The 144,179-nt window shown below is 39.7% G+C and overlaps 1 long non-coding RNA gene across 1 annotated transcript; it reads left to right on the plus strand.

Moving 5' to 3' along the window:
* Window positions 1-950: 950 nt before the first annotated feature.
* Window positions 951-93,806, plus strand: LOC131919194 (uncharacterized). Its single transcript, XR_009381188.1, has 2 exons — window positions 951-1,483; window positions 93,399-93,806. It is a non-coding gene; the product is annotated as an uncharacterized LOC131919194 (long non-coding RNA).
* The last annotated feature ends 50,373 nt before the right edge of the window (window positions 93,807-144,179 follow it).

Here is a 144,179-nt window from a genome sequence, read left to right on the forward strand (position 1 = left end):
AACGTGGTGTCAGTGAACAAAACCTTATAGAGCTGACTTGGCTTTGAACCCCAGCTTTGCTACCTGGGGATCAAGTCCTGACTCTCTCTCTGCACCTCAGTTTCCTTGTCTGTCAGTGAAAATGAATTATATGTATCTTGTATAGGATTTGTGAGAATTAAACCAAGCCACATGAAGCACTGTGCACTCAGGATGTGGGGGCTGTTTTTAGGGATGCAGTTTTGTCTCATGCTGCCAGGGACACTGGATAAGAAGGAGACTGTATTCTGGAAATACCCGAGTTTTACAGATTTCAGGAAGAGAACTGGTATGTGCCAAAACTATGCTGAGTAGCCTTGTTCTGGTCTGCATGACATGTCCTCTCTCTTGCTTCTGAATGGGATCCATAGACTGGTTCCCATGCCTGTGAGGAGCACTGATCCAGGTAGCTAGGTAGCTGAACTACAGGAGCATGAAATAATGGCCAAGGTAAGTCATTTTTATGCCATTTACATGACTTTTTCCGTCTTCATTATACTATTACCACTAGATAGATCTCAAGTACTTTCACTTTGCTGCTTTGAAAGTTTACTTCACAAAGAGTATGATAGATAGTCTCCTGTTTGATGTTAAATGATTTAGAAGACCTCAGTATTGCAGCTCTTACTGTAAGTTGCCTGGATATATTGTTCCTTCTTGCTGCAAATACAGCCTTCTGGAACCTGGTTGAATAGCCAGATATAAGGTAATGCATATTAATTAGTCATTAGTCATAGACATACATTCATATCATGGAACTTACAGAAGGAGAAATACATTTGTAAGCAGCAGTGGGACAGCAGAAACAGTCTTGACTGCCTCTTATGATGTTTAGAAATAGAAGACAATATGCGCTGGATCTAATTTAATCATTCTTTAATTATTTTGTGAAATTTCAAAACAATAGATCAATGATATTTTGCTTAGGCTGTTAACAGCCAGTACCTTGGTGAGCTCTGCAAATTAAGAAATCAGTTCTTGTTAATTACACTTAAATGGCAGAGATTTCTGTGCCATGAAGCAAGAGCCTGATCCATGGCTATTTTGTTCCATACATGGTACAACACAGTACACTGTTCTAAGCCAAAGCCCTGTGTTGTCTGGGCAACTCCTGTTGCCATAGCAATGAAATTCTTTTGCGGGAGCAGGGCGAATGCTAATTGTAGCCATTTGTTGTTCCTTCTGTCGATCCCTTAACTAGCACAGTTGTAGAGCAGCCAGAGACTCTGGGTGAACAGCACGGAGTGCCCCCAAAAGCATCGCTGCTGAAGGCAACCGGCTGCTCTGCTTAAAAAATCATTTGAGCAGCCGACAGGGCTGACAGTGCCATGGTGTGGGCAGAAGCACAGCTTGACTCAGCCCCTGACAACTGTTGATCTGGGACTGAGAGAGAGAGAAGACTGTGTAAGACCTGTTGAGAAGGTACTGATGACATGGACATCAATTTGACACCAGTCCCTCAGAGGTAGGTGCTGGGCAAATCCTAACAACTGTTTATCCAGGCCTACATTCAATATCAGAATGCCCAGAGGCTATAAGAGACAGATCAATGATTCTTCTTATTTCCATCTGAAACTGCATTACTGTGGCCTAAGGTAAAAATATTCATTTGGTCGGAACCAACCCATTGTAATCCACATGGGTATTAGATTCAGCTTGTATTGGTAACTTCCCCCTCTCTTTATAAGGCCTTATTTTTAGAGACTTATGATTTAACTGCCAGAAATGAGCTGAAACCGAAAATCAGCAGAAACGAGAACTCACTCCTCTTGAAAAATAAAAGATATAGTGATGTCTACCAATTGCTTGGTCTTTCAAGCTAGTTCAATTTGAGGAAATGTGCTTAAACCTGACAAGCAGTAATTCATCATGAAACCTAATTGCTACAAGCACTTGAGTAGGAAAAAAAAGTCATCATAATTTTAAAGAAAAACTGTGAGGTATGATTATGCTATTATATCTTCCCTTTAAAGTTGTACTGACCCATAAAAATGGCTAGTTCATGAGATTTTTAAAATTTACTATACCAGCTGCTGCATAAACACAGTAATAAATTTTGAGGTAGTTTTCAAGGCACAAATGTAACCTATCTGCCTTCTAATTGAACAGACTGATGGTGCATCCTGCCGAAAATCCTATTAGACTCAGTAGACCTAATATTGCAGGCCTGTTCTATCAAGCTGATTCTGACTATCAGCACAACATTTGTTTCTTTTCAGACAAAATTGTTATGGCGATTACCTAATCATAACTAAAGATAAAATGAAGCACAGGGAAAGGAAGCCTAAATGTGATTTTTTTTTTTTTTTCTGAGAAGAATCCCGGAATAAAATTTTTGTTATCGCTCCTACTCTTGTGGAAAGGTGACTATCAGAATATCATTTTGGCCTCCAAAGAAATTAGCTTCTGACTATGGTGTTCATAATAAATTGTTTGTATGCTTCAAATACAAAACCAGTTAGTCTCATTCATTCATGAAAGTAGAAACCATTCCATAAATTCTATGGGAAAATGCTTGAAATGGAGTTGTTGACTCCTGTATTCTTTGTTCCGAGTGTTTGAGTGGAGAAAATCCCCACGGACTATATATCAAACACTATTTTAAAATATACATCTTCTTTGTAAAGTATGTATGCAAATATTTTAGATATGCCTTAATCTCTTTGATAAGATAAAAGTTTATTAAATCATCTACTTTAAAATATTTGTCTGCACTTCCCAAACACTGAGTTCTCAACATGATAAATGAAAGGAACTCCAGAATGTCAGGAAGATTCTTCTTCCTCAGTCAATGTATCAGATGGAGATGCTGTCAGATTTACCAATTGCGGCTATTGTCCTGATCAAATTGCTCAGCTCCATGAACAAATGAAGCCTAGAACATCCATGCATCGTAGACAGAGAGAATGTGTGTTAGACAAAACAGTATGCCAGATGCTTCCAGGCAGAACAGAGGCACAGCATAGCCATGGCAGCCCACCCTTGCTCCAATAAAGTCCTTGGCCTTGTATCCAGAGAGACGAAAGACCTAGAACTTGAATATGATGAGGCTTTTTTGATTATAGAGTACATAATACTCAAATGTCACAGGGGCGCCATTCTGTGAGACATAGAACTCCCACCAGCTGTATTCTGGGGATCGCACTGTAGGAGCTGCTACCTGTGTTCCAGAGTCCACACCATAGAACTGTGCAGAAGACACTCTTCTGAGTTCTAGCTGATAGGATAGCTAAAACAAGACAACATTCCCAGGTACTGTCTAGAGGAAGACACGAGCCTCTGGCGCTTTTTTTCCAATTTGTTTTTTCCTCTCTCATGCTATACATCCAAACTCAGCTTTCCTACCTCCACTCCTCCCAGTATCCCACATCTCCCCTCTCCCCCAGATCCTCTGTTCCTTCATTTCCTTTCAGAAAAGAACAGGCCTCTGAGGGATATCAACAGAACATAGCGTAACAAGTTGGAATAAGTCTAGGCACAAACCCTCATATCAAGGCTGGACAAGGCAACCCAGTAGGAGGGAAAGTGTCCCCAACAGCAGGGAAAAGAGTCAGAAACACCCCACCCCCATCCCCATTGTTAGCAGTCCCACAAGAACACCAAGCCAACAGCCATAAGATATATGCAGAGGACCTAACACAGACCCATGCAAACTCCATAACTGTCACTTCAGTCTTGCCTACTTGATTATGCCAGCCTTACTCACAAGGTGTCCTCTACCCCTCTGTTTCCCACAATTCCTCTTCTCCCTCTTCTGCATGGTTCCCCAAGCTCCTAGAGAAGGGACCTAATGGAGACCTCTAACCTAGGCTCTCTCTTTACCTAATGGTTGACTCTGAGTTCCGGCTACTTGGCCTGGGCAAAAGAAAACTCAGGAGACAAAATGCTTTTCCTTCCCTCATACCTGACAAGACAAGCTTCTACAGAAAGAAGCCTGCAGTTCTAGATAGCATTTGAATATAAGAACTTTGCTTTCTTGAGGCAATAATGCACAGAGGTAGAACATAGCTCTGGAGCCTTGCTGGTAAGGTTCTGAGGCCCTCCTTCACACAAGATTCCTTAGGCAAGTTAGAGCACTATGAAGTACCACTGGACTGGGAGAATGAGAGAACGGATGGTCTGAATTTTAAAAAAATCTATTTTAGCTGCCACTCAAGCAAATCTATGTCCTTAACCTTTAAATAAAGGAAATTTGAAAGACTAGGGTATCATGATGATCCTCTCATCCTGCTCCCAGTAAGGCTGGTGAGCCATCCTAGTGAGGCCATGCCTCTCTGTAGGAGGAGGCAGCCTGGTTTACACCTCCACCTACAAAAGCGAGTGTTTATAGAAAGGGCTAGTGTTTCTTCACTTACATCCAAGTCAAGTAACGCTAAGGAAAATGTTCTCTGTGTGTGTGCATGCATGCACTGAACTGTATTGATGACTAACCCCCTCACATTGGTAACTAACATCAATTACTCCCGTATTGGCTATTTGACAGCCTGATGGTATCTCTTCACTTTTGTTGTTCGGAATGGTTTTTGTGTTGCTGTTTCAGTCATTTTCTCATTAAGTTTCAGACAAATATGTCACACCTCACAGCTTAAAAATTTATCTGAATTCTTTGTGATTGTGCCCAACATTAAACAATTTGTGACTAAGTAAATCAGACAAAAGTGAATAGTTTCCAACTACTAATTAAATATTCTCTTTGGCATCTCAGCATGACTTTATAACTTTGGGATGATGGTAGTTCAGTTGTTTATTTCTAAAACATACATTCCTTTTTCTCCTTGCTAGTTATTATATGAAAATAAACCACTATTTGAGTTATATATCACATAATTGAGAAATACTGTTGGCAGTTCTGAGCCTGAGCCTTGCTGTGACATGGCTGACTGGGCAATGTCTGCGGCTGTTTGCTCTTCTTGTTCTGCTTCCTCCTTCTTCTGTTGTTATGTGAGTTTACGTGGGCATACTCATTGGTTACCTTTAAAATTTCTTCACTGTACTTCACTCCAGAGCTACTGAATCAGAACTTTCAGAAGTAGTGGATAGCAGTTGTTCAAATTCCTCAAAATCTTACTATAAAGCAAAGATTCCCTTTTCAGAAAAAGAGGATTTGGGATGTAATTATCTGGAATAATATTTCTTACCTTTCAACATCAAGTTTCAACTTAAAAACAACTTAAAATCTTAAGAATTGTACAGATTTTAAAAGATAGGTAAAATGTGTGTGTGTGTGTGTGTGTGTGTGTGTGTGTGTATGTGTGTTTGGTCATTTGACATTTTTGTTTTTCTCTAAAAAAGAAAAAAACTATTGAAACTATTTGAAAGTAAAAGATACATATAATATAAATGATGCTAAACTGGTAACATCTTGGCTGAAAATTAATTTAAAGGGAAGAAAAGTGATATAGAACATGGACAGAATTACCATCTATTAGGTGACATTTTTTTAAAAGGATGCCCAAAATAAAAAAAGAAAGATTATCATTCCAAGAGCTAGTGGCCAGGGATCGTGATGCCTCCAGAGGTTGTTTTATTTTACAGGATTCTTTTGGCTATCCTGGGTTTTTTTTGTCTTTCCATATGAAGTTGAGTATTGTTCTTTCCAGGTCTGTGAAGAATTGTGTTGGTATTTTGATGGGGATTGCATTGAATCTGTAGATTGCTTTTGGTAAGACTGCCATTTTTACTATGTTAATTCTGCCTATCCATGAGCATGGGAGATCTTTCCATTTTCTGACATCTTCCTCAATTTCTTTTTTTCAGGGACTTAAAGTTCTAGTGGCTAGATATACCCCTTTTTCATCAACATTCTTCCTGTTTGCTCAGAGCTTGGAACACAATTTTAACATTGAAAACTGGTAAACAACCAGAGGAGATGTCATTTGGTAAAATAGGTAGAAAATGTCTTCATCTAAAAGGCAGATCTTAGACATGCCTGAGCTGTGCATTGATTGTTGTGATTCGCCTTGTATCAGTTTCTTAGAAATAGTTCCCAGAAGTGAGAAGAACAGTGCTGGGTGGCTCCTTTCATGTCCGCCTCCTGTTCTGAGCCTAGTAGTAGCATGCTGTTGATCACATGCAAAGGCTGCAGTGCTGGGTACGTGTTTATCTATGCCGCATTGCTTTGCCTCATCTGTTACCCATACTTGGATTTGGGTCACCATTGCCTTGCAGCTAATTCTCAGTTGTCCATGAGTGTCTCTAGAGCCACTAGACAGTCTCTCCTCACCTAGATAATGAAAGAACATAGCATCCTTGACACAGTCCTCTAAAACATCTCTTCTGACATTTTTTCAGATCCCTTTTGTAAATAATGGTCTCCAGATATAACCGAAGAGATTGATAAATATTTGGAATTTGTTTTTTGAAAGATAACCCCTAAATTGCATAATTCAGTAATCACAGTTCAAATTCCTTTGGCCTCTGTTGTGTTGTGTTTTGGTCCCATATCTCTCTATTTTGCTTTATCTTTTACTTTCATGGCTTTTGTGACATGTGATGACAAACCTCAAGCTCTGCTTTAAAGCTATAAAAGCAAAAAAGAAAGACAAATAAATACCTAAGTTTTAACATTCTTTCTTCCTGGCAAGCTAATGTTGCCAGTGCCTGTGAAAGAGTCATACAAACCGTCCTGGAACTGACACCTGTGAACTTTAGCCATTTCTACCAACATCCCTTTGCTTCCACATCAGTCAGTCTCTGTCTGTGGCTCCTCCATTGTTCAGGAGCATACTCAGCTTCACAGCTGTCTTTTAGATGATACCTTCCATTCTCTGTATCCGCCTTGCTCCTGGCCAAAAAGAGTCATTGCTGCTCTGTGCCTCTTCGAAGCCTGGTTGCTTGTTGGTGTGGTCAAGTCTCCTACTAAGATGTTTATTCTTCCTCTGATTCCCTAGATTAAGAGTGCCCAGAAGATAGAATTACTAAGGGAACTTGAAGTGGCTATTATTTCTCTATTCACAAAGCCTTCTGTCCCTAGATCATAGTTTTTCCAGCTAACTGATTGATATCATCTGTCCAATGATGATATCTAGTTTAAAGGAAATGAAAATGTTTTACAAATATCCCATTAATTCCCTAAGTATCCCCATATAACTCTGAATGGGGTGGTGGTTACAGATTCCAATGGCTAGAAGGAGCCCTTTTCGTATGATATTTTGAATGGCTATTATTAAAAATAATAACAAGCTACCTTTTTTTTCAAAATAATAGGCTACCCTTTTTTTCATCTAGTTTAAGGCTAACTGACATTGCTAAAAAAGTTGGTTGTTACTACATTTTTATAGAGTTGCATGCATGAGAAAATGCACAATATATTTCCTCAAAATGAACACATCGTGTAACTGGAACTCATACAATTTTAATTTAGAGTTTTACCAGAGGGGGGTAATTTTAGTCTTAACTTATAGTCATAACAGTATAGTTTACCACAACTTCAGTTAAGTGTGTGTCTGCATATGCTTATACCTGTGAGTCTGTGTGTGTGTGTATGAGTGTGTGTGTGTGTGTGTGTAGTATGTGTGTGTATGTGTGTGTGTATGTGTGTGTGTGTGTCTATGTATGTGTGTGTGTGTGTAAGAGTGTGTGTGAGTGTGTGTGTGTGTGTGTGTGTGTGTGTGTGTGTGTGTGTGTGTGTGTTGAGAGAGGAAAGCGACAGTGATGCCCGTGTGGTACATAAGAATTTTTTTTCCTGTTACAGTGATTTTTTTTTTTTAATTTTCCCTGTTGCTGTCCCTTGGCAATTTCAAGGGAAATTGAATTTAAACATGCTTTTCTAACTGCATTTAAATATATGTAAATGGATGATAAATAAAAACTTTAAAGGAAATGAAAATGTTTTACAAATATCCCATTAATTCCCTAAGTATCCCCATATAACTCTGAATGGGGTGGTGGTTACAGATTCCAATGGCTAGAAGGAGCCTTTTTCTTAGAATATTTTAAATGGCTATTATAAAAAATAATAATAGGCTACCTTTTTTTTCAAATGTTCAGAAAATAGACCTTCAAACTTTTTCTGGGCTTTCTTCAACTTGGGCTGTCTTGAACACCTACCTGTAAGAGGTGGGACAAGAGTGAATGCACACCTAGCCCTCTCTAATCCACTCCAAGGGTCTCCCCAAAGCTCCCCAGCAGGATGTGACGTGATCCTTATTATTCAACTCCAACCCAGCCTACCCTTATATTTTCACCCCTTGTTGGAAAACACCTCCCTTGCTGCCCATATTGTTCCCCACATTCCCTATATTCAAATCCTTGGGGTAACTGCTACCACACACACACCAAATTCTTCTCCATATTTGGTATATTCCCTCTCCTCCGGGCCACTCATATCGTGTGGCTCTGGCTGTGAATACTGCTGCCTTGTTTAGTCCCACACCATATTGGGACTGTTTAATTGTGATATCCCTATAGCTCCCTCCTTCCAGTTTTCTCTGTTCCAGTTCATTTGTTCACTATTCTACCCACAGTGCTGAGAAGATCTTCCTGAACACAATATTTTCATGTTGTATACATGCTTGAAAACTTGATGCTCTAAATGTCTTCTCAGGCTCATCCCCTCTTCACTCTTTCAACAGATTGTACTGCTTGGCCATCATAGAACCTTTCCAAGTCCCTTGTATAATCTACACTTTTCAACTCTATGTGAAATTCCTTCAATTTCTATAAATATGGATTCTTTATTCCTCATTCTAGCATTTTTCACTGGAAATGTAATAGTCTCTTTGAAAATGGCCACCTATAAATCTGTCATTTCTTTTCCTTGTCATGATGTATGAAATATGAATTGTCAGATTTACTCAAATATCAGTATAATATACAAACATGAAAGTAAAACTATAAACTACCGTGATGCAATGTCTTAATCTGTCTTTATGCATTCCTTTTCCCTTATCCCCATTTTCCCTGTGCTTAAATTACAGGCTGACCATTTTGGATAACACTACTTAGCTCTGAACTGCTGAAAATAGTGAGGAGGGATTGAAGTGGGTGGGTGATGAGAGGGAAATTACATGGCCTTTCTTCATATCTTTCCCTTGCTCTAGGTCATCCTTTTCCACTCTATCAGTGTCCTTGTGGGTAGCGGTAATATTTAGTAAAGCCTCTGAAGGCACAGGTGTTTGTGTTGAAGCCTAGTGGCCACACATCTCTCCTTGTACCATGATGATACCTGTCACTTATTTCTCAATTCAGTTTTGATATCCGATCTCTCCATGCCTCAGTTTCCTTGTCTATAAGAGCCATAAACATGTTTCATAGGTTTTCTATGGACATAAATGAATTTTATTTTATTTTTTTAAAGCTTTTTGCAGGTTGCTTTGCTCAGAGTAACACTTAGAATAGCATGAACAACATAGACACTCAGATACTCCTGTTGTGGTGTTACTGTTCTTGATGTTAAGATCAGCCCAGTGATGACACATTTTGACCTTCATGTTCCTGACTAACAAATGGCAACACAAACACACAGAAGACTTAAGTGACATGCTCACATTGGACATATGGAATGAAGAATTCCTGTCTCTTGGTTGTGGTGTGGTTTTTCTAGTATGCCATGAACCATCTAACAGTTCAGCATTAGGATGCCAAATACATTCAAGACTCGCATTGCAATTCAGTAGATGGAATGTGTTTCGTTTATTTTCTACAGCACATTATTCTACAGAATCACATTCTTAACTCTATGCAAATTCAAACTTTCAAATCCCTTCCCTAATCCCTCTACTAACAGTTGTTAATTTTGATACTTGGGATTTAAGCATGAGGAATAGTTCTTCAGAGAATGATCAGAAGAGACTGAGAGGCTGGTAAAGAAGGAGTTTAAATGTCAATCCGAGGATATTCTTAATACATGCAATTGTATTGCTTCACTCCTTAAGATAATGGAGAAGAAAAGCCTTCTGAAAGTGAGAAAATCATTGCTAGGACATACAGTCTGGTTTTTATAGACAGGAGGTATGGGAGGGAAAATGGTACAAACAGTCATAAAGGAAATGTATATAATGGTCAAATTGATTCTTAGTTGACTCTGTACCTGTTTCTAGCACAGATGAGTACTGACTGGATCTGAAGAATCCCATTGTTGGGGCAGGAAAGACGGCCCAGTGATTAAGAGCACTTGCTACACTTGCAGAGGATCTAGGTCTGGTTCCCATTACCCACATTGGGCAGCTTACAACTGCCTATAACTGCAAATCCTGGGAATCCAACATATTCTAGCCTCCACAGGCACATGTATACATGTGGTGAACATAAATATATGCAGACACATACACATACTAGTAAATCTTTAAAAATAATTATTTTATGGGTGCTACAAGCTTTAGAGGGGGATAAATTGTTCAAGAGATACCACTTAAAGTTATCTTTGTGGATTATTGAGATTGTAAGTTTTAGTAATATACCATTGGGAAATATATCTTCTTGTGTATATTCTACTTTTGGTAGTATTACTATTTGGTACTAGGTCATATCTTAGCCAGGACGTACTTAGCATAACAGCATTAGCTCCTAGGAGAGTAGGTCTTAAGCCAGTCACCAATCATCCCTTGTTAGCCTGCTTTGGTCTGTCTGTGCTTTGCACTCACTGCCTCTGCTGGCTCCTGTCACCTCCTGTCACATGCCTTTTCTGCTCCATTCAGCTGGCCACTCCTGATGTCTCACTGCCCCATTTACATGTATCCTATGGCTGTTACAGTCCTTTCTCACTTTGGAAACCACTTTCTTAACCAGACTCTCTAACTAAAGTGACCTCAGGCCATTATTAACACAGGCACCAGTTTGGTCATGGACTCTCTAAATCTAGTACTATTGTATTTTAAATGAAGTTGGCTATGCTTTCTATATATGATAATGGCATATGTGTGTGTGTGTGTGTGTGTGCAAAATAAAGCTAACATTAATGAGTAACTATCAAATGAAGTGTTCTGGTGTTTAGGTTAATTAATTTATATCTAAAAGCACTTTTTTTAGGTAAATCCATTTTCATAGATGAGAAAAAGGGCAAAGTTAAGAGAATAGTTTATTATGGAAGATCTAGCATGCTTATACAGCACACAAATGCCTGGGGTTTGCAAAGAGAACTGTACTCTATCTCGCCTGACGTAGGGTAATGGACAGAACACTTCTTGGAAGGTTGACATAACCTCCTTGGTTTTATGCTTTTTATTTTCCTATCATCCTGGCACCAGTGTTTTTTCCTGAGTCCAGTATTTTTTTCCTTAGTATAGGATAGAACCCACAATAATTTCTCAGTAAATGATGAATTCTAGATAAGTACATGTAGAATTCATGTGTTGGAAACTAGACAGAAATTATTTCAAATTTGGTTTCTTTAATACGTGCCTTTGCCTTTAGTTAAGTTGGAAATGATACCGACTTTAGAAATTTGAATAGCCAATGAAAACATGTATATGAAACGCCTGTGCTTGTCATAAAAAATGCTGTGTAATATATAGTAAGTATGCCTTTTTCTCCTTATATAACTCAATAGCATTAATATCTTACACATTTTTTTGTTCCAAGTGACTGCAAGAATCACTGTCATTTCAATTAGCATACTACTTAATATGATGTCAAGTATATACATATTTTAATAAATATTTTAGATGTTGAAAACTGAATGCTAATGTATTAGCCAATTTTCACAGTATTCTCCAAATTCTTAGATTAGATCATGTTGCTTTCTTACAAATAGCAAGGTAGGGGTTCTTTTGGAGGGGGGAACAAAAACGTTTTTCAGTGTACTGGTTACAGTCTATAAGTAACTTGTGCTGAAATTTTTATATTTTTATATCTACAAAGTACAGTCATATATATGAGTAGTCAGTACTCATCGCTTATTAATATTACATTTAATTTCTTGGTTTTTATAATGAATGACATTGCTGAAATGCACCAAAAAATTTCAATTTTGATGTTTATTTGAATGGTTTTAAATAGTAAAAAATATTATATGTGATCTGAAGTGAGCTGAAATAAAATGTCATTTTTCTGTCTTATAAAATTTCTGATTATAAAATCTTCTCTTAAAATTTTAGTGATCCACTTTTAAAGTTGAATTGAATTTAAATTTAACTTAAATATTAGTCAAATTCTGTGCTAAATTCTTATTTAAAGTGGATATTTTATTATTACATTATTTACATGTAATCTTAGACAATTTAAAAAGTAAACCTTTGACATTTAACCCTAATGTATATATTTTCAATTTGAAAACAGAATGAGACCAGTTGGAGTGAGAGTCCAGTACCTTTGTGCCTGGTGGAATTGCTATTGATTTATGACAAACGGCTGTGTGAGCGGGCAGGGGGTTGCTGCTGTCAGCTGAGAACTGAAAGCGGGCAGGGTTTGGTATCAATCACTCGGTGGCGTTGTAAGACAGCAGCGCCTGTTATAATTGATTTGATGGCTCTGAATGGCTTGAGCTCCAGTGGCCGAAGCAGATTGTGGCAACTCAGCCATGCATGACATTGACATGAAGAGGAAGTGACACGACTCCTCAGAGGCAAAGTTAGACAATCTAAAGGGGTAAATTACTCACCAATTCAATAATTCATAAACTTGAACTTCTGAGATGAGATGATATAGAAAAAAGAGAAGAAAGTAAATTTTTATTTTTCGTGGTTCATCTTAGGGTGATGTTTGACTTAGACTAGCTTTCATGCTTATTTCTTTCATCCACTGTACTCTGTTATCCATACATAACACTTAAATTCCAAACAGCACATATTATGTATTACTTTTATTTCTGAGCCATTTGATGGGAATGTGAGTTTATGCAGAACAAATAAATACCCTAAAAATGGGATATCTACTTTCTGTATGTGACTTTAATTCCTGGGTCTGAAGAATACAAACAAATTGAGTTTTGTTATAGAGTAATGTAAGAAACTAATTCAATGAACGTTTAGAGTTGCCATCTCTATCATGGTGAAGTACAAGTTAAGCCAACCAGACTCTGAATTCCTCTCTGTATTAGCAGGGCGGGTGTGCATGGGGTATTAGGGACAAATGCAGGGGGAGGCGTTGTGGCAGCAGTTTTGTTGCTGAGCTAAGCATGCACAGGTGTCCTAATGTTGAGAGATTCTGGTCTGAGCCAGACACAGATACATGTCCTCTCTCAACCACACACTGAGTGGAACTCACTTCCTTGAGCACTGGGATAGGACGGGCTTGATTAGAAATAACATGTACTCATTTATGGAAGCTTGTGATGAATAGAAGTGTCCCTCACTGTACAGTATGTGAACCTGTTGCGAGTAATCCTAGAGAGAAACTTAGGTGATGGCTGCTTGGGATTTTCTTTTTCTGAGTAAACTAAGGGCCAGTGGTGCAAAGACTTAAATATAATTAAACTTTCTTATCTTAGAAATCCTTCTTCAGATTGTATCTGTAGAAAATGCTTTAAGGTTAAATATATCTCCTTTGCATGGATATCTTCTAGAAATCTAAATTCAGTTGTTTTAAATAAGTAGTTATTAATTCTTTTAGAATATGGTACAATGCATTTTGGTCATATTACCCCCAACTCCTGCCTTTAACTCTTCCTTCATCCATCTCACCTCTCTAGTCCCCATTACTAACTTCTTATCATCTTTTTTTTTTAAGTCTATAACCCATCAACTCCAATTGGTGAGTATGCAACAATCTACTAGAGTATGGTTGACCTTCTAAGAGTCATATGCGTAAAGAAAACTGACCCCTGCTTCCGAATCCACCAGCTCTCTACAGATTCTCAGTTAGGGGTGAAGGCTCACGAACCCCTTCTCATTCCATGCTGGAATATAGACTGCCTTGGTATTAGGCAGGCAGCCCCAGCCTCTGTGTGTTCATGAGTACAGTGGTCCTGTCATGTCCAGAAACCACGATTTTGCTCCAGTGCTCTCTAACTCTGGCTCTTACAGTGTTTCCTCCCTCTCTCTTTGGTGATCCCTGAGCCTTTGGGAGGGAATGTGGTATCTGTATCTCATTTTGGCTGAGCACTCTACCATCATTGATTCTCTGTACATTGACTACTAGCATTTGTTTCTGTGTTAGCTGCTGTCCATCACACAGAGAAACTTCCTTGATGATGTCTAAGAACTGCATTAATCTATGGATAAAGAGATAAGAATTTAAAAGGTAATTTGATTCCATTTAGCACTATAATAGGTTCACTTCTGACAACTGTGAGCCCCCAGCCATAGGTTCTTGGCCAAATTTTCAGTACCAGCCATGTGTTTCCTCCTATGGAAAGAACCTTAAATGCAATCAGAAAGTAGTTGGTTATCCCCCGCCCCCAACAATAATTTGCCACTGTTACACCCATGGGCCTGTCTTGCCCTGCTAGTCATTATTACACTTCATAGGGTTCACAGCTGGGTAAGAATATTGATGACTCCCACCCCCAACCCCAGCGCTCTGTATAGAAACTTCCAGTACTAGGAAATCTAGTCATCAGGGAGGAGTTTCTTGGTTAGTGCTGATGTGATTTCTTCATGTCATGTGACTAATGTGTGAGGTGTCTTCTAAATTCAGATATTTTGGGGTTTTTTTGTTGTTTTGTTTGTTTGTTTGTTTTTTTTTTTGAGACAGGGTTTCTCTGTGTAGCTATGGAGCCTGTCCTAGAACTCACTCTGTAGACCAGGCTGGCCTCAAACTCACAGAGATCTACCTGGCTCTGTCTCCTGAGTGCCACCACTGCTCCACTAATTCACATATTTTTACTTCAAACTTTATACGTAAGATGATGTGGCAAGGTTACATACTAGTTTTTCAAGGACAGTTTTTGTTTTATTTTCTCTTTAACAGATACCCTAACTATGGGTATTTTCATTTGAAAAGTTTTATAGAAATTAATTTTTAACTTTATTTTTAGAAAACCTGCTAGAAATCTATTTCTTGTGAATTTCTCCTAGTAATGAGCATTTTATATTCAGTAATGAGATAATTTCTTAATAGTCTCATTTGGATAAAATTGTCTATAACTCAGTAATACTTCTTAATGAGTGATGATGTAAAAAGAAAAATTAGCATCTAGAATTACAGCCCTAAAAATTCCATATTGTAAATATCAGAGGAATCTGAAGATCATCTGCAGTGACTTGTCTGTCTTTTGGGGTAGCAACCCACATTCAGAAGATATAGTACATTATGATACATTGTGACCTACTACAGGCATGCACACACCCCTACCTGAAAACTACAAAGCAAAAATATAACTTTTGTTGTGTTTCCTACATGTACTATATTCTATTTTATTTTATTTTCTGTTCTTGTTTATTGCCATTAAAACAAGACTCCACTGTGTAAGGCCAGTTTTGATGTCCAGAGATCTAAAGTTCAGGATGTTCTACTCAGATTCTATCAGTTTACTGAGGAAACGAGCCAAAACTGACAGGTCCCTATGTCAAAAACTAGTATAATAAAAATGATGATGTCAGTGATGAGCTCCAGCAACTGATCTATCTGTAAGAGCTATGGAATTTATTAAGAGGGAGTAGAACAAAAAAATTAAGATATGACAACCCTGATACCGACATTTTAAAAATTGCAAAGTCAGATGTAGTGGTACACACCTTTAATCCCAAGTCAGGAGACACAGGCTGGCAGATCTCTGGGAGTTCAAGGCCAGTGAAGAAAGAAAGAGAGAGAGAGAGAGAGAGAGAGAGAGAGAGAGAGAGAGAGAGAGAGAGAGAGAGAGAAAGAAAGAAAGAAAGGGAAAGAAAACAAAACAAGTCAAACTTTACAGAATAATGAGGGCCAAAGTTGAAGATCATTAACTCAATCTGGCTTTATTATGCTGTTCAAAATTTTTCCAGTATCCTACAAAGGTTTGGCTTTAACCCAGTGGGTCACTTCTCATCATGACATATTTTTAAATATTTCCAGTGATATAACCACCTGGATTATGCAGTTGATCTGCAAAGACCACCTGGATGGTTTTAAAAGATCTCCAAATTCAGGTGGTGAAACCAAGGAAAAATAAGCAAAAATAAATAAAATCTTTCTAGATTTAGGTGTAAACCTTGTTCACATCAGCTGTGAACAAGATAAGCATCCTGACTTTGGTTCTTCTTGCTGCCCGCCCCCCGTAATAACCATATTGGACTGTAGATAACAAGCAGCCTCATATGATCTTTGAATATGGCAATTATGTCTTTTATGTTGATTTACTGGCTCGTTCTGTTTCTAAGCTTTTTAGCCGTGGTGATTGGTGTAATTACAGAGCTGCCTTCATGGTGTGGAGGCACAATTTGCAGGTCAAAAACGTTATACAAAAGTCGGTATGGTGGCCGTCTAATTAGATTGCTTAATATTTATCAAAATGACATTCATTTTTGTTGTGCTGTGGCTTGTCTTTGTGTCCCAAATATTCTTTCTTAATATAATTATATGATTGGATTTTCTTGTGAACTTTATGGGATATTAATCAGAATTAAACATTTAAGCTCAAAATGTTACTTGCTGTTGGACATAAAATCTCCATTTCTTCCTGACCGTGGTTGCATAAAGCTATTTAATCCATCCAATCAATGTTCATTCTGTGGCTCCCAGGAGCATCTGTTTTACATGCTGGGGCTCTAACTGTGTCTGGTTTGGGGCACCTAGTGAGTTCCACACCTTCTCCTTTAACAGCAAGTCAACAGGCACAAGACAATAGCTTCATACAGATGAAAAGTTTGATAAACAGCAAAAGACTTTCTTAGGTTTTGACATTTGAGCTACAGTGCAAAAGGTCTCCCAAGTAACAGAGCATGCAGGAAAGATTTGGCTTGTTAGGGAACCATGGGGATAGTGTTGTGGTCAGGGTAGTGAATACATGGGGAGCCATCAGAGGATTTGGAGATGTAGACTGGAACCATACCCATGATCTTTGTAACTGCCATAAGGAGTCTGGATTTTGCTAATAGCATTGAACACTCACTATGTGCTGAATTGTGTTCTACAGTGTAACCAAGATAATGTGGTTCACGGTTGCCTTGGATTCCAGTAGAGTTTGCTGATCTCACATTCCCAACTACTATGTTAAGCTTTTCATACTGATTTTATTTTTATTTAACTAGTTTTACATTTACACTGCTGTTTACTTTTTTCCAAAAGAAATTATTTTCTTAGAGTAGTAGAGTGTATGAGCAACAACAACAAAAAAAAAATCAGACTTTACCTTGTTTGATTTTCCACCCTACAATTTCTCCTTTTATAATAAAAACAGTTTAAAAGCTATTAACTCTTCCCAGTTCATTGTATTTCTTTTTATTTTGTTTGTTCTTATATAATCAAATTGATCACATTTTCCTTTGTAATTTTTAAGCACTTCAAATTTATATAACATGAGGTTATACAATTATCCTACTGCTAGAGTGGGTCTAAAATCCAAAATACTGCTGGAGCCTGGGCACTTAATGGAAGTGGGCTTGGCCTACAAGGGCCTGAGAGACCTGGAGGACATGTGCTCTACGAAGAGAAGGTGCTTGCTGGTCCCAACAGCCACAGGATGCCTGTTGTGTTTTCAGTTTCCCATAAAATACTGTGTGTGGATATTTTTCTGTAAAACACCACATTTGGTTTTACTTGTTAAAAGTACTCTGACCAATGAAACCATGTAACACTTCTGAAGAGCCCAACAAAACTTTTTTCTAGAACTAATGCTTTTCCTCTCATTTTTACCAAATTTAATTCTATGATCCATCTCGATTTTATTTAGATTCATAGTAGTAAGTATAGACTTAACTTTTTCAAACTTTCAGTTTTGAGGTAATTATATTTATAGCAAGCTACAAAACTTCTGGAGAGAGAGCTCACATACCCAGTTTCTCCCCAATGGCAATATCTAGTGTGTAGCAAAGAATCAGCAGTTTGAAATTGGCATATTCCACCCATTGTGCATGCATTCAGTTCCATATGCATCCATTTGTGTGTGTGTGTGTGTGTGTGTGTGTGTGTGTGTGTGTGTGTGTGTGTGTGTGTGTTGGATGTATATTGGTGTGTACAACTTACCACACATGTTGCTAAGCACCACCCATAACCAGTGAACTCTATTACCACATGCTTGCTCTTCAGGGTAAATTATTTTCCTTATTTCTTCAACCACCTAACACACACACACACACACACACACACACACACACACACACACACACAGAGTTGCCAAGGCCCATCATAGTACATGCTATCATGTCATTCTCTTCTACTGTATTTAGTTATTGGTTCATTACATATTAAAACTCTTCCTAATCTTCCAGGAACTTTTCCAGTTCTTATCCCCCCAACTTTCTCCAGGTTGCTATAATCTTAAACATTCAAGAAAGAGACAATATCCATTCTCAAAGCAGTTAGTGTGAGCCTTCTAAGTAACTGACTGAATTTTACATAGGGTCTTGATCATTCCAATGTCATATGAGTCCTGCATGTGTGTTGTTTGAGTAAGTCCACTGACTATAATTAAGACTCCCTGATTGCATTAATGAAATTTTCAAAACCATGATCCTACTGGGAATACTGATAATTCCTTACCACATTCGTATCTTGGCCACACTCTTATGCCATATTTCACCACAAATACTTTATTCATCCTGAGCATATTGTAATTGGTGAAGTCATTCTGGTATTTCATCTTCCAGGAACTAGAAGGCTTAGCCACCTTCTTACAGTCTTCCTGTGGAGCATCCATCTCTTAAAATACATCTACTTTTGTGGAACCATTTTCTGTTCTTATATTTCCACACATTCCTTCTTCTACAAATACTGAAAATTATATCTCCATTAAGTACCTTGTCTTTTCCCCTATTATAAAAATTGGTATAATTAAGTGTATTTTGCTATATTTACCAGTTTTTACAATACCTCATATTGTATATAATAACTTTCCCATGTTACATGACATAATTACTAGCCTTTATACATATTTGCCATATTCCACTTAACTATGATTCTCTTGTAACTTGTTAATAACACATGTTTATGGTTTAAAAGTTAAATAAAGCTTGATGTATGGTGGCACATAACTAATCCTGCTACTTGGGAGGTAAAGGCAGGATAAGCTGGAGTTCAAGGCCAGCCTATGTTACATAACCAGTTCAAAGCCAGCCTGGCCTACATGGGAATCTGTCTCAAAACGAACATTGAAAATTAACAGAATTTCATTCATGCTCCAATTTTGAATACACAGTTTGAGATTCAATGTTCCAATCATTCCTTCTTTCTCTCTTTTATTTTAGTGTGTGTGTGTGTGTGTGTGTGTGTGTGTGTGTGTGTGTGTGTGTGTCAAAAAGTGTACTTTGTTTCCTATTTTCATGCAGCCTATGATGATGGGGGAAGTCATAGCAGCATAGTCCATAGACAGGAAACAGAAAAAGATGAATGCTGATAGTCCACCAAATTTTTCCATTTTATTTAGTCCAGGACCCAGGCAGTGAAGTTGTGCTGCCCATATTTAGAGTATGTTTTCATACTTCACCCTTATCTGATATATCACCTATTACTGAGTTAATTTCCATTTTTCTTATTTGTAAGAAGTCTTTATGTATTAGTTCATATAAGTATCGGTCAATATTGTGTTACTTATAATAAATTACCTACCGAGCTTTTGTTAGAAACACATATGGTAGTTCTAGTGCTAAAATTCAAATGGAAAACTAAAGGAGCTAAAAGGTAAAGAAAGTTAAAAAATAAAGTAAGGTAACCATTGGGGAGGGTTCAGCCATACAGTATTTTTTAAATAAATTTATTTATTTATTTATTCATTCATTCATTTATTTTTACATCCTGGCCACAGTTTCCCCTTCCTCCTCTCCTTCCAGTACCTCCCTCAACCCCTTTCTAAAGGTTCCTGCCCTCCAATCCACTCCTCCTCCATTTCTGTTTGGGAAAGTGCAGGTCTTCCATGAGTATCAACAAAACATGCCATATCAAATTGCAGTAAGAATAAGCACTTCCCTATGTATTAAGGCTGGGCAAGGCGACCCAATATGAGGAGTAGTGTCCCAAAGCCAGTAAGTAACAAGTCAGAGAGCCACTGTTCCCACTGTTAGAGGAGTCTTACAAGAGAACCAAGCTCCATAACTGTAACATATATGCAGAGGGCCTAGGTCAGTCCCATGTAGGCTCCCTGGTTGTCAATTTACTCTCTGTGAACCCCTATGAGCCCAAGTTAGTTGGTTCTGTGGGTTTTCTTGTGGTGTCCATGACCCCTCCGGCTCCTACAATTCTTTCCCCCCCTCTTCTGCAGGATTCCTCGAACTCTACCTAATGTTTGGCTGTGGGTCTGCATCTGTTCCCTTCAGTTGCTAAATGAAGCCTCTCTGATTGACAATTGGGCTAGGCATAAATCTGGTCACAGGAGATGGCTAATTCAGGCTACTTATCTGCTATTGCTAGGGGTCTTACCTGGAGTTATCCAGGGTGCCCGAAGTTAAAGAACAGAGATGAAACTCAAATCTCCATGCCTGTCCTTCTTTTTTAACTGAAAAAGAAGGCTCAGTGGTGATCAAGATGACTGCTTGGCTGTCCAAATGCTCTGGCTCATTTTAGAGCTTATGTGGGAAGGAGGAACACTGGATCGGCCTTAACAAGTTTTAGCAGTCTTCTTGCTTGGATAGCTTTCTTAGCTGTCTACTCTTTTTCTATGTGATTTTATAGAAATGGGACCTAATTATTATCTCAGTTTCCTAAACAACCATCTGCACCCTCTAAGGAACTGTGGCTGGATTGAGCACCAGCTGTGGCCAGGGCAGAGTAAATATACCCACTTTTGTTACTGTAGCTCACAATGAACTTGCAAAAATTCTACAGACATTTGCTTTGTTTTTGAAGAGGCTTCTTCAGACAGAAGTAATTCACTGCCCCCGTTGAGAAATATGGAAAGGAACAAAACATTTAGTGTAGAAGAGACTGCTTCTGTTTCTTTGAAGTTCTTTAATCTCTTTATAGAAAAGATAACATATGAAAGGGCTTTGTAACTGAGTGCTTTCTATTATCATCATTGATTTCTAACCTCTCATGTCTGTTCCATTCACTGGGAGCTCTTAGCCAAAGTCTTAAACACTTTTATTTTTAATGTTGGTATGTGCTGCCTTGTTCCTGAGGTTAATTTTTCTTATTCTATTGAGTTTTAATACCCATTTACCCATTTCTTTTAAATGTTGAGTGAGAACAGTTAAACTATTAATTGGAAATTAAAATATCATGACAGAAGAGTCTTAACATATCAGCCCTCTTATAAATGAAGTGGGTCTAGATCAGGCATCTAAAGCCTTTTTGTGGCTAGGCTGGAAGGAGCGAGACTTTCAGAATACAAAGGAAGGCATGTGAATGGAATATGAAGAGGCCTGGGAGACCTGAGTTGCTTAACTGGACCTAGTGGCTTGGTCATCTTAGGAAAATAAAGGGCTGGAGTGGGTGAGGAGCGATTCCAATATGAAGCCTAGAGAGGGAAAGGTCAGAACGGTAAGGGCAAATGTATGGACCCAGGGGTTGCCCGGGGCGACTGACACCCTTTCCAGAATTGCTAGAGTCACAGTAGCTCATTCCATCTTTGAAGAGTCCATTCACACAACTCAGAATTGTTTGACTCAGTGATTTCCTGATAGGTGCATGTAGGAGAAAGCATCAGGTAACATATTAAAGAACTGCAAATGTGAGCTGTTGGCAGTAAGTATGCTTGTTATCCAGCTTGCTGCTGCTCGCAATGTGATAAACTTTCTTTTTATTTAAAAAATATAAATGTGTACATATACATAGTTTATACACATCTCTTACCTAAAAGTGAAAGTAGCTAACAAATGCTTTCTGTAATTTTGTTACCTAATATATGCAAATCTATATGTCAAATTTATGTATTCAAGAATAATGCTCATGTAATGTGAAATTCTAATTTATCTGATAGAATAGAATTTATAGTTTGTTAAATATAGACACTGTTCTCAAGAGTTCTACGAAGTTAATAGCCAAGTTTGAATCTTTGAAATTAATTGTAAATTTTTATTAGACAAAGACATCAGTCATCAAAGCAGATGACACTGTTTTTCCATGTCTTTTTACTTTTGTAGTAAAGCTTTTTCTTAAGTTGCTTTCTGCTGTGAAATGGTCATATTCGTGTTCTAGCAAAAATTGTGGAGGGTTGAGCTATTAGAAACTTTGAATATCAGTTCCTCCTTTTCTAAGACAGTTCTACCACTGGGAAGCCAGGCTTACGAAGTCTAATTACTGCAGCATTTTGATATCCCTGGCTACATCATTGGCAGGAATTTAAGCCACAGTAGACTCATTGGTGACACTGTTGTAACTAAAAGGCACAGAATGTGGAACCTGATATTGGATAATGTTAGATAGTCTTGCTGCAAGCTCAGAAGTGCCTCGGATGGCTCTAATATGAAATGCTAATTATTTGTACTAGAATGTAAATAAGGTGGCACTAAGTCCTATTTGCAGTGACTAACGAAGTTACTGTTGTACTGTAATCCGTGAGATACAGAGCAGTGGGCAGTTCGTTAGGAAAACCATAGCAGACAAGCGGCTAATGCATGACAGCCTGGCCCTTCCCTCTTGCTTCTCTTCATTTCTTCTCATTGATAATGTTAAGTCCCACATGAAAACATAAAACAAGGATAGAAAGAAACTAGCAGCTAGGTTTTGCCAAGCTGTATGGAATATCTACAGACTCTCTGTTGTCTTTAGATTTTTCTTTTCCTATGAAAAACAACTGCCATATTAGGCTGTTTGAAAATACAGTGGTTTTCTAGTCAGCAAACTGCCAGTTTGAGAATTTTTCATGTTCTCTATTCAGACTTGCGGAAAACTTAACTATGCTGCGGATTATTTCACTTTCAGGATTGCATTACACTTCAAAGTTTAGCCACATGTTCTCTGCACACGCTTTAGCAGCAGAATGCCTTCAATAAATAAAAACACTAAATTGCTTGGTACTGCTCTCTCTGTGTGGTACAGAGTACATGCTTTGGTAAATAAAGTTTGGAACTCTAGAATAGCTTTGCTGCTCTGGGGCCATTCATTCCTCACAGCATCAGCAGTGTAAACTACGAGCCTGCTTTAACCATGTACAGCCGAATCTGTAGCTTCTGGTCCCCAAAGATGCAAACCCACAAAGGGTAACTTCTGCTGTGTGGATGGTCACTGACTAAGACAACTGAAGGCCAGATCCTTTGATGACTTATGACCCATTTAAAAGGTGTTTAAGTGAATTGTGTGTACATAAAGGATAAAGTAGAAATTGAGGGTTCAGTACTGTGACTTTTTTTTTTTAATGTTCCTGGTAGCCCCAGGGCAGAAGGAAACAGAGCTGGTTATAGAGTACCAAAAATTGGCAAGTATGTGCTTGAATCTAGGTTCAAGGAAATAAACCCAAGAAACACTGCGATTCTGAGGCCAGGTAAGAGCTTGTGTACTGTTGATTCCCCAATGTTTTTAATCCCCTCAGTCACTCCCACTGAACATGCTTCTTCCATGTGGATGTTACTATTTTCAGTCCATTCGTGTGACGTTCTGAACCTGGAGTGGACTATCCGCTGTACACAGCAGTACTTAAAAAGGCTCTTCCACAATTTAGAAATGAGGGACAGTCTTCTGAAGTTATATTTTCCAAAAGCAATGAGTAACTTTTAGGGTAAATACGTTACATGTGAGGACACCTCAGTTAACAAAGTTATATGTTCTTTTCTCAGATTCAAACTTCAGTTGCTTCATTTTATCGTTTTGTTTTGTTTTGTTTTGTTTTTTCTAAATCTGGTGGTACAACTCACAGCTTGCAGATAAACCTTATGGAGTATCATCGAGGCCAATAGGCAGGAATACCAGTATTTTCTGGTGAGGCCAAATTGAACAAAGATCCTTTAGATAGTATATAATGCTCAAACAGAAATAGCCTTTATTGATAGACTTGAATATTTTAAAGGAGTAGGGGTTAGTGTGAAAAGAGTACACAGTACCCACACATGCCAGTCACACATGGACACACACAGTATGGTGAGTTTCCAAATTAATCATTGGCATAATATTGGTGGAAAGTTAGTTGGCTTCATAGCAGAAGTGGATGTAGCACATTTCACGAACCTGATAATCAGTGGATCTGCAGCTACAGGGATGGGTCATATGAACTCTGGGGGTTCTTTCAGTGTCCCTGCCCTTTGTCCATGGTGGTTAAATATTAGATGTTATTCTGGAAGTACCAAAGCTAGGAATCTGGATACTTGAGAGATTAGGTTTAATGTGGGACTCTTAGCTTTGAAATATATCCTAATGTCACCAAAACCACACCTTCACTCACAGGCAGAAAAAGCAGAGGTAGCCCTCTGAACTAGCTGGCTTTGCTCTGTGGTATGGCAGAATTCCTAGAATAATTAAACGAAGAAATTTTTATTTTGCTCATCGTTTCATGGGTACTGTGTGGGTTTCATACAGTTACTGGCCCTGTGTGTTTAGGCAGGACATTATGGCTGAAGGAGCCTGTTGAAGCTGTGTGTCACCTCTCAGTGGGTAGTTTGCAATGGGGAGAGGAGGGAAAGATATATAGAAAAGGCCAAGGAAAGATAGAGCCTGAAAGGCATGCCTCTGAACTTCCTCCAAAGGCCCTGCCTCCTACTTTTTACTACCTCCAATGCCATCGTATCACCAACCCATCAACAAATTAATCTGTTGATTGTCAGAGCATATCTGATCTCAGCCAGTAATCTCCCTTCTTTCTCAGTCAAATGGAATTTGTAGCCAGGCTGAACCATCACATGTTCCTCACTCCCTAAACACTCTGGCATGCCCTTCCCTGTAGATCTTAGAATCTGCATTGCCCTTCCTCTGCATGACAAAATACAAAATTCATTTCTTAGAGATGTGTGTATGAGCTAACATACTGCATAGGTCAAGGTTCTGCTGCATAGACCAAGATCTAGACTTAACAGAAAAAACTTACAAAGCCATGTTAAATAGATTCCATTGTAATTATAAGGACTGACAGTGAGATTGCACTTTAATGAGCTATAGCCAAAACTATAATATAAGCCAACAAGGCCACTGCATCATCTTCTGCTGTTAAAAAAAAAAAAAAAATTCTGCTAAATCGCCCATCTGCTTGCCAAAATCTCACTGACATTCCTTGACATGAAGTCCTCATGATGAGAAAGCTACTGCTCTTAAGGCTAGGCACAGGACTATGCAGTACCTGCAAGAGCCCATTCCAGGATAGTATACCACTGACTCTCTTTCTTAGAGTCTCACAAAGCTCATAGCCCAGGAGCGGGTACTCTGTTGATGGTGTGAGAGGAAAGGAAGACTTGCAAGCACCATCAGCAAAATAGTTGGCCACTGCTTTACTTTTAGCTTTTCTAATCTTGTGCAATTTGCAGACATCAACAAAGTCACATCCAAACTGCAACCGAGTTTTGGATGTGTTTTTACTTTACAGCCACTACAAGAGTGGGTTTCAATTGGACATATGAGTGGCTGTCTATCATAATCAGGATATATTATCCTGTTCACAAATTTTATTTATGTTCACAAATAGTAATCACTTTTAATTAATTCTTCTGAACCTAGTGGGAGGACAAGTTGATGAAGCACATGTTATGAGGACCTCAGGTATGTTTTGTTTGGGGATACTTCCTGGGGACCTTCAAGTTAGATGATTTTCCTTTCCTTCTGGAAAGACACATACCAGTTATTGAAGAATGGCAAGCTCTTTTGTGGCTTTGAATTCCAAAGGATCTTGAATACAGAACTTTTGGCAGGGGTAGTAGATGTCTTCTGAACAGAGTTATAGGAGCAATTTTGTATCAACTATAAAAGCTGCTGCATGGAGTTGTAACTTGATTTTGAGATGCTCACATTGCTTTTACTGTCAAGTAGAGCCAGTCTCCTAAAAGCACAAGCAGGTGTTCCATCATGGCCATCACTTACATGGTGCTGATTTCAGCACTGATATCTACCTTGATTCTCACTTTGATCCTGTACACACAAGCAAGCCACCCACTAGAACTGAGATGCCCTTTCACCTGTTGACATTCCAGTATTGGCACCAACAAGGGCATACTAAAATCCACTACAAACTCTGCTACTTCTTCCCAGTGTCGTCACCATTGTTTTATAAAATGATTGGAAAGTAAAGGATCATTGGGAAAATATGATAGGATTAGTGGCGTTCCAGGAGTATTTATAATACATTCACACTGATTTTCTTCCCAATGAGATTTGCTTGCATGGAACATGGGGGAACCCACATCATCAATTCACCTAGTTCTCATACAGATATATAGATGTTGACAAATAACTCTAAAAGAAGCATAAGTTAACAGCTTGAGTACTTCTCATATTACTTGAGGAATCATTATTGTATAAAAGTCACAACACAATAAACACAATAAAAATCATCTTTATCTATCAAAATAACATTTATTACCCAGACATGAAAAATGAAACTGACAAAGTAAGTTACACATTCCTATCAATCTTTTGAAAGTTCCATATATTTGTTTACTAAAAAGGCCTCACTCGCAAATTCCGCTTGAGCTACTCTAATCAAATTCTCACATAAGTTGGTTATAATTGTTAACAATCTCTTTTGGGGGGAAAGTTTGTCGTTTTAATAGAAAAAAATTATGGTATTGTAGTGAATATGTAAATCATAAACCAAAGTTGATGGTTTGTGTAATGTGTACAACTATTTTTGTAAAAGTTTCAGTATGAAGATTTAGTCATGTATGCATCTAGTAAGGTATATTCTTCCAAACTGCTAATTGAATAAAATACTTTATAAAAAACAAAGAAATTAACTTTCCATAACTATACACAGTGCTCTAATGTGCTCTGGTTTGGATTTGGCTTTTGTCCCAGAGATCCACATGTGAGAAACTTGATTCAGAGGTTATGCCTAATGGAAGGTGGTGGGGCCTTCCCCGTCTAGAGATGTGATGTCTCTCTCCCTTCCTCTTGCCACACTGTGTCCTCCTCACTCTCCCTTCTCTTCTCTCGTGTTCCTACCCATGTTACTCCATTTGTAAAGTGATCCCAACAGGGGTGCCCCTGAGCCAGGGTGATGCTCTGTAAACATTCAGGCTCCAAAACAGTCGACCAAATAAACTCTTAAAGAGCTGGCCCCAAGTATCTCCTAATTATCACAGAAAAGATTAATACACTACGTAGATACTTTAACTCTCACTTGAGGACTATTATATATGTTACTCAGTTGCAAAAGAAAATGAGATACAGGGCAGATGTATAAATGTGCTTGCTATAATGTTTGCTCACTCACTACCTTAAATAACCGCCAGTCTTCAGAAATTCTAATGTTGTTCCCTAAAATCTTCTTCACACTTTCAGTTTTTTTTGTTTTTTTTTTGTTTGTTTGTTTTTTTGTTTTTTTTTTTTTTTTGGTTTTTCGAGACAGGGTTTCTCTGTGTAGCTTTCCGCCTTTCCTGGAACTCACTTGGTAGTCCAGGCTGGCCTCGAACTCACAGAGATCCACCTGGCTCTGCCTCCCGAGTGCTGGGATTAAAGGTGTGCGCCACCACCGCCCGGCCACACTTTCAGTTTTATAAATAACTGGCAAGCATACACACAGAAGATCTTTGCAGTGGTGATGTGTTTTGTTTACTCAACCAGCATTTGCAAGCACCAGCCACATGCAGAACCCTCAACTACCTACTCTGATTGCAGTGAGTAGTAGTTTTTAAATTTTTTGGAATTTAATTTGATTTTTGATTGATAAATACAGATAGATTGAAGTTTAAATTTTCAATAAAAAGAAAAATTTATGGCAAAGTCCTTCTTTCCCTATTGGTGTTTTTGGTCTTCCAGTTTGCCCTCCCCTACAAAAATCTACATTGCTTAGGATTACCTTCAAAGGTCTGTAAAGAGAAAACTCACATCACATTTATATTCTTTCCTTAAGTAGAGAAATTCAGAGACATTCACCGTAATGTTCATGATAAGATCTACAATGGCTTCACACACACACACACACACACACACACACACACACACACACACAGCTTCCCTTCTCTTATAGACTATGTTAAGATACCATAATAGAATACTGCAGAGTGAGTAATTTATGTGAACCAAAATTATTTTGTTCCTAGTTCTAGAGGATGAAAGTCTAAAGTCAAGGTGTATAGACTCAGGCAAGGTTCTTCTTGCTAAATCCTAACAGGATAAGAGAGCACCGGCAAAGAAGGATGCCTGACTTATACCTAACATACTCCCACAATAAGGACATTCATTCCCTAATAGTTCCATCTTCAGCATAGAAATTGGGGGTGGGGGGGGAATCTTTTAAACCACAACTGTCATAACTCTTCAACTTCTAAGTCTTAAGCTGCCTCCAGGTTCATGTTGGTTACTGGAGTGCTACCATCTGTCATTTCTGAATTTGCTGAGGAAAAACAAGGTTAAATGACCCAAAAGAGATGGCTCTTTAAAGACAAAACTAATCACATGAAAGGGATGCCCTGAGTGCACAGACCACGTGGCCAGCAGTGCACTCCCCAGGAACAACAGCCGCCAACAGTAAGCTTCATTTACTTCACTGTTATGCTCAGAAACATGGCCTGGGTTCTGTTAATCCATCCTCCATTAAACCACAGTGTTTTATTTGTTAGCTAAAATACCTGGAAATAGAAAATAGAGCTAATATTGAGAATTTTGTTTGATAGCTGTCTTCCCAAAGTAAAAACGGGGCTCTTTATTATGTATGCTTTAATTCAACTCACATTACATGCGTGCATTTGTCCTTCTTCACTAATATACTCTTTTTCAAGGAAGGCATCTTATTTTATAGCTTAATTTCAAGGGGGAAAATATTCTGAGAAGAAACCATTGTATAGTCTGTCATAAGAAAAAGAGTAGTCTTCTAGTTTTTATGCTAAAGGGAAGTGTGAGTGCTTTGTAGAAAGATGCGTTTTCTTATCAGAGAGAGACCATGAGCTAAATGTCAAGGAAAGAAATAGACCATCAGTCATCATTACCTCTGCTTATTTACGGGTTATATTCTGAATGTATTTTCTTTTGAGTTATCAGTGAGTTACTGCAGAAAAGAAAAAAAAAAACTTTAAAGTTGATGAGCTGACACTGTCATTAAATACCCACATGTGAAGCAGCTATTGCTTCTTATATAAGCCTTACTAAAATATACATAAAATCATTTAATCATTTTTAAATCTTTGTGATGGTTGAAAACCAGCCAAAATATTGCTGCAGGAATATTTACTACCAAAAGAATTTAGCAAATAATGATTTCTTCTCCTTCTTCTTCTTCTTCTTCTTCTTCTTCTTCTTCTTCTTCTTCTTCTTCTTCTTCTTCTTCTTCTTCTTTTCCTTCTCCTTCTCCTTCTCCTTCTCCTTCTCCTCCTTCTCCTTCTCCTTCTCCTCCTTCTCCTTCTCCTCCTCCTCCTCCTCCTCCTTCTGATTCCTCCTCCTCCTTCTTCATGGTTTTGCCCCCTCCTGCCTTTTTCAAAATCCCAGCATTGAAAAAGTCTCAATTACACCTATTACTCAATAGTACATATATTCATATTAGTGTTTATTTCTAAGATACATTATTAGAACATATTACAGTGTGACTTGAGAAGCTTGCTTTTGATAGTATCCTTCCTGTCTAATACCTTTTTTGCATGTAACGTAATTCTTTATTGATTCATTGGGAATTTCACATTATTCACCCCAATCCCACTTACCTCCCAATCTCTCCATATCCCGCCTCAACCCTGCAGCATCCTTCCTGAAGAACACCCTCAAAAAATTAATTAAAAACAAAAACAAAGCCCACCTCCTCCATCTTTCCAACACCACTTCATTCATTCCAGTGGCATCAGGAGCTATGGTGTGTCATGCAGTACACCCTTTTGTCCAATCAGCCCCATCCACCAAATGTTCATTGCAGTGAGTCATTGGTCTGGTTCAAGTCTAATATCTTAATAAGCACATTATTCAAAATCATTAAGGCTTTCATATTCAGGAGTTATGATGGGAGTAGAGTATGTTTTCTTTGGCCAGTAACTTTTTGTACTTCGTAATTAACAGTGATTTGCCTTAAATCAAATATCATCACTACTTCTGAAAAATTGAATGGATGGTGAAGTGCTAAGCATCTGATTATCTTTTTGAGCTATTCAGACATTTTAGAACAAGAAGACCATAGCTTGATAATTTCAAGACCTTTCCATGGCACCTGCTCTAAATGATTTGGATATTGTTTTGGTGGTTTGTGTTCTGTGGTAGCCTTTGAAGGGGATAAATTTGAGTGTGTGGTTTTGACTACCTGATGTCACTCACCATGGTATCACATCACCGGCCAGAACATGGTATTGGGCCTTTCACTCTGTGTGTCCTCAACTGTAAAACTAGATAACTAAACCAGCTGTTGGAAGTGCTTGGAAATCTGGAAATAAAGTACTCGGAAAGAGCTGTAGTGGGTAATGACTGCTATAAACCAGCTCAGTAAGTGTTCACTTTTCTTTCTGTCTATTGTTAAGATTCTACTTTTTTGTCTTTGTGGAGAAATCCAAAATAGAAACTTTGTACAGTTAATGGCACCTGAGATTGTAACTCAGTGCTGGAATTGTAGGCATAGCTGGCTGGCAAGTTGGGTGGGTTGGTTGGTTAATTCCATAAGTCCCATTTTAGAATTTTTATTTTCCTATACCTACAGTTCTCTTGTTTGCCACTAAATTAATAGTGGCACTGTTGTGGTGGGACTATGGTATTGTGTGAATGTCAAGTAGTGTTTGGTGTGGTTAAAAGGATAATCATTTTTAGCTCTACAAATATGACGTTTTATTGTGTAATCATTTGTAACCTAAGAGTAGTCATGGGGCTAGCAAGCATGGTTCTCTGTAAGGATAAAAGTCCTCAGAACTACATACCAGGATTTGGTTAGTCCATGTGAAGTAGATACTGAATAGTTAATTCAAGACTGGGGACTGAGAAGCTCCTGCCACCATGCGATACTAGATGGCATTGAAGGTGACAGATTGACAGATAGCCTCACTGTGTGCACTAGGATGTAGGCTCCTGAGAAAATCCTTAATCTGCAGCGCATACAGATGGTATAGTACTTAAAGCTATGATCAGAATGTATGAATATTAATCTGTTCAAAAATTCAGGCCTGGGAAGATGCCTCAGCAGTTAAGAGCACTGGCTGCTCTTCCACTAGACCTCGATTCATTTCCCAGCACCCATACGGCAGTTGACAACCATCTCTAGCTCCAGTCCCAGGGGATCTGATACTCTCTTCTAGCCTGCACTGGCACCAGGCACACACATGACGCACAAACATACATGCAGACAAAATGTCCATACAAATAAAAATAATAAACCAATAAATTAAACTAGGAAAATTTTAACACTTTTAATAATCATTTAATAAATGCAATGTGGATATAAGCTTAATTAAGTCCATCTTTATTTCATGAGTGTCAACCCTCCTGAAATTTTTTATTGCAGATTTCTTTAAATTGTGTGTGTGTGTGTGTGTGTGTGTGTGTGTGTACATTTGTGAGTGTGTCTGTGTAGACCAGAAGAGGGTATCACATATCTTGGAGCTGGAGTTAAAAGCATTTATGAGCTGCCCCGTGTGGGTTCTAAGAACCCAACCTGAGCTATTTCTTCAGCTCAGTGCAGATGTTTTTAACATATTTTCTCAGTGTCTTGAAGTTTGCAGGGACATACTTTATACTGTGCTGATCTGGGTTTCTCAGGTACTATGGTATATGAAACTGAAATAAAAATTAAAGGAGAGTATTTTATTATTCTTAGTATGTTTTAATTTTTTATACTGACATCTGTCACTGTAGTCACAAAAGCATTATAAAGGTGAGCTGATTGAATCATGGGAAATATCAAAGAATCAGTTCTGCCTTGGTTGGTAATCTCCTTTAAAGTAGAATCCAGTAAGTAAATTTATTTCACAATAATTCTATCAGACCTATCCATTATATGTATTAAGGAAAACAATATCACAGACTAGGTTTCAAATCCAACTTCAGCTGCCTGTGGTATTGCCTTGTTTTTTAATGATTTAAGCAATCTGAAGTTCAGTTTCTTGTTTGTAAGACACTCATGGTAATACAACCTACGTGGGAAGGATTTATGAGCACTCCACATAAGAAGGATTTTCATATAATACAGGGGCATACCCCTATGGCAGGACCCTAGGCTTTTCCTGTTATTAACATTCTTACTGACATCTCTTTATTTTAAGTTTATTAGATGTTCAAGCCCAGCATCATATCTGTGAATGTTAGAAAGCTAGAGCCAATGTTTTAATCGAAAAATTACCATCAGCAATTTAGTGTGTCTATAATGAATTGCTTATAATGTATGGTCAAAGTTTCATGTTAAATTCTATATTTTATGCATTAAGATCTGAACTATTTTGTCTCTACTGCTACTGACTTTAAAATGTTCTTCCTGTAGACTTATTCTCTCCTATTGCAAAGTACTCACCAGCCCCATCCTTTTATATACTTCAAAACAACACAAAATGTGGCCAGTGAGATTTATTATCCCCTTAGAAAGGCCAAAAGGAATCTCGGCACCTACTGACTTGTTTGGTTACACTGCTCTTGTGTCTCCAGGTCACTGTTGATTCCACTAAACCACAGTGCTTTCTTAAAATATAAATAGGACAAACTGGGAATTTCCTCTTTGCCTTAACAACCAGGTTGACTCCATAACTACCCCAAAGTTGAATGGGTACACACTAGTCATCCTCTTCTGTATCCCATTCTTTCATTAAATGCCACATCCTGAAGATTTTTCTTTCACAAGGTTTCTATAGAGCCATCCAAAAAATAAAAATATATAATGCACCAAGATTAGTGGACAGAACAGGTATTTGACCGTCTACAGCAGGTAATTTATGATGTCAACTTGAGGAGAGTGGTAGATGATTCCTCAAGGTCAGAGGCAATGGTGTTGCTCTCATTTACATCCAGGTAATAGATGACTAAACAAATGTTAGATGAGTGAGAAACAATGACAGCCATATGCTGCATGTATAGGCAGATGAAGGGGAAAGAGGTATTCCAACCTGCCACCACACAATCAACTCAGTTTAGTAGAAGCTTTAGGTAGAGGTTGTTTTCTAAAGAGAGAGAAAGAAGGCATGGAGTGTGGTGGGTGGGCTGGATCTGGGAGGAATTGGAAGAGGAGAAACTTATCAGAAGAGAGTGTATGAAAAAATGTTATATATGTAAATATATGTATATGTATGTGTGTGTGTATATATATATATATATATATATATATATGAGAATGGTTTTTCAATACTCTCTCATTCTTCAGGTGTGTTAGGGAGGAGGGATGATATATAATTATATTGAAATCTTAAATTATGAAGCAATTAAAAATAGATCCTAAAAAACAAAATTTATGTAAAAGTGCATTACATTTTATTAAATAAGAGATCTTTGTAACTGTTAGTAGAAAATTTAAAAACCAGTACTCAGCTTACTCTTAACCATCATTAATGGATGGGTTGTGAGAGTTTCTGGTGGTGGTGATGGTAATGGTCCTGGGAGTGTTAGTAGTGGCAGAGATGGCAATCCAGGGAGTTGGTGAGCCAATGGAAAGGGTTGTGTAAGTTCTAGGCTATGGCAGTCATTAGGTGGTGATAGTAGATAACATACACAAAAAGGCTCTTGGCTGCTTTGCCAAGCCATGCTGTGAATAAGAAAGTCCCTATGAGCTTCAAGGACTGTCTGGTACAAAGGAATTTTTAAATTAAGTTAACCTCCATTGTTAGGAAACAAATCACTGTGAGCAAGTAAACCTGGACCTTGGAGTCTATTTTATGAGTTCAACATTGAATTACTTTCACAGTTCAAGAACACTGACAAAGCAACTTCAAAGTATATAACAATTATTTAACTATTTCAGGAAATCAGTTTGGGGGTAGGAAGTTTATATTGAAATACAAAAGCAATGCTCACTTGCATATACCTTAAAATGCAAGCTAAACCTCACTTCTTGACCAGAGTACGTTATGATCATTCAGTTTCGGTCTCTGAGTGGTTTTATCTTTTTGAGGGAACAAAACTGATTTCAAAATATAGCTTTACTCAATAACAAATTGTCTTATTTTAAGCTTTTGGGCAGAATTTAGAGCTTGGTATCATTTTTCTTTTGGTTTTAAATTTTGTATTTACTTGCTCATTTGAATAGCTTTTGTGGAAAAACATGAAAAAGATAAACAAGTTTAAGCAATTAATATAATTGTAATAGCCAGCATTCATTAGGCCCTTAGTTTATTGGCCAGGCGCTATGCTATAATATTTACGTATGTTATCTCACTAAACTAGTCACAACTGTCATGGGATAAAAGCCAGTGTTTACTTTGTGGAGATGGAATTAAGTCTCTGACTCTTTGTCTTACATAGTAAACCACTCTTCTACCAGAACCCTGTTTTTACCAACATTATTAACTGAGCAAGTTGTTTTTCAGTTTCTTCTCCTTGATCACTTTAGCAGTAAGTGATATGAATCACCCTTTTATTAATATTCTTAATGTATTCTTATATTTTAATTTTCTAAATCTCAAGCTTTCTTCAACTTGCAAGAGAGGCGATTTTGGTTAGTTGTGTATACTGTTTGGGTTTGGTTTACTGTTTAGGTTTTTGAGATAGAGTCTCACTACATAGCCAAACCTGGTTTCTGGTTTATTATCTTCCCACCGTGGCCTCCTGAATCCTGAGATCATGGATATAGTGAGCTTCAAGTTGTGCTTTCGATTATCATTTTTGTCTTTTTTTTTCCCTTTTTTTTTAATTAAGAGATTTTCTATTCATTTTACCTATCAACCACAGATTCCCCTGTCCTCCCTCTTCCCCACTTCCCCCCCAGCCCCCCCCCCAACCCACCCTCCATTCCCACCTCCTCCAAGGCAAGGTCTTTAATGGGGAGTCAGCAGAGCCCGGTACATTCAGTTGAGGCAGGTCCAAGCCCCTCCTCCCTGCACCAAGGTACGCAAAGTGTCTCACCATAGGCACTAGGTTCCAAAAAGCCGGGCCATGCACTAGGGACAGAGGGATTCTATGAGCAAGAGAAATCAAGACCATGATTGAAACAAGTACGGAGACAACTAGCCAAACTAGTGGAAACACATGAACTGTGGACCAATAGCTGAGGAGCCCCCAAGGTACTGGACTAGGCCCTCTGGATAAGCGAGACAGTTGTTTAGCTTGAACTGTTTAGGGGACCCCCAGGCAGTGGGATCAGGGCCTGTCCCTAATGCATTTTTGTCTTTTTTAAAGTACCCCTATATATAGGGGATATATTTGAAATAACAGTACAAACTGAGCCTCCACTATCCAAAATATCTAATTCTGAATAATATAAAATTTAAACTTGTTGAACACTGACATAATACCATGAGAAGGAACGCTTCACAGTGAACTTCATGGGACAGGTTTCAGTGGAAGCACAGGCACACTGAAACTACTGTATAAAATTACCTCAGGCTCAAGTAAGTGAATCATTATGGTCCATTTTCATTATGTCACACAGCTACAGCTCATCAGAGAACCACAGATGAGCAAGAGCCACTAGGCCGCTCTCTTTCCTCCCTGGCAGCTAATGCCTGCTTGTTTAGGTGATATCAATTCACCCCAGGGTTGAAAAGTTACAGGCCACCTGCTATGAGACCCAGCCTACATATCAGAAAAGGAAGGAATCTCCATTTGCATCCTGAGACAACAGGATGGTAAATTTGGGAAGAGGGTACTACTAGACAATGGAAAGGCTGTGCCTCCCTGGAGAACTCCCAGAGAGGGGTTCAGGGGCAAAGAAATGAGATTTAGTATGCAAAGGCCATTATACCACTGCACTTCTGCCTAACTCCAAATCAGCATGCCACCACCCCTGTCCTCTAAGCAAATGGCTGACTTTGCAAAGTTGTCAAATCAACTGCTTTGCTTTAGAGACTCTGAGTCTCCAGTATCTCTTCTTATGAAGTAGAGACCATTGTTTCTCACATGTGTGGTGATAGTTTATTTATGCACCCTAATAAAGCTTATCTGAGGATCAGAGGAAAAAGCCAGCCACTATATTAAACATAGAAGTCAGGCAATGGTAGCACACGCCTTTAATCCTAGCATTCAGGAGGCAGAGATTCATCTGGATCTCTGTGAGTTCAAGGCCACACCTGGGAACAAAGCCAGACATGGTGGCACACGCCTTTAATCCCAGCACTAGTTAATCATAGAGGTCTGGAGGTCTATACAGAGAGACAGGAAGTGATAGATCTGGGCAGAAAGAGGAAGTGATGTAGCTGGGTGGAGAGAGATAGCAGGGCACAGAAAGGTATATAAAGTGTGAGTATACAGGAAGTAGGTCTCTCTTGGGCTGAGGATTTCCTAGGGTAAGAACTTGTGGCTGTGGCTTGTTCTGTTCCTCTGATCTCTCAGCTTTCACCCCAGTATCAGACTCCGGGGTTTTTTTTATTAATAAGACCATTTAGCAATTCGTCTTACACACGTGTGTGATATGTGCATGAAACAGAAAGGAATTTTATGTTTGTACTTGATCATCCCCATGATACCACACAGTATAAATGCAAAAATTCTAAAATCCCGATAAGAGAATTCTAATTCTAAACACTTATAGTACTGACATTGCAGATAAGGTATAGTCAGCAGCCCATAATGAAGCATTTTCTGTGTTAATGTTTTCTACTTAAAGTTTGTTATAAAAAGATGTTTGTAAACATATCTTGGCATTTTTAGCACAAATTTTCTACCTTAGTTGTTACCAATCTGTTATTTTGCAAGATCAAGTTAATAAGAGTAATATCTGTTAGTCATGTGATGCTGTAGACATACAGGCTTACTCAAAACTGAATGTTAATGGCACATGCTTGTTTAAACATTTGTTTATCAGGTGTTGATTTGTTTCAATGTGCATAAGTCTGCATTTTCTCTTAATTTTGATGAGCTTGTGTGTGTCAAGTAGTTACCTTCTGGAAATTGATGAAAATTGGGCATCAAAGTTTGTGTGTTTTGGTAATTATAATTTTAAACTAGTTTTTCTTGTCTATGAAGGATATGCTGTGTGTGTGTGTGTGTGTCTGTGTGTCTGTGTGTCTCTATGTGTCTGTGTATCTGTGTATGTACAAAGTCTTTTATTGAAAATAGACTTTTATGATTACAGTTTCCCCTTCCTCAACTCCTCCGACCTAAATTCACACCCTTTCTTTTTCTCATTAGAATACAAATAAGCGTGTAATGATAATAATAAAGAAAAACAAACCAGAAGAGAACCCACCTACCCCCAAAAAAAGAGCCAAAGGAAAAGCACAGGAAACACATACAGACCAAAAGACACTCACATTCACACACCACAAAGCCCATAAAAACAAAATCAGAAACCATAATATATAAACAAAAGATCTGTAAGGTTTAAAATAAATGCCCTGACAAAGCATTGTGAGATAGGAAAAAAAAAGAAGAGAAGAAAAGAAAACCTCCAAAAATACCAGTGAGTTTATTTTGTCTTGGCCATTTACTACTGAGCATGGGCCTGCAGTAAGTGTGGTTTGTATACCTAGTATGACTCCGTTGGAGAAAACGAATTTTTCCTTTGCAAGTGGTAAGAATTAGAAGTAGGTTCTGGTTTAGTGATGGGGGCTTGTGTCTCCTTCCCATCTTAGCACTAGGACCCTATCTGGCCTACTTTGCATGCTACCTGGAGTTCCTATGTGTGTCAATCCGGTTGTGTTTAGAAGGCTGTGCTTCCTTGTGTCCTCCATCCCCTCTGGCTCTTAGGATCTTTCTTCCTCCTCTTCCATAGAGTTCCCTGAGCTCTGAGGAAAGAGATTTGATGGAGTCATCCCATTTAGGGCTGAGTGTCTCTCCCTCTCTGTGTATTGTCTGGCTATTAGTCTCTGTATTTGTTCCCATCTGCTATAGGAGGAAGCTTCTCTGATGATGGCTGAGGAAGGCACTAATATATGAGTACAGCAGAATGCTATAGGAGTCATTTTTTTGCTACATTCCTTTAGCAGAACAGTAGTATTTCATTTTCTCCTAGTCCCTAGCTAATCTAGTCTCAGGATCTTGGCCACCCAAGCAGTGTCAGGCGTGGGTTCCATCTCACGGAGTGGGCTGTGAATCCAATCAGATAGTGGTTGGTGACTCCCATAAGCTTGTGCCACTATTGCAGCAGCACATCTTGCAAGCAGGTCATCATTGTAGATAAAGAGTTTGTAGCTGGGTTAGTGTTTACCTTTTTCTCTTGCTATATGGTTGTTGGATTTAGTGATGCTGTGGCTACTTGTGACCTAGAGAAGTTTCAGTGCAATGTGATAAACAAATACCACATTATAATGAGCTCAAGAGAGAATAAAAGAAATTAGAAACAGGTTATAGATTCAGGCCTCAAGAGAGTTAGCAGTACACGGAAAAAAGGACATGAATTAGCAATTTGACTTGGAATTAAAGTCAAGGACAAGGAAAGAAAGAATATTTGAATGAGAAATGTTAGTGTGCTTGCTGAACAGATTCGTCCATTGAAGTGATATTACAAAGCAATGTGTGAATTGTTGGGTCATTGTCCTTTATGGGGAAGAATGGAGGAGCTGGCTCTTGCATCTTGGGAAGTAGGTCTGCAGTAGTGAAGAGAAGGAAGGGTCTATGGGCCATAGCTATGGAGTATAGGTATGCCAGCAGTGAAGGGACCACATAGAACCTCTATCCTCAATGCCTTAGTAAGTATTTCTTCTCTTCCAGCTGAAGAATTCAATTACACTTTGTACAAGTTGTAGCATTTATTTAAAGCACCTTAGTAGAAACATTAAACCTTGATGGGAAATGTGTCATCAGCTCTTCTAAGTTAGAAACTTTGAGGAATTTTAACTTGCCAGAAATACCAGATTTTCTACTTCAATCCTTATGATTCCAATTGTCTGTAAAATGTTCACCCAGTTTTAACTTTCCAGAATTTATTCTGCAGTTTTCTCCTGAAGGGTTGTAACTCTGAGGAAGTCCATTTTATGTCTCCAGGCACTCACATTTAACCTGAGAAGGCCTTGTTTTCCAGATCTTTAACCAGTTTCTAAATCACATAGCCAGGTACAGGCCTGCTGCATTTAATGTACCAAATAATGATTACTGATTGCTGGTCACTCTGTTTTCTAATTGCTTTTCTCTTCAAGGTACTGTTCTCTTGGGGAAAATCGTCAGCTGCTCAATCTTTTGAGACCAAAATCATTTAAAAGATGCATGAAAACTTAAACTTGGAGCTTTGCAGCACAATCAGCTGGCTTTACTACTAATCTCTAATCACTTCTTTCGTGTAATGAATATGACTTCATTTGGTGTTAAAGGTCTGTTTTCTCAGACAGGTGGATATAACCATTCTCCAAAAATTATTACCACAATAACTGCTAATAATATAATCATAATTACTTCCTTCAATTTCTGTGCATGTGTCATTTCTAACCAAACTATTTCCATGGAAAACATTATTATGAATGTCAATGTAGTTTGCTAGTCACTTCAATTTGAAAAAATCAATTTGTCTTTATTGTTCAAAAATGCTAAAGTAACTCATCTGAGTTATAAAAAGCAATCTGAGAATGGCCAACAGGAAGAAATAAAAGGGAACAGGAAAGGAGGCAGACCTTTCATAATTGAAGCTTATTTTGTTCTGGAATCTTAAAAAAAAAAAAAAGTATAGAAAGTTGTGGCTAATGGGTTATGAATACTTAAAGTTTCTGATGGTAGCTTATGAAAATATATCACAACCTCTTCTAAGTCTTTTTTAGGAAACAGCGAGTTTATCACCATTATTAGCAGACAGCTTTCATTTCTGTGATTGATTTTATTTATATTCCTAAACGTTTTTCATTCTTCTCCCCTCCTTAGCCTAGTTCCTCTGAAATGAAAATGGGGGAGGGGGTTCCTCCCTCCTGATTCTTATTGTATGTGCTCTCACTTCACGTTTGATAGTGATTCAAAAATTCTACAATGGCCAAGAGTGGTGCTGCACGCCTGCATCCAAACACATAGGAGGTGGCAGTAGAAGGGTCCAGAATTCAAGACCAGCCCGGACTAGATGAAACCTTGTTTCAAATAAATAAACAAAATTTAAATAATGTATATGTTGCTGGAGAACTTTTCTCCAGCTCCCACCACCAAGTCCCACCAGTCTCAGAGCCCACTTATAAAATAAACACACAGACTCTTACATTATTTAAACTGCTTGGCCATTAGCTCAGGCCTGTTATTGTCTAGCTCTTACTCTTATATTTAGCCCATTTCTATTAATCTTTACTTTGCCACGTGGCTCGTGGCTTACCGGTACTTTACATCTTCCTTGTCCTCATGGCGGCTGGCAGTGTCTCCCCCTCAGCCTTTCACTTCCCAGAATTCTTCTCCTTGTCCCGCCTATACTTTCTGCCTAGCCAATGGCCAATCAGTGATTTATTTACTGACCAATCAGCAACACACTTGACATACAGACCATCCCACAGCACTTCCCCTTTTTCTTTTCTTAAAAAGGAAGGTTTTAACTTTAACATAGTAAAATTACATATAACAAAACAATTATCAAGCAAGAATTACAGTTACAATATTAAAGAAGAGATCCTATCTATCTTATATTTGTAAGTTTAAGGTTTTATATCTAACTTATCTTTTATTATAACTAAGGAAAATTGTAAGTATCTAGTCTTTAACCACATCAAAGACCTCAGAAGGATATATTACTACCTGAGAAATGGAGAAGGATATAAGCAACTTTTAGGAGTCTTGTAGGGTAGACAGAGACAGCTGGCAGACTGGACAGTCATTCAAAGTTCTCTTGTAAAGTTGGGGCATCTGTCTTTAGCCCATAGGCCTAGAGTCTCTTATTTACTTTTTTCTGTGTCCTGTAGAATGTCTGGCAGTTTTCTCTGCAAAGCAGGAACCTGAAGGACCATTTTGTCAAGCAAAGTTTAGTGGTCACCTTTGTATGGGTCCTGCATGTCCAGTTGATCAGGCAGTCCAGGCAAGAACAGTTTCTTGCCCAAATGGCTATTTTTGTCAAGGTGAAGATAAGCTCCGTATGGAGTGTCTTCGATGCCCATCCTCCTCTCTGAAGTAAATCGGTGCTGTCAGGAGTAGACATGTCTCACTGTCCAGAAAGTCTAAATTTTTAAAACATTTTAAATGTCATATTTTGTAGGTCTTTGAAGTGTTTGAAGACTACCTATCTATCTGAAATATAACTATGTATACCTAGAAGACTTAACTAACATGGCTACAAATATGATTATCATAGATGACTAATTATTAATCTATTTTTTAATTATCCATTATAATTTTAAATGAGTTACATAAACATAATACCTCAAACAAGAATAGAAATATATATACAGTATAACAAAATTAAGTTTAAATTTGTATCAATAAACTAAAATCTATAGCAATGTAAAACATTTTAAACAAGTTGTTATTCTTTCAAAGTAGGTTCATTAATCTACCCTTTCATCCTATCATATCTAAACTATCTCCTTTTTTTTTTTTTAGAAAGAGATTGTATTTATAATCAACCTGCTTTAAATAAAAATATTGGTTTTTGTCTGTCCCACACCAGAGGGCTCTTCTGATTTGGGACATAAGAATCTCTTAACCATTTTTTTTTTTTTTTTTGAGCAATATGTCTGGGTTTAGAGGGGGAGTGAGCCAATTCCATCTCTAAAGCCAGTTTGGTATATTTGGGAATTTGGGCGTAGCTTCTCTTACTACTTTCTGTTGGAGGGGGGCGCTGTATCTTCTGGAGACAGAAAGAAAATTTTAGGATCATGGAGTAGTCCGTGAGGCTGTATATCTGAGCCAGTTGACTTGAAACCATTCTGGATGTTGAATCATCTGGGCCATGGTGTCATTGGAGACCTTTTAGGGGGTCTTGGCTGGTCAAACCTGATGTATCTTAATCTGGAACAAATCCATAGTCTCTGGCTTTCTGTGGAAATAAAAGCAGAGACTCTTTTCCAAAGCAACATATCCTTATATCCAAATTTTGAAGTCAAGGTACCTTTAAAATATACATTTTGGCATAACTCAACAGCTTTTACAATCAAATGTTTTTCTGTAGTTACGAATATCAAAGAGAACATAATCCAGATTCTCTGTGTGGTAGCCATCTTTACGTGGCTTATTTTTTTTATATTAGCTTGAGCCTATTGCTTTAAATTGCAGCCTTCTAAGCCTGAAACGGCGCAGTGGCTGCTGGCTCCGCCCACTTTAGCTTCCCAACATGGCGGCAGGCCGCTTTCCGCCAGCTCTGGGAGCCATAACTCTCAGAAATAGTGGGTCTACACTTTTATCAAAGTAGCGTGTAGCCCAGAAACCTCTTTTTTTGTTTTGTACTAGCAAAGGCTAAATTTACCACACAGTTTAATGTGTTACTTGCAGAGGCCTCATTCCCACCATACTGTAGGTCGAGAGCGCACGCTAGGAACCCGCCAGTAGCTCAAACCGGCAGCTGCCGCTTATTTGAGAGAGACAATTAGGAAGCTGTTTTAGGTCCGTTTTAGAATCTTTTTTTCTAAGTTTTTAGGTGGAAACTCTTGCCCCACGTTGGACGCCATTTGTTGCTGGAGAACTTTTCTCCAGCTCCCACCACCAAGTCCCACCAGTCTCAGAGCCCACTTATAAAATAAACACACAGACTCTTACATTATTTAAACTGCTTGGCCATTAGCTTAGGCCTGTTATTGTCTAGCTCTTACTCTTATATTTAGCCCATTTCTATTAATCTTTACTTTGCCACGTGGCTCGTGGCTTACCGGTACTTTACATCTTCCTTGTCCTCATGGCGGCTGGCAGTGTCTCCCCCTCAGCCTTTCACTTCCCAGAATTCTTCTCCTTGTCCCGCCTATACTTTCTGCCTAGCCAATGGCCAATCAGTGATTTATTTACTGACCAATCAGCAACACACTTGACATACAGACCATCCCACAGCATGTATACAATGTTTAAACTTAATAGATAGTGAGGAAATACACACACACACACACACACACACACACACACACACACACACCAGTAGTGAGGAAAAACTAAACCTTTGTGTACATGGTTTCATATTATAAGACACAAAATAGAAAGGTTCAGTGTTAAAGAGATGCTTTTGAGGCTGGAGAGATCGCTCAATGGCTAAGAGCACTGGCTGCTCCTCCAGAGGACCTGGGTTCAATTCCCAGTACCTACATGAACTCTTCTGGCTCCCATGGGCATTGTGCCCATGTTGGCACACCAATGTACAGTAGACAAAAGACCCATGCACATAAAATAAAAAATGAAGGGAATTTTTTCTAACAACTGCTTTTAACATTAACAAAGGGAAGTGGTATAAGCTACATATAAGTGAAATACAGGATCTGAGAAACTTGATGTTATTTACCATCACAATTACTAATATATTTATTTCCCAATAAATTGACTATTCTTCCCCATATTCTTTTTGTAATCTTTCTCTTCTTCCTTTCCCTCCTCTTCCTTCCTCTTGTTCTCTCTCTCTCTCTCTCTCTCTCTCTCTCTCTCTCTCTCTCTCTCATGCACTTTCTTTCTCTGCCTCTGCCCTCTCTGTCTCTGTCTCTCTGTCTCTGTCTCTCTCTGTCTCTCTCTGTGTGTGTGTGTGTGTGTGTGTGTGTGTGTGTGTTCATGTAAGAGTTTAGGCACACTTGTGCCACAGAGGGCTCATGGAGGTCAGAGGATAATCTTAAATGCCCATCTTTGCCCTCTATCTTGTTTGAAACAGGGTATCTTGTTCTAGTCGTAGGAGCTTCTGGGAACTCTCCTGTCTCTGTCTCCTTTCTTATTTGAGCACGCGGATTACAGCTGTTTGCTACCACATTTGACTTTACACAGATTATGGGTTAAACTCATCCTCACCCCATCACAGCAAACACTTTGCCCACTGAGCCATCCCCCAACCTTCCCTCTACTCTTCAGTTAGTATCTTTCAATGGGTTTTACATACTCTGAAAATTACACATTCCATCACAAGAATAAAATACCGAAGGAAAACACTAAAATATGTATTTCCACAATATTTCCATACTTATAAAATTGAAAGTAACTTCAAATTGCCTTGGAAATAATAAGTCTGCCAAACACACAAATATCCTACTCACTCAATTTCCCCTCTCTGATTTGAAGTAATTTTTACTGTTTTATCAAGCCACCATACAGACCTCATGATTGTTTCTGAAGTTATACCAACGTTTGAGGAGAAAATATTCAGCACTGTTAGGATTAGAAGCACAGACGTGGCAGGACAGGAAGGGTGGTACAGGAAATGAGTGATTCTTGTAGCAGACTTGAGAGAAAGAAACCTGGGGGTAAGAATATCAAGAAGACATCCTAGGAGTTAGGGTCCTGATGTTGTGAAAACCCTGTCCCTGTTCTCATCGTGAGTCAGGGAAATAGATGGCAGTTTTGTGTTCTTCTACTTCGGTTTTCATCTCTATTTTACCAGTCTCCATTTAAGGTGTGGAACATGCTGTGTTTATTTCTGCGTGCCTGACCCTTAACACTTGAGAGGACCTGGAAAATTATAATAGAATAAATCTTCATCTTGGGAATGAGACTCGGAAGGCACTCTGTTTGTTTTTACTTACTATTGATGGTTTCTCTTTTCTTGTCAATGATACGGTGCAAGGGATTCATCCTTCTTTCCATATTTTCTTAAAGCCATCACTTCTAGAAGTTAACATTCTCAGGAAGGAACTTGATAAACTAAAGAAATAGAATACATGGTGTTCTAGGTGGTTAAAAAGTTATGAAAGATTCTTCTGCCTCTCCATGGGGGTGGACTGATGGCAGATCAACATTCCTGCCAAGAACAAGTAGGATGCCAGACAAAACAAATAATCATCAAGTGCTTTAGAAGCAATGAGGAGAAAGAAATGAAGTTTTAAGAGGAGTCTACCTTTCACTGGGATGATACTCTAACCTCCAGATCAAGTGTTTGAAAATTGCATGGTCTGCAGATTGAGACAAAGAAACAAATCAAGAGTGGACAGTTACATGGGGCTACCCTGCTAGAACAGGGCTCTTGAGGGACCTCAGTATAGACTTGATTTTACTCACAATGAATTAATACCCTGCCAAGCTGTTAGTGGAAGACCCCCAGAGGGCTGTGCCCTAGGAAACAGCACAGATTGAAGAAGCCTGAGTCTTCTAAAAGCTGTAGCTTAGCCCAGGGTTACCCCATTCACTGCTTGCATTAAAATGTTGCCACTCACCCTTTGTTCGTGGGAGAGAAAATTGAATCTTCTGGTGGAAGAATTGTCTTGTTCTTCTTTGTTAGATATATATCAACATATGTACGTACATATGATTTCAACTCAAAATTATGAGTGATGACAAAAATTAGGACATGAACACATCATACACTCACTGAGTACACAAAATGGGTATATAGATAGATGCTCAAGATACTGGCAGTATTAACTAAGGGCTGAGATGGAAATATTCCAGCAAATAAAGGAAAAGATAAAATAAATGAAAGATGCCGGGCGGTGGTGGTACACGCCTTTAATCCCAGCACTCGGGAGGCAGAGCCAGGCGGATCTCTGTGATTTCGAGGCCAGCCTGGGCCACCAAGTGAGTTCCAGGAAAGGTGCAAAGCTACACAGAGAAACCCTGTCTCAAAAAAAAACAAATAAATAAATGAAATAAATAAATAAATGAAAGTTGGAGTGTTTCTCCAAGGAACGAGAATCCATTTAAAGAAGCAAATGGAAACTAATAAAATAGGGGTGTGGAGTATGAAAATTAAAACTTATTAATAGGAAAAGTGGCATTTCAGCCAAGTAAAAGAACTGAGTATTGAACTGGAAGATCATTAGGAACTATCCGGTCCAAAATACAGACCAAGAGAGATAAAGGGAATTTATGGGAAAAAAATAGCATACATATGCAGTGTAACGAAAAGGTTTACCACAGTCATGTCTAAGAGTTACAGTGTGTGATATTTATGCAGCTTGAACAGATGAAATTATTTGTCATGATTTTATTTAACTTAGCCTATTTAAAGTATTATTTCAACTTGTACTAGTCTCTGTGTAGCCCTGGCCATCCTGGAAATCTTCATGATGTATCTGTAGGAATGGTATACACACACACACACACACACACACACACACACACACACACACACTCACCACTTCTTAGCAGGAACTGATTAGTAAAGTAAAGCTATATAATGCCTTTATAAGAGTGTCATAAATACACTATGTGAAGGTCAGGGAAGGGGTGTGTGAGTGTAGTTTGAATAGGATTTTTCAGATTTATATTTTGTTTGTTAATTTGTGTGTGTGTGTGTGTGTGTGTGTGTGCGCGCGCACACACACATGAGATGTGTGAGCCTGAGATGGTGCACAGTTAAGTTAGAAGATAACTTTCTGATATCGATCCTCTTCTTCACTTTGTTGAGGCAGGGCCTCTCAGGTTTCTACTGATGCGTATATGAACTTCAGGTCATTTCCCCAGGTTTGCCTCTATTTTCCCCCTAAAAGCGCTGGGATTTTGGGGACACACCATTGTATCTGACGTGTTTAATGTGGGTTCTAAATATAAAATTCAGATTATCAGGGTTATGCAATAAGTGCTTTGCCCACTGATCCATCTCACCATCCCGATTTAGGGTCTCACCCCATAGCCCAAGCTGGCTTATAACTCACACTTACAAAGATCTCCTGTCTCTGTCTACTGAGTGCCAAGTGTCATAATTACAGACATGAAATACCACCCTGAGCAGGAAAACCGTCTCTTTCCTTTCCAAGCTTTGTTAGCATAAAATACCTTACATAACAGCTCTTCAGCACCAAATAATATTTAGCAAGGGCAATATAATTATTCATTCCTAATTTCTTACATTGTGTTTTCTTCTTTAAAGATTGAAATTAACCACATTTGTGTGCTTTTTCTTTTAGTGACAATACTTCAGTGTTTGTGACACTGTATATTGGGCAATAAAGAGATAGCATTTTTCATCTGACAAATGAAGACCTTAAAAGTGAGGATACATAGGCATTGTACATCCTGTTTCTGTTCTCAAACGTGTGAAAGTGCAGTTCCTATAAGTTTGAGAAAAATAAATAGTAAATCCTCATTCTTTGGGGTTGGATGAGAGTTTGATCATGATAAAAGAACTGTCTTAGAAAAGGAAAACAAACGGTAAAGAGAAAAGGTTGAGAAGTTTAAGGAATAGGTTTCTTCAGGGATTGACATTAGCTCTAGGCTTACTTAACACTTCTACAAATAATCTGGAGAAAGGCAGTACTCTGTCAAATATCAGAGGTCTTAGAGAACGCTAAACTTTCTAGTAGGAAAGAATAAATTGGTGAGCGTCCACAGGGAGGACCTTGCAGTTCTGTGCAGGCTAGTGGATGATGGCTGTGGAAGTGGGCAGTGGGGGAGGGAGAGAGACCACGTACCTGCAGGACTTCAAAGCAATGGCTTTTAAACATTTAAAATGATACACAGATCTCTTTAAAAATTTAACATTCTGAGCTCTTTTCCCAGGAAAAATGCTCATAAGCCCCACAGTAGGAATCCACACTTCACAGTGGTCTCAAATTGCAAATAAAAGGTCTAACTGTATATATTCTTTCCCTCCATATGTTCATATAGCAAAAACAAATATTGAATATTAGCTATAATGGTGGGCCTATGTTAGCTACTAGGAAAATACAGAGAGACCAAGACAAACTTGACCTCTGACTTGAAACTGACCTAGACTACTTTGGGGAAAGCAATATCCAAGCATTTATGATGTGATGTAGTAACTCTTCTGGTTCCCATCCTAAGGCATTATGAATGTCTCTGAAGGTTACCTACCAATTCCAGCTGTAGGTAGAAAGAGTTTCATAAATGTCTTATAAGGAAATATCTAATTGATACAGTGGCCAGTTAAAAATACAAAGAATGGCAGACACACTGTTTTATGCTGTAGTTCAAATATTTACTTTTTTTGTGTGTTATACATCAGGATAGGTATATAATGGAACAAAGCAACCAGATTGAACACTAGTATAAGAGCATTTTCTAAGTCTATGATATTTTGGACTTAAAGATGAAAGCTTTGAGAACACTATAAATTATACATATTACTATATATGTCAATATACAGGGAATCAGTTTTGTGAGTAGAGTTCTATTTACCAAATTTCAAATACTGAAAGACAAATACTTTTGAAACTTGATCTGACCAACTTTCTTTTTTACCAAGTAAATAAGCTTCTGAACACATTATATCAAATATGGCACTGATAAATATTAATGGAAATAGGAGTTTCTAATATACTTCAGAATTCTAAGAATAGTAAAATAATCTTCTAATTAATTTTATTGTGGTTTTAGCAAAGGTAATCAAGTAGTCTTTATCAAGACAAGTCCTGGAATATCTGTGCTTTAACACGATAGCAGTTTCTCTCCAGTGTGTGTACACACACACACACACACACACACACACACACATACACACACATACTCACAATTTTATTTATATATATAATTGTGGCCAAATGAAAGAACATGTGTGCATCATTCAAGGTCCTCCAATAGAGCAAGTTCCAACAGAGAAGTATTTGACTACCATTATTACCAAGGTTTCTGGCTGAGTATAATCTCTGGGTAAAATAAAAGAGGATAATTAGGTGTTATATTGTAGGGTGATGAGCTATTATTAGAATTACTGCTCTTTCCCTGTGATAAAAATAATGCAATAAATCAGGAGATGATGGTACCACTAATTAAAACAGTGGAAGTGAAGGAAAGTAGTAAGATAGTTTTCCTGAAAGAAAGGAAGCACGTGTATTTGGGTATGAGGGAATTTAGGGAGAATACACACACACACACACACACACACACACACACACACACACACACACACACATGAAAAAAAAGAAAACAAAACAAAATCCTAAGATTCTTTAACTCAGAAATGTGTTAATCATAGTGGTATAAAATTTGAGGTCAAAAACCCAAGGTTGAGGCCATAGAAAATGATGAGCCCTCAGGGAAGGGGCCACACTTGGGGCTAACAGACAATGTGTGCTTGGAACAACAGAAATGTCACAGGAGCAAGTGAATGCACAGTACTACTGTAGGGTCATCAAGGGTAGAGGAAGAAGTGTCGAGGAAAAGCGGTCACTGAAACCACCCGACTCACAGGAAGTCGTCATTGCCTTGATTTGGCTCTTGATGTCACGATTTCAGCTGGGGTTATGTCACTGGCTTCCACTGTCCCCAGTGGGCTCTGATTTCACACTGTTCAGGGGTCCTGGGCTGAAAAGAAGACCTAGAGTAAATCCAGCTATAAAGTAGAGTGCATTACTGAAATTACTTCCAAAAGAAGGGAATATAAGGAATTAGGACCTGTCTTTGCTCAGAGGAGTTCCTGAAAAAAAAAAAAAATAAGACATGGGGAAATCTATTGGCAAGTCTTCCTTAGTGACAACTGTTGAATCAACATCTCACATTTTCTCCGGATCCCCTAACTAGAACAAATCTAGTAACACCATCTCATCTCCATTGTGCAAATCCCAACTGGCCCTTCCTCCAATCTAGTCTGAGAACAGTTAGGGTACATCTGATTGGATGATTCCTCTCCACACCCCTCACTGGGATTAGAGACCTACAGGCCAAATATCTGTAACTCTACTGCGCACATTTCTGCCATTCTCCCCGTGGCTTACTCTTCAGCCATTGTTCTTAGAACACAGGGCGTTAGTACTATACATGGAACACTCTCCTCTCTGAAATATGTGCATATCCATTCTGTCCAACCCCTCAAGTCTTTGCTTCCTCTTCACCCGAGAAGACAGACTTGGGTTTGGCCATCCTTTGAAAAATCTCTGCCTCAGACTTCAGCACTGTTGCTCCACCGTTTCCACCCTCATGTGCTGCCCCTCTGATAGATTGTATTTCTATTGTAGTTGGCATTGTGAACTGCCTTATTCCCATCGTATGAGCGCCAGGAGGCTTATCAGTGTTGTTTTCCTAGAGCAGAGCTTGATCAATGCATAGATCAACTACAGATGAGTGAATAGGATTAAGATTGACCCTTTGGAATCACTTTTTTAAAGATGCATACTTTAACATCTTCCCCCCACAAAAAAAAATGATAGGGCACCTCGAATTAAAAATTTGTACAATTTTTTTGATTAAGAAATTTTTTATTCATTTACATACCAACCACAAATCTCTCTCTCTTCCCTCCTCCTGCCCCCAGCCTTCCCTCATCAACCCACCCCCATTCCCTCCTCAGACAAGGTAAGGCCTCCCATGGGGAGTCAGCAGAGCCTGGTACATTCAGGTGAGGCAGGTCCAAGCCCCTCCCCCGGCATCAAGGGTGTGCAAGGTGTTCCCCACAGGTACTGGGCTCCAAATGAAAGAGATACTGTGATAGAAAAATTTGTACAATTTAGTTTCAGAATCTTTTTTCTTCTTTTGCCTCAGTGAACACGATACCATACCATCCTAAGTATTTTAGGTCTATTAATTCTTGCCATATAGTATTTCTGTTAGCTACAGAAAATAAATTGCTAAACTGATTTAAGAAAATAAGAATATTGCTTATCTCCTATATTTTCAGTAGCTGAGACATACATTATTGTGCTATTTCTTTTCTAGATATACGGTTACTGTACTATTTTGCACATTAATTTTCTATCTTTCTGCTTCTCTGTTTGCTCTGAAATATTTGCACAACCACGATTTTTAAAAGTTAGATGAAAGACTTTTCCTGATGTTTGCTATCTTTTGTAATGTTAAATATTATTTTCATAGTTGAGATCTTCCAGCAACTGCTGTGTTCTACAGCCCCTGTGTCCAAGTGTAGCAGCTTGACAGGAAAGCTGGTTCTTACTTTGTTTATGGATTTATTTTCTCCTCTGAGACAGTAGAACCACCTATTTCCTTTTCCAGAGTAACTTCATTTTACCTCACTGGTAAGACCCCAGTTTACTCCAGAGAATTGGGGACTATAACCAGGATAAGCCTTTCAAACCTTATGTTAGGCTCAGCGTGTAACTGTAATCAGACAAGCAATTATTTAATTTTCTTAATGATGCACTTTATAAATGTCAGTGTAATAACTTGAAGAGGGAAGAATCCAAAAAGGCATGAAATATATTGATAAGTATTGGAAGGAAGACAGATTTGAAAGGATTTGAAACAAAATATAGTAAGCGTTCTCTGCATATTTGGGCATTTGCATCTTGTTGGACTGCATATTTTATTCTTCCCAATATATAACTTTGGCTATTAGAGTTTAAAATAATGTTTAAAAATCCAGAAACACCATTTGCCCCTGAACAAAATTTTAGAAATACCTAACCACTGTTTTCAAGCATATTTAGTATTTTTAAATGAAAGCGTAAGTGTCTTTCTCTAACACTCTTCTTGGACATATAAAATCAATAGCACAAAGAACAAGGAGCCAATAATAGTATGAATTTCAGGTTGTTTTGAGTTGCAGTGATCACCTGCTATTTACTTACGTGTTACCTGTTTTTTCATGGCTGTGGAGAAGGGAACACCCAACTCCAGCCCATAGATACCAGATTGCTTGGCAAGCCTCAAACAGGCATGCCATTCAGTTACACTGAAGACAGGGCCAGTACTTAGACCTGTTGTTTACTGTTTACAGTCACATAGGTCAGAGACTAAAAGGTACCTCAGCATCCTGGTGGCTATGATGACTAATGGCCTCTGTTGATGACGAGATTTAAATTTAATACAGGTGTCCATATGTGCTCCCCAGTCCCCCTTCTACAAATCCCTGCTTTTTCATATCCATCTCCCTGTCAATGTGTGCAGTAGTTTGAAATCAAACTTTAGTCAATCAAATGATAGAAAGGTTGTAAGCTGGCTACCCCAAATCCATAAGAACGGTATCTTAATTCGTTTCAGATATGATTACATTTGTTATTTTAAAGTAATTAGTATAAAATTACAATTTGGTGGGTTTTCTGAAAGTGAAAATTTTCAGGTAATAAAATGGGGTGTTGGGTTTTTTTTAATGGTTTACATAAAGTTGGGAGCCTACTTAATCACACACGAATAGGGAAAATGGAAAGCACTGTAAAAAAATTCAATTTAGCATTACAGAGATTATTTCAGCACAACACTTTATCTGTACTACTGTATAAAAACACTCCTAACTGCATCAATTTTCACAGCCATTTAGTAGATTAGAAAGCAATTGTAAACAGTGTAAAGCCCACATTAACTCCTGTCAGCATCCTGCCTTTTGCTCAGTTATGGATTTGTTTGAAATAGCAGTGATCTCAACTGATTGCATCGACATCACAGAGCATATCATAAATATGAATGAAGAAGCCCGTGGAATGGCTGCATAGCGCTGTATAGCAAGCCCTTGCCCTCCCTCTCACGGTTCCAAGTCTACACCATGAGGAAGCATGCCCCTCTCTTGAAGAATTAATTCCACGTGTTCTCATATGGCAGTCATGACAACTGACAGGTTTTCAGATCACCCTGCATTTTATATTCTAATATTGAACCATTAATAACCATCTGTTCTTTAATGTTCAAAAATAAATCTAGATAATATGAAATCCATTGAGCTATTTGAAAGTGATTATTAATTTTAATAACATGCCTTTGATTTTTAGTAGATTATCTTGATTGATAGCTGCCTAAAAGCATAGCATGGTAGCAACTATCTCATCTGAGTCGAAACTAGTGAACGTGATTGAGAGCAGTTAGCATGGAAATTCTTCTGAATGAGAGAAGATTTCTCTTATTCAGGTTTCTTCAGTAAGGGTTTAGGAAGCTCCAGCTGTCCTTTGTTTGGAAGATGAGAGTTTATATTTGAGTTTGGTTTGAGTGGTTGCTGTGCTATTTTTAATGCCAACTACATTGAAAGGTTTTGGTGGTAGAAGGAAGAAATTTTGAAAAGACCTTTTTCATACTATTCCATTTGAAGAAAGGGTACCGGTGCATATCTTTTTAATTGCTAGTCTCAGCTGCAATTGTCATTCTTTCTTAGATGAGGGTCATTTTATTTTACTACTTAGTATCCTTTGTGGGAAAATACTTAACACTGATGGAACTTGTAATGCTAATTCCTTAAGTATATCGTAGTCTTCCGAAAGAGTATACATTTCAGTATGCAACGTGGGAATGTACTTTGTGCGTTGACAAGTCAGCAGATCATTTAGCTGACTGTCGATGGCTCCTTAGCAGCTGCTCCCTTAGCTTTCTTCTATGTAGATGAAGAGGCAAATAGCCACCAGGTGAAACCAGTGCTGTGAAGTACTCTACTTTGTAGTTTACATACAGTATAGCATCTTATACAATCATACATCTTCCTTCTCTCTTGTAAATACTGGCTTTTTATTTGACAAATAGCCATTGTCCATACTGCTGGGATTTATAAAGACAATTTCTCTTAAGCGTGTTATTTACCTGACCAGATTCATCCCACTTGCCTACCCTTGCTCTCTGTCTCTTTACCCACTCCCACTGATTTCCTTCTTTCCCCTACTCTACCTTCTGAATTTTTGCCTTATGTATAAATATATATCACATAACTATATATTATGTCATATATATGGTTTTATGTATCTACATTAAAATTGAAGGAATAGGGAGATAATTCTATGAGTAAGTCACCCACAAGTGTGAAAACTGGGGTTCTCTGTTTTTCCCTAACCATTTCCAAGTTTCAGATTCTACATTAAGGTTTTTTAATTCATTTGAATTGATTTTTATATAGGGTAAGAGATAAGGATCTATTTTCTTCCTGCTATGTATGAATATCCAGTTTTCCCAGCTGCATTTGTTAAAGAAACTGTTTTTTTTCCAGTGTATACTTTGGGCTTCTTTGTCAGAAAGCAAGTGACTATAGTCATGTGGATTTATCTCTGGGTCCTCTCAGTGGCTTCTGTGTATGTGCACATGTGTGTATATCAGAACCATACATTTTTGTTACTGCAGCTCTATAGTACAACTTGAAATCAGATACTGTGATACCTCCAGCATTTTCCCCTTTGTCTATGATTTCGTTACTTGTGTTGGCTATTTTGTGCTTCCATATGAATTTTAGAATTTTCTTCTAGTTCTGTGAAGAATGAAGTTACAATTTTGATGGACATTGCATTGACTCTATAGACAACTTTTGGAAATGTAGCAATTTTCACTCTCTTACTTCTCCCAGTCCATGAGTGTGGGAGGTCTTTTCAACTTCTGATGTCTTCAGTTGTCTTTCTGCTGCTTATTTTAATTTTTTCATTGTGGAGTCATTCACTTCCTAGGTTGAGTTTATTCCTGAGGTTTGCTATTTTGATTAATGTTTGTTTACTTGAAGCTATTGCAAATAGATTAATTTTCCTTATTTCTTTCATAGCATGTTTGTTAGTCATATGTAGAAAAGCTACTGATTTTTATATGTTGGCTTTTATATCCTGCTACTCTGCTAAAAGAGTTTACCAATTCTAAGAGTTTACTGATGGAGTCTTTAGGGTCTCTGATAGGCTCATATCTACAAATAGGAGTAATTTTACTACTTTCTTTCATATTTGTGTCTCTTTTCTTTCTCTTATCTTAATGCTCTGGCTAAGACTTCAAGCACTGTATTGGATAAGGATGGAGAGCATGAATGGATATCCTGGTTGTAAACCCAATTTTAATGGCAGGGCTTTGAGCTTTCCCCCATTTAGTATGTTGGCTATACTTGTCATGTATTTTATTATGTTTAGGTATGTTCCTTTTATCCTTCTTACCTTGGGCCTTTTATCATAAAGGGATGTTTAACTTTATCAGAGGCTTCATGTGTGTGTTTTTGAGTGTGAGTATGTGTGTATCATCAGTGATCACATAATTTCAGTCCTTAAGTTGGTGGAACTGATATTTGCATATGTTGAACCATCCCAGCATCCCTGGAACGAAGTCTACTTGTCATGGTACATATTTACAAATGTTTTGATACCTTTACATTTATGTTCATCATACAGCTTGCTTTTTTGTTTGTGTCCTTCCACAATTATAGTATCCATGTAATATGATTTTTGTAACCCAAATGAGTTTTGTAGTGCTCCTTTACTTTCTATTACAGAATATTTTGAAAAGTGTTGGTTTTAGTTTTTAATAGTCTAGTAGAATTCAGCAGTACTCTATCAGAGCCTGGGCTTTTTATGGAAAATATTTGTTACTTCTTCAGTTGTATTGTTTTAGACATAAGTTGTTTATGTCTTCTTGGTTTAATTCTGAAAGATCTTATGTGTCTAGAATTTATCTGTTTCTCATAGTTTTTTTATAATTTATCAGAATATAATTTTCAAAGTATGCCTTAATGATCCTCTGAATTCCTTCGATGCCTATTATAAATTTCATTAATTCACATATTGTTATTTTCATTTTCGTTTCATTAATTCTTGCCCTGATCTGCATTTTTTCTGTCTACTTATTTTGTTCATGTTGTTATGACCTTGAGGTTTGTGCTGGCTGACCTTATGTCAACTTGACACAGACTAGAGTAATCTGAGAGAAGGGAACCCCAGTTGAGATCAACCTGTAGCCAAACCTGTAGAGCATTTTCTTAATTACTGATTGATGGGGGATGGCCCAGCCCATTTTGGGTGGGGCCACCCCTAGGCTGTGATCCTGGGTTTTATAATAGAGCACATTAAGCAAGTCATGAGGAGCAAGCCAGTAAGCAGCACTCCTCCATGGCCTCTGCATCAGCTCCTGCCTCCAAGTTCCTGCTCTGTTTGAGTTCCTGTCCTGACTTTCTTCAATGATGAACAGTGATATGGAAATGTAAGTTAAATAAACCCTTTCCTCCTCAACTTGCTTTCAGTCATGGTGTTTCATCACAACAGTAGTAACTCTAACTAAAATAAGATGCATCATTAAATTATTTACTTAAGATTCATGTAATTTTTTTTTTTACATTTACTTATTTGTGTGTAAATGTACACATGCCATCTCATACACTGGAGGTCAGAAGACCACTTAGGAGGCAGTTCTTTGCTTCCATCCTCTATATCCCAGGAATCAAATCAGACTGGCTTAGTGGCATGTGTTCTTTCCTCGATGAGCCATCTTGCCCATCCTTATTTTTTTTTCTAACCTAGGCATTTGTAGCTATAAACTTCCTTCTTGAACAGCTTGCATTACATTCCTTCAATAGGTCATGTTCTCATTTTTATTCAGTCCCAAGAAATTTTTAATGCGTTTTTTTTCCAGGTGTTTGTGTGGGTTCTTTAGTTTCCCTTCCTGTTAATGCTTTGGTTTATTTCACTGTGATTGGATGTTATCAGTTTTCTTAAACTCATTAAGTAACCTGCTTATGTTCCAATATGTGGTCTTTTTAGAAAAGTTTCATGGACTGCTGAAAAGAATGTGAATTATGCAGAGTTTACATAAAATAAACTATAGATATTAAGTTCATTTGTTCTGTAATGTCACTTACCACTGATTTTTGTAGGGTGTCTATATGACCTATTTGTTGTTGAGGGTGGCGTGCTTAGATCATGTACTAGTATAGTGTTGAGATCTGTCTGAATCTTTATACCCAATAGTGGATTTTTGGGTTTGTTTTCATGAAGTTGGTATGCCAATGTTCAGTGAATCTATGCTCCATGTGCCTGGAATATCTGTTGCAGTCCTTCTATCCTAAGGCTGTATTTGTCATTGCCAGTAAGGTATGCTTAACCTTCATGCAAATCAATTGGTCCTATTTTTTAATCCAATCTGCTAATCTTTGTCTTTTGACTAGAGAATGGAGACAGTTCGGATTCATAATTATTGCTTAAAGATATATGTGAGTTCCTGTCATTTTATTGTTCTTTGATATTGTGTACTTTTGCATTCCTTGTTTGCTTGTTTATTTTACTAATGTTCCAAATTCTTTCCTCTGGCCTCATAGATGTGTTTAGCTTTCTCATCAGTATACAAGGTTCCTTCAAATGTCTTCAATTATCCTTCAAGTATCTCAAGTATCTTTTGTGCTGGCTTAGTGGCCATATATTCTTTTAGCTTATGTTTATCATGAAATGCTTTTCTCTCTCCCACAGTTACGATGGAGGGCTTTGCTGGATATTATAATCTGGTCAGCATTTATTATCTTTCAGAACTTGAAATACATTATTTCATGCCTTCTTAGCTTTTAGAATTCCTGATGAGAAATCTACTGTTATATGGATTTGCGTCTATATGTAATTTGATACTTCTCTCTTTCAACTGTCAATATTCTTTCTTTTTTCTTTGTGCTTAGTGTATTAACTATAATATGATATAGAGAATTTCCTTTCTCGTCATGTCTGTTTGACATTTTAAATCCCTCCTAATCTGTTTTATTTTTGAATTTAATTATGCTTTTCCTTGTCCTCCTCCTGTTTTCTCCTTTTCTGCCCCCCCCTCCCTGCTTTGTTTTTTGTTTTGTTTTGTTTTGTTTTGTTTTTGCATAGTCTCACTGTGTAGTCCCAGGTAACCGGAAACTTATTATGTAGACCAGTCTGACCTTTAACTCACATCTGAGATGGAATTAAAACAATTTTGTTTTTGCTTCACTACAGTCAGCTTTAGAGGATTTCATTCCCTGAATTGTTTGTTTGTTTTTGATAGTTTGTTTTGCAGCTTTGGGGGCCTTGTAAATAAGAAGCAAGTGCTCCACCACTGTGCTGTCTCTCTCCCCTCCCCTCACTTCCCTCCCGAACCATCTTTCCCATCTCCTTCCCTGGAGTTGGAAAATTATCTGCTCTGATGTTGTGGACTATATTTTCTATGCTCTAACTGGAGCATATTTCTTTTCATGTGATTTATAGAGTTGGCCTTTTAATGATATTCCCCAGATGTCATGGATTCTGTTTGTACTGCATTTTATTTTTGTTATTCTCCCGCTGCTCTAATTCATTATCTACCTTGTCTTTAAGCACTGATACTCTGTCTTCCATTTGATCCATTCTACTGGTGATTGCTTCTACTGATTTATTTGATTTATTGATCTTTTCATTTCCAAAGTTTCTGATTTTTCCAGTGTTTCTGTGTTGAATCCTTCCTTGTTAACCTGAACCAACTTGCATATTTCGTTGAACTCTTTGTTCCTGTTCTCTTGAAGTTGTTCACAAGTATGTTTTTGGTTCTCCATCCTTTCATGGAACTGTCTTATAGTCATTCTTTTTTCATTCCATAGAACTTCATCGATTTAGCTCTCCGTTGCTGTGGAATTAGAAATTTTTGATGGAGTAATTTTTTAATGACCTGTGTTCTTTCAGTGGCCATACTTGATGTAGCCTATAGAAGTAGGTTGGGGTAGGATCACTGCCGCTTCTCTCCTCTGGACAGGACACATATCTCAGTTAGCTCAGCCCTGGAACTCTTCTCCAAGAACAGAAGGAACTGCGGAAGAAAACACAATAAACAGCAATCGCCTCTTCAGTGTTGACTCTGAGGGAGTAAAGTATGAAGGCTAGAACAGTGCATAGGAAGACATTGAAAAGGAATGTATGATTGGACAGGAAGCAAACAGAGAAAGACTAGCGGTTATATTAGAGCAACAGAAGCAAATGAAAACAGAAAAGCAGATCAAAAAGGGGAAGGAAACATGGAGAGAAGGGATGAAGTAAAGTGGAAGGAAGGGATAAACACGATAGGGAAATGGAAGAAGACATAAGGAAATGCAGTCAGCCAGCCTAAGATAGTCCCAGCAGTCCGGAAGCTGAGACACAGAGAACCTCAACCATTCAGCCAACTGAGGGCCAGCCTGCTCATTGTGGAAGTCTACCCAAAAACTCAAAGAGGAGAATTAGATATTAAATGTACGTAGCATAAAAATGAAGGGAAGCTGGATGGGTTTCGTATTCTGTATGCAGACCCCATGCGGGTTCCTGCTGGCTGGACTAGCCCCTGTGATTCCTGCCATGTGCACAGATTCTGGTCTGCCTCTGTCCAGTCCCTGGCACAAGCACAGTGCTGAATTCGAATCTTTGTGGTCTCTGTCATGATGCAGATGCTAGCCTAACTCTGTGGTCCTCTAGTTATAGCCCAGACCTAACTATATCCTCCTCACAGAGCAGTGGCTGTTTCAGACTCATATTTTTTTTCCCTTTTTAACTAGAGCTATCCCTGTGACAGTTGCTCTGGGTACCCAGAGTGAGTTATGCATGGAGGGACCTCCTGAATTAAAAGTGGCTTCTCTACTTAGGTGCAGAGAAGAAAGCATTTTCCCAGCACTGATCCTTCTGGTGTAGCTGCTGTGCAAGGCCTGTCTCTCTGTCTATCTCCGTGTCTCTCTCTCTCTCTCTCTCTTTCTCTCTCTCTCTCTCTCTCTCTCTCTCTCTCTCTCTCTCTCTCTCTCCTTAATATTGTTTGCTGTAGATGAATTTCTAAACAGTCTTATTAAATAAGAAACACAGAGCCAAATACAGGGGTAATAGCTGAAGATCAGAGAAATAGCAAATAGCCACAACCAGCCTTAGCTTACCACCACACAGTAGCTTCCCAAGAGAGAGCTTCTTCCTGCCTAACCTGCGCTTTTATTGCCTTCCTGTTCTGCCTTCTCATTGGCTTTCAGCCCAGCCACATGACTTCCTGACCACTGCCTGTCTATACAGACCTCCAGGTCTCTATGGTTGGTACTGGGATTAAAGATATGTGTCACCACACTTGACTGTGTCCTTGAACACACAGAGACTCTACCTGTCATGTGATCAGATTAAGGGCGTGCACCGCCTGACTTCTGTTTTATGGCTCGCTATGTCCTCTGATCTCTAGGCAAACTTTATTTACTAACATACAAATAAAATATCACATTTCAGCACAAATGAAGTATCACCACATTTCCCCTTTTTATCCTAATAAAAAGAAAAAAAAAGTTATAACTCATATAAGAAAAACTTATATTCCTGGTGGACCAGGAATACTTCAGCTACAGTTTGCTACCGACATAGAGTAAGTACTAAATACTCAAGGCTCTCTCTGTCTTACCCTGGGACTGCAGCCTTCTGCACTCACACCATAGAGTACTAAATACTCAAGGCTGTCTTTGTCTTACTCTGTGACCACAGCCCTCTGCACTCACACTAGCTGAGCACTCTCTCTTCAAGGCTGATCCTTCCAGAGCAGACTGGACATTCTCTCCTGTTCAGTTTCCCTGTCTCCTTCCTGCCTTTCTTTACTACAGAAACTAGTGTGTTTCTGCTGTTCCCCCTTTTGTAGGATGGCTGACACACTTTCCAGTAACCACTGCTTTCTTCCTTCAGACTTCTAGCGATCCATGCTTGAGGCTATCTGCCATCTGACCCAGTCCTTTAAACATTTGAGGGAAGGGAGCATGTGAATCTGATGTTACAGTGGAGTCTTTCAGAAACACCGAAATTCTGGGGGAGAGAATGGAGATTTAGCACTATTCCCCCAGCTTTCCCAATCCTCACTCTGTCCGTCACTGGAGTCCCAGTGTTGGACATGGTGAGGAGGGCAATGTGGTACCCATCTCTGAGGGAAAGTCCTGTCTGTGTGCCTTTGAGTAAACATGTCAGAACAGTCAGTCTCGTTCCTTTGTTCCTTAGAGTGGGTAAGCGAAGTGGCCTCATTATATCTGCAGGAATCTAGTTTGTCAAGTACAATCTAGCTGACTAGTAACCCACAGTCTATATTCACTGGAAGCCGTGGCTCAGGTTCAAAGTTAGAAATGATTAGTGTATTCATTTTTATCGACTGTAGCACTTTATGATGCTTATGGAAATATTCTTAGTAAATTATTCAATCAAATAAATTTTGCATGAGGGTTTTACTAACAAGTCTAAAAAATTATTTTCAACTAAATTCAGTCAGACAGATGGATTTTGTTCTCCAGGTGGTTGCGTATTTTTTTGCTTGATAACCTATTTGGCAGCACTGGTTTGAACCTGTGAATATTTATACTTCAGGCCCTCTCAATAATTAAGAAAGCCACATTCTATACCAGATGTTTCTGATGACTAAACAACTTTGTTCCGTTCCAGAACGGTAACACTTTTTTAAACTTTGCTTTTGTTTTCAGTAATGTTTCCCTGAGCACAAAGAACAAAGCAAGCATTTACCAAAGTCACGTGGTCACTGAGAAGCTACAGCTAATTTACTTTATTAAGCAGAAATGTAGACATCCCTAGAGCCTTATTTATCTTAGCCATCAAGGATTTTAGAAGCAATAAAAATTAGCTAGTTTACAATGTTTTCTGCTGCTTTTCTCAGATTGTTAAGGAACCTAAGAAACAAATTGGACTTTGGAAACTGAAATTACGCTGTCTGAATAAGCTATTATCTAACTTCATAGAGCTTTACATTTTTCTACCAAGACATGTTCTACAAGTGAAAATGTATATTATTTCTTTACAGAAAGCCATACCAAACTCAAGTAGACCCCATTTGCTTGCTCTTTACCAAGCCCTATCCTGTCGAGAGTTTGCCGTTTCTGCCACAGGGTTTGGAGACAGGGAGGGAGGGCCATGCACAGCTCTGAGGTATTGTCAGTCTCCTGACATACTTCACCTTGACTAGAGCTGCTCATCAGTTCCCTCTTCTCAACTGCCTACGAAGATTAACTCTAAAGCCCAGAACTTCGCAGCCTCTCACCTGTGCCTCTTTCCAGAATGGTGGGCAAACAGAATGGAACTGTTTGGTGACTTCAGTTTACACGCACAGGACTGTGTGGTGACTTCAGTTTACACGCACAGGACTGTGTGGTGACTTCAGTTTACACACACAGGACTGTTTGGTGACTTCAGTTTACACACACAGTGACAAACACTAGTGGGTCGCATTGCAGTGCATTGCTAAGGAGTTTTTCTTTGTGATCCTTTTAATGTGCAATGTACCCGACAGATTACTTTCTAATTTGTTTAAAGTACTATTTCATGGAAATTTTACTTTTGTTTAAGATGTGAATCATAAGGATCATTTAATTTTTCAGTTAAAAATCTAAATTAAGGCTCATATTTGAATCTACAAGTTATAAGCTAAAATCTGATAGTTTCGTGCTCATTCACCTTTGTTATCATATGTTTTAAAAAGTGCCTCTATCATCCTTGCTGTTTTAAAGACACACCGATCAAATGGTCACAAATGGTGCTGAAACTCTGTTCCATGTAATGTTAGGGTACCGTGTGAAGACCATCCAAACAGCCTCTGCTTTCACTTGTCTGTGAGTAGGAAGAATCACATACCTTATAAAGCTGTGTTGTGTTGTAAATATCATCCGCCAACCATAGAAAAGCACATCTGATGGGCTGTCCAGCTAAACTTTTTTGTGACTTCCCATCCATGGTTCTTTGAATGAAATTTCTTTTTTAATTATGTCCCAGAATCTGCTCACTCACAAGCTCCAAGGAACCTCTGCCATGTCAGTCTAGCCTCTCACCCTGTGGCCATCACTTCCCAATTGTAAGGGCTCCACAGAGCCAGCCCCCACTTCCATCTGCCTGAATGTTGTTCTCTTGCTAGACCCATCTTAGTAATACTCTTTACAATCCCGGTTTGAAATACAGTTTTCTCAGAAACTTTCCTAAAAGTCATTTATTAAAACCTTCCCTCTTACATGTTATAATTGCTTCCTTCACTTTTCCTTCACTGTATTTACAAGTAATAATTACATATTTGATTATTTGTGCAAAGCCTGTCTCTCCCAATAGAACCTAAGTTCTGTGGTTTTCAAAGTTGAAGTCAGAGGAAAGCCTATTGTAATCACTATTTCACACTGTTGACAGGTAAATTAGAGTTAAAATAGCTCTCAACAAGCAGTGCACAGCCTGAAACCTGAGATCAAGGAGAGGCTGTGGGGTATGATATAGAAAGTACACCAGCATGAATGTCAAGGACCTGAGGGAACAGGCAGTGGTGGTAGTCCGCGATGGGGTTTTACATGGAAGGAATGTTCAGTATTTCATCACATCATCCTGGACCTGTTGATCAGCTACTGTAAGCCTCAGTTTTCCTTGTATATGAAAGGGCCCTAAAGCACTATGGCCATAATGTTAGAAGTTCAAATGCAAGACACAAGTAAGCATCGGTCTACAGTGTTCTTTGGGCTTCAGATTATAGTTGCAAACTTTGCCAGGAAGTCCAGACACAGACAAGAGTGTAGAGATGGGACAGAGAGTGAGAAGAAAAGAAGAGGGCTAAAGATGAGTACAAGAAACTGTTTCCTTCAGTGACCCCTTTAGCTAAATTCACTGTGTTATTAACTGTTGATATCTTCTATTAACTTTTTGATCCTACCTTTATTTCTTGGTTTTTTTTTCAACCTAATTTCTATGGGCTTGTAAAAGAATGTCCAAAAATTCAAGTAGTCTTTTCTTCAATAAGAGAAAGGAAGAAAAAAGAAAGAAAGGTGAACTATTTGTCAAAACTCTAAGGAATCAGTACCCAGTAATATTGGGGGAAGGGGGGATAAATTTCATCTTCTCTCAGTTATGATAATTCTAAAACATAGGATGCTATGATGTCAAATCTCTCTGAGTTATTCTGCATTCTACATTTCCACTTGGCTTTTTAAAATCCTTTTTGAATTGTGTTAGAATGAGAGTAGTTAGTCTTAATATGGGCACTGCAAAAGCCTAATGCCAAAGGGTCAGGGTTATTTATAACTGTTTACAAGGGAGCATTGTCAAAACAATCAAAAGGGAGTGGCTGAAACCTTCCAACTTTACTTTCACCTTTACCATATTCCTAGCACACTAGATTAGACAAGCTTATTAGAATCCTTGACATGGTATCGTAGTTTAGCAAACAATTGTTTAAAGCTGACAATGTAACACACAGGTGAAGAAATAAGATGAATGAAATGAGTGATCAGACATTTCTATTTCATAGAAGGCAAGGCGTTTATACTTTCCACAGTCTAGAGCTGGGGACAAAGGATCCGTGGAAGAGCATGATCCATGAGCCTCCACTTGGAGTGGGTGAGGGACAGGAATATCATTCTCAGTTCCCTTCTTTGGAAAATCCAAGTAGTTAAGTAGTTAAAATAATTGAAGTGGTTCCTCATATGGACCAGCTCCTTATACTGTTGTTTTGATTCTCATCAATCTTTTCCCCAGAAATTACTTGTATGTGTGTGTGTGTATGTGCACACGCATGTGTGTGTACACGTATGTGAGGCAGTGTCTCATCACGTGTTACAGGCTCACCTTGAATCTATTCTTTATCCCAGCCTTGCCTTGAGCATGTGCTTGTCCCCCTGCCTCATCCTCACTGTAAGCAGCTGAGATTACTGGCCTGTACCACTAGGCCTAGCTCACTTTTTTTTTTTCATGGTTAAAAAACAGCTGAAAGTTGATGGTCCTCTTTCATCAGCCTGTACTCCTGCTTCCTTCTCCTCAAAAGCATGGCACCCATCATCACATCATCTGCACCTTCTACCACCTCAGATGCCTCTTCCTTTCTTTGTTTGATAGAGCCTACTATGGTCAAGACTGGACACCAATTGTTACTTCAATAGTGAACCCTAGGGAAGTATAGTCCAATGTTCTCTTTGTTCCTGCAGCATTTTTTATGTCTGTTTTAGAACTTATTTATAGTTTGTTTTAATAATACTCTTTTAGACATAAGTGCCTCAAGATTTAAGATCTTACTCATATTTATGTTCCCTGTCACAACATGAATACCTGACCAGTGGGAGATAGGCTTTCCATTGTTGTTGCTTTGGTGTATGAATTAAACAACCAATTACATGCAATGCCTGACAGGTGGCCCTCTACTTTGAAACCAGTTATAGTCCCAAAGTTAAGTTTTAAATCAGTTGTTTGGGAACTCACCAAGCAATTTCCCACGGACACAATGTTATAAATGTTATAAATGGTGGTTAGGTTCCCAGGCTAGCCATCAAGAGCCTATTTAACCCATAATGTAGCTGAAACACTATGCAGTTGTAATGAAAAATAGCAGCAAACAGCACTGTTACACGTGCAGTGTTTTCATTACATTAAGGAAATACAATTCCTCTATTGTGCAGAAAGTACAATCGGGGCAGATTATACTAAGCAACCAGCAGTGTAACATGGTCTAGGGACAAGAGGAGCCGCATTGCTGAATGCTGAATGAACCCAAGCTCTTTCTCCAACTTGTATGTAAGCTCTTCAATGTTGCTTCCCTGTACACCTGCCTCAGCACCTTGGTGATTCTTTCGTGCTTCCAGAGTGAAACATCCAAAGCTCTCCATAAACAGAGAGTGCATCAGGACATGATATTACACTGAGGTAAGAGCTCTTTGGGGACGTAAAATGTAAAAAGTCACCAAGTTGAGACTTAGACCTCATTTGGCTAGCCCCAGTGCTGCAAGCTGAGTTGCCCAGTTACCCTCTTCCTCCATAGTCCACTCTAGCATGTGGAAGTTGATCTCTTTGCCTTACTTTCCTCTTGGATGAAATGATATTGTTCAGGCTAATGGCATTCTGTTGCTTTCCATCTAAATTCTGTATTTAGCATTGTCTGAGCAGAGTGGGAATTTTGGTGGCATCCAAACTGTTCTAGAGGAGTTATGATGATCACATTTCTAAAATGAGATGCATCAAACACCTCTTGTATACATCAGACCTACTTTGACAGTGTTTGTTTTTGTTCCAGGCTGTTGGATGTGCTCAAAACCAATTTGTTCCCCAGTGTCTGCCTTTAAACTCTGCAGAGCACTAACCTCCATCATACATGTGTCCATCCAAATCTGGATAACAACAATCCCAGAAGTCTGCTATCTCTCATGACAGGGGAACTTTTCCTCATGACTTGCCTTAGAATGTCTCACTTGGTTCTGATGCAGCAAATAGATGCTCCAGCAAACTGTCTAATCAAATTGTATTTCCTATTAGGAGCCATCTGTTTGCCGATGACTACTCCGTTTGTTTTCTTTTTCTTATTTTTCAGTGCAATTCATTTTAGTTCATTCATCTGTTTTCACCCTGCCACCTGCTCTTCCCCTTTTCCTGGATTCATTTCTTCCATCCTTTCTTTCATGGGTGAGGGAGGGGGTAGGGTGTAAACCATGGGAGTTATCCAGAAAAATACTTGAGACTCAAAGCCTTCTCCCTAACCCTGTCCCCAGGCTGTCGAAGTCCTTTTTATTCTCCAGCTTCTTTAAGCTTGCCTGGCTGCCTTTCAGAAGACTTTTCTAGAACAAAAGAAAGAAATTACTAAGTCTTACAATCTTTGACTTCTATACCAAGAGGTTCACACTGGTTTCTTTCTCAGTCATTGCTTCCCTTCTGAGCTTGCAAAAAAACAAGCAACCCTACTGCTCTGCACAAAGAAGTGTTTTCTATGTGACGTTTCCAACACAGTTTAACACTTAGAACAATGTTAATATTCAGCCACCAACTTACATTCCATGATCTTCATTGCCTATATATATATATATATATATATATATATATATATATATATATATGCTCATTTGCATGAAGTACTGCTTAGCCTGAATCATAGTTGTCTATGAAAATGAGACCTTTCCAGCCTCAGTAGAATTTCCCACGGGTAGAATTCCCTGCAAACTATTTTGACGTATCTAGGTTCCACTGTTACTTCAGAACCCAAACGAAAGCTTGCATGATGAAGTCTGCCTTAACTCTCTGGGTGGACCTCACTCTGAAATTCTGTTCTCTGTCTATGTGCATGTTTGACATGTCAGTAAGACTAAAACTAACCCAGCCTAAGTTCTTCTCGTGTCTCTAGCTCCTTTCAGATCAACCACAGCATCTTAAATGTTTATGGTTCCTAGCTCTGTGACTTAGACATATAGGTGCTCAATAAACATGTATTGACTCATTGTTCAATTATGTATGAACTTACTGTTTTAGGTTGAATTTTTCAATCGATCCATTCTTTTTCACCTTTTTAGTTACTATTTTCTTCTTGTCAGTGGTTTTAATTACCCAAGTGCACTTTTACCATCAATGGGTCATATCTCTAAAGAGAAATGCAGAGGCATTTTAAAGTGTTGGGGAAAGAAATTGAATAAAGTTGTTGATATTTTAAAACTGCAGATGAATATTGTACTAGCGATTAACTATAGCAAACATATTTTGAAACCATTTATCTAGCTGAGAGAAAGACAACAATAGAGCTATCTCTTGTGACTGTACTTCCAATGGCTTCCTTCAAAAATAGTCATTTGAAGGTTTTGTTTCCTTCTTCTTTTAATCTCTCATGTTATGAATAATATTTAGTTGGACTCCCAAAGCAACTGGGGGAAGGAAATCTTTGGTGTTTATTGTTGATAAAATATGAGACATTTACTTTTGTAAACGTTAGTCTCGGAAGGCGTCAGTTCTGTCTTTCGTTCTCTGGATTCTGGGGTCAGACGTGGAAATCTAAGCATTGGCATGCTTTTGGTCACTAGAGACCCCTATGCAACGCCACATCTGTCAGTCTTCTTTTAGTATCTGTAGCATGCCATTCTTTGATTACCATAGAATGATGTCATGGTTGTCACAGCTGTGGGCAGTTCGTAGAAGGCGCACTGTAATGTTCTATTGCTCTGTAGCTCGTTCTTTCTCTAAACTTTGTGTTTTATCGATATTTCTTTAGACAGTAAGTTGGAGGATTTTTTTTTTAATTACTTTGGTCACCAAGTCCTTTCAGGTCATAATTTCAAAGTGCCAAGAGGAGGTAGCAGGTTTTATCCTGACATCTTGTCAGAATAGTAATATTCTACTTGCTGATCATTAAGCTAAGGAAGAGATCTAAAGTGTGTGTGTGTGTGTGTGTGTGTGTGTGTGTGTGTGTGTAAAATGTATGTATATTTAGGACAAATGCTTATATCAAAGTTTTATCAGCTCTAATTCCTTTGAAGTCTGATCTGAATTACTTCTCTCTGGTTTAAGCATGTTGGCTGATTTTCAGACTTGGATGAGTTTCATTGTAAATTGCTGTCGAAGTGACTGGAGCACCCAGGAGCTGTCAGGATGGCTCAGTGATTTAACACTGGTGTCCTGCAGCTTTGACTGTAATCAGCAGATGCTGCAGTATTACCATAAATGTTTTCCTAACTGCTTCTGTCAAAAAGAGAAAATTCTTCCTGCCCTGAGTCTGCCGCTTCTGATTAAATTCAGTTTGCCTTCTTTTGCATAATTAATGTCCCATGATGATCTCTAACCTTTTGTTTTTAATATTGTCTCTTGGTCTAGACTCACTCTTTACAGGGAGGCTCAACCAAGAGAGGACAAAGAGAAATGGCTGGTGCTTTTCCACAGACCCCCAGCAGCCCCTTGCCCCAAAGCTGAGACAGTTGTATATGCTATCAACTCTTACTGATCGTCAAAGTTTGGACTGTGCTGGGTTTTCCCTGCTCTGTTGGTGTCTGCTCTACTTCCGAAGGCTGTTTCTGCGGCTCTTCAGCACTCAGGGTTTTGCCTGACAGTGTGTGATGATGGGATCTGCTTTAGGCTATGCTTACCCTGTCTGTGTAAAATAAACTCTCAGACATGAGCCAGGCAAAATGCTTCCTGATCATCTGCAAACCTTTCTCTACCTCTAGCCCAAAGGAACTCGGAGATTATCTTTGTTACAACAAAGTAAATGTGTGTATAAGATGAGAAGGTTAAAAAGTGAAGACCCTGTTTGTCAGTGAACATATTTTTATACTTTTTCTCAGTGGGAAGAGATCCTTGACTTTATTAAATACTATTAAATCATGAAAAGCCTAAAGTGCTTCCCTACTTGTTCCTTTAGAGCCTAGAATTCTCTTGCCTGACGCCACCTGTGGGCTTTATTTCTCAAATGGAGTGTGGATGCAAATAGATACCGTTCGTGTTGTTATTCTTACACTGTAAGATTTTTTAAAAAGAGCTATATGACATCTCTCAGATCCTAAATAAAGCCTGCAGTTTAGAACTAACTGCCCTGCAAACCTAACTGTGAGAAATTAGAGTTGTGACTTTTTCATGTGTTTCAAAAGGAAGGTCTAATGTTGCGCTTCGTATTTAGGGGCAGGGCGGGGGGGGGGGGGGATCTATACTGCATCTTCTATGAAAATTTTACCATTAAATGTTTATCATGTTGTTTTTATTATCATTTTCTTTTTATACACAATCACAGAACTTCAGAATGGGAAAAAATTTTAAATATCACAAAGTGATTCTTTTTTTATTTTCCTCCTGGCAAATGGTTTGGCAACCAAGACATAAAGCCGGAGTACTACGTCTAGTATGCAGATTTTCAGATTTTAGCTATTCAAGTATTAACCTTGACTATGTTTGAGTTCATAGCACAAGAACTAAGGAGACAGTTTGACATCTCTGTGTTTAGCACCCATCAGAAAGGTTCCATATAAAAGTGAGATGTAGAATCAGCAAAACTCATTTCTTGACCCTTCTTCACACTTTTATTATGAACGCTCTAAGCCAAATGCTACTTAGGTCTCCTGTAGCTCCAGCTTTTTCTTCCCCCTTCTCTCATCTATTACATCCCGCCCAAAGTTTCTCCTCCCTCCTCTCCTCACAGTCCCTCCTCAGACCTCCGCTAGTGCCCAGATCTACTTCTCCCTTTCCCTTCAGAGAAGAGCAAGCCTCCCAGGGATATTAACCAAACGTGGCATAATAAGTTACAACAAGACTAGGCAAATACCTCATATCAAGGCGGGATGAGTCAACGCCATGGGAGGAAAAGGGTCCCAAATGCAGGCAAAGAGTCAGAGACAGCCCCACCTCCACTGTTTGGAATCCCACAAGAACACCAAACTAACAACCATAACATATATGCAGAGGACCTAAGTCAGACCCATGCAGGCTCCTGATTGTTGCTTCAGTCTCTCTGAGCCCCTATGGGCCCTGGTTAGTTGGTTCTGTGTGCCATGTTCTTGTGTCCTTGACCCCTCAAGCTCCTACAACCCTTCCTCCCCTTCTTCCACAGGATTCTCCAGGCTCCACCTAATGTTTGGTTGTGGGTCTCTGAATCTGTTCCTAACAGTTGTTAGATGGAACCTCTCTGATGATGAATATGATAGACTCTGATCTAGGAGTATAGAAGAATATCATTAGGAATCATTTCATTGCCCTTTTTTTTCAGTCATGTGTAGTTCTAGGTCCTTGGGCTATCCCCCCTCTGGTTCCTGGCCCTCCAAGCAGTGTCAGGGATGGGGTCCCTCTGGTGATGTGGGTCTCACGTTGGACCAGTCACTGGTGGGCCACACCCACAAGTTCTGTACCACCATTGCCCCAGCACATCTTGCAGGCAGGACAAATTGTAGATAGAAGGTTTTGTGGCTAAGTCGGTGTCCGAGTCTCAGCACTGGAAGCCTTGCCTGGTTACAGAAGGCTGGTTCAGGCTCCATATTCCCACACTGCTAGGAGGCCTTGATAGGGTCACCTTTGTAGATTCCAGTCATCTCTGACAATACTCTCTCCCTCCATCCTCCCCACCTGATCCCTCCTGTTTCCATCCCTACCCACCCCACGTCCACCCAGGAAATCTTTTATTTCCCCTTCCTAGGGAGATCTGTTTGTTTCCCCTTGAGCCCTCCTTGTTACTTAGCCTCTCTGGGTCTGTGAACTATAGATCCTTTGCTCTACAACTAATATCCACTTAAAAGTGTGTACACACCATGTTTCCCTTTCTGGGTCTGGGTTTCCTCACTCAGAATGATTTTTTTTTTCTAGTTCCATCCATTTACCTGCAAATTTCATGATGTCATTTTTTTAACAGCTGAGTAATATACTCTATTGTGTATCATATTTTCTTTATCCATTATTCAGTTGAAGGATATTTAGGTTGTTTCCAGTTCCTGGCTATTATGATTAAAGCAGCTATGAACACATGTGAGCAAGTGTCCTTGTGATAGGATGGAGTGTTCTTAGCGTATATGCCCAAGAGTGATATAGCTGGGTCTTAAGGTATACGGATTCTCAATTTTCTGAGAAACTGCCATATTGATTTCCAAAGTGGCTGTACAAGTTTGCACTCCCACCAGCAATGGAGGAATGTTCTCCTTGCTCCTCATCCTAGACAGCATAAGCTGTCACTTGTGTTTTTTATCTTAGCCATTCTGACAGGTGTGAGATGGAATTTCAAAGTCATTTTGGTTTGCACTTTCCGATGGCTAAGAAGGCTGTTTTTAGGCCATTTGAGAGCCTTCTGTTGAGAATTCTCTGTTTAGATCTGTACCCCATTTTTAATTGGATTATTTGATTTGATTATGTCTAACTTCTTGAGTTCTTTATATATTTTAGATATTAGCCCTCTATCAGGTGTGGAGGTGGTGAAAATTTTTTTGTTATGTGGGCTCCTGTTTTGTCCTACTGATGGTGTCCTTTGCCTTACAGAAGCTCTTCAGTTTCAGGAGGTCCCATTTATGAATTGTGATCTTAGTCTCTGTGCTATTGATGTTCTGTTCAGGAAGTGTCTCCTGTGCCAATGCGTTCAAAGCTCTTCCCCACCTTCTCCTCTATCAAGTTCAGTGTATCTGGTTTTATGTTGAGGTGATTGATCCACTTGGACTTGAATTTTGTGCAGAGTGATAAGTGTGGAACTACTTATGTTCTTTTGCATGCTAATATCCAATTAGACCAGCATCACTTGGTGAAGATGCTTTCTTTTCTCCATTGTATATTTCTGGATTCTTTATCAAAAATTGGGTGTCCATAGGTGGGTGGGTGTACATCTGGGTCTTTGTTCAATTCCTTTGATCAACCTCTCTGTTTTTATGCCAATACCATGAGGCTTTTATTACTATACTGATGTAGTAGAGCTTAATCAGGGGTGGTAATTCCTCTGGAAGTTCTTTTATTGTACAGGATTGCTTTAGCTATCCTGGATTTTTTGTTTTCCAGGTCTGTAAAGAATTGTGTTGTAATTTTTTTTAACATTTCTTTTACATACAGACCTCAGTTTCCTCTTCCTCCTCTCCTCCTGTTCCCTCCTCCCTGACTCCCATCTACCCCCCTCCTCATCCACTCCTCCTCCATCTCCATTCAGAAAGGGGCAGGCCTCCCATGGGCTTGAACAAAGCATGGTACATCCTGTTGAGGTAGGACCAAGCTCCTCCCCCTGCATCAAGGCTGGGTGAGATAATCTAGCATGAGGAACAGGTTCCCAAAAGCCAGCTAAGCACCAGGGACAGGTCCTGATCTCACTGCTAGGAGCTTTACAAACAGACCGAGATACACAACTGTCATACACATGCAGAGGGCCTAGCTAGGTCCCATTGAGGATCCTGTTGAATCTGTAGATTGCTTTTGGTAATATGGCCATTTTAACTATGTTAATCGTACTGATCCATGAGCATGGGAGATCTTTCCATCTTCTGATATCTTCTTCAATTTCTTTCTTCAAAAACTTGGAGTTACTGTTTTACAAGTCTTTCACTTGTTTGGTTAGAGTTACCCCAAGATATTTTATATTATTTGTGTGAAGGGTATTGTTTCCCTGAGTTTTTTTCTCAGCCTGTTTGTCATTTGTATATAGGAAAACTAATGATTTTTGTTGTTGTTGTTAATCTTTATCCAGCCACTTCACTGAAGGTGTTTATCAACTGTAGGAGTTCCCTGGTAGAATTTTTGGAATCACTTGTATATACTGTCAGATCACCTGCAAATAGCCATACTTTGACTTCTTCCTTTACAAGTTGTATCCCCTTGATCTCCTCTAGTTGTCTTATAGCTCTAGCTAAAACTTCGAGTACTATAGTGGATAGACATGGAGAGAGTAGACAGCCTTGTCTTCTTCCTGATTTTAGTGGAATTGCTCTGAGTTTCTTTCCACTTAATTTGATGTTGGCTATTGGCTTGCTATAAGTTGCCTTTATTGTATTTAGGTATGTCCCTTGTATCCCTGATCTCTCTAAGACTTTTATCATGAAGGGGTGTTGGATTTTATCAAAGGCTTTTCAGCATCTAATGAGATGATTATGTGGTGACTTTTTTTCTTTCAGTTTGTTTGTGTGGTGGTTTACATTGATAGATTTTCATATGTTGAACCATCCCTGCATCTCTGGAATGAAGCCTACTTGATCATGGTAGATGATCTTTTTGATGTGTTCTTGGATTCAGTTTGCCAGTATTTTACTGAGTATTATTGCATCATTGTTCATGAAGGAAATTGGTCTGTAATTCTTTCCTTGTTGAATCTTCGTGTGGTTTGGATATCAGGCCAATATAAAATGTGGCGTCGTAAAATGAATTTGACAAAATTTGTTCATTTTGTTTGTGTTTTGTGGAATAATTTGAGGAGTATTGGTATTAAGTCTTCTTTAAAAGCCTGGTAGAATTCTACACTAAAATCATGTGGCCTTGAGCTATTTTTGGAGACTTTTAATGACTGCTACTATTTCTTTAGGGGTTATAAGTTTATATAAGTTGTTTATCTGATCTTGCTTTAACTTTAGTAAGTGGTGTCTATCGAGAAAATTGTCCATTTCTTTTAGACTTTCCAATTTTGTGGAATACAGGTTTTTCAAGTATGACCTAATGATTATTTATCTACGTAGCCAGTAACAATGTCATCCTTCCATCACAGTTGACAGTCTCACATTGTATTAACTAGGTCCTTCTACAACAGTGATAACATCCTTTGACTAGAACAACTGTCCATCACTCAGGAGACAATGACAAGTGCCACTGAAAATGAGACTATGAATTTTCATTGCTCTTCCTCTATTTTCCACTTCTGTCACTAGAGTCATCCGCTTAACTTCCTGGGCTCAATTTTCTTGTTGGTCACCACCTCCCAGGAGGATTCACCTGGCACTACATGTGCTGCTGTGTCCACACAGCTGTTCCCAGGAGACCTGTATTTAGTAAGTAGCAAAACTGGGGAAACACTTGCAAATAGCAAGGATACAAGACCAAGAGGACTGCAATTTCCTCCAACAAAAGCTTCCAGTGGATCATTTTTGTCAGCGTCTTCATTTCTACTTTATTCCTGAATGTAATGTGTTCATTACCACTCCAAAGAGAAAGAAAGAAAAGTCACAGTTGTGTCCCACTCACTCATATTTGAAGGTGGGAATGGAGAGAAGTTGTTTACAAATAACCAGCATTTTAGGAGAATGTGAAATGTGCCCATCTCTAAGAAAACAATGTCTCAGTCCCATCCTCCAGCCACCAAAAGATTCTTTCTTGCCTTAATAATTCTAGGCCCTTGAAATCTTCAAGCTTGATATTTCTATAGCTGTGCTTTATCAGGAAGCTGTCAGAGAACTTTAAATGATGATGAGCTGTAATTCATAAGCATTACAGCTGCCATTCCCACCAGATCTGTCATTCAGAGTTTGGATATCCACCCACCCTATTCCTATCAAATTAGCACATAAATACCTATCACAGAATTTATCACTGTAGCTATGAGTCTAGTGATAATACATGTAAGCACACACCAGTTTCCTAAAGAAATATGCATTGAAAGACTTAGAAATGAAATTCCTTCTTTTTTTTTTTTTTTTTTTTTTTTTTTTTTTTTTTTTTTTTTTTTTTTTTAGTGCGTTTAGAGATGTATCTTGATTGAATGTTTCTCAGAGAGTCAGTAGTTCTGTTTTAATTGGGAGCTGTCTGTCCTTCAGAGTACCTCTTACTGTCTGTCTGTATCACCATCAGAAGAGGTCCAAGGGTGTGGCTGTCAAGGGTGTGGCTGTCAAGGTTTGCGTGAGGATTCCTAGAGGATTCCTAGCAGTGCTTTATATTTGAATAGTGGGTGGTCTGTACATTCCAAAGCACTGTTATATGGAAACTCTTTGAATTACTTGATCAGGTTTGGTTGGTTGGTTGGTTTGTTCCTTTTAGAGAAGACAGGAGAAAAGGAGGAGTCTGAAGGGAGTAAGAGAATTCTTGAAGGATGTAGAAAGTAAATGACACCATGACAGAGTAAGAGGGAAGCCTTACAGTGTCTCCTATACTTTTGCACAGAACCTGTGCATCTGGTCTAGTCACAGGTGTACAGTGTGCTACTGTACAGATGAGCCAGAGGATATTTTTTGTTGTTGCTCTCTTTCATGTAAAACCAAAAACAAACAAATCAATAAGCATACTGCTTGATAAACGAAAAGGTTGTTCCATGGCAGTAAGCTCAGTTAAAACCAAATCTGCAGAGACAGCAGGGGGTGAGGTAAAGCTAACCTCGCCTCTAGTGAAAGCCTTTTAATTTACAGGAGAAGACCCTGGGAGCCCCCTGAACCATGAGATTCAGAAGGGAGTCAGTCCCAGCAGCAAGCAAACGGCCCATGGTCTCACAAAGGCTCCTGGTCTTGTTTCTTTGTTTCTTTGTTTCTTTGTTTTGTTGTTGTTGGCTTGGTTTGGTTGGTTGTTTGTTTTTCCTATGTCACAGGGTTGCTAACAACTCTATGTAGTCTTTGGGAAATGTAATACAAGGCACTTGTCACGCCTAGCACACAAAGAGCATAGCCAGGGGGCAACATTATCACCATCAGACTGAGAGCTGCTTTCACAGAGTGTGGTAGAGGAGACATTTCAATATAACTCATGTTTGGGATTTGTTAGGAAAGAAGGGGATGTTTCGGAATGAACAGAGAGCTTAGAGGTAAGGAGGCTTTCTCGGTACTGACTTGGGTACCTTTCTTCCCTGTTCCTAACTGGGAAGTGGTGGGCAGCTGAGCAAGAGTAAAGGTAAACGCGACGTTGGAGCCTTTTTTTTTTTTTTTTTTTTTAAATTATTTGTGTGGTACAGGCAACAGACGAGGAAGAAGAGGACCTCAGTAAGACATGATTCTCAACCAGGTCTGGAGCTCAGAGTCAGGACTTTGTAGCATAAATTCAGCTCATTTACATATTCTTTTAGTCCTCTCCAGTTAATCCAGTATAAACTGGTCTAGATTTGAATACTTCATACGTGCATTTTTTCCCTCCATGTTTGAATGAGAGACATGCTAGTTTACCAGTTCTCCTTAGATTCCTCTAATTAATCCTCACCATCTACTTCTTATAGTCCCCTTCATTCACCACTTACCTCTGCAAATACCTCCACCCTGTGCATTTTCTTGTGAACTCTAACACACTCCGAGTACTTAAACTTTTGACTTTATTATTTAAGAGATGTGGATCCTGACTTTTGTCAAAAGGAATAAAATAAATCACATTTAATAAAGCATTTTTATAATCAGAGACTATAATTAGAGGCATAGAGCTACAGTGGTGGCTCATACCTGAAATCCCAGTACTCAGGAGGCAGAGGCAGAGAGGATACTCTGGAGTCTGAGGCAGGCTGGGTTGCATAGAAAGCTCCTACCTCAGGAAAGGAAAGGGCAGAATCAACACTTACATCCTATTCTCACCGTTCCTCTGTATGTTACAAGTCCTAAGCAAATCTCTCAGCAGATACACCACATAGATGTGGTTAGGTCTGCGGCTGGCTGTAGGCAAGGACCATGCCTGTTTTGTTTTGCACGGTGCTCCTGACCCAAGGTCAGCTAGCTGTATAGGCGCTGTCTGTCCTGATAAATGAGCAAAAGGATACTGTCCATGCTGTATTCTTAGTTATAACACAGAACCATGAAAACTTCTGTTTTTAATACCACAAGGGTCAGGAAGAACATGGACTCTGAATATCCTATGTTTTTGTTGCTGAACGTGTGGCAGGCAGATCAAGACACGAACATGAGAGCAAAATCCAGTGGCAGATGGCATCATGGCCATCAGGAGCGACTGTTGGTGAGATTTCAGAGATACTAGATGATCAGAAAGGCTGATTGAATAAATACAGATAGAATGATTTAAGAAGTTGCACCATCTCCTAAAAGGAGTTTCATTGAGCATTGATTGCTAGTGAGAAAACACTAGACAAAAGCTTTAGCATTTAAAATAAATCAAGGCTTTTGTGATTGTCTCACTTTATTTGAAAAATTAGAAAGTGATTTTTAAGACTCCGAACCTTGCATTTGACACAAGTAGTACTTATTAAAATAAAATGTTATGTGCTGTAATGTTACTGAGTATTTTCTCAGGCACTAGCAAATCTGAACCGTGGGTTTGCTGCTCTGTGAAGGACTAGCTCCATAACAGCAGGTATAGATAGGAACAGACAGTACTGGACACAGTTCCAGCACTGTCCCTGGAAATAAATCTTCCTAGTTGTCTCTTACTAGAGAGCTCAATAGAGTTTCAAAGCATTTGTCAGAAAGAGCATAGTTAAAAATGAAGAGTCACATAGTTCTTTCTCTTGGTTCCTAGGACTGATGCTATGTGCCTTGCCTTCTGCATTTACTGTCATAAATGTTATTTAAACAGCAGCACTATGGTTTGGAGCCAGGTACTTTGTCTTCCCCGTGCCTGGGAAAGTTTCTACACACTTCAAAATCTCCTTCCTCAGACGTGATTCAGCTAGGTGGGGAATCCAAATATGGCACCATGTATATGTGTACCTACCTGGCATTGGATGAGTACTTTGAGTTGGTTAGCATCATTTTTATTGCCAGCCTTTTTAAAACAGCCTAAAAATAGGGGGACGTGTTTGTAGTTGTTTTATTGATAAGACATTGAAAAGGTGAATATAATTGTGTTAGTACTGTACTTGGTTAAATCTAGGCTCTCTGTGGGTTCTGTTACAGTTCAAAATGTTTTCATTAACACGCATCTGGTGTATCATGTAGTAAATCTCACTAGACAGGTGAGTGACTTTATCTGTTATAATTAGTCTGTAATATATAGGTCCATAAATGCATAATATTTGTCTGTACCAGGAGGAAATGTTCAGGATGTTTGAGGAGTGAAATGATTGAGTGGGGAGTTCACTAAGTTTCCATCACCAAATGGACTTGGTAAAACTGCAGGCGTTGCTTCTGTGCTCAACTCTTGCAGCCTTCTTAAGAGATTCCTTCCATTCATTGCAAAGACCCACTCATTACAATAGTTTTTTTCCTCCTCCAAATAAAATGAAAGCCAATATAGGAGGTAGTACCATGGGAAAAAAAGCTTTTAAAAACAAAATAATCAGCAAGCATGCTGCTGTGTGTGATGGTTGTAAAGAAATGTTTGTCTCATGCTTTTAAAATCACGAAAAGTTACTCAGGATCCGAGAATGCCCACTAAAATCCATTAGTGACAGGTGTAACCGGCTGACCTCTAGTGGCTGTAACTGTAGCTACATCTTAGTTTACTGGGTGTTTTTAGGAAGAGAGAATAGGGAAGGCCATCTGAGTTTCTAAAGCATGAGTTCCACAAGTAAGATCAGCTTCCCTGAAGCTCTACTCGTCGAATGTTAGAGGGTGGTTTCAGAGGATGGACTGGGAGCCAACTTTGTTCCACTGTGAGGGCAGGTGCCGGAAATGGAGAAGTCGCTCTGTGTTGGTGTCCCATAACCAAGCCGTCTCTACACATCCTCAGGAGACCGTACTCCTAGCCAGCTTCTAGAAGCAATGCTAAGCAGTGTTGCATAGACTTGCATGAAAGGTTTTTAAATTATTTAGAGTGTACTTATTAGATGTCAATGTAGATGTGTTTCATAATGTGTAAATGTGGGGGGGGGCTTCTTAAATATTTTCAAGTTTGTTTCATTAATATTCATGATATACATTGACATATTTCTGAGACGAACTTTAAAAATGCTGTCTATGGCCAGGAAACAGATTGAAATTGACCAATAATTTAGAGATCTGAACCTTCTGGTTATTCAAAACTTATGAAATAATAGACATGCTTTTATTACAGTGTACTACTCCAAAAGACTGAGAGAGAAATATTTAACTTCAGCAAACAATTGAAAAAAAATATTTTGCTCTGTGAAGTTCTTTTTTTTTTTTTGCATTATCTTTAAAGTACATCTCACTGTAATATCTTGTGTATTTTTCTTCTTTCTATAATTGTCTCCCTGACCCCTTTGCAGGACCTTGCATGATGTCTTAAGCAAACATATTTAACAGGTATGAAATTAGAGGTACAAGAGTAGAAAATACAATCACTAAATACAAAGAAATGTTCAACAGCTTTAATGAATCCGATATGGATAGAGAACATAGCGGAGAGGTAAACTAAACCCATTTCTAGAACTGCCGTGTATAGATCAGTGATTCTTGGTGCTGGCTGCAGTGTATTTGAAAGTATTTCGAATGTATTTATTAGATGTCAATGTGAATGTCTTTCATAATGTGTAAGTGTGGGGGCTTATTTGACAGAGAACTTAGTTCTGTCAGTAGTTAAATGAACTGTGAATTCCTAGGAATATATGACTATTGGGGCTCTCCAGTACATTCTTCTTCATTTCAAATACCATGTGGATTATCCAGTTCTGTAGACTTCAAGGTCTCCTCTGTACTGGCATGTGTAGCTCTTCTGAGAGACTGACTTGAGTGGGAGGGACAAGGGACAGTTACCCGTCCTTCCTCCTTGTCTGTCCCCTGTTGTCAGTACCTTCAGTGTTACCGAGAGTGCTGTACTCTGATTTTTTTTTTTTTCCTGCCCGTTGTATGGTACATCTCTAGTGCTTTGTGTTTTGTGTTACCATAGAGACAGGAGGTGTTCCAAAGCCCCAGGAAGAGAGTGGAAGCAAGTCTTTGAGTTAACAGTCCCTGCTGGCAAGAAAAGCCCGAGGCAGGAATCTATAGCAGTAAACGGAAGGAGGGAATTGTGTGGTCCGATCTGTTTGTGTGTCCACGGAGTCTTAGAAAGCACAGACGCAGCCAAGGAAGCATTAAAAATGAGCTGTTTACAGAAAGCAATTTTTCAGCGATCCCAGTGCAGCCTGGGGTTTCATAGAAACCGAACTGGGTATTTTATTTGCAAGAAAATAACTGGAGTGACATTGACCTATTCCTTTTGCTGTTTCCCTCATTAAAAAGAAGAAGCTTATAAGAAAGGTCCTCTTTACCTCAGTCATTGTGCTGATCAAAATTCTCACCTTTAAAATGAAGGCCGGTACCTTTTGAACTGAGCCAAAATAATCAGAAGTCAGATTGTAGTTTAAGCACCAGGGCCACTGCAGCCAAGACCCAGAGCCATGGCTCTGTATACCCGAAGCTATGTTCTCCCTCCATATTTCAGATGCCTTCAAGCTGTTGAACATTTCTCTGGATTTAATGATGATACTTTCTACCGTATTACCTTTTATTTCATACCTGTTAGTGTTCTTGCTTAAGGTGTCACACAAGGCCCTGTTAAGGGGAGCCAATGATGCAAACTTTAACAGGAGGAAAAAAAAAAATAAGTGAGATATTAGAACAACAGCTATCCTCAGAATTACCTTTCAGATCAGTCTCACCTTTGGAGTAGGATACAATCTGTGCTCAAAGTGTTTGCTAGATTTTTTTCCCCCTCTTTTGGTTACAGATAGGGCAGTCTATGTGGGGTGTGAGTGCAGAGAAATTCAGAATGTATCAGCATTTTTTCCAACCGTACCTTGCAAAATTGTCCTTCAGGGAGAAGGACTGAACCTGTAAGTCTGTAACAGTGGAGGTTGAAGAACGGTATCTGAGGGACTTACTGTTTTCATACTAGAACTACGAGTTGGGAGTAGACTAGCCTGAGCTGCTCCCTTTCAGTTGATATCTACAAGTCAAGTCAGATTCTGTATTCCATCCCTTTCTTTTATTGAGGTATATGAGTCTGAACTCTTAGAAACAGTACCAGATTTTATAATCAAACTTGGTAACATTGATCCAGAAAAAGATAACACTACTAAGCCATTATGGGGGGCGGGGGCAGGGAGAAACAATCAAAACAGGCTAGTCTATCAGTTTTTACCAAGGGCAACTAACCCTTACCCTGGCATAGGTCCTGCTCTGACAAATAAAATGTCAAGCAAGAAAAACCAACTTCATTTGCAAAGGAAGAGAATTGTGTTTAGTAATCAGATACTTCTGGCTTCTGTGGTATGCACAACTATGAAGTAAAACAAAAAGCCCTAAATGGCAACCTGGTCTCCTTGTGCTTAGGAGGCTAGATAAAAATGTCACATCGTGGGCTGTGGCAGCAGCAGACCTGTCAGTATTAGAATTCAAGCTTTGTGCGCATGATTTGAATTTCTGGCTTTTGTCTGTCTTCCCAGTCACAAAATCCAAGTTTCCAAGCACGTGTAACTGTTCATCTGTACACAAGACAAGATGGCAGTGAAGGGCTACACACTGGAGTGTTGCTTGCCTTCACCCTGTGCTTTTCCTTTTGTAATGGATGTTATAGATAATAACAGTAAAAAGGACTTCAGAGACATTGAAATGCACTGGCATCATCTTAAGGAATGAAAACGAAGCACTTCCTCTGGGATTAATTGGACCAAGAGCAAACCCACATTTTAATTTGAATGCTCCACTTCCCTCACTGTGTCTCCATCAGCCTGCAGTTAGAGGTTACTGACCTATCTGTGACCTGTCTGGTGTATGTGACTGTCTGTCCCTACATAAAGAGATTTGCCCTGTTTATCGAACAACACAGAAAGCATTATATGGGAACAGAATGAAAGATACATTACAGAAATTTTTAACAGTTTTTTCAAGGAAAGAAGTTATTTTCCTGATCCCAACTGACTTAGAATAGTGAACAAAAACTGAAAACACCATTAACTTACATCTGTTGTGATACATTGTGTTCCCCAATATATTGTGTTCCCTAATAAAACTTATCTGGGGTCAGAGAGCAGAACAGCCACTAGATTAGACATAGAGGTCAGACAGTGGTGGCACACATGCCTTTAATCCTATCACTCAAGAGGCAGAGATCCATCTGGATCTCTGTGAGTTCAAGGCCACACTGGGAACAGAGCCAGGCATGGTGACACCCATCTTTAATCCCAGCACTTGAGATCTCATGTCTTGCTTGGGAAAGACACACGCCTTTAACTGCAGGAAGTGTTGGTAGGGAGCAGAAAGGTATATAAGGTGTGAGGACCAGAAACTAGAGGCTTTTAAGCTTTTAGACTTTTAGCAACAGTTCAACTGAGATTCATTCAGGTGAGGACTCAGAAGCTTTCAGTCTGAGGATTCCTGGAAACAGGATCAGATGAGGAGTTGTCAAGGTGAAGTTGGCTGTGGCTTGTCTGCTTCTCTGATTTTTCAGAATTCACCCCAATATCTGGCTCCAGGTTTTTTTATTAATAAGACCTTTTAAGGTTCATCTTACATACATCCACATGTTTTTTGCAACATTTGTGGTGGATATTTATTGTATAAAATTTTTTTTCCATGTTTCGGATATCTACAGCAAATGATTACCACAGCATACTTAAATTACTCCTGGTTAGTGGCATGGGAGAGAATATAATTTAAGATTAAAGCTGCACTTTACCTTAGGTTGTAAAAACTGATTGCATGGGAAATTCAAAGCACAGTAAGGCTGGTTGTTACACTGTTCTCTTATAGGCAGGCTCAACTTTAAAAGGCTGAGTATACAATAGGATTGCAGTTAAGTCTTAAGTGATCTCAAAGTGTATTATTAACTTGACTGTGTGGTCCAGCAAAAGTTTAGTCTCTTTGAATACAAGATATTTTCATAAAATTGTACCCTACAATAATATTGATGTCCACAAAAACTGTGTATTGGAGAAATTTTTCTTCTCAATATTAAGAATATATAATGTACTATGATCAGTATAAAATCTGTGAACATATAACAAAGCTAGTCAATGCAGAAGTGAGCTAAAAATCTTGGTTTGGGTGACTTTTTCTTTAACCACCCAAACTAGCAGTTCTATACAAGGACATATTAGTTATAGAACTATTTTTACTAAGCTTGGATAAATGAACAATATTGGTTTCTTTTGGTATATGGCTTATTGTAATTTGAACTTTATAGTTTAAAATTTGCTTTTGTTATTGTTACTAATTTTACAATAATAATGATTATTAGCATTTTCCCACCCAAATACTAACCAGGAACAGTCCTGTTTATCCTCCAAGATCAGATGCTTTCAGGTGGTATGGCTATAAGCCAGTGGTTCTCAACCTGTGGGTCACAACCCTTTGGATTAGAATGACCCTTTCACAGGGGTCACCTACAACCATCAGAAAACAAACATAAAAACAATTCATAACACTAGCAAAGTTGTAGTTATGAAGTAGCAATGAAAATACATTCGTGGTTGGGGGTCACCCCAACATGAGGGACTGTGTTAAAGGATTGCAGCATTAGGAAGGTTGAGAACCACTGCTCTAGACAATGATTAGCTTTCTTATAGTAAAACTCCAACTATTATTTTTCCAAAGTATTTTCTCTGGAGTAGATTAATATCAACTATTAAGTGAAGTAAGGTAATAAAATTATGCCCTGATAATTTCCATAACTCAATAAATAATGTACAAAGCACCTGTGCTGAGATATGCTAAGGGAGTGTGAATTTAAGCAGTGAATTGGACAGATGAGATACCCACCTTTGTGGAGTTCATATTCAGACAAGTTTTCTCACAGTAAGATATTAAATAGTTTTCTTACTACTTGAACACACTGCTATGTTAGGATATAGCTAATATAATATGTATAGTGATTGGCTGAAAAGAGTAAAGTAGCTTGTTCATGTATACTCATCCATAAAGTTATTTTATATGAACACAAATGTATCTTGGGATTCAATTTTCAATTAAAATCCTATTTTCTAAGTACGTCCTCCTTCGTACAATACTGACAATGAACCTCTGTTTACTGAGCCTACAGGTTGAAATCAGGTTTCTGTGAACATGTATTGTTTTATGGTATAGAACCTCCTAGTTGGTTTTTTTTTTTTTTCAGAATTTTGAACTGTTAGGTAGATACAATTCTACGTGTTCATAGCAGAAATAGCAGGGTCATAAATATATCAAAGAATTAGCAACTAGCATAGAGAACTAAACTCCGTGGAGTTAACAATGAGTTCTCTTATTCATAATTCCAACTTATGGTCACTATAAGGTCCAGATGAAAAAACCATAGCTGTTTGGCTTAAAGAAGAGATACTTGTTTACGGAGGGTTTTTTGTTTGGTTGGTTGGTTGGTTTTTTGTTTGGTTGTTTGTTTGTTTGTTTGTTTTCAAATACTTGGCAGACTGGTAGGTGGAAAAGGAATTGCCTTTATTTAGTAGAACTCTAATTGTTTTGATGGGGAGGGAGTCAGTAGAGCCAGTGACAAAATTTTCATGGGAACCAATGATGAATAAAGAAATATGTGATCTTTTTAGAGCTGCCCAAAGGGGAATATATTGCCTTTTGATTATGAGATTTTCAGGATCTGGGGTCTTCAATCTTAAGCAAACCATTTTCAATGCTGAGCAAATGGAATTTAAACATTGGATAGATGGGTCTGCCAAGTAACTAAGGTCTTTCCAATCCAAAGATTATACAATTCGGCATTACATGATTCTATAAATCAAAATGAAATGGAATAGAAATACCCAAGTTACCCATTCAGAAAAAAACATCTGTGCGTCTGAAATATCTGATGTGGAATTAGAAAGTATGTAAAATATAAACAAAGGGAACTGCTTAAAAGTATATTCTCAGATAGTACTTATAAAAATGACTTCAGAAAAATAGCTTCCTAAGTATTTATTTGACTGATCATTTTCCATTGTAGCACCCAAGTGATTCCCACAGAAACTCAGCCTCCCTGACACCCTTCAGCTTAGTAAGTGTTCTTCCAGTTCTAAGTATGTATTTGCTGTAACCTCCAAAAACATAGGGCCCTAAGATTTAGATGGAATTCTCCAGAAACAAATGGCAAACACTGTGTGAACTTGGCAGCACATGAGCTTCGCTAAACCTCAGTTTCTTTTCAATATCATGGAGGTGTTAATGCGTATCATTTAGGGCTAAAACACACACACACACACACACACACACACACACACACACACTAAAAATCTAAAGGATTTTTCAAATGTATATTTTGTTGTTAATTATTATACTGTCCAGCCTCATCCTGCTATTTCTCAGAACTTTTCCTCACAAAACCCAGTGGCAACTGATCAAATTGTTACCATCTACTCCCTGACAGGCAGTTTTAGAAATACATAGTGCCTACCAAGCCACATGTCACTGATCACAAACATGGTGGCCCTGGATAGTTGTAACAGGAGGGCTAGTAAACAAAGATGGTAGTCGGGCTCCCTAAACTAAAAGGAAGAGGAAGATGCTTTGCGTGTGAGAGTTTGGATTGAGTATGTATACTCAACCTTGAAATTGTGTTAGAGTGCTTGTGTTGAAATGTATAGAGGTGCCATAGTGGACAGCACTGAAGCTCTCTTGTCAGGGATGGAAATCAAAACAAATAGTCTTCTGAAAAGAAATGATTGAGCCTTGGATGAGAGAAAACAGGCGGGGCAGAGAAGCAGCCCAAGGACCTAATTGTGAGAAACGAACACAGAAATTTGGTTGCTTAAAAGAGTTCACTAGAGAAGGTGGAAGAAACGGCCAAAGAAGACCTGAAAACAAATAAAACAGACGGCCACACACAGAGGTGCACACCTGTTATCCCAGCATGCAGGAGTCAGAACAGGAGGGTGTCTCAGTCAGTGTGTAAAGGGGCGTTATCACAGTAGACTGTTTCAACCAGGAGTGCAATGGATTGAGTTCTTCTCTAGCCCTGCCTGAGGGCGTTTTCTGATTCCTCATCTTCAAGTGTAAACTGGGGTCAACACATAAATATATCACCTTTGTCACAGGGGTTTTTATAAGACTCAAATATACGGGGTCCATGAGATGGCACAGCAGGTAAACTGCTGCTCAAGCCCACGGCCCTGAGTTTGAGCCCTAGAACCCACAAAAAAGTGAAAGGAGAGACTCAAATCCCAAAGTTGTCCTCTGATCTCTACATGGACTCTATTACCACATGCTTACTCTTCAGGGTAAATTATTTCCATACTTCCTCAACCACCTAACTAACACACACACACACACACACACACACACACACACACACACACGAAAGAATGGTGAATTATATATACATCTCCATTACAAGTAATTAGAAAGGATTTAAAATACATGGAAGGGTTTGTATAGGTTACAGGAAACACTATAGCATTTTACATAAGAGACTTGAGCATTTACAGATTTGGGCATCCAAGACAAACCAGATTTCCCATGAATACGGGGGGGGGGGGGGACAAATATATTGTCAAACAAGAAAACTCAACTGAAGTTAGGTGCCCTTAGTTTAAATTAAGGCTTCATTATTTACATGTAACCGGTTCAATCATTGACCACAAAACTGAATTGAAACGGCCCTTGCCATCCTTAGAGAATAGGCTGGTATTGCTCACCTCAAGCCTTATCCTCCCAGTCACATGGGTTGGCCTGACTAACCCCATCCTGCATCGTTCATGACTATGAACTGTCTAGGGCCTCACCATGAATCACCTAATTAGCATAACTTACCAACTGTTTTGTCAACCCTGTAGGTCTGGGAGTCTTACCATAGGTAACGATTCCAGAGGCTGAAAGGCCACCTCCCAGGAACTGGAACAAAAACCAGGCAAAGCCATTATTACACCTGTCCCATAATGTCACCTGTGTAGAGGGAAAATGAGGCAAGACACAGTTCAGTTGAGTGTCAGAACCCTGAGGCCTTGGGTACTCTTGGGGAATAGTTTCGGTAAAGTAGGATGAAAACCAAAATGGGATTACTAAGATCTGAGCAGTAAGAAAGCAGATGTGGAAAGGGATCCCGACCCATGGCCTCACAGCAAGGGAAGCAGCAGGATGGGGCCTTGCCGTTGCCACTGTCTTTAAGGGAAAGGGGCTGGGCTTCCTTTACTGACCCCGGACCCTTAGAAGATTCCTTCCATCATCCGCTCACTTCCTGCCTGCCCATCACTGAGACAGGCAAGGCAACTGTGCTGCTGCCTTTGCACTTTCCTTTACCAGATGGCGAGATGAGCAAGGCTGACTGTGTATAATGAGCTTTGACAAACGCCATACTAGCTTAGGATCCAGACATACCTTTATTGTTTGAATGGGGAGTGCACTCTGCTAAGCTGATTATGCTTTTACACAATTGGTTTCTAATGACTTACTTGGTACTTTTGAAGATTTTAGCGATATAAAATGACTTTTTACACATCTATCATTGTGTGTGTGTTTTATATATATTCTATATACTTATAAATATGTGTGTGTGTGTGTGTGTGTGTGTGTGTGTGTGTGTGAGAGAGAGAGAGAGAGAGAGAGAGAGAGAGAGAGAGAGAGAGAGAGAGTCAAAGAACAAAATGACACTAAGGGGAGAAATTGTTCATAGTGTCAGTGTATCAACAGTAAAGAAATCCCAGGAGATACGGACTGCTGGCGGCCAGCACTTACTTTAGGTATTGCATAGATTAAAAACATATATTTGTCACATACTTTACAGTTGTGCATACCCAGTGGTACCTTAAAAATGATATTTATGGATTATTCACTCCTTGTCCCCTAATAAAGCTGCCGTTGAGGTGAAACAACACAGCTACTTAGTAGGTCAAAGTAATAGTCAGGAGCACAGGTAAAGAACTGTAAAAAGACACCAAATTTCCAGAAGATTGGAAGTCACTGAAGTCATGTTGGGACTCCAGCATTCTGCATTCCTTCTCTAGTCAAAACTGCCACAGGCTTGCCATCGGCCGCAAAAGGTAGAAGCTCAATTTCATTTCTCATCGGAGAGCTGGCAATCCTAAGAAGCCAGTGCCCGTTAGAACCATGGTGTGATAGAGGAAGGATACTGCTTTAGAGGGAGGAGCCTCTCTGAACCATAACTAGTATTAGCTGCAATGGGGAGGGTTTCCTCTAGGGTCTTCCACCAGTGTGTTGGCTGAAATACTTCATTTAGATGCCAAAGTGTGTGTGTGTGTGTGTGTGTGTGTGTGTGTGTGTGTGTGTGTGTGTGTGTTGCCAGCGTCTTTCCTAGATTCCTATGTGGTGATATTGTGTCCCCCAATATGCTGTGTACCCTAATAAACTTATCTGGGGTCAGAGAACAGAACAGCCACTAGATAGACATAGAGGCCAGAAAATGGTGGCACTCACACCTTTAATCCTATCACTTGGGAGGCAAAGATCCATCCATATCTCTGTGAGTTCAAGGCCACACTGGAAACATCCAGCCATGGTGACACACACCTTTAATCTCAGGAAGTGATGGCAGGAAGCAGAAAGGTATATAAGATGTGAGGACCAGGAACTAAGTTTGTTAAGCTTTTAGGCTTTTAGCAGCAGTTCAGCTGAGATCCATTTGGATGAGGACACAGAGGCTTCCAATTTGAGGAAACAAGATCAGCTGAGGAATTAGCAAGGTGAGGTTAGCTATGGCTTGTTCTGCTTCTCTGATCTTTCAGCGTTCACCCCAATACCTGGCACAGGGTTTGTTTTTATTAATAAGACCTTTTAGAAATTTGTGCTACATTCCTATGTCTTTGTGTTTCTGGGGAAGCAATGGGAATGTTAGTGCAGGGTGTTGGAGGTTTTCAAATATTGTTATCATTTAAATCTGTATTCTGCAAACACCATATGGAACCCAACATTGGGTATTGTGTACAGTCTTGGTTCTTACATTTATGTCCAGTGGGCTCTCTGCATTTAAGGTTGATTCAGCTTTCCAACAGTCCAACTTTAAATTCACAGAGAAAAGCAAAGCTATGGTGGGCTCCCTGATTCACTTATAGTAAGAATCCTATGGGGAGTTAAATTGAAATTAGTGAGTCTTCCTATTTTAAAGCAAAATACGATGCATTCTTACCCTGCTTATTTCCAGGGTTACACAAATATATGATATTTGGATTGGATCCCTTAGGAGTTTGGTACTAAGAATAGTAGCTGGCTCTTTGCCTATCTGTGCTGCCATTACCAGTGGCCCTGAGTATTGGCAGGGGTCCTGGATATATCATACACAGACATCAATTGTAATGTCTTAAAGAAAAAAAAAGGAAAGCCCAGGATTTGATTCATAAAATTGTACAAAAGTACTCCCTTTAGAAAATGAAGCAGTAATCTTCTTTTGCCTTAGTACATTCAGTATTCAGTATAAAATGTGTGTTGGCAAAGATTTCTATGGAGGATAAATAGAATGCTTCTATTTTTATTGCAGCACCAGCCTCACCTTTAATTGAGTCCGTATGTCCAAGTATGCCTTATTGTATTTATAGCCATCTAACTGCACACGTGAAGGACGGAGGCCTCCCACATCAAGTTATGCTTTACTTATGCCTCTGCAAATCTATATGTTCTAACTTACAGTACTGCCTCCCCTGTGTTGTTTGAAAGTCGACTATTTAAAAGTGTAATGCCAATGGAAAAGTAAGAACCAGGATGGGGGCTGTTAGGGTGCAGAGAGGGGAATATGGGTTCTGAGAGTGAAAAGTTATGGAGGAACGGCTAACAGGACTACAATCTCTTCCTCTTAAGGTGCTTTGTGCCCTTTTGTATTTTCCAGTGGTCTGTAAACAGGCATCTTCCTTTTTCACACCATCTTACCCATTGCTTCCCATTCAAGTGTTTATTTCTGAAACCACAGAGGCATCAAGTACCATGCTAGTCTCTTATCATCTTACCCCAAATGGCAAACCCATGGCCATTTTGAGTTTCTCAAAAGGATCTGAATGTTCTTGCTTGCATTGGCCCAGTTGTTATTGACCTAAGCCTCCAGAGAAGTTCAAACACCAAAGCACTAAAAGAAACACCCCAGGGCTATGCTGGACACTTCGACTGCAGTCTGATAGGCAGAGATCCTAAAATGCTCTTGTCCTCCTTTTTTCTCAACGCACAGTCCACTGGTGACTTTCACAGGAACTGTTTGAGAAGAGTAAAATGTCAAAAGCATGAGTGTGAGCTCAAGAGGAAAGTGGATGGGAAGAACGGAGACAAGAACCTGGTTCCTTCAAAGGATTTTTTTTTTCCTAAAAGGAACCAAGCACTGAGTGTAGCTAGGGCAGAAGTGAAAACAAATGGAAATTTCTTTCTCCAGTTTGGAGTTAGCACAACAAACTTGCATGCTGAGGGGAATTGTCTTAGTTAGTGTTTCTGTTGCTGCAGTGAAACACCATGGACCAAATAACAAGTTTGGGAGGAAAGGGTTTATTTGGCTCACACTTCAACACTGTAGTCTGTCACGGAAGGAAGACAAGGCAGGAACTCAAACTGGGCAGAAACCTGGAGGCAGGAGCTAATGCAGAGGCCATGCAGGAGTGCTGCTTACTGGCTTGCTCAGTCTGTTCTCTTTTAGAACCCAGGATCACCAGCCCAGGGATGGCACCACACACAATGGGCTAGGGCGTCATTAATTTTTAAAAAAATGCTCTACAGCTGGATCTTATGGAAGCATACGATCCTTTCCCTCCCCTCTAATGACTCGCTTGTGTCAAGTTGACATAAAACTAGCTGGAACAGGAATGATCCCAGGGAGGACTAAACCTTGACAGTTCAATAGGGCAAGTGTAGCTGCCAAAGGGATGGCTGTCAATACCACAGCAGGAGTGAGGCCTTCCAGGCTGTTCTCAGCAGGGCAGGATGTTGATCCATCCTAACAGGAAGGAAGGTATAGGTAGATACTTGATGTTAAGGGAGCATCCGGTGGAAGTTTTGTTATGTTTTATTTGTATGAAGGTCCCAATTGAGAGTGGGCAGACATGCTACAGGTTTGACAAGAGAAGAAAGGGTGTGAAATGGTTGTCTAGGAAAATGGAAGGATGAATGAATTCAGATACTACAATGGATTGAGGTCATGTTTAAAATTCACAGTCATTAATTTAATTGAAACCAGTACAGAAAGGAATGACGTCGTGACCTTGACCATACTCTGAGAAGGCAGTTTCTATCTATATCTCTGCTTTATGAAGCTCTTGTGAGGATTCAGAGCACCATTATTAGGAAACTCAGCTTTGAATTACTTAGCACTTTTTCTGTGGCAAAAAGGTGTTCAGCTTTGTCTAAGACAGCTCCAGTGTCTCCTAATACAGTGTCTGGCTTCTGCCACTGACTTACTTAATAACTAATCTAAGCTTATGACCAAACTTCTTTTTGCTTTTCCTCCTCAGTCTGTAACATGGTGGTGATATTTAAGGTGCAACATTTTTTTTTTTTAAGTTAATATGCTGCTTAATAAATCCAGGATGTTCGTAAGATAGTATTACAGCCCTCTCTGCTAAGCCCTGGAAAGTCAGGTCAGAGCCTCCACTTAAACCCTAAATCCTGGTGACAGAGGAACTGCTCCTCCTGTAGGTTTTGAAAAAAGGGGGACCGATAAGCATGCTAGCTAGTTTTATGTCAACTTGACACAGGCTAGAGTCATCTGAAAAGAGGGAACCTCAATTGAGAAAATGTCTCCATAAGATCTAGCTGGCGGGCATCTTCTTGATTAATGATGGATAGAGGAGGGCCTAGCCCATAGTGGATAATGCCATCCCTTCTGCTGGTGATCCTGAGTTCTATAAGAAAGCAGGCTAAGCAAGCCATGAGGAGCAAGCCAGTAAGCAGTGCCACACCACAGCATTGGTGTCAGCTCCTGCCTCCAGTTTCCTGTCCACTGTGAGTTCCTGTCCTAGCTTCCTTCAGTGCTGAACAGTGATGTGGAAGTGTAAGCCAAATAAAGCCTTTCCTCCCCAAGTTGCTTTGGTCATGGTGTTTCATCACAGCAAGAGTAACTCTTACTAGACGGTAAGTATCACCATATAGTAGCCACCCAGATTGTGTGCTTTTATCCCCACATCTACTTTTTGAGATTTATTATTAGAATTTAAGACTCAAGGTTATTGAACTATCCATCTAATGATCAGATTTCATACCATGTCTACCTAAAATCCCATGTTATTTTTTATTTTTACTTTTCCACATATAAAAATGGCCTTGATTGAATATAGCTATAGAAGCTGTGAAACTTTATGTATTATTTTCTTATATTCCAGATCCATATTCTTGCCTGTGTAATCTCGATAATCTAAGATTTTAACTAGCATTGCCCAGTAACAACTTAACCTTGTTTGTTGGAAGTCTCATTATGGAGTAGTATACAAGAAGACATCAAATGACCAGAGATGATAGAAAGATTTGGGAATGGGCAGTACACTGACTGAAAATCAGCACTTAGCTACAAATGTACTTTCCACATACCTTTTGGGGGAAGATGGTGAATACAAGATAAAATTAATTTATGTGGCCATGGGAACTGCAGAACCACCAGGCCTGTGTCTTCTTTGCTGCAGGCACAGAGTGTGCACTATGAGCTGCGGCACATAAACTCCTCTCAGGGAAAAAAAAAAATCACTGCTCTGCTAGATTTTGATTTTTGAGTAACAATTGCCTACCTGATAGAGAAAGTGATAAGAAAAGTGTATTTATTTTCTTCCAACAGCTAAAAGCTGATCATACTTCTAAAATTTGTAGAGATTGTCCAAGAAACTGTGTAAAATCCTCATCCATCACTGGAAGCCCCTGGTCAGGAAATGACAGTGCAGTAAATATCTTCAGCAGCCACCTTTTTAATGTACAAGCTGTTTTCGGTTGGAATTTTCAGCGCTCACATAAAACACACTGTCATGAGTGACTGCTTGTGCTCCAAAGTCATTACTATTGGGATAATGGAACATCTCTCAGCGAATAACCAAAAAACTTTAAATGTCATGTCAAGTTTGTTGGAGCCATTTTCAAACCCTGTTCAAGGTTACATGAATATTGAGGCTATCTGCTTTTTGAAAGTATGAGAGAGTCACTCATAAGGTTGTACAGTGTGAGAGTCAGTTAATTAGATGAAATTTTAGGTCTCTTTGAGAAAATTAATCAGCCAGCACCATTTAATCACTTCCTATTATGGAATCAAGATCGTAACCACTTGCCAGTGTGTATGTGTGTATGGGTGCATGTATATATAAGTAGATGTAGATATTCCACTCAATTTTGTTATGACAAAATTATGTAATTGTGTTTTGCTAGAAAATACAATTTGCCTGACAACTTTATTATTTCTTTTAAGGGATATTTTTTAACTTTTCAACTTCTTAGGATAATCTTCCTTTCTTTTGTTCAAAAGGAAAATCTTAGTCTAATTCTTCCTCTTCCATTGGTTCATAATCTGTGCAGACTGTTTATTTACCCGGTGTGTTTATTGAACACTTAGTTTACCTAGGGCTATTACAGATACTGAAACTACACAGTTTAAAGTAAAGTTCTTTCTCTGTGGACCATACATTCTAGTGAAAAGACACCCAGTGGACAAGTAAATAGACATGTGGTACATGTGCTTGCCATGATGCTAGGAGGGAAAAGATGGGGGGAAGGAACACAGGGATGGGGAGGATCAAGATAAGGCCCATCTGAAATGGTTAGAGAAGGCTTCTCCATTTCATTTGTGTTTGACCCAAATCCTGAATGAAGCATAAGACAAAACTCTGATAATGTCCTGCCCACAGGTATTTCAGCATAAAAGAAGAAAATAAGCAATTGTCTTCTATAATTTAATTGATTCTTAACCTATACATGTTAACTTTACATCTGTCTTTCTTCTGACTACTTTTAGTCTCTCCAAGAGGATTTATTTATTGAGAATTATTAAATCTATGTTTTATAACATACCTGGACCTTGGTTTCCACACTGACAAGTTTCATGTTTCTTTTTTTCTTAATGTAGAAAACCAGAAAGTACAGTTGACAGAAGGGTCACGTCCACACCACAGTATCAATGGCAACTCCACCAGGACTCCAGTCGCCAAGGAGCTTAATTATAATCTAGACACTCATAAGTCTACAGGGAGGATCAAGGCAGTTGAGAAGGAAGCCTGTAATACAGAAAGCAACAGAAAAAAGGAAATGGAACTTCTTGGCTCTGTTTCTAAAAGCGAATCCGTCCCTGAAGTTGAAGCCCTGCTGGCAAGATTACGAGCTTTATAAATTAAACTGGTTAAAAAAATGATTAAGCCAAGCACAAAGCCATGCTTTCAGCTGTAACACTTGAAAAGTTGCTTTTATGTGACTTTATATAGTTTTAAATTATGATATATATTAGAGGAATAAAGCTAAATACATGATTGCAATGCTTTTCTATGTACTTGAAGTTTTGGCTTATTCAAGATTGTAATGGGCTTTAATGCTTTTTTTTTGTGTCCTGATACTTATCTATTCTATATTTGCTGGTCAAATTATACAAGTTGCTTTAGAGAGCAAGGAGGCAGCCATGTGTTCAACAGTGTGTCTTTAAGACAATGACGTCCTTCTAAGTCTTAATATTTACCACTTCAACATTAATGAAAGATCATTAAGGTGAAGACTTGGTGTCTGTCCATATGTATTCCATATTTGCTATCTGTATAGCCCAAATGTTTTCAGTATAGCATCAAAAACATATAACTGTGTTATCAAGTGTAGTGACCAGTACACTCATTATCATCAGTGTTGATTCATAATAACTCGACACTGGAAGGCATCTGAGCATGTTTCCAAAAAGGGTACAGTAGGAATATATGCACTTTCTTTGCAAAATGCACGTACCTTTTGCAAAGTAGAAATATAAAGTTGGAATGTACACAGTATCACAGTACTGCCCCAAACTCTTGGTCTTAGCCAAGAGAATACTTTTACCCTCGCTAATTATGGCTCTGGAATAAAATTACCATTCTGAAATTTCCCAAGAAAGAAATTTTTATTTTGAACAATCTCAGGATTTCAATTTCTTTAAGTTGACAATCAATAATTGTAACAATAATCTGAGTGTTTCAAGGAAAGTTTCCATATGCAAATGTTTAGATTATACCTCATTTGTCGTCATTCCTTTGTTAATTCCTTATCACAAAAAATAAACTTGCTGCTTGCACTAAAAAAAAAATGTCTTTCTTCTCTTGCTCATATTCTGTGGATGTGATGGAGACACTCTGGTCTAACATCTCTTGTGCTTTATTATTTATAATGAGTAAGTGCTCTTTAACTCTCAGGTAAAAGGCAGCCATATGGAACTATTCTGGTGTGGTCTACTGCATTTGATGTCCTTATTTAAATTGCCACCTCCTTTCAGCTCCAAGTTAATAAAATAAATTAGTACTATGAACCACGCTCTGCTCATAGACATCAAAGAAGCATTATCCATAGCATGTGGGAAATAATTTGGTCCTATGGTAATACAGTGAGCATTCTACCCGCCACTTGCAATTCTTGTTTTCTTTTTTCTTTTTTTCCTTTTATGCAAAAGCAAGAGCATTTATTTCTTGAGAGAAGAATTCCTGCATGCAGGGGTCAGCCACACAACAAAATGGTGACAATCCCCAGAGAAACACACAAGCTCCTTTTATAGACAACCAGGAGGGGATTAGGTCATCCTAAACATGATTGGCCAAGCAAGCAGCAGCCACACTAATATGTTTCTGATTGGCTGGGGCTGGAAGTGCTGAATCATGCCTGGTATGCAGTATCTCCCTTACCTGCCTTATCAGAAACCAAACCTGAAATAGAAATTGAGACCTAAACAGAAACTGAAACCCAGGCCTAGTTGAGGCTGGGGCTGGGAGAAGCCCATAATGGTGCTAGCCTGGCCTCTCAGATCAGCTATTAAAAAGTTGAACTTTATTTCACCCTATAGGTAAAATGAAGTGAGTCTGAAGTCAAAATGGCAGTACGCAGGCCAAGGTGCTTTTGCCTGCTCCCTTCATATGTACCCACACAGTGCCAATTCACCCTGGTTAACTTTTATTTGGGGGAGGGGGGTGCTAGAGAGATAGCTCAGAGATTAAGAGCACTGGCTATTCTTCCAGAGGTCCTGAGTTCAATTCCCAGCAACCAGATGATGGTTCACAACCATCTGTAATGAAATCTGGTGCCCTCTTCTGGCCTGCAGGGATGCAGATAGAACACTGTATGCATAATAAATAAATAAATAAATAAATATTAAAAAATAGTCTTGTTTTCTTGAAAACAAATCTTAACAGTCAGGGAAAGGGGATTTAAGCAGATTTTTTTGAGCAGATGAGGAATGGCAGCAAAGCAGAATTGTTCTGATTAGGAAAAAAAATCAAATGAAGTTATTGTATCTCCTTTGATGTGATTTTGCCAAGACTTGAACTTTTCAGACAGGGAAATTAAGGCAGATAACTTGGGCACACAAGTACAGGTAAGTACTGGGTACTTGAGCAGCGACAAATGGCAAGCTGGTAAGGAAAAGGAAGCGAGGATCTCAGAACTCCCAAGGGTAGAGGAAGGCAGAGAAAGTTGGCAGTGGAGCAGGCTAGCCCCAGAGCATGTCTGTAAGAGGAACAGACAGTCTTGAAACAGAAGACCAGGCTCCCGAGACAGGCAGAGCAGCAGCAATTCCTGAGCCTGGCAGTACAGCCCCAGCATGCTCGCTCTCTCTACCTCTCCCCCTCTTCCCCATCTCCCTCTCTCCCCCTCTCATCTTCCCCCTCCCACCCCCTTACCCTTGGATGACAAGAGATGGTTCTGAACACACCAGAGTGATGGGATGAAAAACACAGAGATTGAATGCCTGCTCAAGAATTCACTTTCTATTGGAGGGCCTTCCTTTATGTGCCATTTAACTAAGGGTTGTGGGAATGATTAGGGTTTTAAAATCCATAATACTCCTTTAGCCAAACTGTGCGTGAATCTTTAGCAGCGACCTTTTAAATACAGATACCATGGTTTTGTTTCTAAGCATAATCTGTTCATTTGAATTAGCAGTAATGACAGTTAATATTTGATGCCAACTCAAGGCTTCCCCAGATATCTGGTAACATATAATTTCTGAGTAGGTCTATAACAGTCCTTCTGGAAAAGGTTAGCTTTGATATCAACTGAATAAAATATTACTCTTCCCAATGTGATGGACATCATCCAATCTTTTCGTGGTACAAACAATAAAACAAAGAACAAACTCCATTTTCTCTGGCTCTCAAACATCAGCTCTTCTGTGCTTAGACCCTTGAACTTGGACTACAACTATACCTCATTTTCCCATGTCAGTTCATATATAGTAGGATCTCAGCCTCCATAATCATCCAGTTCCACTCCTTATTATAAACAGACATATGTACACACACACAGATACGTCCTCATATCTGCTTCCCAACAGAATCATGAATAATAGAACACAAAGCTCAATACCCTTAACAATAATGTTCTGCCCAGGTTAGTGATAAGCCTAGACAGATTATCCTACACTTTCACACAGCAGTGTAATGAATTCTACTAGAACACAGATAATTAAGCAATTGTTGATTTGTCCAAAAGCAATCACTTACTGCTAACAAGTCTGAAACACTCAGATTATAAAAGAATCCCAGCTGGGCAGTGGTGGCAAATGCCGTTAATCCCAGCACTCAGAGACAGAGGCAGGTGGATCTCTTGAGTTTGAGGCCAGTGTGGACAAACATATATTTGATCAAAATATCTCAAGCTACCTAGTGTTCAACAGGTACTAGTCAGCTTTTGAAAAGGGTTAAGTCCTGATGTTTGTGACTTGCACAGAACTGAAGGTCATTGTGTTCAATGGGCCAGGCAAAGAAAGAAAAGTACCACGTGATCTCACATGGAAACAGAAAACAAGGGTTTCAGAGAAGCTGAGAGACCAGTGGTTGCCAGAGGCTAGAAAGATTAGAGAGAAGGAGAGGATGGTTGGAGGGTGATTAATAGGTAACAAGTTATGGTTAGACAGGGGCAAGTCATCCTGGTGTCATATCCACAATCGTGTAATTACTGGCACTGGTGATGTTCTATGTGGGTTTTAGAAACAAGAGTTTTAAATGTTTTCAACATGAATGACAGATATTTCCAGAGATAATCAATACCATATTTCCCATTGCATTCATGTACTAAGATGAATGTACATGGTAAGCACATATGACTGTCATGTCGATTTAAGAACATCTGGTGCTATGTGAGAAAATGGACATTTCAGTAATTTAACATAACTAAAAAAAAATCAAATTTTCCTATCAAGTTGCTCCAAATCCTTTTAGTTACAAGATACATCAACTCAAAAGCAGATTTCAAAATGACTTAATGATTTTTTTTTCCTGAGTAACTTGTTTTTATTTTGAAATATCCAGTATGGATCTGAGTTTACTAATCAACCAAATTATTTTAGCTAGTGTACACAGCTGTTATATCCATCATCTCAAGTTTCCCCATATGCATAATCATGTGTGTACTAGAGGCCTATTTGATGGTTGGTACTGTAGCAAGCTTTTCTTCACCTTGTGTTGCTTCTGGAATGTCCTGGGTTCTAATAAGTGAACTACTAACTTGGCAGATTCAAAATAAGTAGTATTCACTTTCTTTTCTTTTCATATTAATTATTTAAAGTTTTATGGTCCAGAAATTATAGCTGGCAGTTACCCAGTATTCATTTTCGTCTGGTGAATTGTTAAATGGTAGCTATTACATGTTCTTGCCAGGCAGGAGTGTTCTTAAAATACATCCTAGGGCCAAATTGCTCAAACGTTTTGTTCATAGAGCCACTGTTCAGCAAAACGGGTGGTGTTGCCAAAGACCCATGGAGCTTGAAGGGCCCTGCAAGAAGAAATCCAGCTTCCTCCACAAATTGAAAATGATAGACCCTCACCCCCACAAAAGCTTGTTATTCCTAAGCAGACCTTGGACCATTATGGTGGGTATGAGGAGACTGTTAACCATGGAGGTTGGGGAGCTGAAGTGGAATGAAAAGTCACAATGTAACTATAATTTAACTTTGGTGCCTCTTTTTCTCTATTCAGCTAATTCTATTTTTAGTGACATGTTTTACTTTATTAGCCTTCCTCTGGGCATCTTCAAGAAGCAAGAACTTAAATCTTCATTTCTTTAAGAAACCTAAAAATGATAGACACCCCAAGCAATGAACCAGGTGTTTTGAAGACTGAGAAGATGGCTCAGCAGGTAAAGGTGATTGCCACCAGACGACAAACTGGAGTTCTATCCTCAGAACTCCACTGTGTTCTATCCTCAGAACACACTGTGGACTGAGTTACCCTCCGACCTTGACATGCATACCATAGCATATGTTCACTGGCCCACTGTCTGAGTTAGGGTTTCGATTGCTGTGATGAGACATGATGGCCATGGCAACTCTTATAAAAGGAAGCATTTAATTGGGACTTGCTTACAGTTTCACAGGTTTAGTCCATTATCAGCAGGGTGATATGAAGGCAGACCTGGTGCTGGAGAGGTAGCTGCAACAGGAAGTGAAAGCCACTGGCCTGGCTTGGGCTTTTGAAACTGCAAAGCATACCCCCAGTGACACACTTCCTCCAACAAGGCCACACTTCCTAATCCTTTTAAATAGTGCCTCTCCCTGGTGAGCGAGCATTCAAACATACGAGCCTATGGAGGCCGTTCTTATTCAAACCACCACACCTACACAAATGTAATATTGAAAGAGTATTTTGCAAAGTCCCAGATACTGCCTCTTTCAATTAATATTGCCAACATTCTCCATATTCCCACAGATCTACATTAATAGAGATGTCTCATTTGAAAGGCCTTTCTGAGTGAGGATTGGAAAGCAAATCAGATTAACTCCTCAGGGCAGGTTATCCCACATCCTCTCCACCAGTCTTTGAAAGTATTTTGGTAAGTATTATGTTACTTAGATTTTTTTTTTTTCTTGACAGTACTTAAAGGTTGAGAGTTTGCACTTTTCTCTTGGCATTTTTATTCAGGGTTATATTTAAACCTATTTCTGAAAACTTCTCTTTTCTCCTCATTTTCTAGGTATGAGTTACTAAAATGAATGTTAAAGATGACTCTCCGGTGACAATCTATCTGATATTAATACAATATAAGTAGGTCTGAATATTATTCAAATATGAGTCCCAAGTGCTAGGAAGCTCTATGAAAATAATTAGCTTAAACAGATTAAAACAAGTAGTCAAGTAAATACTTTCTTGAGAGCAGGTCTACATTCTCAAATAAGTGTACTCCAGTTAATTTCTCCTCAATGCGTTCGTATACTTTCTCACAGGTATGGCTGAGTGATGAAGTAAATTTATCTTTTCATAATCAACAGATGGTTGCCCATAAGTACTGAATAAGTTACGTCTTACTCCAATTAGCATTTGTAAAGTAAATAGGGATGCTCTGTACACATATACTCTAACTGCTTCCTTTCCAGCCTCAAGATGTCTGTCAGCCATTCTCTCACCACACTGAGGCAACAAAGACACTTCATAACTAATGTCCCCAACCAGTCAGGGAAGCTTCATTTTTAAATGGAGGACTTCTTTCCTTCCTTCCGTTCACAACTGCAGAGTTCTTTCAGTGTTAAACCAACTAGTACCTAATAAAAGCAAACAGGGGCCTCTCCAGCCTGAAGAAAATGCCATCCTCTTTGGAGGGTCTCATCTTGATCCTTTGCTTTCCTTAATGACCTCACGAGGGCCACTCTGATGATTATGAGTGCCATGGCTAACATCCCACACCTGTGGCCTAGCCAAAGCATAAGAGTCCAATTTGACTGTGATAATAAATAAAATCTTGTCATACTATTACAGGATGCTTGGCAAGGACAAGAATTAAGGCACCTTTATAACTCCCAAAGGAATCTGGTGATATTTCTAACATGATCTCGCACATCATTCTGTCCTGCCTGACCTTGCTTGTATCTCCTTCCTGAATTATAGCTTGTGTCGGCTACCCTCTCCTCCTTCCGCAGCCTCTCCCAAGATGAAGTATTGCTGACTTGAAGAAAACAAACCTTCTTTTTATTCTTTGAGGGAAAAAAAAGTGGGTTAAAATGCCCTCAAAGTCACACCATTTGTTTTCTGTAGAACAGTTACTACCTCCATTAGGTTAAATGTTGTGTCTCGCTTTATGAAGTGAACACTGAAGACTTCTTAGAGGTTAAAAAGACTTCCTCACAAAGTGTCCAGCTCTAGTCCTTAACACCTGGGGCGCAAAAAGTCAAGGAAACATTTTGTATTCACCAAGTGTACCAACTTACCCTCCACTTCTTCAATGGTGACTTGCTTTCTCCTAGCACCCTCTAGGGACAGCTACCTCTCGGGCACTTCATGAATCTATGCAGAAAGGAGTTGTTTGTTTGTTTGTTTATTTATTTATTTTGATGTTGTAATAGCATTGCTCATCTCTCCAGAGAAGTTTCACAGCTGCTGTCTAAGGGATCCAAGGAGATCACACTTGCAGAGCGACAGGCACACTTCAAGGACATTTTTCAGGATGAAAGTATTAGTGTCACATGGGAATAGCAGGCATGCCTGAAGGACCTCCAAAGGCTATTTCCATAGGATGATTCAGGGTGACTGTTTCTTGTGAGTATCCCAGTTTCTGCACGTGGAAAGCAGTCTGATTGTGATCACCTCCAGTATTCTGTGGTGCTAGACTTTTGGGCTGCCCTTGTCTTGACACCAAGTTTATTAACTGAAAGGTAACGATGAAGTATGACCCTCCCAAGAGGAGATTTGCATTTGAACTTACTTCTGAAAGCCTAGTAATAAAGAATTGGGAAAGTAACAAACGGAATTCAAGCCCTCCTTAAACCGAGCCCTGATTTGTAGTTCGAATTTCCTTGTTACCAGTACCCTGCTCCCCGTGAGCAGCCACTTCCTCTTCAGAGCTGTGGCCCATATACAGACCAAAAGTCTTTTCAGTTTCTTTTGCAGAGCCAAGATAAGATAGCACTCTCAAAAGACCTTGCAATGTTCTATTAGGGAAAAAAAAAAAAAAAAAAAGGACAGAGAGATCCAGGAAGAAAGACGCAACCAAGCTAAAAAAGAGTTTCTATTCTCTACAGTAAGCTTGTCCCTCTCATTTTGAAGAGTACCTTGCTGGCACAGCCTCTGGAAGCACAGCAGACAACCAGCGGGTCTGTCTAGTGGCCCATTCCTGAGGGACAGATCCGTCCTTTCATAGCTGCATGAGTCCTGCCGAACAGCCATTGCTGATTAATCTCAGACTTGTATATCATGCATCCACAAAGACTGTTTGGGCATTTCATTCATCCTTTCTTGAACCTCAGAGAACAGATAGCAGGCCTTCCACAAACGATATAGTGTTTTTAGCCATGTGAAGTCAGATGGGCCTGGGTTTGATGTTGTAATTGATTTGGATATGAGGTCCCTTTACTGGGAACCGCATGAATATGGTGACCATTTTCAGCAGCCACACTAACTAGTGGGCCAACAGCGTACTGAGGGAAGCATGTGGGAACAGAGGCCAGGCACATACATAGAGAAATAAGAGAAGAACAGAACAAAGGACACGATATTAGAGGAGTTTTGCTGGAAGGTATAATCCTTGCAAGTGTAAACTCAAAGCAATATGGACACACAAGTTTGAAGATGTTCACAGGAAAGGGTATGAGACAGGAGAACTGGCTTCAAGTCCTTACAAGACTCAAATAAGAAGATAACAAATTTGCTCATTGTGTCCCTGGAGGCTGGAGGGAAGGCCAGTGGATAAAAGTAATAGTGTTTATAGGGAAAAAAAAAGTCTTAATGCATAACTGCCTGGTCATAAGAGAGGCCGTTCTTCAACATTACAGAGCAAGTGTTTAGTAGAATCTCTGAGACTTACCTCCTTGGAATCCCACACCAATTCTCCTGAGTCATGAGGTGATTTGGCCCCCATTGAATCCCATGACTCTTTGCTCTTTCCACTACCTCTCTCTTCACAGAGGTAGCTTAATGTGCGGAGGCCAGATGTGTGACATTGGGGTGATAAAGCAATCTATTACTCAGGTGAGAGGTTGGCATATATGAGCTCTGAAGGATTTGTATCACCCTTAGCATCTGTGTTCTGTGGTTTTACAGAATCGTAAGTGGGCACCCCAGGCTTGGGGCTTATCACCTCCTTCATGACATCACATTTTCCTCTTGCTTATCTCTTTGAGACACATAATAACTGTCTTGGTTTATTCATGTGCTATCACTAGGTCTTGTAACTGAAATAAATCATCCCTAATCAAGGAAGGAGTGGTCCAGACAGGCACAAAGCCTAGTAGGATGGAACACCTGCTGAAGATCTGGGTTGGTTCCTCCTGTGTGTGGGCAGTGAAGTAGCTCTTTCCCAGCATCCAGCAAGGCAGTAAATGATGCCCTCAAGTGGGCTGCCCACATACTTGCTGGGTAGCATCCTACACGTGTGATGGATATTATTAAGTTTACTGCAACCTTATGACAAGGAATTGGTCCTGCAGCCACATTTTACCAGTATAGAAGTAGACAAGTAGGTAACACACGGTCACACATCTAGTAAGAAGTTAACAGATGTGCTTGTTCCCAAATACGGGCTCTGTTATGGTGAGCTGCACTGTCTGTCTGCAGGGCTGAACGTCCTTCTGATGAAAACATAGGATCAGGACAAAGCAGCTAGGCATACAGGCTTGCAGTTACCCTGCAGTGGACTCTTCCCCACTTTATTTCCCTGTTGTTAACCCAAAATGCTATGGATCTACAAACTAAAGATAAAATTGGAGAATTTCTCATTTTAATTACGGTCATCACTGATTATCATTTATTTTCGTATTGTCAGACACTGACATATATAAATTTAAGGTAAGCAAACATTAATATTTTCTGCCATGGTTGATCTAAAAGACCAACTTTTGACAGGTGCCCAGGGTCCTGGGAGATTGGTCGGCTTCCCTGGCCCAGCTCCCACTAGGAATGTGTCTCCTGCACAGACGAGGAGGTTGTCAGGCCCTCCCCATCTGAAGGGCTCAAGAGACTTCCAGAAGCACTGTCTGTACAAGACACGAGTTCTTCCCAATCCGTTAGGCTCTGTAAAATCACAATGTTCATCATTTTTGTTTTCCCCTTGGCTTGCCTTTTCTTTTCTCTCTGAATGCAGGCAAAGACAGAAGCTTAATACCCAAGGAGGAACTCTACCCAAACTGTTGTTTTCCTTTTTACAAAAAAGTGGGCCTTTTAAGAAAATATACAAATTTGAGTATCCTCTTTTTTCTCCATTCAAAATGTGCTAAGGACTTTTATAGTGAAAGTACCCCTAGGGCAGTAACCTGGTGGTGTTAGTAGTAAGCTATTGGCCTTACAATGACGTATTTGGAGGACTATTTGAATTTTGTCATTTGAATAAGAGGCAACTCACGTTCTTAACGTACTGATTCAGTAAAAGCTATGTTGTGGTTGGGTTGAAGTTCAAGTGACCTTGATTCTTCCATTCCAGGGCAATACTGAGAAATAAATGAATTTTGTAACAATTTAAAGATCAAGGTTGCCCCGTTTACATTTCAGCACTCCACTATAAGGTTTCTATCTGTACATCTTTTTGGTCCTACAGTTTAATCCTTGCAGAATTCAAAGTTGCTAACATTATATGTTTTTTATACATGTCAAAGGGCATGCATATCCCTTATCTGATTTGCTTATTGAAAACAAAAGCTATGTGTGTATAGTGGTGTGTGTGTGTGTGTGTGTGTGTGTGTGTGTTTTCATGGGTGTGTGGGCACACCTGTGTGTGCATATGGAGGCCCAAGGTTGCTGACAGATGTCTTCCTTGATCGCTCTTCATGTTTTTCTTGAAGCAGGGTCTCTATTGAACTTAGAGCACAAAAATCCCAGCTAGTGTGGCTAACCAGCTTGCCCCAGATATCCCTTGTCTCCTGAGTACTGGGATTACAGGTAGATGTCACACCTGCTTACCTTGTGTATGGGCGATGGGGATTTGGACCCTGGTCTTCAGTTTTATGCAGCAATCACTAAGACATGTCTCCCACCCCAAGAGCTATTTCTTACTAATCACCAATATCTTAGGGTCCTGTATAATACCTAACATAAAGCTTAATAAAATTGTCTTCAATTGTGTCAAAAGTAATTAAAGAGCAATTTGTTTAATGAAAGATGATCTAGATCAGAGAATGGTCTTTGTTGATTGTTCTAACAGCTCCGATCTTCAGTCAACTCCTCCTTGTATGTATTAAAAAACATCACAATGAGATGAAAGAACCCATTGTATGCTGAGCACATGTCAGCCCATAACATAAACCCAATTATTCTGTGCTAAATACCGGCCATGGGAAGCTCCACAGACAAATATAGTACCTATCACAGAGATGTATAATCCAACACAGAAGACACACGTAGGAATCATGTGTTTAACACTGGAGGTACACACTTCAGGAGAACATACTGGCAGCCAGTTGAGCTGATGGGGCTCATGGTCCTGGGAAGTGACTTAGGTTGAACCCTAAGATGGGTAGAAGTGGGCTGATAGAGGTGTGGAGAGCAGGGAAGAGTGCCAGAGAAGACAAACATACATATGAAGACTTTGAAGAGGGAAATAGCACAAAATTTGGCTTTGGAAACACAAAACAGGTCTGAGATCAAGGTAATACTATTTCTACAACACACAAACAAATTTCTTTTTCATAAACCTTAAGAATTTTTTTAATTTAAGGGAGGATATCTATGCTTTGTTAAACCAACTATGAAAGGAAAATTGTGAAAATTACTCATAGTGTCGAACTTCTTAAATTTTGTTATTTATAACAACATGCATAATTCAATCATGAGAGTTCATTTTTTGTTAGAAGTGCATCAAGATTTCTATATGTAAGATATTCCAAGGTGAACATCTATTATTTATTATTACAGGCATATGTCTGCACTAAATTATCCTGAAATTTAAGGCCAACACGTCCCCTTTCTCTTCAATGCACTGTCACTGTATGCTTTCATGTGTTTATTTTAGAAAGTAACTATAGAGTGGGAGATTAAGTCTGTCACTCTAATTTTTAACAAGGCTGATACAAAAGTGCCGTTAGATCACCCATAGCACTGTGGAATGTACATTCTTTAGAAATGGTAGGACGAATAAAGGATATGTAAAAATAGCCATTTTTTATTTTTTTTTCAGAGAACCTTCCTCTTCTCCATAGATGTATACTTTTATGGAAACTACTAACTAGTGGTGTTTTGCCTAAGATCCATGCAGGCAAAGTTGTATTCACTAGGGAGCTTCCCAGAGAAGTCATTTTCAAACAATAGAGAAAAAACAAAAAGAGCACACGTCAGCCAACTAATTTATGCTACATCAATTTTGCATACCCAGAAAGCATGAAACTTTAATGTGATCTCACCAAAGTCAAATAAGCCGAACAGAAGTTACCAAAACAGGCTTGGCCTTTCATCTAAACAAGCTGATGTCACACTGGGTTTTGTTCCGAAAGGGCAGAGTGGCCATGCTTCTCAATGCATGTGGTGTGGCACAGCGAAGAACTACAAAAGGCACTCAAAGCTAAGTGTCCGGGAATTCCGGGGTGATTAATGGGAAGCTTTATTTCATATCAGGGTAAAGAAACAGAGAGAAAAAAAGCCATAAGCTCATTTACCGACTGTAAAGGTCACAAACGAAATGATGGTAGGTGACGTGGCTGTGTGGAGAGGCTCCTAGGCAACGCAGAAATCTGTGGCAGAGGCTCCAGGAGGCAGGACCTGGGGGCTGCCAGCCACAAGAGGGCTTAAGCCAAAGGAAAGGGCCACGGAAACTTAAGCCCCTCATATCCTCAGTTCTACTCGAGGACCCTATTTTCTCTCTGGGACTTGGATTCTCAGTTGCTTATCGCCGCCTAGGGGGACAGCCTCCAGCAGCACAGGGGTCAAAGGCAAATCAGAAACAGTCAATTCTACTTTAAGTCTTTAGGGTACATATCCACCCATCACTAGTTTTTTTTTTTTTATATCAGGAGGTTGTAGTGGGTACATGTTCCACCTATGACCTTGAGGTACCAGCCCCTAGGGCATGGCCTCAGGGCTAGCATAAGACCTGAGGGGCACGTATGCGGTTCTCTCTTCTCTCCCTTGTGGGCTTGGACAGTATGGACTGATTCAAGTGGCAAAAGCAGCATGAGATTGGTCATCAGCCTTCCAGGACTCTGCAACAGATTTGCCTTATCCTGTTTAGTGAGTTGTTTTCCCCAATTTATAGCCTAATAAATTCCCAAATACTCCTTAAGCAGACCCCTGTGGATTTCTCGCTATAGGAGATTGAGGGCAAAAATGGGTACAAGTAATTAGTCATTACCTTTGGTCATCAACCAATCCTAGCAAGAGAAGTATGTTAGTTAGTAATAATTGAGCTGCTTTGTTTTTGTTCCCTGACCTTAAAGAGTTCCGAATTCAACTATGTACCTTTCTAAAACTTTAGATTACCTTCTTGGATTTTTCACCTCAAAGCTATTTGACAAAAACATTTTAGTCTAACTTTAAGTTATTTTCAAAGCTTTGTTTCAGCTGTGATACACTCCAAATCCTGTGAACACATCTGCCAACAATAAGGTTAAAGGAATTTAAGCTAGCTGGGCTAGCTGGGACTCAGTTGTTTTTCTTAATCATTAACCTAAGCCACAGTCCATAGGGCTCTTCCATAGAAACTCATGTGTTGTAGCAGTGTGACACTTCCTTGTTTATATTTTTCATCATCAAAACTCTATTTAAACTAACATTATTATGATCAGTTAGACAGTACATCTTAGGAAGAAATTATCTTTATAATAATCCACAGGTAAAAATGCCCAGTAGAATGGGATGTTTCCATGAGATAAATACACTACATTACAGGCAGTGGGGCTCTCCCCACACCCATTCACACCATGCCAGATACAAGAGAAAGATAACAGCAGCAGACATGTAAGGGCAAATCAGAAGCAAAAGACATTGGAAGGGGGCAGTGTCTATAGACTTTGGCCTTGCCTATCAAGATTCACCCATCAGGGAGCTGCCTCCTGGTGGGCTAACACTTTGAACTTCAGTGCCACCAGCAGCTGCTAACTCACAGGCTTGGCTTCTTGACTGTGTCTACCCTCACTGCTCATGGAATCCCCAACTCAGGCCTTAGGGAACAATAGGACAGAGAAATGGCATTGCCTACTAATTAGCACATTCCTCAACTGAGCATCAAGATACTGGGCAGAGCCATGGCCATTATAGTGCTAGGGAAGAGACTCCAATTTGATTTACTTCAAGCAAGATTCTTGACAACTAACCCTAAGAATACCTGGCCTCAAGGGGTGTGTGAAGGATGAGCAAGAGTTACCAAACCTCTCTTTCATGATCTCCATAACATCAGAATACTGGATAAGTGGGAGTAGTCTGCATATTTAAAGGTAAATGTTCATATCATACAGGCTTTTCTGTGCACACTCAGCTGTTTATGTTAGTGGACTTGAACATCACCCCCCACACAAGACTGGTAAGTAAGAATCGCAATTAATATCAGCAGAAATCAAAACTTTGCCACAATTTCTAAACCTTAATCCTTCCCTAAATTTTCACAATCCATTCAGTTAAGGGCTACAGGGCCACTGGGAAAGAGAGTAGAAGAGATTTGTGATCAATAATACAAAATTGTAAAGCTTAGATTTCATTATGATAAGCGCAGAAAGATTAACACAGTCATCTCTCAGTAGCCTGGAAGATTGGCTCTAGGATCTCATCAACAGATATTAAAGCCCATAGGTACTGGTCTCCCTTACATAAGGTGAGGTAGTGTTTGCATAAAATTCATACACATCCTCCTGTATGATTAAAATAATCTCTAGATTATTTATAGTACTGAATACAGTATAAATTTGGTGTGGACTTGTTATTCTGAATTGTTTAGGGAACTGTGACAAGAAAAATTAAAGCCCATACATGTTCACTACAGGTGCAATTTTCTGATTATTTAGATTTTTTTTTTGAGATTATAATGTAATATTGTTTCCCCACTTTATTTTTCCGCTTTCAACTATTCCCAAGTACCCCTCTGGTTACTTTTATTTTTATTTTTTTTTAACTGAAGTTGGTTAAAGCCATTGATGAAGAACCCTGGGGTATGGTTGGCACACAGTACTCAGGAACTCACAACCTCCTTCTTTCTGATCCCATATTCCTTCCCCTGAATCTTTCTAAAGAGGTCAATGTGTTGTGAGGGGTGGAATTATCTGGAGACAGTAGCAGGATTTACACTGAAAGGAACAAAAAGGGATTAGCAAAAGGAGAGTGAAAGGAAGGAGGAAATATAAAGAGACCACCAGGGGGAAGGGATGTTTGTCAGAGGTGGATGAGTGAAGAGAAAGTGGAGTGAAGAGAAAGTGGAATTCATTTCTCTGTGCAAAAGCCCTGCAGGGCCCATTTCCCATGTCTTTAGTAAATATTCACAGGCCTTCGCAAAGCTTCTGGAGTCAGATGCGAGGAATGTGCAGGAATGGCTCAGCTGCACCCAGGGAACATCTGACACAGCTCCAGAAGAGCAGTCACAACACAGGGCTTGTTGGAGGAGGAAACAACGCTTCTCACATTTCCGCAGCCTGTTCCAGAATAGCACATGTTATTCCGTTTTCGTGTTGTTGCAACTGGCATTTGAAACCTTTGGTTTCCACTAAATATAAGACTTCTAGCTGCTATTTTTGCGCTTTCAAAACTGTGGTTTCAGCCTCCAGATCGCATTCCAGTCCATAATTGTAACAAACCCAAATGGGCCTAGTGGAAAACACTGCTCTGTTCCACTCTTTGGCATCTGAGCTGTACCCCACAGAGTGTGCCTCTGCTTCACACTGAGTGAAAAGATGAACAGTTTCGCACCCGGGAGATCAAATTAACTAATGAGGTAAATCTGATATTCATGGGTGAACCACCACACAGTATTTGAGGATTTGTCTGAAGGGGACTTTACAACAAGCATTAGAGACATAAATGGCATTCCCGAGTTATATAAGAGCAACTCCTGAGAATGTGTCTCACTTAAAGGATGCAAGAGAGTAGAACCTGGCACGCCCAAAGGCTGGAGGCTCAAGGTAGCCTCTTCACCTGGTGATCTAGAAAGCTTTGGAAGGCAGACCAGGTGGAGGGAAAAGTGTTCCATCAGGTCACACGGAGCCCCAAGGCTAACAGGCTGATGTAGCTTCACTGTTTCAGCCTGTGATTTTGTGTATACTGCCAAGAGATGGTGGGAAAATGGGGAGGGGTCAGAGGAGGGTGGGAGGCAACAAGCCGGAAGGAAAAAGGAGCAGGGAAGAGGCACCAGAGGGGGTTCAGAGCCTAGTGTGGTAGAAGCAAGCATTACTTATGCTGACATTCTCTGGAAGAAAACTTAGTCTCTTCACTACAAGGAATGCTGAGAATTGTAGTCCAGCTGTGTGCTCAAAAGAGGGGATGCTATACGCACACCAGTGCTCTCCACCATAGCCATTCCTCTGAACCTGTTCTTTCTCTGTACTGCACCAGTTACACCTGTCAATCATCATATAAATCCCACAATGCATGAGTCCTATGGTATAAGGTGACCTCATGTGCTGTGACAGTATGGATTACAGATTTCTGGTTTGATAAAACTATTACTTAAGGAAAGACTGATTGGCAAATTAAATGTGAACAGATAATGGCAACAATAGCATTGATGGGGCTTTACAGTTTACAAAGCACAGATTTGCATAGAGAATTCCATCAGAAAATGTAACCACCCCTCACAAACAAACAAACAAAAACCTTTAGGCTACTGGAGGGATGGTTAAGCCATTAAGAACACTTGTTGCTCTTACAAAGGACCTAAATTAAGTTCCCAGCACCCACAGAGTTGCTCACAGACATTGGTAGCTCCAGTCCTGGACACCAGGAACACACATGGTGCAGGGATATACATGTAGGCAAAACAATCATACTCAGAAATGAAATAAATCTGAAAATAAAAGTTAAAAAATACTTTAGGGCAACTAAAGGCAATTTCAAATATACCAGAGGGCCCTACTCTCACTGAGGGGGCGATGAAGCAGGAGTTAAATACTTTTTGAGTGCTGTTCATATTAATAACAGGCCTATTGTCAATACCCTTTTACAAGTGTAATTGGACATTTCTCTCCTGCCTGCCTGTTGCCAAATACCTGGCAGCTACTTCCCAAATAACTGACTTGGAGGCTTAATATTACTTCTAAATGCTCTGCCAATAGCTCAGGCTTATTACTAACAAGCTCTTACATTTTAAGTTAACCCACATTCCTTATTTACTCTCTGCCATGTGCTGGTACCTTTATTTGCATGGCGTGTTCATCTCCTGCTCCCTCTGCATCTGGCTGGCTTTTTTTTTTTTTTTTTGACAGGGTTTCTCTGTATAGTTTTGGTGCCTGCCCTGGATCTCAAACTGTAGACCAGGCTGGCCTTGAATTCACAGAGATATCTGCCTGGCTCTGCCTCCTGAGTGATGGGAATGTCTTTCTGTATGCTGTGAATGTGTGTTGCTCTGATTTGGTTGATAAATAAAATGCTGATTGCCCAGTAGCCAGGCAGGAAGTATAGTATAGGCGGAGTAAGCAGACAGGAGAATTATGGGAACAGGAAGGCTGAGTCAGGAGTCACCAGCCAGACACAAAGGAAGCAAGATGTAAAGGCAGAACTGAGAAAAGGTACCAAGCCACATGGCTAAGCATAAATAGGAATTATAGGTTAGTTTAAATGTAAGAGCTAGTCAGTGGTAGGCCTGAGCTAATGGCCAAGCAGTTTTAATTAATATAAGCTTCTGGGTGATTATTTTATAAGTGGCTGCAGGGTCTGTGGGGCTGGGCGGGACTAGAGAAAACTTCAGCTACATCCCAGTGCTGGGATTAATGGTGTGCGCCACTGCCACCTGGCTGGCTGGATACTCTTGTCTCCACCCTTCTCCTTCCCATCATCCTTAGTTTGGTTGCCCTGCCATACTTCCTGCCTGAATACTGGCCAGTCAGCCTTTTATTGAACCAATCTGAGTGACAAATCTTTACAATGTACAAGAGGATTATTCCACAGCATACAAGCTTGTTTTTTCTATAAGAAAGCATTGACTCCTTAATTAATAGCATTAATAAACCCTTCCCTAAGCCTGGGATACTTTAAGTGAGGAACTACAAACTGAGCAACCAGCTGGACTGCCCTTGTGCCAGCCAGCAGCTACCAACCTGAAGGAAACTACCCTACAACTACAGCTGCTTGCTACCAAAACAAAAGTATAGTCCAAGAAGGTACTAACCCAGCCACAAATTTTCAAACAGCTGCATACCCATTCTCACCAGGATCAGAAAAAGAGTCTTTCCTTCATGGTCCAGAAGAAGGATTGGTAAAAATATGGTCCTTTTACTAGCCCCATTTTCATGTCCCCTTCTGGCTATGTATAGAAGGCTGTTTGGTTACTTTTTAAGTTAAGCTTCTGTTAGGTATTTTTGGGCCTGTTTTTTTTTTTTTTTTCTCTTGCCTTCTCTTGATGCTTATCATTGCAGGCTGAGCTTGTAACATAAAGAGGAGATGACAAAATTAGCAGCTGAACAGCAGCAAAAGATTGTAGAAAATGAAGGTTCCAGCAGCAGCAGAGGTAGTGGTGATGGTAATAGCAGCCGCAGTGATGAGAGGGAACTGAAGAGTTTCAGACAGAGATTGATGTAGAAATGACAGGCAACAGAGACAGCAGGGTCAAAAGGGAAGGGGGGTGGTAGTCTCAGGAAGGCAGAGATCAGAGGCTGTGAATAGCTAGAAATGAGATACTGTGAGCCTGGGTTGCTGGAAGAATTCCAGAGAGCTATAACACAGGCTGCTGTCAAGGACTAAGTGTGCCAAAGCTATCTGATAGTTGTTCCAGAGCTATAATACAGTTGCTGTAGGAGCTGATAGTCCCAGGAGCCAAGGTCCATTTGGGAGCTACGTAAGTAGCAAATGCTGCTGCTGCTGCTGCTGCTGCTGCTGATGATGATGATGATGCTGTATGCCTAGGATTTTAAAAGCTGCCAAGTACAAAGGCCACTAGCTGTTAAAACCAAGAGCAATAAGCGTATACCCTCAGTACCTACAGTCATAAGACTTTGCTTCTGCCTGGAGCAACAAGCATCTAGCTCTCAGGGCTTGCTGTAAGCCTATGCATCTGCCTGGCCAGACCCTAGGCTTTGGGACTTCAAAGCCCTACAGCTGTTAGTGCTAGAAAAGCTTGTCCTCACTGAATCATGTCTTTTGTTTTGGGTATAACAAAAGGGCCACATCCTGTGGGAGCCCACAGAGGCTTCCTAGTGAGAACTTATTCAGGGTCAGAGAATCTGAGTTTGCTTTACCCAGCAAGGCTGCATAATGGGATGATTTGATCAAGGGCATAGTTATGAGGTATTTCGAAGGGTCTATACTTGACTGTATGGTGTGCTTTGATATGGCAAGGGGGAGGTCTTTTGCCTCTCCCCTTGGTGTATTATAAAAAGCCCTTTTCAATAAAGAATGAGGCTGGTGGGTATTGACCTAGGCCCTCCTGAAGCTATCTTGTGTCTCTGTCTTTCTTCTCATCACCTAGGTCTCTCTTTTTATCTGATATTTCTTCATTCCTCTCTCCTCCACATAAGAATCCTTCAAGAACCTCTGAGACTGCAACTGCTCCCTGAGGTAGAGCCCACCAGTGGACTAAGAGCTGCTCCCTCAGACACAGAGTCCATCAGCACTGATTGGACCAAGAGCCCTAATTAGGCCAAGAGCTCCCATTGGACCAAGAGTATCATTTGGACCAAGAGAGGTTCCCTTAGACACAGACACTGCTTGCACTGAGTGGAGAAAGAGATGGGTAGATGCCAGTGCAAAAATACAGTCAACAACTTAAAGACCAATATGGCACCATCAGAACCTAGTGGTTTTACATCAGCAAGACCTGAACATCCCAACACAGAAGAAACAGAAGAAATCAACCTTAAAAATGAATTTAAGAAAATAATAGAGGTCTTTAAAGAGGTAATGAAAAATTCCTTTAAAGAAATTGAGGAAAAGACAAACAAAAAATTGGAAGAAATTAATAAATCCCTTAAATAAAGCCAAGAAAAAGCAATTAAACAGGTGGAACAAACACTTCAAGATTTGAAAGCTGAAATCAAAACAATAAAGAAGACACAAATTGAGGGAATGTTGGAAATGGAAAATCTGAGTAACCGAACAGGAACTACAGATGCCAGTATAACCAACAGAATGCAATAGAAGGAAGAGAGAATCTCTGGTATTGAAGATACAATAGAGGAAATAGATTGATTAGTCAAAGAAAACACTAAAGGCAACAAAATCATAACACAAAACATCCAGGAAATTTGCGACACCATGAAAAGACCAAACCTAAGAATAATAGAGATAGAAGAAGGAGAATGCCAACTCAAAGGCACAGAAAATATATTCAACAAAATCATAGAAGAAAACTTCCCAACATAAAGAAGAAAACGCCTATGAAGACACAAGAAGCTTACAGAACACCAAATAGACTGGATCAAAAAAAGTCCCCTTGCCACATAATAAACCACTAAACATACAGAATAAAGAAAAAATATTAAGAGCTGCAAAGGAAAAAGGCCAAGTAACATATAAAGGCAGACCCATAAGAATAATACCTGACTTCTCAATGGAGACTCTAAAAGCCAGAAGGTTCTGGACAGACATTATGCAGACACCAAGAGACCATGAATGCCAACCCAGACTATTATACCCAGCAAAACTCTCAATCAACATAGACAGAGTAAACAAAATATTCCATGATAAAACCAAATTTAAACAATATCTATCCACAGATCCAGCCCTTCAGGAAGCACTAGAAGGAAAAATCTAAGTTAGATACACCCATGAAAACACAGGCAATAGATAGTCCCACACCAACAAATACCAAAGAAGGGAAACACACAACACTACCACCAAAAATAACAGGAATTAACAATCACTGGTCATTATTATTCATTAATATCAATGGTCTCAATTCACCTATAAAAAGACACAGGCTAACAGAATGGATACAAAAACAGGATCCATCCTTCTGCTGCATACAAGAAACACACCTCAATTTCAAAGACAGACACTTCAGACTAAAAGGCTGGGAAAAGACTTTCCAATCAAATGGACTTAAGAAGCAAGCTGGTATAGCTATCCTAATAGCTAATAAAATAGAGTTCAAACTAAAAATCAATCAAAAGAGATTGGGAAGGATATTACATATTTATCACTGGGAAAATCCACCAAGATGAAGTCTCAATTCTGAAAATTTATGCCTTAAACACAAGGGCACCCACATTTGTAAAAGAAATACTACTAAAGTTTAAATCACACATCAAACCCCACATACTAGTTGTGTGGGACTTCGATACCCCACTCTCACCAATGGACAGGTCTGCTAGACAGAAACTTAACAAAGAAATAATGTAGCTAGAGTTTTCCTGCCTGGCCCACAGTCAGGACAAATCTCTGTCACCCGCCAGTCCCACAGCCGCTCAGACCCAACCAAGTAAACACAGAGACTTATATTGCTTACAAACTGTATGACCATGCCAGGCTTCTTGCCAACTGTTCTTATATCTTAAATTAATGCATTTCTATAAATCTATACCTTGCCATGTGGCTTGTGGCTTACCAGCATCTTCACATGCTGCTTGTCATGGCGGCAGCTGGCAGTGTCTCCCTCTGTCTTCCTGTTCTCTCAATTCTCCTCTCTGTTAGTCCCGCCTATACTTCCTGTCTGGCTACTGGCCAATCAGTGTTTTATTTATTGACCAATCAGCAATACATTTGACATACAGACTATCCCACAGCAAAATAAGGGAACTAATACATTATTACTCAAATGGACCTAATAGATATCTACAGAATATTCCACCCTAACACAAAAGAATATACCTTCTTCTCAGCACTCCATGGAACCTTCTCTAAAATCAACCCCATGCTTGGTCACAAAGCAAATATTAATAGATACAAAAAAGTTGGGATAACCTCCTGGGCCTTATCGAACTACCATGGCTTAAAGTTAGATTTCAACAGCAACAAAAATTATAGAAAGCCTACAATCTCATGGAAACTGAATAATGCCCAACTGAATCACCAATGGGTCAAGGAAGAAAGAAAGAAAGAAATTAAAGATTTTCTAGAATTCAGTGAAAATGAATTTACAACATACCTAAACTTATGGGACACTATGAAAGCAGTACTAAGGAAATTCATAGCACAAAATGCCCACATAAGGAATAGATGCCAGGAAATAATCAAGTTCAGGGCTGAAATCAATAAAAGAGAACAATACAAAGAATCAATGAAACAAAGAGTTGGTTCTTTAAAAAATCAACAAGATAGACAAGCCCTTATCCAAATTAACCAAAAGGCAGAGAGAGAACATCCAAATTAACAAAATCAGAAATGAGAAGGGAGACATAACAACAGACAACAAGGAAATCCAGAGAATCATCAGTTCATACTTCAAAAACATGTACTCCAAAAAATTGGAAAATCTGAAAGAAATGGACAATTTTTTGGATAGGTACCACATACCAAAGTTAAAATAAGACCAGATAAATTATTTAAATAGAGCAATAGCCCCTAAAGAAATAGAAACAGTCCTTAAAAGTCTCCCAACCAAAAAAAAAAAAAAAAAAAAAAAAAAAAAAAAGAGCCCAGGACAGGATGGTTTCAGCACAGAATTCTACCAGATTTTCAAAGAAGAGCTAATACCAATACTCTTTAAATTGTTTCACACAACAGAAACAGAAGGAACATTATTAAACTATTTTTATGAGGCTACAGTTACCCTGATACCCAAACCACACAAAGTTTCAACAATGAAAGAGAATTACAGACCAATCTCCCTCATGAACATTGATGCAAAAATACTCAATAAAATATTGGCAAACTGAATCCAAGAACATATAAGAAAAAATTATCCACAATGACCAAGTAGGCTTCATTTCAGGGATGCAAGAATTGATCAACATATGAAAATCTTCAGTGTAATACACTATATAAACAAACCGAAAGAGAAAAACCACATGATCATCTCATTAGTTGCTGAAAAGGCCTATGACAAAATCTAACATCCCTTCATGATAAAGGTTCTAGAGAGATCAGGAATACAAGGAACATACCTAAACATAATAAAGGCAATTTACAGCAAGTCAACAGCCAACATCAAGTTAAATGGAGAAAAACTCAAAACAATTCCACTAAAATCAGGAGCAAGTCAAGGCTGTCCACTCTCCCCATACTTATTCAACATAGTACTTGAAGTTCTACCTAGAGCAATAAGACAACAAAAAAAGATCAAGGAGATACAAATTGGAAAGGAAGAAGTCAAACTTTCACTATTTGCAGATGATATGATAGTATACATAAGTGACCCCAAAAATTCTACCAGGGAACTCCTACAGCTGATAAACTCCTTCAGTGATGAGGAGTTTTTGAGATTAACTCAAAAAAAAATTAGTAGTCCTCCTGTATACAAATGATAAATGAGCTGAGTAAGAAATCAGAGAAACTTCACCCTCTACAATAGCCACAAATAATATAAAATACCTTGGGGTAACTCTAAGCAAGTGAAAGACCTGTATGATAAGAACTTTTAAGTATCTGAAGAAAAAATCAAAGAAGATATCAGAAAATGGAAAGATCTCCCATGCTCATGGGTAGGTAGGATTAACATAGTAAAATTGGCAATCTTACCAAAAGCAATCTACAGATTCAATGCAATCCCCATCAAAATCCCAACACAATTTTTCAGAGACTTGGAAAGAACAATACTTAACTTTATATGGAAAAACAAAAAATCCAGGACAGCTAAAAGAATACAATAAAGCAACCTCTGGAGGCACCATGATCCCTGACCTCAAGCTCTAGTAATAGAGAATTCTCAACAGAAGAATCTCAAATGGCTGAAAGACATTTAAGGAACTGCTCAACATCCATAGTCATCAGGGAAATGCAAATCAAAACAACTCTGAGATACCATCTTATACCTGTCAGAATGGCTATGATCAAAAACACTGAGGATAGCTTATGTTGGAGAAGATGTGGAGCAAAGGGAACACTCCTACACTATTGGTGGTAATGCAAACTTGTACAACCACTTTGGAAATCAGTATGGTGGTTTCTAAGAAAATTGGAAATCAATCTACCTAAAGACCCAGCTATACCACTCTCATTCATATACCCAAGGAATGCTCATCACACATGCTCAACTATGTTCATAGCAGCATTATTTGTAATAGCCAGAACAGGGAACAACCTAGATGCCCCTCAACCAAAGAATAGATAAAGAATGTGGCATATACACAATGGAGTACTACTCATCAGTAAAAAAACAATGATACAATGAAATTTGCAGGCAAATGAATAGAAGTAGAAAATATCATCTTGAGTAAGGTAACCCAGACTCAGAAAGACAAACATGGTATGTGCCCACTCATAAATGGATACTAGATGTAAAGCAAAGGATAACCAGACTACAACCCAGCTCCAGAGAAGCTATTTAACAAGGAAGACCCTAAGAGGGACACATAGATAGCCCAATGAAGGAGAAATAAATGAAATCTACATGAGCAAACAGGGGGTGGGAGGTAATGGAGGGCAAGGAATGGGGGATGAGAACATAAGGAAATGGGAAGTTTGAGCTAAAACAAGGACAGAGTTGGAGAGCAAGGAAAGAGATATCATGATAGATGAGGACATCATGGGAGAAACAAGGTGCTAGTGAAGTTCCCAGGAATCCACAAGGATGACCTCAACTTAGACTACTACCAATAGTTGAAAGGGTGCCTGGTCTACTCCAGGCAGTAGATTAGTGAATACCCTAACTGTCATCATAGAGCCTTCATCCAGTGATTGGTGGAAGCAGATACAGAGATTAACAGCTGGGTGCCAGGCAGAGCTCCAGGAGTCCAATCAATGAGTGAGAGGAAGGATTCTATAATTCTTTTTTTTTTTTTTTTTTTGTTTTTTGTTTTTTGTTTTTCGAGACAGGGTTTCTCTGTGTAGCTTTGCGCCTTTCCTGGAACTCACTTGGTAGCCCAGGCTGGCCTCGAACTCACAAAGATCCGCCTGGCTCTGCCTCCCGAGTGCTGGGATTAAAGGCGTGCGCCACCACTGCCCGGCTGGGATTCTATAATTCTATAAGCAAGGTACATAAAGATCGTGATGGAAAAATGTACAGAGACAGCCAGCCGAACCAGTGGAAACCCATGAACTGTGGACCAATAGCTGTGGAGTACCCATGGGTCTGGACAGGCAAAACAGTTGTTTAGCATGAACTGTTTGGGGAGCCCACAGGCAAGGGGATCAGGATCTGTCCCTGGTGTATGAGCAGGCTTTTGGATCCCAGTGCCTGAGGTGTGACACCTTATGCAGCCTTGGTGCAGGGTGGAGGGCCTTGGACAGGCCTCAGTTGAATATACCTGGCTCTGCTGACTCCCCATGGGAGAGCTTGACTTGGAGGAAGTAGAAATGGGGGTTATTTTTGGGGGAAGGCTGGGAGGCGGGAAGAGGGAGGAGGGGGAGCTGTGACTGATATGTAAAATGAATAGAAAATTTCTTAATAATGAAAATTTAAAAAGAAAAAGAAAAGAACCCTTCAAAAGGTGGGAACTGGACTCCCACAGATGGTGCCCAACAAGGGGTGTAAATATAAAGCAGAGTAGTTAAAGTTAAGCTGCAGCAAATATATCTCTCTGTTTTTGTCTATTTACTAAGTTAGGTTTAGGTTGGTTAAAAAGTTTTGGTGAACGTGAAGAATATAGGCATTAGGTCTAGGAATATGGTAAAGGTTTAATATAAAGTAATTTAGAGTAGAATAGCTTTCCCTGAGCATGGATGCAGAAAGCAGTGTCTGCAACCTATCAGCCACTGTAAATTTAGCAGTCTAAGTGGCTCCAGAAGCTCCAGAAGCTGCCACCAAAGCAGACTTGAGAGCTAGGACAAGCAGTGAGGGTTTCTGCATGCTTTCTGACATGGCAGAGCCAAGGTGAGGAGAATGTGGTCAGCCAGTCAGAGAACATGGGTTGAGGCTATGTGCAACTTTGACAAGCCAAGTAGAGATGCTGTTCAGCAAGAGAGGCAAATGACAGGCAGTGGTGGCAGCTTGGAGAGCAGCAGAGACTTTGGGTCTCTGCTACCAGCAGTGGTAGTAGGTCTGTTGTTAGGGAGCCAGAGTCCCCTGTGGCCAGAGCTTGTTGAGGGATGCTCAGGAGAATGCAGGCAGAGAGAGCTGAGAGGGCAGCTGCATGGTGAGCCTCCAGGAAAAGATGCCCACAGGGCACACACCAGGAGGACCAGGGAGCAGGAGCCTCCAAGTTTGAGTGCATTCCAGGGACACTGGGGTCCCTGCAGAGACAGGGCAGCATCCCTTCAATAGCAGAACCATGGTGAAAGTAGTGCTGTAGACCCCGGGGAAACTACTAGTTGACAGAATGCTTGGGTGGAATGTGCCCAGGTGTGGCATGTGCAGTGGAGATTTTGAAATCCTCCCTGCAATGAAAAAAGCAGGGTCTAAGTCCCTACCAGCAGCTGCAATGGCAATGCTCGAGTTGCTGAGGTGAGGCAGATCCATGCTTCAGGCTGAACAGTGGAGACATGCTGAAAGCCAGGAGCAGCCCAAGCTCCCAGTGGCAGGGAGCTAGAGCCATGAGGCTGTTCTGAGGTTAGCATTTGGCCGTTTAAGCAGGGCAGTGCACAGAGGCTTCCAAGACCCAGAGTGCTGAGCATGGAGCTGCCAGCAGAGCAGGTAATGAGACCTGATGAAGCCACAGCTCATAGCAGCCAGGTTTCCTTCCTTGAGCTCCTGCAATGTGAGGCTGTTGAGAGCCCTTGGGCCTCAGGACTGGGACTGTAAAAAAGCCATGCAGCTTCTGTTTGCTGGCTACACAGAGAGCTTTTTTTGAAGAGCTCTGTAGCAGCTCAGTTACTGTGACAGTCACCTTTTCTCTGAGGCAGTGTTCCTAGGGTAAGACTGCCATAAAATGGTGCTGTAACTGAAAGTGAAGTCTCAGAGACTGGTGTTTGAAGTGAAATGTTGCATTCAGGGGAACTGCAAAAATTTTTGGTTATGGGTTTCTTCATATTTGGAACTTTAAGACTGGTATCAGAACAGAATTTTTTGAACTTTTCAGACTTAAGGAATGGCATGGGCAGGAGTGCTTCAATTATAATGAGACAATTTTGATTTCACCTACAACTTTAACTGTGATGACTTATGAATTGTTTTGTGTATGCATATTAATGTGCTTTATTAACTATGGTGACTCATGAACTGTTTTATGTAGAAATAAAACTTTTGTGTAAAAATAGCACTGTTTGGCCGGGCAGTGGTGGCACACACCTTTAATCCCAGCACTCGGGAGGCAGAGCCAGGCAGATTTCTGTGAGTTCGAGGCCAACCTGGTCTACAAAGCTACACAGAGAAACCCTGTCTTGAAAAACCAAAAAAAAAAACAAAAAACAAAAAAAAAAACAAAAAAGCACTGTTTGGTGTAGGTATAGAGAAATTTGTTTTTTCTACCCAGGTTCAACATGCAGCTTAAAAAATTATAAAGAAAAGGGGAAGTTAATATTCCTCAGTCTCCTTAATTTTTGAAAAAAAATTTTCTTGTTCTTTGTATGGATAATGTTAACTTGTGTTAATGGTTAATGTATCCTATGTTTTGTTAGCAAGAAATGAAAATAGTTCTATTAAGAGATTGCTTTAGCACTTGGGAGGCAGAGCCAGGCGGATCTTTGTGAGTTCAAGGCCAGCTTGGTCTACAGAGCAAGATCCAGGAAAGGCACAAAGCTACACAGAGAAACCCTGTCTCGAAAAACCAAAAAAAAAAAAAAAAAAGATTGTTTTAAATTGTAAAGGGTTCTATTAAGAGATTGCTTTTGGATGTTTGCTAAAGTTTGTAAAGTGTAAATAGTTCTATTGAGAGTTTGCTTTTGGATGTAAGTTTGTAAGAATTGTAATTATGTTTAGTAATATTCATGCTAGAATTATATTAACCTGTTGATGAATAATGGTATGGTGATGCTAAGGAGTTCTGAGATTTGATGCAGTTGAATCAGTAGTTGACTGATTTATTTGATGTGGTTGCATCAGGAGTTTATTGATTTAAAAAAGAGCTTGGTGCAGCTAAGACTGCTATAGACATCTTAGACTCATTCAAAAAGGCCATTCTATCTTTATCATTTTCTACTCCTTTACTTAGGAGGCCTAGCAGCCATAAGGAGCAGGAGTGTTGCTATAATTATTCCAGCTATTTGAAATCTCTTAGTGGAAAAGCAGTTTCAGAGTTACATAGAGTTAAGCTCTACATCCTCCCCTGCTATAGGCAAGTAGTCAGAGATGGGTAAGTCCTTTTTACTAGCTGTCAACCTAAAACAGAGTACACTTGTTGGAAAGTATATCTCAATGACGGGTAAGGCTGTCTAGTGGTAGAAGGTGACCTAAGACAGACACAGTCCATCTGAGGGGTCTGAGGGGTGCTTTATATTATCATTAAGAAGGTAAGTGAGAACTTACTCCAGGTCAGAGGATCTGACTTTGCTTTAGCCAGCAGGGCTGCATAATGGGATGGTTTGAACATAGGCATGGTTACCAGGTGTTTGGAAGTGTCTACACTTGGTTGTATAGTGTACTTTGATCTTGTGAGGAGGAGTTCTTTTGCCTCTCCCCTTGGCATATTATAAAAAGCCCTTTTCAATAAAGAATGAGGCTGGTGAGTATTGACCCAGGCCCTCCCAAAGCTATTCTGTGTCTCTGTCTTTCTTCTCATCGTCTAGGTCTCTCTTTCTATCTGATATTTCCTCATTCCTCTCTCCTCCATCTAAGAACCCTTCAAAAGATGGGAGCTAGACTCCCACAGTGTCCAGCCTATTAGAAACAAGATAAGTCTGATTATATAATGAAGTTATGAAAAGAAACTGAAAAACACCTGAAATTCACAAAGATCATCACTACTAACATTTTGAGAGGCAGATACTTTAAAAGATATGTTCTTTTCTTAGACAAATAATTATCTTCTTTTAATCTTCTATGTCAAATGTTATCTCAGCCATTATCTTTCCAGTCACTGGAAATGTCTTCTCTCATCTGTGGAGCATCCCTTGTTCTGCTATGGGATCATACCTGATTCCCAACAGAAATGCTACCAGAGAACAGAGAAAGGTCCTGGGATCAACACTCATGTCTTCAGCTGCTAAATATGCTACTGAAACCTGATCCTCAGTTAGCTTCTCTGAGCCCCACTGTCAACAATGAGATGCACTCAAGTCCATCCTGATGTCATCTCTACTACCAAAGGCTAGGAGTGGCCAGACTGAATGGTCACAGCTTATGTACAGCTCCACGACTTTCTAAAATTTATATTCATTATTTCTATGTTTCTGATTATTACATATACAGAGAGATGCACACAGTTGTGCACATCTATGTATGTATATAAGTATATGAACACGCACACATATGTACCTGTATACGTATACATATGTAGTGAGTTTTTATACCTGCTTGTTCCTTATCAACAAGTTCAACTATCCTGGGATCAAGAATATTTTAAAATGAGATGCTGAGGAGATAGCTTACTTGGTAAAGTACTTGCTATGAAAGCATGGGGATGTGAGTTTGCCTCTCAGCACCCACGTGAAAATAGCCAGCAAATCCATCATCCTAGAACTAGGGAGGTGGAGACAGGAGGATCTCCAGGACTTGCTGACTAGTCAGTCTAGATGAATTCCCTAGCTTCAGGTTCAATGAAAGACTCTGCCTCAAAAAATAAAGTGTAGAATAAGTGAGGAAGATACCCAATGTCAATCTTTGACTTACACACACACACACACACACACACACACACACACACACACAGAGAGAGAGAGAGAGAGAGAGAGAGAGAGAGAGAGAGAGAAAGAGAGAGAGAGAGATAAACACAAAGAAATAAAATTTATTTGAAAAAAATTAATTTAATTTAAAAACATTTCAAAATAAGGAACTACAGATTACAGACTTGTCATTTCCTAAACAATACAGTTTTGCAGTTATTTGGATAACATTTCTATTGTATTTAGGTATAATAAGTAAACTGGAAATGATTTGCATTTTAAAGTATATATCAGGATGTGTGTAAGTTATTTTTAAAAGACTACCCTCTCCAAAGGACTTGGGCACCTGTGGCTTTTGCTATCCACAGTTGCCTTAATGCATTTTAGTCCTCCCTCCAACTTTTCTTACTCCATTACTTTCTTTTAAGTTTGGAAATTGTGCTCTAATCTTTCAATGGTTACCATAGCAATCTTGATAGGATTTAAAAATCTAAAGTTCTTCTAAATCATGTTCTGAATAAACCCTTGAAAAGCAATTAGACCCTCCAAACTTACACACAAACTGTCTGATATTATTGCTTAGATATTTTAACTCCTTATATTAGACATTACCATTATTTTTCACACATTTCCTTAGATTAATCCCACATTTACAAATATTTTATTATTGTTTCTTTTTTACCTCAAATATTTCTGGAATCAATTTTCATCTACTTTCAGAACTTTCCTTAGTAGCTATAGGCGGTAAAGTCCTTAAAAAATTTTTGACTGCTTAAGATATTTTGCTTATTTCATGCTCACTATTGAAGGATTTTATCTTTGCAGATTCTACAAGCACAAATTTCAGTAGCTATATTATTGTTGAGATGCCACTTATCAATCTAAAATCTATTCTTCAATGGCAATCTTACTTTTGTCTCTGGCTGCTTTTAAATTTATTGATCTTTGAAGTTCTGCAATTTCACCATGACATATGTCAATATGATGTAGCTGAAGTTTTCTCCAGTCCTGCATGGCCCACAGTCAGGACAAATCTCTCTCACCCTCCAGTCCCGCAGCTGCTCAGACCCAATGGAGTAAACACACAGAGGCTTATATTGCTTACAAACTGGATGGCTGTGGCAGCCTTCTTGTTATCTAATTCTTCTATCTTAAATTAGCCCATTTCTATAAATCTATACCTTGCCACATGGCTCATGGCTTACCAGTATCTTACATGTTGGTACTCATGGAGGCAACTGGTAGTGTCTCCTGACTCAGCCTTCCTGTTCCCAGAATTCTCTTCTCTGCTTGTCCCGCCTATACTTCCTGCCTGGCTACTGGCCAATCAGCATTTTATTTATACAGAGCGATATCCACAGCAATATTACTTTGTTTTTATTTATTTTCCTTTAAGATTGACTATTTTGAATGCTAGCTTTGGTGTGTCTCCACAGGTCTTATCAAATATTGCTTTCCTATTATATACCCATGTTGAACATCTCTCAGATACGTTTTAGATTTTGTCTGTGTTCTATGTTTTTTAAATTGCTTTAAAATTTTCTGTTTGACACTCTATGTGGTATTCTGGGTAATTTCTTTCAATCTATCTTCCAGGATACTAATTTCTTTCCAGCTGTGTCTAATCTTCCATTTAACCCACCCACTGAGTTCTTTATATTAATTATTTTAGGGTTCATTTATAGAATTATATTGTTTCTTTTCCAAATCTGCTTACTTGTTTCCAATCATCTCTTCTTCCCTTCTTGTATTTCTAGGCTCTTCTTGTTCTTATTTACACATATTAAATGTTATTTTATATCGTGTGTTTGATAGTTTTGGATCTTATGCTTTGGCTAGCTTCTGTCTGCAGGCTCTGTGCTTATTCTCTTTCTCTTGACAGTGAGCTCCTTTTCCTTGGAACACTGTTGTTGAGAATTCGTTAGGTTAGATTGCATTTGCATGTTTTAGCAAAGAACAGCACTTGATGTAGCCAGTAGCCTGGGGCTGCTGCCAGCTTGAGGTTTCTTGGACTAACTACCCTAGACAGTGGGAGTTCTGGCTGCAGAGCCCCACAAGGGCTGCAGATCCTCAGGGGAGGTGTTACCCTTTCCCCTCAGTGCCAAGGCCATTGCAGGCAAGTTTCCTTGCTCTCCCTTTCTATATCAAGTTTATTTCACATTAACCCTCCCAATAAAGGGCAGGCCCTGGCTTTATCCTGCCTCTCTGTGCTGGCTAGTTTTATGTTAACTTGGCACAAGCTAGAGTGATCTGAGAGGAGGGAGCCTCAGCTAAGGAAATAACCCTCATCATATTGGCCTGTGAAGAAGCCTGTGCATTTTCATGATTGATAAATGATTTGGGAGGGCACAACCCACTGCAAGCAGTATCTTGACCTGGGCTAGTGGTTGCAGGAGCTGTAAGAAAGCTGGCTGAGCGAGCCAGCGAGCAGCACTCCACCATGGCCTCTGCATCAGCTCCTGCCTCCAGGTTCCTGCTTGAGTTCCTGCCCTGAGTTCCCTCAGTAATGGAGAGTGACCTGAGAGTTGTTAGCTGAAATCAACCCTTTCCTCCCCAGGTTATTTTTGGCCATGGTGCTTTGTCACAGTAATAGAAACCCTGACTAAGACACCCTTTCTCTTGGCACAACTACCCTCAAAGAGTTCTCTATCAGCAGACACCCCAGGTTGGTCAGACGTCACCACAGGGGAATTTACTTCTTTCCTCCCTCATTAGACACAGACCTGATTTCATTTTGCTTTTGACCTCTGCACTCAACTTGGGTCCAGCTTATGGTGTACTTAAAAACCTTTAGATGATTTTTTTAAAATCTAGAATTTTTAGTTGTTTTTAGCAGGATGTTCTTCAACATGAATTCGAAATCCTATTGGTTGCTAGCTTTCTCAGTATCTTCCAAATACTGGTCATATATCCGTTTTTAAGTGTATTTTTTTTAATTTCATGGGATAAAAATTAACAATGCATTATGCATCATCCATTATTTTTTTTACATACTTAGAAAGAACCATACATGCTTGCTCCATTGTTAAACACTTGTTAAAGATGAGTGCCCATACTTTCATTGTTTAGCCTCTTGCCATTCTAAGCTCACTTTCTGCATTCATTGTGGCCTAATTAATGGAGTTACACATCCATCTTACTAGTCTTTAAATATGACCAGCTAGTGACCCTAGCATTTTACTAAGTAATCGTTTCTTCTCTAGTGATTAGAAATATTCCCATTTCATATAATATATACATATCCTATCTATCGCCATATGAATCTCTAGGATCTCTGTCTACTGGTATTATTAGTGCTATTGTGTTTCAGGTAATAAAGATTATTATTCTTTTTAATGTTAGCTCCAGTAAGTGCCCTGTCATTGGCTTTGCTTTTAACTTTGTTTATCGAGAATTTTCTGACTATCTTCTTGGATGCTCTTCTGTAAGACTGAGAATATATTCTATCAAGTCTTCTGATATGTTTCTTAAAATGTTGGCTTTGATAGATGTAGTTCTTCCTATACTCACCTTTACTTTAATATATGACTGTGATTCTCATCAAGGAGCATACAGGAAGCAGGTGGTGTCCTTGGTGAAACTCAGGCGCAGGTCACCTGTGCTGGTAACAGCTGCTTTTGACTTCAGGTCTGAGATGTTCTAGGCTGCAAGCTTTCCTTGTCAGATCGTAAAGTCCACATTTTTCTGGTGACAGAGAACAGCAGCAGGCAAATTGCCTGTCTCTTCCGCAGACATAGAGCCTTAACATGCCATCCATTACAGGATGATCTCATTAGCTTCAGCTTTGAAATACAATTTTCTACTTCCTGATTATAAAATCCCCAAAGATGCCACTGAAGTTTTCATTTCTCCTCTAAAGGAATGCAGAATGCTAAATCTTTCTACAAAGAGAATCCACAGAAAATAATAAACAGTAGTTTAAATCCGAGAGCACCTGGAAGGAATACAGAAAACAGCAAGTGAGAACAAATTGGGTCTCTTCCAAGAAAGGTTGTTTGGGATCATGGCTCTCTTCCTTCTGCTAATTTCTCTGCTGGCTGAACCAAGGGAATCTATGGTCAGGACTGACACCTTTTGACTCAAGGCAGATGAAGAACCAGCCAGCCTCCATCTTAGGCTTTAAAGACATCTTATAGTAAAGACAAACTAGATTCATTCCTGTTTATGACTAAAACTCTGTTTTTCAAGGATTTAGCTATGCCCCGCCTGGAACCTTAACTGCTGTCTGGTCCAAGTATGGCAAGCATGTCTTTGTTTCCAAAAGTTGTTTATAACCATCTTGCAACCATATCTTTGTTTCAAAAGGTTATATGACCACCTATGACTACCTGTTGTTATGACTGTCTTATTATGCCCACCTTGCAACCATGTCTTTGTTTCAGGAGGTCATTAGGACTAACTTGTTAGGCTTACAATATTCTGCTCCTATAATCCCACCTACTTTGCCTGCTGAATCCCCCAGTTGGAGACCCCCTACCACTGAGGTATAAAAGCCTTTTCTTTCTCACACCCATTGCTGACCTCTCAAACCCAGCTCGTGTACAAGAATAAGCATGCTTGCTTCAATTAATTGCTTGCTTTAATTAATTTGACCATAATGATTTGGGTAAATGATCTTTCTCCTCCCATCTTTAGAATTAACAACAGGACATAGAAAACCCAGCTAACTCAACCATACTTTGCTGGCTGAGTCTTCCTGTAGATCTTTCCCAGAACCAAGGAGAATTCAGAGCTTTTAAGAACATACATCTTACATTTCTACCTTCCTTCCTTCCTTCCTTCCTTCCTTCCTTCCTTCCTTCCTTCCTTCCTTCCTTCCTTCCTTCTCTGTTTCTTATCTAGAGATGAACTCAGGACCTCATGCATTGCATGCTGGACAAGCCTTGTCACCAGCCCTCTAGCCTACTTCCTGGGATGCAAGGGTCACATAAAGATGACGATGACAAGCAGTTGGGAGGCTTCAGGTGAAGGACAGACCAAGGCTAGTGATCCATCTGCCTCTCAGCCACCAGTTACTGTTTTGCCATATGCCAAGAGGGTAGTGTTAACCACTGCCACTGTCACGAATGGAAATGAAGACCTTCCATCTTTAACAATAATGTGCTTTGGCATGAAGACATTCAAGCAAACACAGGAAATGCCCCTGCATTGGCCTGACTGCTCTGATTAAATCTCCCATCAGTGGAGTCTCAGGGAGAAACTCTAGCAAATGAACAGATTATTGAATTCTTCAGGGTCATTTGAAGCATGCAAGGCTGCCTAGGAAAAGCAAGCAAACAAATCAGTCTCTTCATTGTCACATTCTTGGTGAGATACAGGATCTTGAACAAAAGGGACTAGAGCTGATGCTAAGACCATGCTCACTCACTAATGTTGTTGTGTGGTTCTATTTAATGTGCCATATTTTAATGTATGATCATTATAGTTTCAAAAAAAATCTCTGCTTTGTTTGCTTTCTGGAAATGGATTTGCTTGGGACTGGTTTCACGTTCCTTCTTAGAACTCCCCTTGTTTGTCTCCTGTGGTTTCCTGCTGTCTAGATTACTTAGTTTCCTTTTCCAGCTTTGCTCTGTTTCTATAAGCAAGCCATTTTTACTCTGTCCTTGAGTACCACACCTGCCCCGCCTCTGCTCACTCACCCCCACCATTCATCCAAGTCTGCGAGTATAAACATGGATCTATATCCACCCTCTCCTTGCAGCCCAGCTTTTCTCTCACCATCTCTTCCTTGGGTTGCAGGAGACTCTGTGCCTCCTATCTCTTCTCATTTAGTTCATCAGAGGAGGCTGCCAGATTCATCACACCAAAAACTACACTTTCACCGTAGACCTTCTTTGCCCAAATCCTGCTTGACTGCTTATTATTTATGTAGTGAATTATTGACTTACCAGCTCAGCAGCAAGGGTGCTACAGCAGCTTCTAGTGCTTCTAGTGCCCTTGACCAGGGGTCAGCAAACTACAACCCACGAGTGAAGCCCAGCTCAGCACATGTTCTTGTAGATAAGATTTCATTGGCTCTCACTGGTGCCCGTTTATTTGCATATTATCTGTGGTTTATACTGTACACCTGCAGAGTCCAGTAGCCATGACATATTTTAGTGGACTATAGTATCTACAAACCAGACAGTTATGTGGAAAGTTTGCCAACCCATTCCCTAGATGCATTTCTCATATTAAAAAGAAACCTCTCATATTAAAACCAAACTCTATTCATTAGTTGCCATAGCTTGACATTTGTACATACTTCACTCCTTTGGGATGTTTTTCCCTATCTCATGATAAACATTTCTTCAAAATCCTCCTCAGCTGAAGCCTCTTTCAGGAACGCTTTTATCCATTTCCTCCTTTATTCCCTCACTGAATTGCTTACCCTCTAAGTAGCGTTGTTATGCAGACACATATTTTTGCAAGCACTGTGATATACAGTGTGGATGTTGAGAAAAATAATAACCCTAGTGAATCTCACGATCTGGGGGCAAAGACCCACACCAAACAATAATCACACATGTGGCTTTATGACCACAAACTGAAGTAAGAGATATGAAGAACAACTCTTCAGTGCTTATGATACTAATTTAAATGAGAGACTCCAAAGAGCCCTGAAGACAGATCGAAACCAAGAGTCAAAAGTTGGGGAGGGACTATCTTAGGCTTAAGGAGTGATTTAGGAAGACCCTGAGGCATCGCTCAGGTTGGGTCTGAGCAGCTTAACACCATAGGCTCATGTGACTGGTGTCTGCTTAGAAATTGAGGAGGCACATGTGCCAGAAATGAAGACAGATGGGCCACTTCAGGAGGGGCCTTAAAGACATACCAGGAATTCAGTTTGTATGTGCATGAGTGCGGGAGGTGTGGTGGGAGGCGAGGAGGTTGGGAGGGTCTACTGTTATACAGTTCTGAGCCTGAAAGAACATGCTCAAATTTATATTTAACTTGGGCTATGTGTGGAGAATTGATTGGAAGAGATGACAAAGTGTATCTTCTGTTATCTGACTCATGCTGTGTTTTGCTAATCCTTTCTTGACTTTGGTCATCTGCTTTGTATTGTAGCTTTTTCATAATAGTGAGCATTGTTGTTAACACATGGGTACATCTTATCCTGCTACAATGTCTTCTCACACCTCCCAGAATGTCCTATATGTGCACAAAGTAGGGGCATAAATAAAGAATGACTTGAACCACAGCCTCCACATTTCTCTGACAGTTAATATTTTCAGCTCAGTTCCATTCCTTAGTCATAACTGACTTGCACCTAGATATCTCCAAAGGCAGAAGTAGGACCCACGAGGGAAAGTCTGTCCTAACTTTCTACCTTGTTTGAGACAGAGATCCTGATTCGGACACAATATTAGGCATAGTAAGAAGATTATCTTTGTGAAACTAGAATTTAGCAAAGTGGAATAACCTGTTTTTCAAGGGAAAAGAAGCTACCAGTCATTACACACACGGTTGAGCTGTCATGCAAAGCTGTTTTCCAGAGATGCTAGTGATGATGATGTCGTGGGCTGAATCACAAAAACATGGGCTGGTAATCTAACACCACAGCATGTGGATGTGCTCTATGTGGGAAAACTCTTGGCAGATCTAATTAAGGATCTCAAGATAAGTTTAGCCTGGATGATGTTCTTTATATCCGAGGACTCCTGATAGGACAAGACATGCAACACAGCAACTGCCCATCCTGCTCTGGAAGAACTATTAAGGGTCTCGCCTCCCCTCCTTTCCTTCTTGGTTTTGCATTGTTTCCTTTGGAGTCTGAAGATGGATAATCCAGGGTCTCGTACATGACAAGCAACTAGTCTGTCACTGAACTGTAGCACCAAGTCCCAGAAAAATCTACTTCAACTCCATGATTCTTAGGTCAATGTTTTATGTTACAGGAATAACAGAAACCCAGGAAACATAGGTTGCTTAGGTTGGGCTCCCCAAACCCCATAGACCTTGATTTTTTTTGACAGGGTTTGTCCTAAGAAGGATCAGCAGGAGTGGAGAAGTAAGGCAAGGAAAAAAAGAGAAGCATACTTCGTAGGTGATTGTTAAATCCTGTAGGGACATCTCAGGGATAATATCCAGTATGCATTATAAGTAAAAGTTCTCAGAAAAACAACAACAAAATACACTTTAATTGAACCTTCTGCAAAGCTAATTAGCTGATTAAAACATTAGTGGTTCTGGAGAGGTTGGAATGTTGCAGGTCCAGAGCCTAATTGCTATTTATTTGGGGCTATATTTAGCCCCATTAGTCACCATTCTTTGCCTTCTCCATATCTGACTCAACACCCTGTGACTACTAGATAAACTCTTCCGGATATACAAACAGACCCCTCACTTCTACCTGCCAAAAGGCTAAGCAAGTCATCAGATAGCATCTGAAGTCTATAGCACAGGTTCCCCTTCCATACTGGAACTTGTCTACCTGATGTTTCCACCAACGCATTTGAAAAGTGTATTTGTATGATTTTGTTTGTTACTATAGAGATATCATGAAACTTGCGGCAGTGGAACATAGAACTGGAAGTAACTTGAGTCTGTGTTCCTGGGCCGTGGTGACACATATTTAGCTCCAGTATAAACTATCTTTCATCTCCTTTGAGACGAAAGCTGCATGTGTTGAGACAGCATCACCTGTCCTACCCAAAAGGCCAAGAAGGTGAGATGCTGATCTGCAAATTCCAACTCATCATTGTCTGGGCTCTTCCCATGGTATTGATTTCCTGGTACATGTTGATTTCTTCCTTCTTAGCCTCCCATTCGCCTGGCCAGAAGAAGCCTGGGCAGAGAGTGCCAGGTGGTGGCAGCCTGGAAACACTGGCAGATAGTGGAATGAAGGATGACAGCAAAGGAAAGGGCCTGAGGGCTGCACTGGGGACATGCTGCTGTGTCTGGGGAAACCTCAACCCAGGAGCAGAAAAGACTTGGAAGAAGTTGGATCTGGTCCTCTATACAGAATGCAATGCCATAAAAGATCACTTATGCTATCCAGGTGGGAAACAGACGAAATAAGCCCCTTATCTCGATTGTCTCTCTCAATCCCTCGATAGAAACTTTTCTTTAAGATTAGCTTCTTTGTAGTCAGCTGATTGTATTGTATACACAGATCACTCAACAATGGAACAGTTCCAACTCATTAAAGATACTCTTGAAAAACAAGGAGACAGCAATAAAAAATAGCCACGTGTCCAAACAAGTGTTTGGAATGAATGTGTAACATGCATGTGTGTGTGTATGTGTGTGTGTGTGTGTGTGTGTGTGTGTGTGTGTGTGTGTGTGTGTATTATGCATGTACCTGTTCGTGTGTGTATCTGTGTGTTATGCATGTGCCTGTTCGTGTGTGTGTGTGTGTGTGTGTGTGTGTGTGTGTGTGTGTGTATGCAGGCATGTACCACAGCCCAAGTGTGTAGGTCAGAGGACACCCTTTGAGTGTCAATCTTTGCTTTGCTCCTTGTTTGACAAAGTGTCTCTTGTTTTTAGTTGCATAAGCCAGGCTAGCTGGTTCTGGAGTTTCTGGAGAGTCTCCATTTCTATCTCCTATCTCATCTTAGGAATGCTAAATTTACAGAGCTTCATGTGGGCTATGGGCATTCACACTCTGTGGTGATATTGTATTGCCCAAAATACTGTGCACCCTAATAAACTTATCTGGGGTCAAAGAACAGAACAGCCACTAGATATAGAGGCCAGAAAATGGTGGCACTCATGCCTTTAATCCTAGCATTCCAGAGGCAGAGATCCGCCTGGATCTCTGTGAGTTCAAGGCCACACTGGAAACAGCCAGGCATGGCAACAAGAGCAGAAAGGTATTTAAGGCGTGAGGACCAGGAACTAGAGCCTAGTTAAGCTTTTAGGCTTTTAGCAGCGGTTCAGCTGAGATTCATTTTGGATGAGGACTCAGAAGCTTCCAGTCTGAGGAAACAGGATCAGCTGAGGAACTGGTGAGGTGAGGTTAGCTGTGGCTTGTTCTGTCTCTGATCATTCAACGTTCACCCCAATACCTGGCTTCAGGTTTGTTTTCATTAATAAGACTTTTTAAGATTTGTGCTATAACACTCAGGCTCTCATGCTTGTGTGGCTGGCAAGTGATTTGCCCTCCGAGCCACCTCCCCAGTTCTTTGTTTTAAATAAAGTTCAAAAGTAACTAAAAGCAATGCCTCTAATCCTTTTTTTTTTTTGAAGTTTGACAGTAGACAAGAAATCCTAAAACTAAGGTATATGTGTTCATCATACAAGACGGCAAGATACCACAGTGATAAGCCATCAAGCAATGATGATCATCACTATGCTGAGAGGGCCATTTCTGATTGATGAGTCAGTATGTAACAGGATATGATGGCTCACATACCTCAGAAGAGTACAGGAAGTGTAGTGTGGTAGTTAGCAGGTTTGAATCCCATTACGCACAGAACTGAATCTCAGCCATGCCAAGTTTGTGGTTGTGTGATCTTGCGCAAATGACCTATCCTCCTCGTATGGACAAAGGGGCAAGATAATTTCAATGAAAACATGGTGCTAGATTCATCTTGCACACAGCAGGTGCTCTGTATACAACTGAAGCCACTTCTGCTGTTGGAACATGCTCAAGTCTGTGTGTTCTGTATCACTCAGAAACACAAAACCTCAGCAATATGCAGAGAGGATTTGGTCTACCTGCTTCTCCTTGACATAGGATGGGGTGCTAAATATTATATTTAGTTCCTAAAGGTTTCTCTGAAGATGCTCAGGCCTAGTGCAGACCATATGGGTTAAAGCATATAGGAACAGGGTAAAATCTGCAGAGAAAGGTTCCAGACAAACCTTCCTCGGTACCCAGGAAGAGAACATCTGAGAAGACTGGGAACTTCCTGGTCTGAGAGCAAACATGTGCTCATCAGCAGGCAGGCTACAGTGGGGAGCTTCTACCTTACTAGGCCTCCGACCTACTATCGCTCTCCTAACTGTCTCAGAACCTTCCCAGAACATCTACCTGTCTACTCACCTTGCAAAATGTTGCTGCTCTGAGTCCATCACACCAGCCTCCTCCCCAGCCCACTGACTGCTCATAAGTATTTTAAGCACATGTAGTGGAATTAACAGAAAATCTATTTATAGCTCTTTTTCTTCTTGAGGAACTTGAAGATAAAATTTGAGAGATGCTGAAGTCCTCCTGGAGCTATTTCTGTACCTGCAGAAAGGTAGATTAGAGCAAGGACCGCTGTCTGATGAAGGATGAGAATGGTCTGCAGGCTGAGATCCCAGAGCACCAGCCCAAGCTATGCTGCCAGCCCACTGGCAGACCGTGGCAAATGGCTGACACTAACTGTGCCTCAGTTTTCCCATATGCAAAGTGGAGATAAAAATGCACCTTCCCCACCAGGGATGTTGCGAGGATTAACGCAACAATATCAGAGAAGCACTTTGTGGTGTTATATATCCCAAAAGGTATTACCATTATAAAATGCACAATATAAGACTCTATTTTTTACTCTGTGACTTTGATGGCATGAACAAACTTTCCCCTCCAGCTTTTTAATATGATTATAAGCCCTTTACAAGAATATGGCTTTCACTTTGCACAGCGGGATACATAATATTTCTTATAAATTTAATTTAGAAAACGGCAGGAAAATAATGTTAAGGATTTGCCTTAAACCCACTAAAGCAAGGCAATTCCATTAATACTGCCACTCCATCTTTAACTCGACACATTGTGCCTTGAGACGACAGTCTCCCAGATCCCTGCTATTCTTCGGAACAATAAAGGTAAACTTGAGATACAGGACACACTTTGTGATTTTTTTTTCTTTCTCTAAAGCTGCCCAGTCAGATCCTTAACAACACCCTTAGTGTTTACTTCTTCTTTTGAAGTGATAGTCAGAAAAGTTCTGCGACAAGTTCCACCTTGACTTCCCATCATGGATGCCCTTTGGTCACTAGTCCGCTCGCTGTCCACCTTCAACTTCTGACCCCCTGTGGTCACAGGGGTTCTGGTGCAAACTCTGCATGCCACAAGGGAAGGGGGACTGAGAAGCTTTTAGGTTTCGGTGTGACATGAGCAGCTTTTATCCTTGGCGGCTTTAAAATTAGCTTACTGCCTAGGACAAATGCCCCTGTTTGGATGGTTTCTTCTGAATCTCCCCATGGAGATTTCATGACTGCTGCAACAAATTCTCATAAACCTTGGAGCTAAGAACAATGCAAATTCATTAACTAGAAGTTTTATGGGTTAAAAACCTAACATGGTTCTCACCGGACTCAAATCAAGGCATTCACAGAGCTGAGTTATGTCTCTGTGCTTTAGGGAGGAATCTGTCTCCTTACCTTCACCAGCTCCTGGAGAATGCCCATATCCCATCAGTGGTGGACCCTGCTTGTTTCTTCATAGCCAGAAATAAAGGTCTACTGCCTCCCATATAACCCTTTGAATTCCTCTACTGCTTCCTTTTTTTACTTCTAAATATCTTAGTTGTCAAAAAGAAAAGGACAGTGTTGGAGAAATAGCTCAGTGGTTAAGAGTACTGGCTGCTCTTTCAAAGGATCTGGATGTGGGTCCCAGAACCCACGTGGCAGCTCACACCTGTCTGTTACTCCAGTTCCAGGGCATCGATGCCCTCCACTGCCCTCCACGGGCACTGAACAGACATGCATGCAGGCAAAATACACATACAGTTAAAATAAGATAAACAAATCTCTAAAAAATATTTAAACAAAAGAGGACATGAAGGTTGGAAAGGCATAGGTTGGGAGTATCCAGAGGGAGTTGGGGAAGGAGTTAGGAGTAGATATGATCAAGATTCAATGTATGCGCATATGAAGCTGTTGAAGAATAAATAAAAAACATTCTTTTAAAAAAATCTTAGTAATTACATCTGGCCCTCCTAGGTAATCCAGGACTTTCCCACATATCTCCAGGTGAGCTGATTAATTAGCTTCATTCCAAGTGCAAGCTTAGTTTTCCTTTAGCATCTAACAGCCCATCTCCACCGAGTCTGAGGATTACAACTTAGACAGCTATATAGGATGAGGACATTGTTCTGCTTGTCGCAAGACCCACATATCCCCCGCAGATATCCTAAACCATAGGAATGTGAAATGGGATGTAGTTACTGGGGTCAGAAGGTATGCTGGACAACAACTGTCCTCATTCTATAGGCAATGCCCTCTTCCTCATCAGACCCCGTGCCCCACATTTCACTTTCTACTGTTGAGTGAGAATCTTGCCTAATCAATGCATCATTTTTTTTTCTGTCAACTGGATACATCTGGATAAATGATAATGTAGCTCAGTGCCTTGGATAATCTGCCTCTGGTAGGAGATTCTCTCCTTGGAAGGGATCTAGATCTATATAAATTCTGAATATTTAAAGTAGAAGCCGCCGGGCGGTGGTAGCGCATGCCTTTAATCCCAGCACTCGGGAGGCAGAGGCAGGCGGATCTCTGTGAGTTCGAGGCCAGCCTGAACTACAGAGTGAGTTCCAGGACAGGCGCAAAGCTACACAGAGAAACCCTGTCACGAAAAACTAAATAAATAAATATATAAAGTAGAAGCCATAAGTCTTACTTTATAGCTCTTCCTGAGTTCTATTTCTGGGTGCCTCAGTGAAATTGAGTGTGGCCCAAGTCACACTATAATATAATGATTAACCTCAATTGTCAGTTTATGGATTGACAGACACTTCTAAGATTAGTAAAATGTACTTCTGGGTATGTCTGTGAGTTTTTTTTCCCAGAGAGAATGTTATGTGTGACAGCAGCCAAGGGGAAAAGAGCCACCTGGATATGGGCAGTGCCATCCCCTAGGCTGGAGGCCCAGGCAGGATAAAAATAGAAAAGGGAGGCAGCCGGCCATCAGGTGAAGTTCCATTCATCCTAAGCAGTCTATTGTGACTGCTGTCACCTGAGGTAGAACAGAGGGCTGCTTTTTCAACCTCTAAATTTGGACTCACACAAAAAATTCCCAGGGAATATCCAAGCCTTCAGCTTCAGGCTGGGCCTCTTGCACTGTGTCCAGCTCCTGTGTTCTTTGCCTCCTTAGTATGTAGGCTGTCACTATTGGAGCACCCAGCCAATCGATTATATCCCCTTTTATAATTGCTGATTGTGTCCCTCTAGAAAACTCTGCCTAATACAGGCAGTGAGTAATACTTGTCTTCATTATAACACACCCATGTACACACTATCGTAAAATCTTTGCCTATTGCATGCAGGTCATATGATCTAATCATTGTGAATGAGCCCAGGTTAATTGACTCCACAGTCACCTTGTTCTCTTACTTGGGGATACTGAAGGTACCAAGTAGCCTCAAATATCTTGGAACCCCCAGGATCCTTCCCATCCCTTCACCCTGTCTTTGTATATCAGAGCATCACCTGTTAAAGTGATGCTTGGTTAATTAATTATCGTAGAAAACCTTTATTCTTGGGGAAAAAGAAGCTCCCGGCAGCAACAGAAAGGACTAGGGGTGAGTTCTCACACTCTGACACTGACAAGAAGGCACCTGTGGTCCTCTGAGGTCCTCACAGCCTTCCACAGGGCAGCTGTCTGTGTTCAGGCATGGCTCCTCTCAGATGGAAACAAATGAAGCCCAAAGCCTCCCCACTGTGAGATTCTACAGTACTCAAGGAGGGCAGTGTGGGAGATTGACTGGCAAGCAAAGATTAATTGGGTCTGTGTGGGTAAGTGCTTGATGAGACAAGGTCAGCCTTTGCTCTGTGTCAGCTTGAAAGAGGATGTTGGGAGTGGAGTCAGGAGGCTGTGAAGGGCAGCCTCAGGGTCAGAATGACAGCAGCAGCTAAGGGAAGGCTCTGGGCTGTGAAGTAAAACAGGCACCAGTGTAAATGACCCGGGGCTCTGATGATATGCCACAGTGATGTGCACGCTCTTCAGCTGACATTCAAATGACTGAAACTCCCCCCCCCCCCAACCTCAACCGCCTGAGCCACACTCAGGGAGAACTCAGATCACCAACCAAGGGTTTAGTGTTTACTAAACATAGTGTTAAAAGGTTTCTCAGTCCCCAAGGTCTGAAGCCTGTATGATAATGTCACAGTGAGGTGCAGTTAATACAATGCATGGGTGGCTGCTGGAAAATATATACTTCTAAATGAGTCTATTAAATTGCTAAAAATATTGTCTCTAGCAGATACAGCCTTTTCTCCAAAAGACAGATTCAAAGAGAAACAGCAAATGTACAGGTGTGGGCTCTTCTGGTCTAGTTGAGGCTGGGTTCTATAAACAACCTTGCTACTTCTCTTTGTATCTGGATGTCTGACAGAAGGAAATTTTGGAGAGTAAAGTAAGGTAAAAGAAAAGTAAGAAAATATTGGAAGAATTATCAGGTCGAAGGGTGACTGTGTTAAGTTTAAAACTTGTGATTATACATGGCCCAGCTGGAAAGTGCTGTTAACAGGCTAAACCTCACATCTGAGACAATCACTCTTGAGCTGGGTTCCTTGGTGCAGGTCTTGGCCTCGTGCTCATTGTCAGTGTGGGTCTTTTTTGGGATGACTAAGTTGAGCTTACTGACTCTGGCTAACCAGTACAACAGAGACTAACGCAAACACAGTGTTAGGTTTTTAACAGTAATGGAAATACGATTTTTACAGTGGCCAAGATGCTCATAAATCAGGTAAGTCAAGTTAATAATCAGATGCTCTCCCTCAGTAGCCAAAGCACTCTTGAGCAGCAAAGGCAACACGTGCAGCATTACTGTGTTTAACTGAAGAGTAGGAAACAGTAGTAACCTGATAGCAAGGTCTGGCCTGAAAAGCAACACACAGCGATGAAACAGAACAGAGAGCACAGGAATGATTCCATGCATTTACAGCAAACTGATTTTCAACACAGGCCCTGTTTTTAGTTTTTAGTTTTGTTTTATTTGTTTTTCTTATTACTATGACAAAGTATCTGACGAAAGCAGTTTAAGGAATGAGGGGTTTGTGTTGGCTCACAGTTTGAAGGTAGAATCCATCATGACAGAGAAGGCATGGTGGCGGAGGCATGAGGCAGCTGATACTCAGCTTGCTTGCTTGCTACTCTTCTTCATTATGGGAAGCCAGCCACAAGCAGGATGAGTCTTCCTGCCTCAATTCCCAGTCTAGAAATTCCCTAGAAACAGACAAACCCAGAGGTGTATCTACCAGATAATAACAGGCACAAAAACTATGCACTGAAGCGAGAACACTGCCTTTGGTAAACAGTGCTGGGACACTGGGTGTTGATATGAAGAAGAATAAAATTGGACCCATATCTCTCACCATTTATAGAAATCAATCCAAAATGGATTGGTCAAAGACTTGGGTGTCCCCAAACTATATAACAACTCAAAGAAATGTTAGGGAAATACTTTAGATATTGGTCTCAGAGAAGACTCTTTTGTGTAGGACTCAAAAGCACAAGTGACAAATGGATTCCATCAAATTCGGAACTTCTGTGCAGCCAAGGAAACAATAAGAATATAAAAAGAATATAAACAGATAGCCTGTAGAAAGGAAAAACGTATTTGCAAATTTTCCTCTGAAAAGGATTAAGGTTATTATTCAGGATCCATAATGAACTCAAACAACTCAATAGCAAAAATAACCCAAATAATCCATATTTAAAATAAGCAAATAGCTGGACTTGGTGGTAGACACCTGTAATCCTGGCACTCAGAATTCAGCATAGGCAGAATTGACACAAGAACGAGATCAGTCTAGACTTCCATCCAGTTCCAGGCAAGGCAGGGATGCATAGCCAAGTCTTCAAACAAGCAAACACACGAAAATGAGCAAATTATACAATGATTAGATAGTACACAAATGGCTAACAAGTATATGAAAAGTGCTAAATATCATAAATCATTAGGAAAATGCAAATAAAATTCAGAGTAGGTATCATCTCACCCCAATTTGAATGACTTTTTTTTTTTTAAGATAAAACACAAACACTGGTGAGTATACACTGTAGATGGCAATGTAAATTGGTGCAGTCATCAGAGGAAACAGTATAACTGGTTCCTTTAAAAACTGGAAATGGCTCTATATGATGCAGTAATTCCATAACTGTACATATGCAAAGGAATGGACATCAGTCTGTTGAAGAGATACCTGGAGTCTGATGTTCACTGCAGAACTATTCATAAGAGCCAAGATATGGAGTCAACCTAGATATCCACTGATGAATGAATAAAGTAAATGTGGTATCTACACACAAAGGAATATTAATCAACCATAAAAAGGAGTGAAATTCTATCACTTACAACAACATGGCGAAGTGAAATGTCAGAGAAGACAAATGTTGCCTGTACTCACCCCTGTGAAGAAGCTAGAGAATATTTCATGCCAGTAGTAGATACAATAGCAGCTACCAGATGCTGGGAAGATGTTGGGGGATGGAGAACACAGCTGTATGCCTAGGAGTTAGATAAGAAGTAATTCCGGGGCTGGAGAGATGGCTCAGCAATTAAGAGCATGTATTGCTCTTGAAGAGGAACTGAGTTTGATTCCCAGCACCAACTCCAAGCTGCTCACAATTGCCTGTAATTCCACTTCAGGGGATAGGATACCTTCTGTGCTCTGTGGTCATTACACTCATCTGTACAAACTCACATGCCCTCCATCCTCCCACACATACACAAAATTAAAAATAAAAATAAATCACAGTACTGTGGGATAACTATGGTTGGTAATAATTCATTGTCTACTTTAAAAAAAAATAGCTAGTAGAGAGGATTCTGAGTCTTTCCAGCATATTATTTCAGATGATGGCTATACAAATTATTTTGATCTGATTACAACACACACACACACACACACACACACACACACACACACACATTCACACACACGTCGCACCCTATTCATAGTTATGTGTGAAACAGAAATAAATAATAGAATGAATTTATAAAACAACCACAGCAGGCCCTTGGTTTTACAGGGGAGCCAATCTAAAGGAGGTGATAATATAGTGTGTAGTCATTTTCATGTGGCAATTGAACTTACAAGAGCAGAGGTCAGAATGGAGGTTCCAGAGACTGGGGACAGCACAGAGAAGATGGTAGTTGGAGGATTCAAAGCCTCAGTGTGATAGGAGGAATGAGTTGACTCATTTTGGAGATCAGTCGCAATGCATGGTGAATATGGCTAATGACAGGGCTTAATATTACCAAGGATAAACTTCATGTGTTCCCACCATGAAATATGTTAAATATTAGAGGTGATGGAGTGTTAATTATCTTGGCCTAATAATTCTACACTGTATTCAAAAGCAATATTTTGGGGGAACTTATGTAGTCTAGGCTGGTCTCTAGCTAGGTCATGGGGTCACGTATTAGAGCTACCCAAGGCTATAACAGAGAACACTTAAAAACGTAACAAAGATTTCCTTAGCTTTCACATACAACAGGAAGTGGGTTAATCAATTTGCATGCTGATTACTATTGTTCCCATTTTATACTTGGGCAAATCATGGCTTACCTCACTTGCTCTCAATCACATAATCTGCAGTAACAGATGAGTTAATTCTGGGCCTGTGTGACTCCCAGCTCAGCATTATATACTCCTCTGAAGTCACTGGCATCTCAGACTCAGATATATTGCCACTTCCCTGAGAGTGTTGGACAAACACAGCCCCCCCCCCCACTAGCTCCGCTTTGTTTAAGCTGCCACACTGACCATTCCTTTCTGCTAACATAATTTTGGCTTCTGTCTCCTCTCTTCTAATTCATTCTTTGTACTGCCACTACAGTGCTCTTTCTTAAACACAAATATGACCCCATCACTCCCTGCTTAAAACCCTTAATTGGGTTCTGTTGGGTAAGCACAGATCCCCTGAGTGGGGTTGCAAACTGCTTCATGACCTGTGCTGCTCACCTCCCTTCCTGTCCACTTCACCCCTTTCCCGACCTGACTTTCTCCTCCTTCAAGTTGAACAGTTTTCTATTCTTGGAATTTCAATCATGTCTGTGCATTTTTCTCCCCTGCTCCCTGGCTCTTATTACGTCAATTTTTCTCCGTATCTTTGTTACCCTCCCCCCTTTATCACGTGTGAGTTTCTGTGTTCTGCAGCACATGTATGGAGGGCTGAGGACAAGTGTCAGGAGTTTCTCTCCTTCCGCCTTGTTGAGAAAGCAGGGTGTCTTCTGTTTCTGCATGCTGCATACTCCAGCTAGCTGGCAGGGGAGCTTCTCGGTGATTTCCCTGCCTTTACCTCCCATCTCACTGTAGAAGGTTAGAGATGAGAATCATCACATCTTTATATGTGAGGTGGGGAGGTGGAGATGAACTCGGGTTGTGAACTGGTATCATCAGGCTTGTGTGGCTAGTTCACGGCCTTTACCTGCTGAGCCACCTCCCTGACCCTCTCCATGTGCTTCTAATTCTCAATCTCTTTTTTTCTTCTTATCATTTCCTGTCCTTCCAGTTGCCCATTATAGCTTCCTTATCTTGTAACATCATCCATCCATTAATTCCTTCCCTATGTGCTCAGCATCAACTGCTTTGTTCCAGGCACCAAGGATATAGAGCCAAACAGCACAGGTGTGGAGTTTCTATTTCAGTGGAAGAAGACAAGTGAGAATCCATGAAGCCAGTAAAGATGAAACCCTGGGACTTTGTGTAACATACTAAGAAGTACAGGGATGGTGATTCGAAGCTGAGAGGGATGAGGCAATCCTATTACCCTGAGACCTGAATTGAGAGGAAGCCTGTAGTGTACCAATCACAAAGACCAGATGTACAAGGCCACAAATTCTGAAAGGCAATTGAAGAATTAGAGATACAGAATGGCTGCAGGAGGACAAGAACTATGGAAACTGAGCTTGAAAGGCAATCCCAGTACTAGGTGAAGTGCATCCTTGTAGCTCAAGGAAAGCTATTTGGATTTTCTTCCATATAAAAGGGGGAAACAGTTTACTAGGATACCTTCAGAAGGTTCACTCTGGCTGGAGAGTTCAAAATGTATGGTGTGTGTGAGTGTGTGTGTGTGTGTGTGTGTGTGTGTGTGTTCCACTTCAATAGGAAGAAGAGCAATAAGAAAGCATTTGAGAACTACATCATATGGACCAGGTGAGATGCGAAGATACTGAACTACAATAGTGGCTGTGTAGATTGGGAGGGAAGGAGAGACCTAAGGTATGTTTTGGAGGTGATGACATTTGTTTGGCATTGTGTGTTGGGGGAGGACCATTTGGGATGGCCAAGAAAGAAGGGGTTTAGGTTTAAGATAAGAATCAAAGATACTCCAACAATTGAATACAAGGAACTGAATGGTTGTGGCATTTTGTCTGTTGGGAAAGCCTGAAGTATAAGCTAGTGAATAAGTGTGCCAAAGTCCTTGAGGTCAGGGAGAGTTATGTGCAGCACAGACCTCATACCTGGGTGCCTGAATCAGTTAGTAACTCCAGCCTCTTCTAGTCACTGCATATGGACCACATAATAGCTCCAATTTAACATAAGCACGCTTGTTTACCATCAGTTAAGTGTTCAGACGTCTTCTCAGCCACCCCTACACCAATTATTTCTGGAGGTCAGTCGTTTCTATGTATAACTAATCTCACCACTTGGATTTTTATTCTAATTTTACTTTTAGCAGCTGCTGAGGGTGCCTGAGGAGGGCAGAGACTATGCTTTATTTGTTACATTACTATCTACTCTCGTAGAATCTAGCAGGTGGCAGATGTTCAGTAATAATTTATTATATGAATAAATTGACCAGTGTCTGAAAAATTGGTGGAGGCAGACTTCAGCTTTGTCAAACATTTGATGACAATGGTAGCATCAGGGAATGGCAATATGTCCTCTCCCAAGTCTGAGGTTTTCCCACTAGAGGTGACTGAGCGAGGTGACATATGTGTTAAAAAGTGATGTTAGTTAAAGAAATACATTATTTACAATGAAATCAATTGAAGTTTCAAACATTCCCATGGCTCTATTTATCACTATTCCTTAAAAGAAAATCATTTGGAAAC

This window comes from Peromyscus eremicus, chromosome 9 (assembly GCF_949786415.1).
Source record: "Peromyscus eremicus chromosome 9, PerEre_H2_v1, whole genome shotgun sequence".
NCBI classification, from domain to species: domain Eukaryota; kingdom Metazoa; phylum Chordata; class Mammalia; order Rodentia; family Cricetidae; genus Peromyscus; species Peromyscus eremicus.